The sequence below is a fragment of the Humulus lupulus genome, chromosome 3, assembly GCF_963169125.1.
Source record: "Humulus lupulus chromosome 3, drHumLupu1.1, whole genome shotgun sequence".
Classification (NCBI taxonomy): Eukaryota; Viridiplantae; Streptophyta; class Magnoliopsida; order Rosales; family Cannabaceae; genus Humulus; species Humulus lupulus.
In genome coordinates, this window is record NC_084795.1 from 184,261,769 (window position 1) to 184,405,947 (window position 144,179).

At 40.5% G+C, this 144,179-nt stretch overlaps 3 protein-coding genes and 1 non-coding gene across 13 annotated transcripts; 3 read left to right on the plus strand and 1 right to left on the minus strand.

Annotated features, from left to right (window-relative positions):
• Positions 1 to 17,202: 17,202 nt before the first annotated feature.
• Positions 17,203 to 22,888, plus strand: LOC133823323 (phosphatidylinositol 4-phosphate 5-kinase 5-like). The gene is made up of 9 exons (XM_062255987.1): positions 17,203 to 18,029; positions 18,575 to 19,293; positions 19,716 to 19,883; positions 20,529 to 20,694; positions 20,777 to 20,896; positions 21,032 to 21,225; positions 21,346 to 21,476; positions 21,581 to 21,650; positions 22,088 to 22,888. Exons 1-9 carry the CDS (start codon positions 17,502 to 17,504, stop codon positions 22,374 to 22,376), a joined length of 2,385 nt encoding a protein of 794 aa, XP_062111971.1. The 5' UTR covers positions 17,203 to 17,501; the 3' UTR covers positions 22,377 to 22,888.
• A 1,716-nt stretch (positions 22,889 to 24,604) lies between these two features.
• On the plus strand, positions 24,605 to 94,748 carry LOC133823324 (kinesin-like protein KIN-7O). 10 transcript variants are annotated; one of them, XM_062255988.1, is made up of 32 exons: positions 24,605 to 25,115; positions 25,208 to 25,297; positions 25,403 to 25,521; positions 25,881 to 25,994; positions 26,082 to 26,163; positions 26,604 to 26,671; positions 31,463 to 31,534; positions 31,685 to 31,830; positions 31,933 to 32,035; positions 32,419 to 32,499; positions 32,616 to 32,684; positions 32,790 to 32,849; positions 32,928 to 33,089; positions 33,709 to 33,765; positions 34,626 to 34,865; positions 40,161 to 40,223; positions 40,307 to 40,489; positions 41,149 to 41,253; positions 71,745 to 71,816; positions 71,975 to 72,124; positions 72,263 to 72,376; positions 72,471 to 72,557; positions 72,669 to 72,872; positions 72,944 to 73,132; positions 73,422 to 73,625; positions 73,755 to 73,844; positions 73,952 to 74,092; positions 74,177 to 74,271; positions 93,412 to 93,532; positions 93,675 to 93,794; positions 93,855 to 93,938; positions 94,241 to 94,748. In XM_062255988.1, the coding sequence occupies exons 1-32, from the start codon at positions 24,992 to 24,994 to the stop codon at positions 94,463 to 94,465; spliced, it is 3,834 nt and encodes a 1,277-aa protein (XP_062111972.1). In that variant the 5' UTR covers positions 24,605 to 24,991; the 3' UTR covers positions 94,466 to 94,748. The 10 variants fall into 10 exon arrangements, with proteins under 10 accessions (XP_062111972.1, XP_062111973.1, XP_062111974.1 ...); XM_062255989.1 differs by having other exon boundaries at positions 93,867 to 93,938; XM_062255990.1 differs by having other exon boundaries at positions 93,433 to 93,532.
• LOC133828343 (small nucleolar RNA R71) lies at positions 56,305 to 56,411 on the plus strand. The gene has a single exon (XR_009890968.1). It is a non-coding gene; the product is annotated as a small nucleolar RNA R71 (small nucleolar RNA).
• A 269-nt stretch (positions 94,749 to 95,017) lies between the features above and the next one.
• On the minus strand, positions 95,018 to 97,393 carry LOC133823326 (uncharacterized). The gene is made up of 7 exons (XM_062255998.1): positions 97,034 to 97,393; positions 96,814 to 96,906; positions 96,383 to 96,527; positions 96,168 to 96,278; positions 95,996 to 96,078; positions 95,859 to 95,916; positions 95,018 to 95,385 (listed from the first exon to the last, which is right to left on the minus strand). The coding sequence occupies exons 1-7, from the start codon at positions 97,298 to 97,300 to the stop codon at positions 95,306 to 95,308; spliced, it is 837 nt and encodes a 278-aa protein (XP_062111982.1). The 5' UTR covers positions 97,301 to 97,393; the 3' UTR covers positions 95,018 to 95,305.
• Positions 97,394 to 144,179: the final 46,786 nt, after the last annotated feature.

A 144,179-nucleotide genomic window follows, 5' to 3' on the forward strand; every position in this document is an offset into this window, starting at 1 on the left:
GTTTGCGTGCCATCCTCAATGTTGGTGATGTTTGAAGGAAGAAACCATTATTATATATTTAATTTGAAGTTTTCAATTAGAGTTGGTTTGTATTGTTCTATGTAGGAATTAGCTTGAATGGCTTTATTTTGGTATGTGCTCTATATTTTATGTTCTAATTATATATACAAATAATATTACGTGGTTAGTGGACACACTCAACACAAAAATTGTGGATATCTCCTGACTGTAGTATTTCTTCATGGATACGTATTTTCATTTTAGTTTTTGGTTGAATTTTTTCTCTATTTTTCAAGTTACATCTTGTGAACATGCCTTTTGCAAAGGCTGCTTCATTGGGACAAGTCATTGGTCTCTTTCAGACTTGCTATAGTCTTTATTAGCTTGTTATATTTAGTGGTGATGCTGCTCAGAAGTATTGTAGAAGTTATAGTACACTATTTGAAGAGATATCAAGAATGAAAGGTGCATATAAATTATTAGGACTAGCATTATTTGTTTATCCTTTCTGTTGTATTATGACGGTTGTTTGTTACCGTTATTTTGTTTGTTAGCTTAGTTTATTAGTTGAGTTAGTTAAGCAGAGTTGTTGGGTCTTTTTCAACCAATTCTGTTAGGCTTCTGTGAAGCTTAGCTGCTTTGTTCTATATATTAGTCTTGATGCTCGAATGTGAATTTTAACTGATTCAAGCTTAATAAAAGTTTTCTCCATTTTTTTCATTCCGCAATATGGTATCAGAGCGGGAAGGTTAAGCTTCCCTGTTTTCCGATCCAATCTCCGGCTTCTCGTGCACAGTTCCGACGACGCCGTGCTCAACTTCCGATCCGTTCTTCATCAAATTTCTTCTGCTGCATTCCATTGTCTTCTGCATTTCAGCGCCTTCTTGATTCTTTCAATTTCGAAACTTCGAACTTTCAGAAATGGCTACAGATCCTCAAACTCAATCTTCGACCGATCAAAGCTCAAATCCTCCTGGAGATCCTCAAACACAGTCAGCCCAAAGTAATCCAAGCATACCGCTCACTATGATCAAGAATCCTCTGGAAGATCCGTCAAATCCCTATTTCTTGCATCATGGAGACAATCCGGGCAACACTCTCGTATCACAGCCATTAACAGGACAAGACAACTACACTTCATGGAGTAGAGCCATGCTTCTTGCCATTTCGGTCAAAAACAAGATCGGCTTCCTTGATGGTTCAATCTCTAAGCCATCAATTTCAGATCCTGTTCTTCACACTGCCTGGATCAGGAACAACAACATGGTAATCTCTTGGATCTTAAATTCTGTTTCTAAAGAAATATCGTCTAGTATATTGTACGATGAATCTGCCTCAACTATCTGGTCAGATCTTAAGGTTAGATTCCACCAAAGAAATGGTCCTCATATTTTTAATTTGAGAAAAGAACTCATGAATCTGAAACAAGAAAATCAGACTATAAGCATGTATTTTACAAAGCTCAAAACTATATGGGAGGAACTAACAAATTACAGGCCAAGTTGTATTTGTCATGGGTGCACTTGTGGAGGTGTTAAAAAACTTCAAGAACACCATCACATGGAGTACATAATGTCATTTCTCATGGGGCTTTCGGATTCATACTCTCAAGTTCGAGGAAGCATCTTGCTCATGGACCCAATGCCGGAAGTAAACAGAGTCTTTCATCTCGTGACACAAGAAGAACATCAAAAAGGTAATGCTTTTGCAAGTAATGATTCTAATAATGCCATGGCTTTTGCTTTCAAAAGTGACAAGAATTCTGCACCAAAGAATGACAATCAAAACTTCAAGAATCATCCTCAAAAGAAAAGCAGACCTTTTTGTAGCCATTGCAATGTACTTGGGCATACCATAGAAAGGTGTTATAAACTACACGGCTATCCTCCTGGATACAATAAACGCAACAAACCTGATGAAGCTGCTGCAAATCATATACAAACCAAGGATTCTCTCAACACAGCACCATCGGATAATCATGCTTTTCTGCCTCAATTGACAACTGGTCAATATCAGCAATTACTGAGTTTGCTCGCATCTCAGCACAATGGTACGAATAACACAGATCCATCTACTTCCATAGGTAACTCAGGTATTGTGCTATCTCATCATTCCAATTTTACCTTAAATAATTCATGGATTATCGATTCCGGAGCTACAAGGCATATTTGTGGTAATATAAAATTGTTTCAAGTTTTATGTAAAACTTCTACTACTAAATTAATATTACCTAATAACGAATCTGTATTAGTTAGTCAAAGTGGTACAGTGTGCATAAATGAGTATATCACTCTTAATGATGTGTTGTATGCACCAAATTTCAAATACAACATTGTGTCAGTAAGTTGCCTTACTAACAATACTTCTATTGCTATTGAATTCACATCTGAGTTTTTTCATATACAGGACAAGGCCAACCAGAAGATGATTGGAAGGGGTAGAAATGTCAATGATCTGTATATACTTGACACTACACCGACATCATCTTCAATACTTACTGTTTCTGCTGAAACATGGCATTCACGCCTAGGTCACCTATCCAATAAGAGATTACATTTACTCAAAGATATTTTGCCTTGTAATATTTCTGTTTTGCATAAACATGAACCCTGTTATATCTGTCCGATTGCTAAGCAAAAGAAGCTTTCTTTTAATAATAAAACCAGATTTTCAAGTCAAATTTTTGATCTTATACATTGTGATGTTTGGGGCCCTTATCATATCACATCACACACAAATCACAGATATTTTCTTACTTTAGTAGATGATTATTCTCGATTCACATGGGTATACTTGATGAATTTTAAATCTGATGCTTCAACCATTATTCCTGCTTTCTTGTCCTATGTTCAAAATCAATTTAAATGCATATTTAAAACATTTAGATCTGACAACGCTCCCGAATTGTTATTCAAGGAATTGTTTTCTAAATATGGAATTCTGCATGAGTTCACTTGTGTAGAAACACCTGAACAAAATGCAATTGCTGAAAGAAAGCATCAGCATTTACTTAATGTGGCTCGAGCATTATATTTTCAAGCTAAAATTCCTGTCAAATTCTGGTCTGAGTGCATTTTGACTTCTGCTTATCTAATTAACAGAACACCTACTCCTTTGCTAAAAGGAAAAACACCATATGAGTTACTGTTTAATAAAATTCCTGCTTATGATCATTTACGTGCCTTTGGATGTTTAGTCTTTGCTTCTACTCTCACTGCTCATAGACACAAGTTTTCACCAAGGGCTAGAACTTGTGTATTTATGGGATATCCTAAAGGAATTAAAGGGTATAAACTTTATGATATACATAATAAACTGTTTTTTATTTCTCGCAATGTTGTGTTTCATGAACAAATCTTCCCTTTTCAGAAACTTAATGCTGATAGTCCAAACTTGGACCCTTTTTCTCAAACTGTATTACCTCATACTACTATTACTGATTATATGCATTGTGATTATCCTCCTATGTCTCGCATTACTGCCCCTTCTTCTGCACAGGAAAATAACAATGACATAGCAGATTCACAAACCATGGACATCGACTCATCTGCACCTAATGAAGAACTCATGGAATCAGTTTCTGTCCCTCCTGTTCTTCGAAGATCCAGCAGAGTTACCAAAACACCAGCTTATTTAAGAGATTTTGAATGTTCCTCTTTCATTCAAGATCAATCCTCCACACCTCATCTTTTATCTAAAGTCCTATCTTATTCTAAGTTATCTGAGTCTTACAAAAATTTTGTCTTTGCAGTTTCATCTCATAAAGAACCACAAGTTTATTCAGAGGCTGTGCAGCATGATCATTGGGTAAAAGCTATGCAACAGGAGCTTGATGCACTTAACAACAATCACACTTGGACTATTACAGAATTACCAGCCAACAAAAGGGCAATTGGGTGCCGATGGCTGTACAAAATTAAATATAACAGTGATGGTAGCATTGAACGGTATAAAGCCCGACTTGTTGCTCAAGGTTATACGCAACAAGAAGGGCTTGATTTTTTTGATACATTCTCTCCTGTTGCTAAAATGGTTACCCTTAAACTACTGCTTGCTATTTCTACTATAAAAAAATGGCATACTTTGCAATTAGATATTAACAATGCCTTTCTTAATGGCGACCTCAATGAAGAGGTGTACATGACTCTACCTAAAGGACTAAATCTATCTACTTCTCTAAATGCAGGTTCTAATTTGGTCTGTAAACTGCATAAGTCCCTGTATGGCCTCAAGCAATCATCCAGACAGTGGTACAAAAAGCTCTCGGATGCCTTGTTACAAGAAGGTTTCACTCAATCTTTGGCCGATTATACTCTGTTCACAAGAGGATCTGAAGACTCTTTTATTGCACTACTTGTGTATGTTGACGACATCATCATCACTGGTCCCAACATCACAGTCTTACACTCACTACAAAACTCCCTGCACCAGAAATTCAAGCTTAAGGCACTTGGCAACCTTCAATACTTTCTAGGCTTTGAAATAGCCAGAAAACAAGACAACTTATTCCTCTCTCAGCGAAAGTACACCTTACAATTACTTGAAGATACTGGCTATACAGGGAGCAAGCCTAGCAAAACACCCATGGATCCTAAGCTCAAATTAAATAATGAAGATGGGGAACTCATTGCCAATCCTTCTCAGTATCGCCAACTCATTGGCCGCTTGCTCTATCTCACCTTGTCTCGTCCAGACATTACCTATGCAGTCAATCATTTGAGTCAATTCATGTCTGCTCCTCGTACACCTCACTTACAAGCCATTCACCATCTACTTCGATATCTTAAGGGAACACCGGGTCAAGGCCTTCTATACTCTGCATCTTCTACTCTGCAATTACGAGGATTCTCAGACTCCGATTGGGCTTCCTGCCCAATCACTCGAAGATCAACAACAGGCTTCTGTATTTTTTTGGGCGATTGCCTCATCTCATGGAGAACCAAGAAACAACCCACCATATCTAAAAGCTCAGCTGAAGCCGAATATCGAGCATTAGCATCTACAACCAGTGAAGTTACTTGGCTTCAATACCTTCTCAAAGATTTCCATATTCCTCAACCGCATCCTTCCTTCATTTATTGTGACAATCAATCCGCCATCCACATAGCTAATAACCCCACTTTTCACGAACGAACTAAACACATAGAGTTGGACTGTCATTTCATTCGGGATAAGATCAAGACATCTCAGATCAGACTCATACCTATATCTAGCACCTTACAACTAGCAGATGCCTTTACGAAGCCCTTGACTTCACCAGTTCTCAACTCTCACATCTCCAAAATGTCTGTATACAACATATACAGTCCATCTTGAGGGGGGGGTATTAGGACTAGCATTATTTGTTTATCCTTTCTGTTGTATTATGACGGTTGTTTGTTACCGTTATTTTGTTTGTTAGCTTAGTTTATTAGTTGAGTTAGTTAAGCAGAGTTGTTGGGTCTTTTTCAACCAATTCTGTTAGGCTTCTGTGAAGCTTAGCTGCTTTGTTCTATATATTAGTCTTGATGCTCGAATGTGAATTTTAACTGATTCAAGCTTAATAAAAGTTTTCTCCATTTTTTTCATTCCGCAATATAAATACAGCGATTCTTCCATGCTAGTCCTCAATGATTGGAAGTTGTACATTTATATAAGACGTGACATGAGTTCATCTTGTCGAAAGACATCAATTTGTTTGTTTTTTAGTTTATTGTAATTTTTTTGTAAGGTTACAATAGCTTAAATATTTGTGATTTATTCAAGTTAGAAAGCTTGAGTATTTATAATTTTATTCAATTAATTAATAACTTTTTTTTTTAAAATTACTATACATTAGTACTATGTATCTATAATACAGTATTAAATAATATTTATTTATGAAATTAAAAAAAAGTATTATATATAATAAAAACATAATAATAATTTAAGCATATTAAATTAATAAAATAATATTAAAAATGTATTATTGTATAGTATTTCATAATACTAAAGTATAAGTAAAAGAAAGTATTATGTAAATTAATATATAGAATATCTAATTATTACAATAATGCTAAAAATGTGTTATCATATAGTATATTATAATACATTAATATAAGGATAAAAAAGTATTATGAAAATGGCATGACCTACAATAACATTGCTTTCTTTAACACATCAAAAAGTGTTATGGTAGTTATTCAATAATACTTTTTCGATGTTATTGAAAGCATTTTTTCTTGTAGTGGCCCATACAACGGCTCCCATCTGTTCCCAACCTCTACTGGCTGTACAACTGGTACCACTGCAGGTGGCACAATAGAGGCAGCACTCCTTGACGAAGCCTGTTGTCGTAGAATTCGGATCTGCTTATCCTGGCTCTGTAGTCGTGCTTGCATGTCTGCCATAAGTTGTTGCCAGTTCTCAGGGACTGGCGGTCTGGCCCTGGTCAGCATCCCTTGCCTCAAACCTATTGCCGGTAAGTCGTACAGATCGTCTTGGATGCATCGCTATCCAAGTTAATCTGCAATCAACGACTCGGCAGTCAGACTATGATGACAGAGTAATAATCCTTCCATGATCCACCATTGGAACTTAAACATTCACAAACAATCAAGATATAACAGTTTATCCAAGTATTCATCTATATATTCATTCACATGTACAACAATGCTAATAAGCATGCCTCAATATCACCACACAGTAGTCAAGGGCGAGGCCCTATCAGTATCTCATGCTCCCTATTAATCAAGCATATATCAGCATTCATATTCCATTCTAATCATTTAAGCATATAAACACGTATGCACAATTACCAAACCCTGAGTCTAGCTTGTCTTTAACGGCGAATGTACATGTCCAGCCAGTCTTCAGGAACCCTTAAACCTAGGACGCTCTGATACCAAGTTGTAATGCCCTGGATAGCCAAGACTGTTACACTGTGTGTTTATAAAGGTGCAAGACTTGCTAATCAAGTCATTTAGTTAGAAACGTGTTACTGAGACTATAGTTGAACTAGGGTTAAAAGTTTTCGGTCACAAAAATTACATTTCGTATATTCAAACATACTTTTACATGGGATCCCAAAAGTAATAACGTTTAAAAAGATAGTTTACAAAATTTCAAGTTAAAAGTACAACTACTAGCCACTCTAAGGGAAAAACAGACATTTGGGCTTTTCTCGTCCTGTACCACTCCTCGGCCGTGGCGGCCGATCAGCTGACTATGTACATTCAGCCTCAAAGCTCTCCCACTTAGGACTGGTCCACTTTATCCTTGCCTTTACCTGCACCACGTAGCACCCGTGAGCCAAGGCACGGCAAGAAAACACAATAACAAAGCACAATCATCAATCAAACAATCAGATAATTCATACAATATAGCCTTATACTTAACAGTCCAGAACATCCATATAATTAGGCATTCAGCATACCAAGCTTATCAATTAACATTAATAACGAATTCACAAATAATAACCAGGGTCGATGCCCTTAGGTCGCACCCCTATTTATCCCACTAACTCTGGCCCGCTTAAACCGAGCTCAGTGAATATCAAGCTGTCCTCAGCTACCAGTGGCCGAGTCGCGCCCTGTGCGCAAATATTGATTCCGGTACTCTTAGGTCATTTATCACATGTCCCATGGCATAATACCATGTAATGCCTTGAAGGCTAAGGAAGTGTGGAGAATAACCTAGGTTGAATTCATCCATCAAAGGTAACAAATTCTAGCTTAAAGTTCTGTGACCTCTGTTGTTCTGTTGAGTTTTTGAGCTCTAAGTTCAGCCATGATGATTTCTATATTTTAGGGTGCATGTGAGTGAATTTTATATGGTTAGGTCATTTGGGATGAATTGGAGATGTTGGTAGGCTTGTTTTGATGTTTGGTTGAGGTTTGGTTGAGTTTTGGAAAGGTTTGGCTCGGGGAAATTCGAAGGAAGAAAATCTGTGTTGGTCTGTGCTGTGACTAGCACTGTAGCGCTAGTCATTGGGTGCTACAGCGCTAGGCCCTGAAGTTCCAGAGCTTTTTGGCTCTGCTTGTAGCTCTATAGCGCTCTCCTTATGGCATTGTAGCGCTACCCTATTCCCAGAAGGGGATTTTTGGGTTATTTCTTAGGATTTTTGCCCGGGGGCTCGGGGTTTGATTTCACCACCCTGTTTGGTGGAATTAGGACTTCTTGAGGGCTTAGGATTGGTTCCGAGGCTAGGTTTTGGAATTGAAGTTTGGAGTTGGTTCTAACTTGTGACCGTGACTAGGTGTACACTAGGGCTCGGACGGGATCGTGCTTGAGGGTTGAATTGAACAAGCTATCAGAATCTAAAGGTAAGAAAACTACACCTGGTTATGTGATTTTGTTGGGACTAAGAGCTCCCTATATCTGTATGATTTCATAGATAGTATTATGCCATGGGACATGTGATAAATGGTCTAAGAGGCTCGGCCACTGGTAGCTGAGGACAGCTTAATATTCACTGAGCTCGGTTTAAGCGGGCCGAAGTCAGTGGAATAAACAGAGGGTGCGGCCTAAGGGCGTTGACCCTGGTTATCATATGTGAATTGGTTATTATTATGAAATGATGAACTTGGTATGCTGAGTACTTGATTATTGTGAATATTTGGAATGTTGAGTATATGATTATACTGTATTAGTTATTTGGTTTTTTTGTTAGATGATTATGCTCTGTTATTGTGTTTTCTTGTTGGGCCTTGGCTCACGGGTGCTACATGGTGCAGGTAAAGGCAAAGGCAAAGTGGACCAGTCTTGAGATGGAGAGTTTTGGGGCTGAATGTACATAGTCAGGACGAGAAAAGCCTAATTGTTTGTTTTGCCCTTAGAGTGGCTAGTAACTGTACTTTTATCCAGAAATTTTGTAAAGTTTCTTTTAACGCTTCTACTTTTGGGATCCCATGTAAAAATGTTTGATTATAAGAAATGAAACTTTTGAGACCAAAATCTTTTAACCCTAGTTCAACTGTAGTTTCAGTAACATGTTTCTAGCTAAATGACTTGATTAGCAAGTCTTGCACCTTTATAAACACACTATGCAATGGTCTTGGCTATACAGGGCGTTACATACCATCTATGACATCTTACAGATATAGGGAGCTCTTAGTCCCAATACAATCACATAACCAGGTGCAGTTTTCTTACCTTTGGATTTCGGTAGCATTGATCAATGATGACAACCCTCAAGCACGATCCCTTCCGAGCCCTAGCGTACACCTAGTCACGGTCATAAGTTAGAACCATTACCAAACTTCAATCCCAAAACCTAACCTCGGGACCAATCCCAAGCCCTCGGGAGCCCTAATTCCACCAAACGGGGTGGTGGAATCAAACCCCGAGCCCCCGGGCAAAAACCCTAAGAAATAACCCAAAAATCCCCTTCTAGAAACAGGGTAGTGCTATAGCGCCATAAAGAGGGCGCTATAGCGCTACAAAAAGAGCCAAAAAGCCCTCTAACCACAAGGCCTAGCGCTGTAGCGCCCAAAGGCTAGCGCTACAGCGCTAGTCATAGCACAACCAACCCTATTTTTTCTTCCTACGATTTTCCCCGTGCCAAACCTCTACAAAATCCTTCCAAACCTCAACCATATCCTAAAGCAAGCCTACCAACATCTATAACACATCCCATAAGACCCAACCATATGAAAATCAACCACATGCACCCCAAGATAAAGAATTCACCATGATTGAGCTTGAAGCTCAAAAACTCAACAGAAAACAACAGAAACTTCAAAACTTTAAAGCTAGAATTTCATACCTTCAATGGAGAATTTCAACCTAGGTTATCTCTAGTATCCTTTCAGCCTCAAGCCCTTCACTTCCTCAAACTTATCCCCCTTGATTTCATCCAAAGTCAAGTTTAGAAAACCATCTCAGCTAAAACCAGAAATTCAAGAAAAGAACCTTAAAATGTACCTCAATTGGATGACTAACTTCAGCTATTCATCAAGCTTTATAAAGAACCCAATTACTAAGCTTTGACCTAGCCCTCCTCTGAACCACAGCTCCAAAAGGCCCCAAGAAATGGAGAAGAAATCCCAAATCGAAAGAGAGAAGAGACTTCTATTTTTCCTTCTTTCCTTTTCCTTCTTCTTTTCTTTTCCTTTTTTAGCTTCCATTAAATTCTAGACATTCCACTAAGTGCATAAAGGCTGAGTAATACTTATCTCTGATTTTTAAACAAAATGACCAATTCACCCTCCCATAATTCCTAGGCCTTTAAATCAATCTAGGGGCATTTTGGTCATTTGCCCCCAATTCCCGATGATTCCTCGAATGTCTCTAATATTTACCGCTTACTTCCCAACACCTAACTAATCACCAATTATATTCCTCAATATCAAATCGACTCCAATATATTTCCTAAATTCCCAGAAATACTCCCAGGCTCGCCCCGAGCCAGGTATAAATTCTCAACAGGACTTTTCCGCTTAACCGCTCACTAGGATCGCATTGAGTCACAAGCTACAAATATATCCACATAATAATGTGGTCTCAACAATTTATCACAAATATTTACATTTATGCCCTCAACGGGCCAAAATTGCGAATATGCCCTTATAACCTAAATAGGGCCTACATGCATACTAATACACATAATCATGCATCGCATTTATCCAATTAGTCATATAAGCATGCATTTAATCATTTAAATCACTCATAATCCAGTTATACCCTCCCGGCACACTAATCAAGGCCCTTAAGCCTTATTAGTAAATTTGTGTCGTTATAGTGTCCCACCCACGTCCTGAGGAAAAAGAGGGAAAGCTAGAACCACGAACTGAAGTTTACATGTTTGTTGGCTATCCTAAAGGTACTCAGGGTGAAATTTTCTATAGTCATTCAGAAAAGAAAGTGTTTACTTCTATGAATGCTACTTTTATGGAAAATGACTATGTCCAAAACTTCAAACCGCGTAGCAAAGTAGTTTTAGAGGAGATGGTTAAAGAATTGACTCGAACCAATGTTCCATCGTCATCAATGCGAATTGATGATGAAATTCCCACTCTTCATGTCCAATCGACGCAAGTTGATTTAAATGAAGAAAGTACCATTGTTCCTGAGCAAACAGTCACGGAGCCTCGTCGTAGTGGGAGGATTTCTAGGAACCTAGTTCGCTATGGTTTGGATGGCGAAACCAATATGGTTGTTGGTGACACTAGTGATGATGATCTGTTGTCTTTCAAACAGGCAATGGCTAGCCTTGAAAAGGAACTATGGCTCGAAGCCATGAAACAGGAAATGAAGTCCATGTATTTAAATTTCATCTAGGATCTTGTGGAAGTGCCTAGTGACTTTAGGGCCATTGGGTGCAAGTGGATTTACAAGAAGAAATGATGTGTTGATGGAAATATCGAGACTTATAAAGCTCGATTAATGGAAAAGGGTTATACCCAAAGAGAAGGCATGGACTATTAGGTAACTTTTAGTCCGATAGCCATGCTTAAGTCCATTCGCATCCTCCTATCCATAGCAGCCGCTCTCGACTATGAGATCTGGAAAATGGACGTCAAGACAACTTTTCTTAATTGGAAGCTTGACGGAGTCATTTATATGGATCAACCAGAAGGATTTAAAGTAGTTAGACAAGAAGGAAAAGTTTGCAAGTTGAATAGGTCCATTTATGGACTTAAGCAAGCTTCTCGTTCCTGGAATCTTAGGTTTGATGAAATAATCAAGACCTATGGCTTTGAACAAAATATTGATGAGCCTTGTGTTTACCAATTGAAGGCAAATCAAATAGTGGTATTCATGGGTCTTTATGTAGATGATATCTTACTGATTGGAAACAATGTTAAGAAATTATAAGATGTGAAGAATTGGTTGAGCACTCAATTCCAGATGAAGGATTTGGGTGAAGCAAGTTATGTTCTAGGTATCCAGATCATCAGGGATAGAAAGAACAGACTCTTAGCTCTATCTCAAGCAGCTTACATAGATAAAGTGCTTGAACGATTCTCAATGACAAATTCCAAGAAAGGACGTTTACCATCCTGCCATGGAATTCATCTTTCAAAGAAGCAGTCTCCCCAGACTCCTGAAGAGGAAGATCCAATGAGAAAAGTTCCTTACGCATCTGCAGTTGGAAGTCTGATGTATGCCATGTTGTGTACTAGACCAGATATCTGCTATGCAGTGGGAGTAGTGTGCAAGTATCAGTTAAACCCAGGACCATAAGATTGGATGGAAGTTAAGCATATCCTGAAGTATTTAAGGCAGACTAAGGATTATATGTTAATCTACAAGGGTGGTGTTCTGAACCCTGAAGGCTACACCGATTTGGATTTTTAGACTGATGTCGATGACAGGAAGTCTACTTCTGGAATGATGTTTACTCTAGGGGGTGGAGCTGTGATATGGAGAAGCGTAAAGCAGTCTACAATCTCAGATTCCACCATGGAGGCTAAGTACATAGCTGCGTCAGAAGCAACTAAAGAAATAGTCTAGCTAAAGAAGTTTTATTCAGATCTTGGTGTTGTTCCAGAAATGGATAAACCGCTTGTGTTGTTTTGTGACAATACAGGAGCGATAGCCAACTCGAAAAAACCTCGTAGTCACAAGAGGAGTAAGCATATAGAAAGGAAGTATCACATTATTCGAGAATATGTGGCTAGGGGAGATGTGAAGGTTATGAAGATTGCATCTGAAGACAATCTTGCAAATCCGTTTACGAAGACACTACCAGAAGCTACATTTGATAAGTATATCAAGGAAATGAGATTAGTAGAATTAACGCATTAGTTTCAATTAGTGCGAGTGGGAGTTTGTTAGGGTTTTATGCCCTAATTAAAACCCAAATTTCTTTGTAATCTCATTTATTATCAATAAAAGAATAGAAATCATTTTTTTGACTTGGTCAATCACTTTGCTCACATGTTTTATTTTCATGATTATTTGTTTAATATAAACTTCTATTAAATCTCGAGCATATAGCTAATTGTATTTATAGTGACGTAATCACAATGGAATATAAATATGATTCTATGTTCAAAATAAGTTAGTCCTAAGATTAGTCAGTGCACAGGATTTACACTGACTTGCACCAACGATATGATCTACTTACACATTGCAGTGTTATGTTCTTTCCAGAACATTAGCAAAGTAGATAAGATCGGATGTATTTGTTACATCGGACTGGACTGATATTGACAGTTGATAGGATAAGTAAACATACCGTTATTATCTATTATAGCCATATCATATAGTTAACCATAGGTCAATTCAATCTCAATTCTGAGTGGTTAGTATTCTAACTGATTGTATTATTTGAGTTCTTTGACTTGTTCGTTACCAGCTTACCCTACGGACTAGCCCATACTTACATCTTGGGAACTCGGTAGTATAATTGAGTGGGAGTGTTAATCATAGATATGAACATCTATAGCTTCTGATGAAGAAGTGAAACGATGGTTTCCTTTTAGTTTGGTTCAAGATGTTAAATGATAGAGATCTCATTTCAGTAATTAAGTTAGTTTACTGAAATATCATTTACAATGAACTCAGTGTTTTAAGAATAAAATACAATGAGGGGTAAAACAGTATTTTAGTCTCATCTCATTGTAGACCGCCTATAGAGGATTGAGTGACAATTATGGTTGTAACAATGGATAATTACTAGCGTATCTATATTTGTTATAGAGCGTTCTATGAATTCAGGAGTGCAATTACGAGTCTTTAGTGGAGTCACGAGGAATTAATAAGTTAGTAAATTTATTTGTTAGATTTATGATAACTTATTGAAGATTGATTTCATAGGCTCATGGTCCCCACTGTACCTTGGATAAAATCATCTAGATAGTCTCAAATAATTGATTTAATTATCAAAGTTGACCAGGTCAATTTTGGATAGTTTCACAGAGTAATACAATTTTGAGAAGAAAAGAGAAATAAAGATAGATTTATTAATTAACATAAATTGGTATCTAAATTAATAAATAAGTTTAAATCAATGTTCAAATTATAAATTATTAATTTGATAAAGGATTTAAATAATTATTTAATTAATTAAATGAATGAATTAAAAATAATACAGACCTTGATTTTAAGTCCACTGGGTTTATAATCAAATGCGAAATTTCACGGGCCTAAAGCCCATGATAATTTCAACCTAGGGCTGTTAATTCGCTATTATTTTATTAATTTTTTAATTAAATAAATGACCTAATTGAGTCTATAAAAGGAATGCTAAGAGAGAGTTGAAAACATAAGTCAGATAAGTTGAAACACAAGTTTCTGATAGGTTTTAGATTCTCTCTAAACATAAGTCATTTTCTAAGCCTTATTTTTCTTTTCTCTTCTTCTCTTTGTATCTATCTCATGTGTTGAGAATTGCCCACTCTAGTCTAGGTGATTCTAAGGATACTTTGGAAGGCTGTGAAGAAAATTGAAGATCGGTTCAGTTTCTTGGTAATACTCTACGACATAAAGGAGACAAGGGTTAGAGAAACTGAAGGAATGACTCATTCATTCCACTACGTATAATGTAAGTATTCTTATCATTATTTCTCATTGAATTCAATTTTAGAAACATGTTCTAGGTTATCTCATATTAATTTGTTTAATATTAGATCTACATGAAAATAAATAAAGACCCTGATTAAGTTTCCTAACAATATCGTCCTTCATAACATAAAATGCTGCCCCTTGAAGATCAGCGCCTCATTTCCCTCAATCACCATCATCCTTCAAGTCAATGTGTCTGAACCTGACCATGTCAAGTCCTTCTTCGATTCGGCTGAGCAGTTCTTCAAAGTTTGACCACACGACGACAACAATAGTAGGGGCGGTGGCGACGGCGACAGGCACGACGGTGAGTATATGGATTTCAATTTCTTGGAGGAGGAGTTTTCAGATGCTTTTGGTTTTGTTAAAAATTAAAAATCACAATGAACGAATGCAATCGACTTTCCCCCTAAAAAATTAGGACAAATCTACGACCTTTCTAGGGTACATTCACAAAGAGAGAAATCAATGAAATTGTAAAGAAACGGATGAAGCCAAAAGCAAAGGTGAAGAGAGTGAAATATACAGGCAATTAAATGATAAGAGGGGGCACACCATAAACTTATGTGTGTCTACGAAATCAGATCTGTTTTTCAAATATCAATGGTAGCAAAAACACCAGCACCGGTATGGGCGTTCGTACTTCCCAATATATATAATTATCTCTCCTATTTTGTTTCTTCTATACCAAACACACCATTACCAAATTAATGATTTACCCAAATAATTGGTCACACATTGAGTTTGTAATAATTTGATGTTGGAGAAGTAAGCTTAAGAGCGAACCCTAATGGAAAGAAAACCATTAAAGAATGGGAAAATACCAAATTGACCCCTGTATTTTGCCCGAATACTCGACGATCCCCGTGTTTTGTTAAATGACATTTCAAACCCCGTGTTTTGCAAAATGGAACAAAATGATACCATGAACCCAATTTTTGTCAAACAATTTTTAAATATGACCAAAATGCCCTCGAGTTTTATAAATTAATGAGTTAAAAATAGATTTTCAAATAAAAATAAATTTAATTTAATTTAAAATAAAATAAAACAAATGAAATAATATAAAAAACATAAATATTTTTTATTTCATTAAAAAAAACTAAAACCTATTTATCTAAGAAACTAAAACAAAAATTAAACAAATTATAAAATAAAAACTAAATCAAACAAAACCAACATTATCAATATATTCATCTTCTCATTATCACAACCAAATAACAACGCAAAAAAACACAAAATCTCAAATTCAAAAAACCCAGATATAATCTCATATTCAAGAAATCCAGATCTATCAGTGTTCATCTGCTCTTCTTCACAACCAAATCACAACACAACAAACACAAAATCTCATATCTCATATCTGATTTTACCCGAATAATTGAAAAAAAATTCAAAACTCAAATCTATTTGAGCAAGCCGAGGTGAAGAAGTTTCTGTTCTTTGTTTTCGTTCAAAACTCATATCTTATTCTTGTTCTTTGTTCTTCTTTTCAATAACACCAATTCTTCTTCCTTTTAATTTCAAAATCCAAATCATAAAACACCAAAAAATAAACTTGAAAACTAACGAACTTTACTCAGTAATTTCATAATAAAATGAAAAAAAAACTACTTAGTTGAACACCTATACTAGAGGAACCCAAGCAATTCTCGTCGCACCCAACCACCATTGTCAACTAAAGCCATTCTAGACCCGCTGATTTGAAGCCAAGCAATCCCTGTCGATTTGAACCCAAGCAGATCAAAAGAAGATGATGAAGAAGACGATTAACCCACGAACGAAGCTCCTCCACTAGACGCGTGTCGATCTCGAAGCTCCTCCACCAGATGTGTGCCGATCTCGAAGCTCCTCCACCAAATGTGTGTTGATCTCCTCCACCAGATGAAGTTGCACCCCAATTCTTCTCTTCAGTTCGGTCGAACTCCAAGTTGGCACTAGTTCGCCCACTTGCAAAGAAGAAGAAGGAAATGATGAGAGATTTAGGGTTAAATTTAATTTAGGTTTTGTAAATTTGATTTATTTTTTGTTTTTTACTTTGTTTAATTTTTGTTTTAGATTTTTAGATAAATATGTTTTAGTCTTTTTAATTAAATTATAAATATTTACGTTTTTTATATTATTTATTTTATTTTAAATTAAATGTATTTTTATTTAAAAATTTATTTTTAATTCATTAATTAATAAAATTCAAGAGCATTATGTTCCATATCATCATTTTCTTCTATTTTGCAAAATAAAACATCCGAATAAAATACCAAATCGATCAAATATTCTAGCAAAAGACACCTTGAAGAATTATAGGTATAGTCGGTTTTGGTTTCCCCTTGAAACGAGCAACAAAAGTTGCAGATAAAAAGTCTGAGATTAGCAAGCTATTAACTTGACTTTTGACCATGCACGTCTCTCCATATGTCATGGTTCCTAGACGTTGTAGGACATGAGCGGTCAGACCTAGTCTCCCTAAATCACAATCACAATCACAATCACAATCATAATCACAAAACACACCCCTATCCCTGTACCCACAAATCCATCCTTAGCAAAAGAAAACTGATTCCTTTTGAGTTGACCTGTGAGAATTTCATTATGCTTCTTTTTCTGTCAACACTTTCCAATCCGGCAGGCAATCTACTTCTTTCTTTATGCCTTTTTTTATTATTACTAATCAATTAATATTGTTATTATGCGCGATAATACTTATAGAAAAAGATCCTATTGAAAGTTATTAAAGAAGAAGATAACGATAGCCCCCCAAAACCAAAACTTGTCACCAAAATGATGAAACGGTTTTCCATGTTGAGAAAGCCATTGTTTGGTACAATTGCTCTTTTGGGTCTCTTCAGAAAATCATCAAACACAACCACAACAACAAAAGAAAGTGGCAAAGAGGCATGAACATCTTTATCCTCATCGAACTAACACATTTTCCTCATCTGGGCATTGATCCATTTTGGTCATGATCATCATCTTGGTATCGTGAAAAGGAAAACGACAAACGACATCAAGTTTTCATCTTGTATCTCCAAAAAATGAGCAGAGAAAGCAGTAGTAATAGTAGTAGCATGATAAAGGCATGGGAGGCGACAGTGCGGAGGACACAGGCGGCGAAGAAGCGAGCCAACAGCATATTCGGCACATCAATCATATCCCACGCGGACGCCGAAAACGAAGACGAAGAGGAAAACGACAACTCGATGAGTGTCGTCGGAGAAGTGTACCACGCAGACAAAGTCCTTCCCAATGGGGACTACTACACAGGGCAATGGTCGGATAACTTTCCTCATGGACAAGGCAAGTACCTCTGGACCGATGGTTGCATGTACGTGGGAGAGTGGTTCAGGGGGAAAACTATGGGCCGAGGACGGTTCAGTTGGCCGTCTGGGGCCACCTACGAAGGCGAGTTCAAAAGCGGGTACATGGATGGGACGGGTACTTATACTGGCCCCAATGGAGACACTTATAAGGGACAATGGATCATGAACTTGAAACATGGTCATGGTGTCAAGAACTATTTTACTGGAGATTTTTATGAAGGCGAATGGCGTCGAGGCTTGCAAGTAAGATAACTTCTATAAATATATATATGGGTCATTCACTGTTATATACCCTTTTGTTTAATTTCCCCATACATCACTTTATTATCCATTAATGGTGTGTTTAATGTTAGGAAAGAAGGGAAAAAATTAGGCCCTTTACTGAATCTATCGATAGTTTAACTGTTACATATACAAATGATTAAAACCAATGATTAGAATGTACGTGGTTGAATGGTGATTACAAGCAGTAATTTAAAAATAAAATAAAATAGTTATAACATTTTACAGAATTCCTGGACTTCACTCTATATTACCTTCATGACTATTTTTATTCCAGAAACTCGGGATAAAAAAAAAATATTATACAGTTTACTAAATTTCTCGATCTTCCTTCTTTTATTTGTATGAATGGTGACATTGGTTGAAAAAATGTACCCTTTACCGACATTCTCGAAATTTCACTGCATTTTCCATCAAAGGCGATTTTGGTTGCAGAAAAATTAATCCTTCACCCAATTTCTTGAAATTATACTGTATTTTCCATTAACGGAGATTTTGGTTAGCAGGAAGGTCAAGGGAGGTACCAATGGAAAGAAGGGAATCATTACGCGGGGGAATGGAAAAACGGTGAGATATACGGGAAAGGGATGTTCGTGTGGACGAACGGGAACAGGTACGACGGTTACTGGGAGGAAGGAGTCCCAAAAGGGAGCGGTACCTTCAAATGGCCCGACGGTAGCTTCTTCGTCGGCAACTGGAGCCGTGACTCCAGAGAGCAGAACGGCACTTTCTACCCTTCTGGCTCTTCTCCGGACGCCAACCTCGACTGGGACCCTCAACAAGTCTATAACGTCGACCTCTGTGATTGCCGCATCTCTCCCAGCGAGAAGGTCTCCATCTTACCCTCCCAGAAGAAGCTCGCCGTTTGGCGCTCCTCCAAGGCCAACGACTGCGGTGGTGGAGGAGAGAGGCCGAGGAGGATGTCTGTCGATGGGAGAGTCGGTGCGGCCGTGGAGAGGCCCTTTGATAGGATGCGGATGTGGGACTCTGGTGAAGATGAGAGGTGTGGGGTTGGGGGGCTGTTTTGGGGGAGGGAGAGTAGCTGTGAGGAGTATAGTTATGCGGGCTTGAATGGTGAAGATGCTAATGGGAATAGGAATGATATTCCTAAAGGGGGTTTGACACAGCAATTGAGAGTGCCCAAGAAGACCAAGAGACAAGGGGAGACCATTTGTAAAGGCCATAAGAATTATGAGCTTATGCTTAATTTGCAGCTTGGAATCAGGTATTACTTGAATTACTATTATTATTACTACAAGCCCCTAATAGCAATGCTCTATCTTATTGGCATTTTGTTTGTTTGCTTCCTTTTGCTAATTCTGTCTCCAATTCTTGTTCAGCTTGTTTTTGTAATAGGGCTGTTTCGATGGTTTGTGGATCCAAATACAATTACTCTAAATAGAGTGTAGTTAACTTAACAAGACTTTCTTCTTCTTATGCAGCAAACATAGTTTATCAGATTTTTGTTTCATGCATTGGTTATGTATGGCTGCTGTGCTGTATTTGTTTAGTTCTAAGTTCTTAGTTCTTTTGTGTAATGTTGAGTTGAGTCTGATGTGATTAAGTTTCATCTTCATTTCAAGTTTATGTTGATGAAAAATTATTGTTGTAATAAAGGTTATAACATTTTTTGACTCATTATTGTAGACACGCCGTTGGAAGACCAGCTCCAGCTGCATCCCTTGATCTGAAGCCCTCTGCTTTTGACCCCAAGGAAAAATTATGGACAAGATTTCCTCCAGAAGGAACTAAATATACTCCACCACACCAGTCCTGTGAATTTAAATGGAAGGATTACTGTCCATTAGTCTTCAGGTCAGGCATTTTAGTACATAGCTTCCACACACACACCCTTCCCTATTTTTTAATTACTACAAAAACTGTTTATAACTGACCACTATACCCCAAAACAATTAATAATAAAGCTGATAAAGCTGGATAATAGGTCTTTTTAGCATTGTGGGTGATAATCACAAGACACTAGAGTGACTTGACAGATTTAGTGGAGTTTGAAAGAACTGGAGTCTGGATATTGACTAAAAAAATTATGTTGGATGATGTTTATAAGTTTCTTATAGTGAGGGAATCAGACAACCTCATACAGAAAGCTCGTAAAACAAAATGTATTTTTTATGTTTTGGTTGGATCTTGGATTTTACCAAGGAAAAACTTTGTAAGAGAAAAGAGTAAAGATGGAGGAAAATATTTTCCTAAAATTTTATAAAAAAGTCTTATTTTTTCTAAACACAGATTTCTCAATTTTTGTGTTTGAATCCAAACAAAAGAAAATGAAATCCTTAAAAATTCATTTTTTTCCCTCCTAAAATCCAAAATCCAGAGGGTTAGTTTACTTATTAATTTAATTTGGTTCTAGTACTTTCCAAAATGTCACGTGTTAAGTTTATCTCTGAGTGATCAACTTTATGGTCTTACAAACTCTTTGCCTTGACATGCTCTCAGGACATTAAGGAAGCTGTTTAAAGTGGACCCAGCTGATTACATGATATCTATTTGTGGTAATGATGCACTTCGGGAGCTTTCATCTCCTGGAAAAAGTGGTAGTTTTTTTTACTTGACCAATGATGACCGTTACATGATAAAGACTATTAAAAAAGCAGAAGTAAAAGTGAGTTTTGATGCATACTTGATCTTGTGCAGTTTTGCCTGAAATTCTTAGCTAATCATGTTACCTTGGTCTTGTGGTGAAGGTGCTCATAAGAATGCTTTCAGCCTATTATAACCATGTTCGCGCTTTTGAGAATACTCTGGTGACCAAATTTTATGGTCTACACTGTGTAAAGTTAATGGGGCAACCTATACAGAAGAAGGTAGAAAATTGTATACCTTAGTTTTCTTCCAAGCATATTATAAGCAGTGTTTTTCATGAAATGAGAAGGCTGTTGTTTCTTTTATTTACAACAAGATGGATTGACCATTATGAATTTATTGATGTCGTATTTAAGGTACGTTTCATCATTATGGGGAATCTTTTTTGTACGGAATATACGATTCACAGGCGTTTTGACTTGAAGGGATCTGTCCTGGGCCGAACAACAGATAAGCCTGAGACAGAGATTGATGGAACCACAATCCTTAAAGACCTCGATCTTAACTTTATATTCCGACTTCAGAAGTCATGGTTTCAGAACTTTTGCAGGTGAGAGTGCCAAATTCAACTTCCCCAATTCATATATTTTGCCAGAAAATTGAAACAGAGTATTTTATGTAAAATCTTTCCTTATAAATCAACCTTTTAATATTTCTATTTCTATTGCAGGCAAATTGATAGAGACTGCGAATTCCTTGAACAGGAGAGGATTATGGATTATAGCCTTTTGGTTGGCCTCCATTTCAGAAATACATCAGCTGCTGGCCATCTTATTCCTTCTGGAGCTCGAACTCCCGGTGGTAACTTTTCTCCTTCTACAAGACTTTGTACTCAAATCTTTGCTCCGGATCTCATTTTGCTTTGCACCAAATACATGAGACTGCTATGTTTTACTTTCTTGCAGGTGATGATAGTGATGGGGCTCTCCATCTTTCAAGGGCAGACATGGATCAGCTTCTTTTAGATCCATCCAGGTAAAATGTCTCTACCTTAGTTATCAGTTGGTGCAATTGTATCATCTCCTATAGAACTCCCAAGTACAAATGTAATTAAAAAAAATTAATATGGTTCAAAATGAAAGTACTTCTATATAAGGCTGCAACTTTTAGGAGAAAACTCAACTTGAAAGATTACACTCTTTTAAGATACATGAAGTGAAGATCATTTGAAACCTCATTTCCTTGACAGGATATAATATAATGGCAGTTATCTCTATTACAAGAAGAAACTTTTGATTTCAAAACATAGTTTTGTCCTCAGAATACTATTTTTGGATATTTCTAAGGGAATGTTTTACTTCCAATTCTATCAAAAGAATATGATCATCAATCATAATAATTTATTTATTTTGAACTAAATCACTATTGTCAATATCAAAGAAAAAAAACAAAATTGTTTGGATGAATTGCAGGTGGGCTAGTATAAAGTTGTGTATGAACATGCCAGCAAGAGCTGAACGGACAGTGAGAAGAAATGACTTGGAACTTCAGCTTATAGGAGAACCCACAGGAGAATATTATGAAGTTATACTGTTCTTTGGTGTCATAGACATACTTCAGGACTATGACATTAGCAAAAAGCTTGAGCATGCCTACAAGTCCATTCAATATGATCCAACGTCTATTTCAGCTGTTGATCCAAAACAGTACTCAAGGCGCTTTCGCGAGTTCATACTCAAAATTTTTGCTGAAGACAGTTGAACTAGCCATTTAAGCAAATAAACAGCTGCATTGTCTGGATAGCATACAAAATTTGATTCTATTTTTTGACAGCAATTCATTGATTTTGGAAGCTTGCTCATCAACCCGAACTCAAATACATCAGTTTTGCCTTTCACTTTTCCACCATTTAGAGGTACCATATTAGACCTCCAAAAACAAATTCACATTGCTTTCATTAGTACTTTTGTCCTATTTTTCTTTTCTTTTCTGTTTTTTTCCTCCCCCCCTTATATATAATACTACAGCTAAATATTCCCTATACTATACTGCAGCAAAAATTTGCTGTTATAATTAGAGAAGCATTCCTAGTGTACCCAAATTGTAAAAAATGTATCCATATGTATTATTGTTCACTTTATTTTTTTCCAATTTATTTTGGCTCAACAGAAAAGGAGATCTTTGGTCTTTCTTGAGCTTACATTCAATAAATTTTTGTATGTATGGTTGTTATCTCTTTATTTATTTTATGAAAAATTATATTGTTCTTTTCAGATTCATATGGCTTAAGACCATTGCCAGCTCTTCTTTATGTTCGTTTTATGCTGTTGTTATAATTCTTTGATTTTTTATTTTAAAAAATAATATTAATATAAGGGAAACTAGAGCAAAATTGTTTTTTTTTTCTATGGTGAAAAGAAATTGAAGAAAATTTTATTCTCAGTCGATTAGAAGAAATTTTATTAAAAAAATTTGCATTGTCACTAGGACTTTTAAGTTGGAAAACTACATGGATTAACCCTTTTTAACTCTATATTTATAACCCTAACCTCTAATTAATATTTCTCACATTAATGACATTATTGGCACTTAAAAAGACATTAATACCCCTCAATAAATATTAGATTTTTCTCTCTTTTGTTTGTCTTGCACCTACCTAAGAGTCACCAAGGGAATCTACTCTCACCAAAAAGAGTAAACACCTCTTCTCTCTCAAATTATCCAACCTCAAAGATCATCACCATTTTTCTTCTCACCAAGATTTGGAAAGTGACGTTATCTACCACAACTTTTTTTTTTTCTTACCAAAGTTGAAGAAAATTGAAGATTAAAAAGAGAGCATCTCCCAAAGTTGAAGAAGATCGAAACTTTTGATTTGATAATTAGTATCTCTCTTTATTTTTATTTTTAGGTTATGGGTATCTTATGTAATAGTTTATATGAAATTTTTGAACTATTATGGGCTGAAAAATCTATGAAATAAAAAAAAAATTATGTTGAGATGACAAATTTTCAAAGATTTTGCGATTTAGTTTACTGTGTTCACACATAGTTCACATGCTGTTCACACATGGTTCACAAATTGATCACCATAAATTAGGAACGTGGTTCACACATAGTTCACCCCTGATTCACATCTAGATCACACATGTTTCACACCAAGTTCACACCTGGTTCACCCCTAGTTCACGCCTAGTTCGCACCTAATTCACCTCTGGTTCACATCTAATTCACCCTTGGTCCACACCTAATTCACACTTGATTCACACCTAGTTCATACCAAGTTCACCCCTAGTTCACACCTAATTCACACTTGTTTCACACCAAGTTCATCTCTAGTTCACACATAATTCACAGTTAATTCACACACCTGGTTCACACCCAATTCACACATGTTTCATACTAAGTTCATCCCCAGTTCACACCTAATTCACAGTTGATTCACACACCTAGTTCGCACCAAGTTCACTTCTGGTTCACACCTAATTCACCACTAGTACACATCACACATAAGAGGAGTCATTGCAATGGAAGGCTGCGGACAACGCTGGTGAACCGTGAAGACGAGGATGACTGGCTGTGTTTCGTCAACATGGGAGGCACTTCGTCCAAGACTTGCGGCTTCATCGGCGTCGGCAAGGTTCGATGTTGCAAAGCTGGCCAACTTCATCGACAACAACGGGGTTCGTTGTTGCAGAGGCATTCAACTCCATTGACGGCGGCGCAAGCTTCCATGTTGCAGGGGTATACCACGGCTAGGAAGAAAGAAAGTCACTCTAATCTCTTCACGACATTTTTAGGTTATATTTTCACTAATTAGCCCTATAAGGGTATTTTAGTCTTAAAGGGTTACATGTGTGAGAAACAAAAAAAGTGGCATATACTTATCAATAATGATATTACTAGAGTTATTCATTGGAGTTTCCCTTTTCAAACCTTATTATTTTTTTAAAAATATTTCTTGTTAAATTTTTCCCCACGCCTTTTTAAATCTAAACACATAAAAGCTTTCCCTCCTTTTCAGACATGTGAACAGGAGGATCTCGAGAAAGTTAATCAACGACTGAGATTCAATTCAGGCCCCTTCGGTGGCCCCAGATTGACCCTCTGCGTTCGGTTCCTCTATCTTCTTCCTCGACAGACCTCCCTCGTCCCCCCCTCCCTCTCCTCCTTTCGACTCCGCCGTTTCTTTCTCAGTTGTTCCGCCTCCGATTTCGGAAACCCCATCTTTTAGATTCGTCAAATTCGACTCATCAAAGGACCGTCCGTCGTGGACGGTACCTTCGCCTGAAATATCTTTTCAGCCATATTATCCGGCGGCTCATCATTTGGTTTGACTAACTCAGTCTTACTTTCTCATCCGTTCCCACCCTAGTATGGAGAGAATACACGTGGCCGTTCGTGCTCGACCTCTCTCGGCTGAGGATGCCAAGTCCAGTCCATGGCGTGTTTCTTCCAACGCCATTTTCATTCCTAATCACTCCTCCAAGTTTGAATTCGGTAATTAAACTCTTTAACCATCTCCCTCTTTCTCTCTCTTTTTCATGCTCTAATTGTGAAGAGTTTGTAAAAAAAATTTCTGGGATTATTAGATCGAATTTTCTCCGAAGATTGCAAGACTCTGGATGTTTATGAAGCCCGAACGAAAGAAATCGTTGCCGCTGCAGTTGGGGGTTTCAATGGTACGTATTCGAAGCATAATATTGCGTTTTTTTTTCTTGCGGTGTTTTGTATTCAGAACTGTATTTTTTACAAGGCTAACTTTGGTTCATTTGGCTCAATTGTAGGAACTGTATTCGCTTATGGGCAGACTAACAGTGGGAAAACTTTTACCATGCGAGGCTCGGCTATGGAGCCAGGTGTGATTCCTCTCGCTGTGAGGGATTTGTTCAATATAATTCATCGGGTAATTGATTCTTTTTAACGTTGTAGTCACATTGTTGAGTTGCTGAATATGCTTGTCGATTGTTTAAAATTGTGCAGTACATTAAAGACTCTTGTTCTTTTGGCCCCAATTAACTTGTTTTTTTTTTTTTTTTAAATTGGCACCTCATGGAAGTATGTTCAATCTTTATTGTCTGTTTTTATGATCTTTTTCCCCTTCCCGTGGCTAAAGAACGCAAGACAATTTCCCTAAAATTCTTAAATGTGGTTAACATACTAAAAGTTTATAATGCTAACAGACAATTAATGCTAAAGTTGTTGTCGAAAAGGTTTGTTAGGATGTGTTTCTATGTTTAATAAATATTTTGTTGTGTTTTTTAGGATGTAAATCGAGAATTTCTTCTGCGTATGTCCTATATGGAGATCTATAATGAGGAGATTAACGACTTGTTGGCTCCTGAGCATCGGAAATTACAGATTCATGAAAATCTAGAGGTACTGAATTTGTATGATGTGAATATGTTACCATATATAATGTTTTTTCAGCACTTGAATGCTAATTGTCTCTCTTCATTATTGCAGCGAGGAATATATGTGGCTGGGTTGCGAGAAGAAATTGTTGCATCTCCTGAACAAGTCCTTAGTTTTATGGAGTTTGGAGAATGTAATTTCCTTTTTTACTTTCCCACCTGAATCACACGCTCTCTTTCTAAGCATTTTTAAGACCTAAGAGCGCTTATTCACTTGTCTAAATGTCTCATTTGGCTTAGATTCATTCTTCTATATACTTTGTTGAGTGGTATGCAACCGGAGTAACAAAATATTAGATGATACTAGTTTGTTTCAGACAGTTAACATCTAAAGTCAGTCTGTTCCTGAGCTTTCTGTTTCTCCAATCATTTTTAGCTTCTTCTCTTGAATACCTGGCAACTTAAATTGTTTGACGTATCTAATATGTTTCTCTTTTATGATGTGTGAGCACATGTGCATACAATTCTTTTTAAAGTGAAATACCCTGGTTATCCAAATATCAACCTAGCTGTTAGATTTAATGTCTTTAATGGTTGATGATTAGTTTGATTATTTTGTGCTTCAAAATTTCAGCTCATCGGCATATTGGAGAGACAAATATGAACGTCCACAGTAGTAGATCCCACACTATTTTCCGAATGGTAATGTCATTATATTTCCCCACCCCCCAAATTAAAAAAAAAAATTGGAATATTATATTATGTGTGTTTCCTGGTCTCCAAATATTGTAAGGTTAGGTGGGGAGCCTAGTATAAAAATGTTATGAGAGTTTAATTTTTTATATTGATTTTGAGAAGAATAGTGTACATTTATAGGCTGTACAGAATAAAATACATAAATACAAAGTAAACTAAATCCTATAAAAAAGGAAAGTATATATGTATATAAAGATCCTACAGTTGATATCAAATCATAATGATTTGATTTCCTTAATACATCTGTCTACACTCCCCCTCAAGCTTGACTGTAGATGTTGATGAGTCCAAGCTTGTCTAATAGGAAATCAAACACTTGTTCTGTCAGTCCCTTTGTAAGTATGTCAACCAACTGTTGATTAGTAGACACATACTTGATACATATAATCCCTCCATCGATCTTCTCTTTAATGAAGTGACGATCCACTTCTACGTGCTTTGTTCTGTCATGGTGAACGGGATTATGAGCTATACTGATGGTGGATTTATTGTCACAATAGAGTTGAATGAGATGTTCATACTTTATCTTCAACTCTTCAAGTAGTCTTTTTATCCAAATGACTTCGCACACTCCATGGGCCATAGCCCTGTACTCTGCTTCTGCACTGCTCCTTGCAACAACAAATTATTTACTTCACCATGTTACCAAGTTACCCCATAGGAGAGTACAATAACCAGATGTGGATTTTCTATCATTGATTACTCCAGCCCAATCAGCGTCAGTGAAAACTTCAACTTTCCGATCACTCGTTTTTTTTGAAATATAGCCCCTTTCCTGGTGTTTGCTGTAAGTATCTCAAAATTCTATAGAAAACATTCAGATGTCCTTGACAAGGACTATGCATATACTGACTTACGAGACTAACAATGAAGGCAATGTCTGGTCGAGTGTGTGAGAGATAGATAAGCTTGCCAACCAGCTGCTGGTATCTTCCTTTGTCAACCGGATCTCCTTCGAACATTTTTGTTTTGTTCCCAACTTCAATAGGAGTTTTACAAAGCTTGCTTCCTAGCATTCCTATTTCTTTTAAGAGGTCAAGAGTGTATTTCCTTTGAGACACGGAAATACTCTTTTTGCTCCTTGCAAATTCCATACCCAGAAAATACTTTAATGCACCAAGGTCCTTGCATCAAATTCTTTTGCCATCATTTTCTTGATAAGATTCATTTCTCCAATATCATCATCAATAACAATAATATCATCAACATAAACTATTAAGATAGTTACATTCCTTTTCTCTGAGTGCTTAACAAACAGAGTATGATCAGTTTGTCCTTGAATGTACCCAAGATTCTTGACCACCTTTGAAAAACGATCAAACCAAGCTCGAGGGGATTGCTTGTAGCCATATAGTGACTTGTTGAGTCTTCAGACAATCTTCTTATTGAGAGTTTCTTCAAAACCTAGGAGTTGACTCATGTAGACCTCTTCTTCTAGATCACCATTTAGAAACGCATTTTTTACATCAAGCTGATGTAATTCCCAATCTAAGTTTACTGCTAGTGAGAGTAGGACTCTGGTGGTGTTGAGCTTGGCAACTTGAGCAAAGGTTTCAATTTAGTCAATTTCATAAGTCTGTGTAAATCCTTTGGCCACCAAAGGTGCTTTGTATCGCTCGATAGAACCATCGACTTTATACTTGATAGTAAACACCCATTTGCACCCTATAATATTTTTATTGGGTGGCAATTCCACTAGGCTCCAAGTGTTATTTTGTTTTAGTGCTTTCATCTCTTTAAGTACAACTGCTTTCCATTCGGGAATAAAAACACTTGACAAACTGGAGATGAAAGCTTTGAATGATGATGATAGATTAGAAAAGAAATAAACTTGGAGATAGGATGTTGGGTACAAGACCTAGTCCCTTTTCTCAACGCAATAGGGACAGCTAGATCAGAAGTAGGATTTGAATGATAATTACCTGACACATTTGAAGATGTAGGTTCTATCACCGGATTTGGCCCTTGACTGTGATGAGGATTCATGACTTGGTTATTTCTTTGAGAGACATTTCTTCTAGTGTAGACACGTAGCTCTTGTTGTTGTTGATTCAACTCAGGAAGACTAGTCCTTGTTTCCATGATTGGATCAGGTTGACTATTTGGAGTGAGAGTAGAACCAGGAACGACTGAACCATTAGGAAGAGGAGTTGGAGTAGAAATAGGGACAATTGGAACATTCGGATGAGAAGGAGGTGGAGTTAGAGTAGGAAGATCTAGGAGTAATCCTAACTGTAGGGTGTCCCACGAGCACTGAGCTTCTTGCTCAGGATGAGTCTACTCCCCTTAAAGCGAGGGGGAGGAAAATATGGAGTATCTTCAAAAAAACTGACATCGAATGGGACATATATTTGTTTAGTGAGAGGACAGTAACACCGATAACCTTTTTGAGTGGAAGAATAGCCAATAAAAATTGTCTTAACAGCCCTAGGGTCAAGTTTACTATGAGCATGGATATGGACAAAATCTACACAACCAAAGGTTTTGACAGGAAGAGTATTGGTAGAAACATGGGGATAAGATTGGTGAAGTACTAAGTATGGTGTTTGAAATTGAAGGGGTCGACTAGGTAGACGATTGATAAGATATGTGGCTGTTAAGATAGCATCTCCCCAAAGATACTTTGGAACATTCATGGTAAACATAAGAGCACGTGCCACTTCCAACAAATGACAATTTTTTCGTTCTGCAACACCATTCTGTTGAGGGGTATCAAAACACGAACTTTGATGAAGAATCACATTTTGTAAAAGGTATGAACCTAAAGTGGAATTAAAATATAATTGTTCCATTTTCCGTACGTAGTATACAAATTTTGGTTTGAAATTGTGTTTGAATCATACGGTGAAAATTTTGAAAGACTTGAAATGCCTCAGATTTGTGTTGAAGGAGATATACCCAAGTGATACGTGTGTGATCATCAATGAAAGTTATGAACCAGCATTTCCCATGAGAAGTAGTAACTTTGGAGGGTCCCAATATGTCACTATGGATTAGGGAGAATGGAGTTGTTGGAGTATAGGGTCTTGGAGGAAAAGAGGTCCGTGTGTGCTTAGCAAGTTGACAAATATCACATCGAAAAGAAACAGAACTTTGATTAGTGAACAAGGATGGAAACAAATGTTGTAAGTAAGGAAAACTTGGGTGACCAAGTCTATAATGCCACAACATTATTTTGCTAGAATTAGAAACAGAAGCAGAACTAGATATATGAGATTGGTGTCTTATAGAATATTGAGTCTGAAAAAAATAAAGTCCATCATGAATCCTAGCACTGCCAATCGTCCTCTGCAATGATAGTTCCTGAAATTGACAAGAATTGGACACAAACTTAGCAACACAGTGATTATCAAAAGTCAATTTGCTAACATAAATCAAATTACACGTCAATGGCGAAACATGAAGAATTGATTTAAGGAGAAGACTAGTAGATAATCTAATGGTGCCTATGCCTGCAACAGAAGATAAAGTACCAATCGGCAATACGAACATTAGATTTATTAGAACACGGAGTGTAGGAATCAAATAAATGATGAAGACCTGTCATATGGTCGGAAGCACCCGAATCAATTATCCATGGTACTTGAGAGCCTACCGAAGATATTAGGGCAGAATAGAGATTACCAGAAGGTGCAACAGATTATGAACCTAGATTGTTCCCAAAGGGTGCAGGTGATTGATTAAGAAGGTTGTATGAGGACAAAGAAGATTCTCTGTCGTTGGGGCAGCGAATAGGTTGGCCTTCAATGATTGTTGGTTGCGGATGATGGGGGTCGCCAATGGAAACTGAGTATTGCTTGGCACGGTGAGCTCCGATGAGTCCTTCTGGCACCAACGACAACAAAGACGAGAAGATATCCTGAGCATCAGGCAAAGGGATTGCGATTGCATTTGAGGTTTGAAGAGAGCCAAGGGGCTCACTGGACTGAGAGGAGGCTGCGTTGCTAGTGGCCATTGCCAGAGAAGAAGAACAAGGCAACGTATGAAAAAGAAAAAGAAAAAGAGAGAACCTTATGGCTATGATACCTTGTAAAAATATTATGATAGAATAATTCTTGCATATTATTTTTGAGAAAAATAGTGTACATTTATAGGCTGAACAGAATAAAAGACATATATACAAAATAATCTAAATCCTATAAAAAAGGAAAGTATACAGCTGATATCAAATCACAATGATTTGATTTTTATTCTGATTTGATTTCTGATAGGATTTTCCTATCTCTAATCGCCCAGACAGCAAGAACAATAGCAAATAACAGTGAAAATAAATGCAGAAATGATGAAGAAATTCAATTGTATTGATACCCAGGTGTTCGAGAGCCTGGTCTCTCCCAAAAGAGGTTACAAAATACCAATTCCAGCCTGGCTAATAATATCTCTTCTACCCTTTTTATATTGTGGTCTACACAGAACTCCCCTGTACCCCACTCCTACCCAATGACTCCTCATATAACTACCTCTACTTGGTGGTTCTAACCTCTTGCTCAGTACTTACCCCGAGCCTTTCTCCTCTCTTACCCCTCCTAGTGTAAACAAAAGTGATAGGAGGTCTATCAATTTCCTTAATATATCTGTCTACACCTAGTTTCAAAATATATGTATATATATGTACATTCATCTGCCTCACTATTTTCAGCATGCTACTAATGCCATTATATTCCTTCACCCCTTGTATTTAAAATCTGAAATACTGTGTATGTTCATTCACCCACCTTATGATGTTGCTTTCAACAGATAATTGAGAGTCGAGATAAAACAGAAGACCAAGATATTGGTAATTGTGATGCTGTTCGTGTTTCAGTATTGGTATGACGACGTGTGAGAAAATGAAACTTCTAGTTATTTTCCTTACTTTTGTTGCTTATATTTGATGTCTGTGTTCCTTTTTGTAATTAAAATGAAGAATGTCCTTTTCAGCATGTGATGTTTACATTGAATGTCCTTTCTTGCTTCTAGAATTTAGTTGACCTTGCTGGTTCAGAACGTGCTGCAAAAACTGGGGCAGAAGGTGTTAGGCTCAAAGAGGGATCCCACATAAACAAAAGCTTGATGACATTGGGAACAGTCATTAAGAAACTAAGTGAAGGTGTAGAGAGTCAAGGGTAGGTTCTGCACTTGTTAATAGACAAATGTTGGTGTTAAAATACATGAAAGTTGGCCTATTAATATAAGACAAAACTGACTGTGATTGCTATTTTATGCAGGGGTCACGTTCCATATAGAGATAGCAAACTAACGCGCATTTTACAACCTGCTCTTGGTGGAAATGCAAACACAGCTATAATATGCAACATTACACTTGCACAGGTATTTTTGTTCACTATTTTTACAACGTTCGATTGATATTTATTTTGTTCCTGTGGTTTTATTTCCTTTTATTATGGTATCTTTTCTTCAGTAGTAATTATTTAAAGCTAAATGGAATTATCTGTGGATATATATATATATATAAATATATATATATTTCATAAAGATTTTGAGTAGATGTAAGTAATAGAATTCAAATTCTTGACACAGTCCTTATGGACAGATAGAGAAAATAAGCTGGGCTTAAGGAATATTGTGTTAGTTTCCCTCAACTTGTGGTGTCACTAAGACTATTTTGATCAGCACTTGCTATGGATGGTCTTGTTAATCGTTGTTTTATTTTTAGTTGCGTTAAAGTTAATGTTTTACATCTTTAATGGCAGGTTCATGCAGATGAGACTAGAAGCAGTCTACAATTTGCAAGCAGGGCTTTACGTGTCAAAAATTGTGCTCATGTCAATGAGGTTTTCAATTATTTTTCTTTTTCTAAAGTAAATTCAATGTTCTGCCATTAGGTCCTTTTTTTTTTGGTCTGTGCTTTCTTACATTAATTTCAACCAATTTCTTTTGTTTATGGTAGATTTTAACAGATGCTGCTTTGTTAAAGCGTCAAAAGAAGGAAATTGAGGAGCTTCGAGCCAAATTACAGGTTGTTCTAGAATTTTTATAAGGTGTAATGATCTGTTACAAATAATATTCAATTTATAATGATCCATTTGAAGCAGTGTTCTTTTAACTTTTACCCACTCTTCAGGGTTCTCATTCAGAACATTTTGAAGAAGAGATCCTCAATCTGCGAAATAGGTTATTAAAGGTTTGAAAAGTTACTTCCTTAATTTATCAGTTATGAAGGGTGGAGCATATTCTTGAATGTGCTACACTTGCCTTGCAGACTGAGCTGGAGAGGGAACGCATAGCTTTGGAATTGGAAGAGGAACGAAAAGCCCAAGCTGAATATGAGAAGAGGGTACAAGAACAAGAAAAGAAAATTGAGAACCTGAGCTCAATGGTTTTGTGTTCAAATAGGGATGAAAGTCGAGATCGTTTTAGAAAGGTTAGTATTGATAAGCATTAGTTTTATGTCTTTTGTGCTAAAAGGTGTTATTAAAAATGAAGATCGTAAAATAGTAACATTAATTTTTTTTTACTTGGGATTTAGTTGTATGGATATTATTATTCATGAACAGAAAATAATGCACTCATGCAAATGGAATTGTTCTTGTTATGTGGCTTTCCTTTTAGTTAGAGTTGATTCTGACTTGTTTACATGACTTCCAAATTATAATAGTTCTCTTGCCTGCCAACAGTACTGCTATTGGCTTATACTAGAGTTTTGTTGGTCTAGATAAACACTCAATTTGCAAAGTAGTGGTCAGGATTGCATCTGCACTTTTTTCTGCATGGATTAGGGCATTGGGAATCTACCACATGAATTTCTTTAGCATAGATATTGGATAGTGAGTTGTGTTTTTATTTTCGATAAATATATTTCACAAAAGGAACTGAACTGAACCAGGAAACTTTTTCTTACCAACTATTAAAATAGGCAGCATTTAGGGCTTTGATGTAATCCTACTAACTCTCCCCTTCCATATCCATGTCCATGTCCCTGCATTTTTTTTTTTCTCTTTGTAATTTCTGTTGTTAAAACTTTTCTGGTTTGCTGCCTCCAGGAGAAGAGGCGAGATACTTGGTGTGCAGGTAATCTCTCGCGGGAGACTCTTGAAGAGGTAATAATTTCTTCTTTTTCTAGTATGTGCGAATGGTTTATATTGTTGGTCATTTGTAATGCTGCAGATTATATTTCTTTGATAATTTCATCAAAGGATTATTTCTGTGTATGGGTTATAAAGTATCCAAAGATTTTTATTTTTAATATCCTATAGCATTGCTGGTCAGAGAACATGTGTTAGTATTAAGCTATCTTTTCAAATTAGGGAGATCAGAATGAGTTATATGTGATTGTTGCTGCCTTGAGCTTGTTTGAGATAGTGTTCAAGTATTTGTTATATTATCAAATGTTGTTGTTTCTGTTATTGTTTTTCTTCTTTGTGTGCATGCATGTTTTTTATGTACACATATATCATCTAAGTTTATTTGGCTAGCAAAAGAATCTGACTATGCATTGAGAGCTTAATTACATTAATTAAGTACATTAGGATTTGTTGGGTAAGAGATTATATGTTTTGCTCTAGTGAAATATGTGGAATTCTGAAAGAAGATTAAATTAATTGCTAAATCAACTTTTTTTAATTTTTAATTTTTTATAATGTATTAATCTTGCCGAATGATATGGACACTTTGAAGTTTATCTTTTGTGTTTAACAGCCTAGACCTGGCTACTACTCTTGACATCATGGATGTGTTATTTGTAACTATAACTAGAAAATTTTCAACTCTTGAGCTCCGAAATTTTTCTATATATATGTTCTATGAATACAAATTTCAATTAATGAGTAAAAAAGTTCAATTGAAGCTTCCAATACTCTCAAGGAAAATAGATAGGAATACAAAATGTCTCCAAGTGTAGTATTATCCATAAAGCCATTAATGTAAGGTTCGTAATGCATAATATGTTGATGCATTTCAGGTGTATTCTACCATGCGATCAGAGGCTTCTGATATAAAACCCATGAGAATGAAGCGTGATGCAGGACCACTTCTTCCGTTTGAGGCACTTATGGACAGCATTCCTGAGGATGATTCCTGCACACAGGATGAAGATTGTACAAGTAATGCATCTGAGGAGTATAAGCTTCCTGATCCGTGTGTTTTATTGCATATAACGAACAGGAGAAAAGTGCCACCCAGAAAGAAAGACCAACACGTGGTAGGTAAAATTTGCCCTTTCGTACAGTTTTGTGTTTATAGCATTGACCTTTCCGTTTGTGTATGTGTCTTGACAGTTAGAAAAAAATAGGGTATTAATGTTTGATCTTTGGGATTCCTAGGAATAGGAATCGGTTCCTATTTCTGTATTTCCTATATATATCTCTAGTCCTAGGTTGTACAAACATATCAGAGAATAGAAATATAGCAAGAAAGGTTTTTTCCTCACCATTTCAACATGGTATCTGAGCCATAAGGCTTGATTCTGTCCACCCTCAGTTTTTCCTCCATTTTTTCCGGCGGTCGTCCCTCCTTCCAGTCGCAAACCAGTCCGGCGACACTCTAGGCCTCCAGCGAAGTCATTTGGCACCTGCTCCAGACCTGCAATACCTCCAGTCGCTCCACTCCGGCGCTCAACCTCCAGTCGCTCCTCTCCGGCGTCATCTCCAGCGTCTCGGCCAGTCCAGTCCGGCGACGCTACAGTCGGCCCCCGTCGCCCTCAGAAGCTCTCGGTCAGCTCTCGGCGCTTCAGTCGGCCCCCGTAGCCCTCAGTCGCTCCACTCTCGGCTCTCTCCCTCACAGCCACCAATCTCTCTGTGATGTCGAATAGTGAGGAAGTTACCTCTCAAAATATTGGGCCTCACTCAACCCAACCCAATGAAGGTAACCCTAACCCCAACTCAGCCCACACAGCCTAGTGGGTCTATGGGCTCTCTTTATAACCTTGATAGTGGTTCACTTAATATTACAGCCCATAAACTTGATGGCAAAAATTATTTACAATGGGCCCAATCTGTCAAACTTGTCATTTGTGGTCGTGGTAAACTAGGATGCATTACTGGTGATCTCCCTGCACCTCTTTTCAATGATCCTACATACAAGGTATGACAAGCTGAAAATTCTATTGTACTTGCATGGTTAATTAATTCAATGGACTCAAAAATCAGCCGCAGATATTTGTTCTTTAAGACTGCTAAGGAGGTGTGGGACGCTGCCCGAAAAATGTATTCTGACCTTGGTAACGCCTCTCAGATTTTCGAAATCCGTACCAAGCTTAAAGAAATCAAGCAAGGTAATCAAACTGCTACCCAATATTTTTCCGACTTACAAGACTTGTGGCAGGAGCTCGATTTGCATCTAGATACCACACCACTATGTGCTAACTGCACTACAATCCAGGGGCAGCAGTTAGAGAAAGAACGAGTTTTTGAATTTCTTACGGGGTTAAATAGTAATCTTGATGAAGTTAGAGGTCGTCTGGTGGGTCGTGCCCCATTTCCTGACACTGAAGAAGCCTTCTCTGAGGTTAGACGTGAAGAAGCACGTCGTCGTGTCATGCTCACTACTCCTGACCTGCAGCCCATTGAAAGCTCAACTCTCGTATCAAAATCTGGCCCTCCACCACATTGCAGATCCACTCCTGACCCTCGACCTAATCGTAAGGGTGATCGGCCTTGGTGTGATCACTGCCAACGTCACGGTCATACTCGATCTACTTGTTGGGTTATCCATGGTAAACCACCCAATTGGACCCCTCGCCGCCAAAATGAAAGAAAGGCCTATCAAACTCAAACTGAGAGTACCAATGATCAGAATAGTGCTAGTACCCCTTCATTCAGTAAGGAACAACTTGCCCACCTATACACTCTGTTGCACACTCTGGTAATTTTTCTTCCACCTCCAACACACCATGGATCATCGATTCGGGCGCCACTGATCACATGATAGGTTTACCACATTTGTTTGATACTTATTCTCCATGTTCCACTAAATCTAGTGTCACAATTGCAAACGACACCCATTCTCTTATTGTTGGAATAGGCACTATTAAATTATCTGCTGACCTCATTCTTAAATCAGTACTTTATGTTCCTTCTTTGAAATGCAATTTAATCTCTGTCCAAAAATTAACTAGTGATAATCATTGCTTTGCTAAATTCATGTCAAATTCTTGTCAATTTCAGGATCTATCATCGGGGAGGATGATTGACAGTGCTAGGGTTCGTAACGGACTTTATTTCTTTGAAAGGCAACATCCAGTTAACGAGCTCTCTTCTCTACTACGTTTGGGTTCAAGTTCAAGTTCTATTTCTAATTCTTGTTCAAGTTCATCGTTTGTTTCAAACTCTGTTTCAAAAACAAATATGTTATGGCATTGTCGACTTGGGCATCCAAGTTTTTTATATTTAAAACACTTATTCCCATCGTTTTTTGTAAATAAGAATATTACTGATTTTCATTGTGATATTTGTCAATTTGCCAAGTACACGAATTTCGTTCCCTCACAAAATATATACACCTTCCAACCCATTCTCTCTGATTCATAGTGACATATGGGGACCTTCCAAGGTCAATACTTCTCATGGTAAGCGATGGTTTATCTCTTTTATTGATGATCACACACGTCTCACTTGGGTCTATCTTCTTAAAAGTAAGTCTGAAACATGCCAAATTTTTCAGAACTTTCATCAAATGATCCAAACATAGTACCAAACATCTATAAGAATACTCCGTCCCGACAATGGTACTGAATATTTCACTACCACTCTTGGTCCCTATCTTCTCAAAAATGGGATTGTCCATCAAAGCTCGTGTGTTGATACTCCGCAACAGAATGGAGTTGCTGAACGCAAAAATCGCCATCTCTTAGAAGTAGCTCGTGCTCTTATGTTCACTATGCATGTCCCTAAACATCTTTGAGGCGATGCTATCCTTACTGCTGCTTATCTCATTATTCGCCTCCCTAGTTGACCCCTTCAGTTCAAAACACCATATTTTGTTCTTCAATCTCTACATCCTCACATCTCTACAAATACTCTACCTGTTAAAGTATTTGGTTGCACCGCTTTTGTGCATGTTCACTCCCACCATCGGAGTAAATTTGATCCTAGAGCCATTAAGACTGTGTTTCTGGGTTACTCTCCTACCCAAAAAGGTTATTGGTGTTATTGTCCCATCACCAAAAAAACAGTCATCTCATGTGACGTCACATTTTTCGAGGATACTCCTTACTTCACTCCCACATCTCTTCAGGGGGAGTCCAACCATCACTAGCAAGAAGCTCAGTGGTCGTGGGGGTTAGAATTACCCTTAACAACTCTTTTTCCATTTACCTCTTCCACTCCACTTTCTTCTGAACCAGATATCCAGACTCTCCCCCATGAACAAGAAAATCCACCAACCTCTCCTAAAAACACTGAACCAGAAGGACATCCTCAAGACCAAAACATACAGAAAGAGATTCGGGTGTATTCCAAGAGAAATAAACAAGTTATGAATCCTCAGCACAGTCAAACGCCCAATCCGGTGATGGAACCGCTTCCCTCAAAAGATCCAGGTATTCTCCCATCTAACAAACAGTCAGATCTAGATAATCCTATTGCATTAAGGAAAGGAACCAGATCATGTACCCAACACCCGATTTCAAAGTTCATTTCTTACTCAATATTGTCATCTCCATTTAAAGCTTTCACCTCGAATCTATCAAATGTTGTGATTCCCAGGAATATCGAAGAAGCTCTTGATTCTCCTCCGTGGAAAGCAGCAGTGCTTGAAGAAATAAGAGCACTTAAACATAATGAAACGTGGAAATTAGTAGAGTTACCACAAGACAAGAAGGTAATAGGGTGCAAATGGGTGTTCACCGTCAAATTCAATGCAAATGGATCTATTGAGAGGTACAAAGCTCGGTTAGTTGCCAAGGGGTTTACTCAAACCTATGGAATTGACTACACGGAAATATTCGCTCCAGTTGCCAAACTCAACACTATCAGAGTTCTACTCTCACTAGCGGTTAACATGGATTGGAAATTACATCAGCTTGATGTAAAGAATGCGTTCTTGAATGGGGAACTTGAAGAAGTGTATATGAGTCAGCCTCCAGGATTTGAAGAATCTCTCAAGACAACCACAGTTTGCAAACTGAACAAATCTCTCTACGGCTTGAAACAATCTCCCCGATCATGGTTCAATCGTTTCCTGAAAGTTGTCAAAGGGCTTGGATACATACAAGGCCAGACTGATCACACTCTCTTTGTCAAACACTTAGGAAGTGGAAAAATTGCGGTACTAATCGTATATGTTGATGACATAATTATCACTGGTAATCACATTGAGGAGATAAACTCAATCAAAGAAATGTTGGCAAAGGAGTTCGAAGTCAAAGATCTCGGTGTTCTCAAATATTTTCTGGGTATGGAATTTGCTAGAAGTAAAAAAGGTATTTCCGTGTCCCAGAGCAAATACACTCTAGATCTTCTAAAGGAGACAGGAATGCTCGGAAGCAGACCCAACAAAACTCCAATTGAGCTCGGAGACAAAAAGAAAATGTTTGAAGGAAGTCTAGTTGACAAGGGGAAGTACCAACAGCTGGTAGGAAAACTCATCTACCTCTCACATACTAGACCTGACATTGCTTTTGCAGTGAGTCTAGTCAGTCAATACATGCATGATCCGTGTCAGGGACATCTCAATGCAGTGTATCGAATTCTGAGATATCTCAAGCAAACTCTAGGAAAGGGTCTTTTTTTCATGAAGACAATTGAGAGAAAGGTTGAAGTGTTCACAGATGCAGACTGGGCTGGTTCAATTGATGATAGAAAGTCTACATCTGGATATTGCACAATGGTATGGGAGAATGTAACCACATGGCGAAGTAAAAAGCAAACTGTGGTTGCAAGAAGCAGTACAGAAGCAGAGTATAGAGCCATGGCTCATGGAGTGTGTGAAGCTATATGGATCAAACGTCTACTAGAAGAATTGAAGATTAAATATGAAGCCCCTATTCAACTCTACTGTTGATAACCAATCTACTATCAGCATTGCACATAACCCTATACATCATGATAGAACCAAACACGTGGAAGTTGACCGTCACTTCATCAAAGAAAAAATTGATAGAGGAGTTATCAGCATTAGATATGTGCATACTAATCAACAGCTTGCTGATATTCTCACAAAGGGACTATCTGAACAAACATTTGATTTTCTTGTAAACAAGCTTGGACTCATCAATATCTATAGTCCAGCTTGAGGGGGAGTGTTGACAGTTAGAAAAAAATAGGGTATTAATGTTTGATCTTTGGGATTCCTAGGAATAGGAATCGGTTCCTATTTCTGTATTTAATGTAATTATTTCTGTATTTCCTATATATATCTCTAGTTCTAGGTTGTACAAACATATCAGAGAATAGAAATATAGCAAGAAAGGTTTTTTTTCCTCACCATTTCAACAGTGTGGTTTGTAAACTTTCCTTTTTTCTTTTTTACAACCATCTTTGTATCTCATTCTTGGCAGGACAATGAACTAGCAGATGTCCAAGCAGAATATGAAGATCTGTTTATTAAGTTTGAAAGTCAGGTTGTTATTTCTTCTTGTTCCCATTTTGTATGAAATTGGTAAACTTGGTTCTTATGCTTATTTATGTATTTTTTTTTACGCAGAGAACTGAAAGTGAGATTCAAATTGATTTCTTGACAAGAAAGCTTGCCGAGGCTGATAAAGTTTCTGGTGTTAAGGACTGTATAACCAATAGTGCTATTGAAGGTACACCAATTACAGGGGATAGGCATTTGGATTCAAATGAGTCAGAGACTATTCTTGTGATTAAAAGGCTTCAAGAAAAGGTTTATTCTCTCTCTTTTTTCATTTTTTTTCCTTTCCCATATTCAAACGAGTCCCTCCATATATTTTTTTTTCCTTTCATCAACTATTCTTTTGATAAATTTTTTTTTGGTGCGTGGGGATTTTGGCTTCCAATATGAAAAACCTAAAACTGTTTGAAACTTTATGTGCTTTTTTTTTAATATATTTATGGGTAACGCTGTAGTAGTGATTGTTTTTAATCACTACCTATAGGCATTTTTAGTATTTTCGGTACAAGGATAAATTGTAATTCTATTTTTTTTATACGATGGTGTATAATGTAGTTATAGGAGACCTCACACAAATTTTTAGAAAAATCAGAATAATTTAGACTGCCGAAATCAAGATTCAAGCAACTTATTGTACTTGTGTTTATTTTGATATTTATACGCGCGTGCAACAGATTATTTGAATCTTGATTTTGTCATTCTAAATTATCTTAGAAATTCCTGAAAATTTGTAGGAGGTTCTTTGTAACTACATAATATATTGTCATTTAAAAAAAAAAGTTGCAACTTATACATGTACTGAAAATACTAAAAGTATTTATAGGTAGTGATTAAAAACAATCACTACCCAATAATTTTCCATATATATATATATGTATGTATAGTTTCCATCTATATCTTTCATCTTGCAGATTAATAAGTTGGAAATGGAGAAGAATTCAAGCCAGGATAACCTGGCAAGCATTGTGGAGCTTGCAACAGAGCAGAACATTTGTGCTCGAGAGAAGTTTGATGAGGTAATCATGATTGGAGTTCTAAAAAGACTGAAGAAAATAATTCTCTTATTTTATTATGAGAAGAATAGTATACATTTATAGGGCTGTACATAATAAATGAAATAAATACCAAATAAATTAAATCATATAAACAAGGAAAGTACATAAAACTATATGTATGCTACAACTATAATCAAATCATTCTGATTTGATTTTATTATAATTTTGATTTCCTTAACATATCTGTCTACACTCCCCTCAAGCTTGACTGTAGATATTGATGAGTCCAAGCTTGTCTAATAGGAAATCAAACACTTGTTATGTTAATCCCTTTGTAAATATGTCGATCAATTGTTGCTTAGTACATACTTGATACATATAATTCCTCCATCGATTTTTTTTTGTAATGAAGTGACTATCCACTTCTACATGCTTTGTTCTATCGCGGTGAACGGGATTATGAGCAATACTGATGGTGGATTTATTGTCACAAAAGAGTTGAATGAGATCTTCATACTTTATCTTCAACTCTTCAAACAATCTTTTTATCCAGATGGTTTCACACTCCATGAGCCATAGCCATGTACTTTGTTTCTGCACTGCTTCTTGCAACAACAGATTGCTTTTTACTTCGCCAAGTTACCAAGTTACCCTATAGGAGAGTACAGTTACTAGGGTAGGACTTTCAGTCATCGATTGAACCAGCCCAACGACGTCTGTGAACACTTCTACCTTTCAATTAGGGGTGAACATTTGACACGCAAAACCTGCACAACCCACATGACTCGCAACCCAAAAACCTAGTTTTTGACAAAACCCGTTAGTTTCGGGTCGAATTAGACCCGAACCTGAGTATGTTTGGGTCGAGTTTGGGTGTAACCTGAACCCGAACAAATTAAAAAAAATTATTTTAATTTTAATTCAAATTTGATGACAAAAAAACCCTAACCCCTTACCTTTCAAATTTTTTTATCAATGCCCAATTTTTAAAAATTAAATTGAACCAAACTAACAACAAAATTAAAAAAAAACATGTGAAAAGTAAAAAAAAATTTTAAAAAGTGTCAAAAAATTGGAATTTAAAATTTTTTTTTACTAAGGCCCATTTTTTGGCCAATCCCACCTGAAACTCGACCAAACCCGAAACCCAAAATTACCCAAAAAATTGAAAAAATCGGAGTGAGTTCTATACCCCATTTCCTAACCCGAAACCCGCAAAACCCGAACCCGATGCACCCGAAAACCTGACTTATCTGCACCCCTTCTTTTGATCACTCGTTTTTTTTAAATATAGTAATTTCCTTGGTGTTTGCTTCAAGTATCTCAAAATTCTATAGAAAACATTAAGATGTTCTTGACAAGGACTATGCATATACTGACTTACGAGACTAACAACGAAGGCAATATCTGATTGAGTGTGTGAAAGATAAGCTTGCCAACCAACTGCTGGTATCTTCCTTTGTCAATTGGATCTGCTCCGAACATTTTTGCTTTGTTCCCAAGTTCAATAGGAGTTTTACTAGGCTTGCTTCCTAGCATACCTGTTTCTTTCAAGAGGTTGAGAGAGTATTTTCTGAGACACATAAATACTCTTTTTGCTCCTTGCAAACTCCATACCCAGAAAATACTTTAATGTACCAAGGTCCTCAACCTCAAATTCCCTTGCCATCATTTTCTTGATCAGATTCATCTCTTCTATATCATCACCAGTAACAATAATATCATCGACATAAACTATTAAGATGGTTACTTTTCCTTTCTCAGATTGCTTAACAAACAAAGTATGATTAGTTTGTCCTTGAAATGTACCCAAGATTCTTGACCACCTTTGAAAAACAATCAAACCATGCTCGAGGAGATTGCTTTAAGCCATAGAGTGACTTGTTGAGTCTGTAGACAATATTCTTATTGAGAGTTTCTTCAAAACCTGGGGGTTGACTCATGTAGACCTCCTCTTCAAGCCAAACGTGTTGGCGAGCCAAACACTGTTAGTTCAGGGGACGACATGTCTCGGGTAGACCTGCGCGACGGACTAAATGCTCGAAAGGAGCGGGCCCGCAAGAAGATCTGCCCCTGAGGGGGAGATCTAAGAAATAACCTCAATGACAGGAGGAACGAGAGGGTCCCCCTGGATGATGGAATGGCCTGACAATTCGTGGAACAAATGGCCGCGTTAAAGAAAGTCATGGACCGTCTAGTCTGTAAACAGGAGGGAGGCAGTTCTGATTTTGAGGAAGAGGAAAAGGAACCATGCGCCAAACACATCCTGGATGTGGTGCTCCCTAAGGGGTTCAAAATGCCAAACTTGCCCGCTTATACCGGTAACACAGACCCCAGGGACTATCTATCCCGCTACAATTGGTTAATAACCATAGCTCATGTCTGCGACAACGACAAATGCCTCTATTTTTTTATCACTCTAGATGGACCCACAAAAGAGTGGTGGAAGAGGCTCAAGCCAAGATCTATCCAGTCCTAGTTCGAACTACAGTTGGCGTTCCGCAAGCAGTTTGTGGCCGCCATGAGTATGGACATGCAGATCAGCGCCCTCGCTAACATTAAACAGCTCCTCACGGAGACTTTGAGGGCCAACATCCAGCGTTTCACAGAAAAGGCCTCAAAAATCAAAGTGGACGATAGGCAACGCCTGGTGGCCCTACAGTCCGGGATCCGAGCCGGTTACCCTCTCTGGGACGACATGCAGTGTTGTAAGGCGGCCACCCTCGAAGAATTCGTAAGGAGGGCACAAGGCTTTATCAACTGGGAGTAAGCCCGAATCCAAGCATTTGGATGGCAGCCGACTCCCCAGCCGAGTGCCCAAACTTTTCTCGGGTATGAAATGCAGTATCTGGCCCCTCACTATTCAACACCCCCGGTGGCGCTAGGAGTGACTTGTACGCCCGGAATGACTTTTGCAGTCCCAATAGTCTACGGTCCTACATCCTCAGGATATTCGCCAGCCCAGTCCACCCCATTTTCTGGATATGGGATGGCCCTAGTCGGGTACAGTGCTGCTCCCGGCGGGGCCCAACCGTCCCAGATAGGGGGAACAAAATCAAACGTAAACCCCTCCCGGGAGAAAAGATCAGAGAAAGGACAGAACCGGCTAGAGTCCTCCAAGAAGGGCAAGAGGGTTTACGAGCCCCAATATTCAGAGTACTCCAACTTGGTGGATACCAGGGAAAACATATACCTGACCACGGAGAGGACGGTTCATTACTGGAAACGCACCCCATGTTCAAAGGGGAAAGAACTCGAGAGACACCAGCAAGAGGTGTGCGTATCACAAAGACGTGGGTTATTCGACTGAGGAGTGTCGTCATCTTAAAGACGAGATCGAGAATTTGATCAAACTAGGACATCTCCACCAGTGGGTCAGGATGCCCGTGGGTGTTCCGGTACTGCCAGCAGCCCCTGGACAACCCTCGATCCCCGGTGCGTCTGGATCGTACCAACCTCCCCACGGAGGATACGCGACAGGACCAGGAGCACAGGCCCCCCAGGGGGCCCCAATTGTGCAGGCACCCAAACCCGGGATGCCTTACCCCGCCGGAACCGCGCCCCCACGAATTGATGGTCACGTAGCCACCATCTCAGGCGAGCTTGACCACGACCAAGAGGTATGCGCCTTGGTCTAGGGCCCGGCTCAACGCCCGAAGTTGATGAGTCTCCCCATCACTTTTACGGAAGAAGATGCTCGGAACGTCCCCTTCCCACATCATGATCTTCTGGTCATCGATGCCCAAATCGCAAACAAAACGGTGTCCCGAGTGTTGGTGGATGACGGAAGCTCCGTCAATATTTTGTTCAAGCCAACCTTCGTCGTGATTGGCTTGACTGAGGCGGATCTGACCTCGTGCCCAATTCAGATCTACGGGTTCAACGAAGATTCAATACTCCCAATGTAGAAGATCCAGTTGCCTGTGACGTTGGGGAATGAGATCCAATGCTTGTTCAAATTCTGTACGTTCGTAGTGGTAGACTCCCCCACTGCATATAATGTCATTCGGGAAGCTTTGTATCCCGTATGGCTAGCCAATCCGGTGCTGGTGCCCAAGCCAAACAAGATGTGTAGAACTTGCATCGACTTCACGGACCTCAACAAGGCCTGCCCAAAGACTGTTTCCCTCTACCCTGGATCGACCAAATTGTAGATGCAACATCCGGTTACGAGATCTTGAGCTTCATGGATGCCTATTCAGGCTATAACTAGATCTCAATGCGTGTAGCATACTAGCTTCCAGACAGACAAGGGGGTGTACTGCTACATCGCCATGTCCTTCAGACTCAAAAACGTCGGAGCCACGTATCAAAGGCTCGTCAACAGAATGTTCCAAGCCCAGCTAGGAAGGAATATGGAGGTCTATATAAATGACATGCTGGTCAAGTACAAAACCTCCAGAGGACACACCGATGTTCTAGTGAAGCGTTCGCCATCATTCGGAAGTATGGAATGAAGCTGAACTCCAAGAAGTGCACCTTTGGTGTGGCATTCGGGAAGTTCTTGGGCTTCATAGTAAGCTACCGGGGAATAGAGGTCAATCCGGACAAGATCAAAGCATTAATCGATATGCCCTCGCCACGGAAGCACAAAGACATTCTGAGCTAGATAGGGCGAATAGCCAGCATGAGCCGTTTTGTTCTGAAAGCCACAGACAAATGCATCCCGTTCTTCAACATCCTTCGGGGAAGCCAAATGTTCGAATGGTCGGCCGAATGCGAAGAGGCTTTCCAGAGACTGAAAGAGCATTTGGTCCGAGCGCCAATCTTAGCAAAGCCGGTGGATGGAGAGCCGTTGTACCTCTATTTGGCCGTGACCGAACACGCCATCAGTGTTGCGCTCGTACGGGAAGAAGAGAAGGCCCAACTCCCGGTCTATTACATAAGCAAGAGGTTATTAGGTGCGGAGTCGCGATACCTACTAATCGAAAAATTGACATCTTGCTTACTAATTGCATCCCGAAAGCTTAGGCCTTACTTTCAGGCCCACGCCATAAGAGTACTGACCAACCATCCCTTACGGCAAGTTTTACAAAAACCCGAATTATCGGGGAAACTCCTGAAGTGGGCCATGGAACTGAGTCAGTTCGACATTACGTATGTCCTCAGAATATCAATCAAGGGGCAGGCCCTGGCCGACTTCATCGTGGAGTGCACCGGGATCACTGAAGATGACGATCCTATTGACCCCACAACACCCTTATGGAAGGGTTTCGTAGACGGAGCCTCGAACGAAAATGGAGCGGGGGCCGGGATCATCTTAGTGCCACCACAAGGAGACCCCACAACACCCTTATGGTAGGGTTTCGTAGACGGAGCCTCGAACGAAAATGGAGCGGGGGCTGGGATCATCTTAGTGTCACCACAAGGAGACCCCACAACACCCTTATGGAAAGGTTTCGTAGACGGAGCCTCGAACGAAAATGGAGCAGGGGCCGGGATCATCTTAGTGTCACCACAAGGACACCAGTTGCAAAGTTTCCTACGTTTCCAGTTCGATGCATCGAACAATGATGCCGAGCACGAGGCCATGTTGGCCAGGTTGTGTTTGGCCCGGGAAGTAGGGGGAGCAAGTCTGGAGGTCTATAGCGACTCCCAATTGGTTGTCTGACAAATCTAGGGGGAATACCAAACGAAAGGAGAAAAGATGGCTGCTTAGGTGGCATGAGCTTGAGAGTTGCTTTAGTCTTTTAAGAAGTATTCCATCCGCCAAATCCCCAGGGAACAAAAATGTGTTTGCAGACACATCGACAAAACTGGCCACGGATGCTGAGGCGGAGCTCTAAGGGCTTGTCCCGATCAACCATTTTCCTGTACCAAGTATTCAAGCCCCCACGATCAACGCTATAGACTATTCCACGTCTTGGATGGGACCTATCATCCACTACCTAATAACCGGGGGTTGCCCGCGGACAGGGCAGCGGCCAGGAAGCTTCAGTACCAGGCCCCCAGATACCTGTTTGGGACCGAAATGAGCGCAATCATTCACGAGGTGCACGAAGTTTCTGTGGAGATCACACAGTCGGACTCAGCTTGTCCAAGAAAATCCTAAGGCAAGGATATTTCTGGCCAACAATGAAGAAGGATTGTGTCGTTTACGTCCGCAAGTGCGAATAATGCCAAAGGTACGCGAAGATCCTGCAAACTCCTCTAACGGAAATAACCCTGAGGACGAGTTCCTGGCCTTTCGCAGTATGAGGTATCGACCTAGTGGGGTTGCTCCCGATCGGGAAGGGTGGTGTGAAGTACGCCATCGTGGCTGTCGATTATTACACCAAGTGGGTCGAGGCGGAACTTATGAGAACCATCACCTCAAAAAAGGCCCTGAACTTCGTCATCAACAACATTGTGTGCCGATATGGCCTCCCTCACAAGATTGTGTTCGACAACGGGAAGAAATTTGACAGCATCCACTTTACTGACTTTTGTGAAAGGCATGACATCATCAAGAGCTTCTTCGCGGTTGCTAGGCCTCAAGCAAACGGGTAAACAGAGGCCGTGAACAAGATCTTGAAGGGAACATTGAAGAAAAAACTTCAAGCCTGCAAAAGCAAGTGGCCGGAAGACCTGCCCCGCGTACTATGGGCATATCGGACCATCGAAAGAACGTCTATCGGGCACACTCCCTACTCCATGGTATACGGATGCGAAGCAGTCATCCCAGTGAAAATAGTTGTCCCGTCCCACCGACGGGACACATATGATTCCACCTAGAACCACGACTCCAAGAATCTTTAGACCTCATTGAAGAGATCCGGGAAGAGTCCCAGGTTCAGCTAAAGATGTATCAAGGCAAGATTGCCCAGTATTTTAACTCTAAAGTTAAGAGTCGAAGGTTTGAAACCGGCGATCTGGTCATGAGAAAAGTCTTCCCTGGAACCCAAGATCTGGGAGTGGGGGTTCTGGGCCCAAACTAGGAAGGACCATACGAAATCTAACATGAAGTGTGTCCGGGAAAGTATCGCTTAAGGCGGCTTGACGGAACTGAGGTTCCAAGGGCCTGGAACACAGAACACCTCCGTAAATACCATCAATAGTTAGGAGGACATGTTCTTATTTTTAATTTTTCTTTTAAACAATGTTTGTCACAGGGCGGTTTCTTATTCAATGAAAATAATGTGTACAAAACATCATAAAGAAATATTGTAAAGAAATGAAAGTTTGCGTCTGTCTTCACAAACAAGTGACCCAAGACTACAGTCTTCGCTCACTTGGGGGGTATAACCATTCGTACAAACAAGTTCGGGAACAAAAGCAAATAGGATGCAAAGTGCAATGTTTTGTCCTAGTTCGGACCATACAGACTGGGGGTAGCAGAAACCTGACTCCTTAACAAAAGGACACAAGGCTACAGCCTAGTCCCAACCCGAACATACATGGTCCGGGGGGTACAAATCCAATAGAACAAAAGGCTAGGCCTAGTCTCTAACCTGGACATACATGTTTCGGGGGTTGAAAACTCGATAGGACGCAAGGCTCAGGCCTAGTCCCTAACCGGGACATACATGGCGCGAGGGGTACAAACCAAATAGGATGTAAGGCTCAGGCCTAGTCCCAACTCGGACATACATGATCCGAGAGTATAAAAAACTTGAAACTCGTTCGACCGAACGTGGTCCCAAATAACCAAATACCTATCCACGCTTTCCCTATAATGACCTAGAGCCATTGGAACGTGAGTCCCAAGTATAAGTTATCTAAAATTAGTCTTATAAATGGCCCAGGCCGTGGGAACCTTACCCATAAGTCCAAAATAAGCTAATTAACTAATCTCCAATGACCTAGGCCATTGGAACCTGAACACTAGAATCAGGATAAACAAATTGTGTGACAATTGTTAACTCTCTAGTGGCCCAGGCCGTTGGAACCTGAATAGCAAGGTTAAAGCGAGTTAATAACTTAAAATCTAAAAAGAGATCTCTGATAGTCCAGGTCGTTGGAGCCCGTATTAGAAAATTGGGATGACTCACTCCAAGCCATAAAGGCCCGAACATGGGTCCCTAGACGAGATAAACATTTTTTACAACTTTTCCCCAATGGTCCTGGCCGTTAGAACTAGTATCGAACATTCGACTAATTCATGCAAGATGGTAAAAACTTGTGCAAGAGATAAAATAAATACACATAAAAATTGTCTTGGACGCACCCGCATCCATAAAATTGTTACAAAAAAAGAGAAAGAAAAACAAGTCAAATACCCGGGCCTAGGCTTCGCCGTGCCTTGATGCCTTCGGGTTGGCTCTATCTGTCTCCTCCATGGCCAAGGGCTCCGCGTTTGCTTTCTCCTTAGCCTCGAACTCAGCTCTCTTCGCGACATGATCGGGATAAAGCAGGATGTTCATGTTTTTGTCTTGGAGTCAGGCCATGTAATCAAGGCGAAGCGCTCAATAATTAACTCTTTTAGCTAAGCAATAAATCTATGAAGCATACAATCTATTTAGCTTGGATAAAGTATTAAGTCTTATGGAGACAAGTTAATCAAGGCAATAAATTAATGAAGCATATAGTTCATTTAACCTAGGTTCTATTTTTCATCACAATCAACAATTCTTTTGACATCACTATCAATTGTAATTTATCACATACACTTAGAATCCTAAACTATTAGGTGAGTAGTAATTCTAAGATAATAATTGAATAATGTAAAACCTTAATTAGTTGGCCACCTAACAAGAAATCACAAAATTCATAACATTCAATTAGAAAAATAGAAACAATTTAATATTTAGAGAAATTATTGAATAATATTAATTATCACCAATCAAGAACTCATGTCTTGGGTTTTGAATTAACCCTTAACCTAAAAAGAACCTACTCCATAATAGTAGTCATAATCACAAACATAATTATAATTAAAATTAAATAGATTAAGGGAAGAAAAGAAATTAGATTGATGAACAATAGTGTTGTAATCTTCTCTCCAGCCCTTTCTGAGTCATTTTCTCTCCTAAACCGTCATAAAAAACTCTCTCAAATTAACCCTAATAAATTTTTTATAGTCTCCTTGAAACGTTCATTTGTCTTATTCCTTAGAAATTAAATAGTTGCCGCGTGAGGGATTATAGGCTTATTAGCCTGGTGACTAGTCTTTACAAAGTAATATCTAAGGTGTTGGCTTATAGACTTAGGGGGGTTCTTTCGGACACAATTGTAGAATCGCAAGGAGCTTTTGTAGAAGGTAGGCAAATTTTGGATACAGTTTTGATAGCAAATGAGGCAGTAGAGGAGTACAGGAGCAAGGGTAGGAAGGGTTGGGTTTTCAAAATTGATTTCACTAAGGCTTATGATTGCGTGGATTGGGGATTCCTGGATATAGTTATGAAAAAGAAAGGGTTTGGCGATCTCTGGAGAAGGTGGATTCATGGTTGTCTCTCCTCCACTTCTTTTTCAATATTTTTAAATGGTCGTCCAAGGGGTAAGTTCAAAGGTTCACGGGGTCTGCGGCAAGGGGATTCCTTATCTCCGTTCTTGTTCACTCTGGTAGCAGATGTTCTGGGAAGAATGATTGATATGGCTAAAAGTAATTAAGCTTTTAGAGGTTTTTCAGCAGGAAAGGATAAAGTGGATGTCAGTCATCTTCAGTTTGCCGATGATACGATATTTTTTGTGAACGATGAGGAGTCTTTGGTTGTACTTTTGGATATTCTCAAGGTGTTCGGTGTGGTGTCTGGATTATCTATCAATTTGCAGAAATGCCAATTGTTGGGAATCAATTTGAATAAGGAAATCGTGGAACGGCAAGCTAAAGAGATAGGTTGTGAGGTAGGTCAATGGCCAATTCAGTATTTGGGTCTTCCTTTGGGCGATTCTCCTCGTTCCAAGGGTTTTTGGGAGCCTGTTATTTCGAAATGTGCTAATCGTTTGGATTCTTGGAAGAGCGCTTTTTTGTCTAGAGGTGGCAGATTGACTCTTATTCAATCAGTTTTGTCTTCAATCCCCGTTTATTATTTGTCTTTGTTCTGTATCCCTAAGAGTGTGGTGGGGATTATAGAAAAGCTGATGCGGGATTTCTTGTGGGAAGGGGCAGAACATTCAGGGGCTGACCACTTGGTATCTTGGAACGAAGTTTGTAAATCACGTAGTCACGGGGGCTTGGGTATTGGAAATTTAGCGCTGCGGAACAAGGCTTTTCTTTTCAAGTGGTTGTGGTGGTTACCTATGGAGAGTACTTCTTTGTGGCATAGGGTGGTTAGAAGCAGATATGGGAGTGATGGGGGCCATTGGGACACTAATGTTGGAGGAAGATTTTCGACTCGTGGCCCTTGGAAAGACATCTCGTCTTTGTATGAGGAGTATAGAAGCTTGGTTTATTTTAAAGTAGGAAGGGGAGACAGAATTCGTTTTTGGGAGGATGTTTGGATTGGTGATTCATCTTTCAAACTGAAATACCCAGATTTGTTCAGGGTATCGGAGGCCAAGAATTATTTGATTAAGGACGTGTTAGTGGGGGAGGAGATCAACAGTTCGGAAGGCCGTTGCTTGGACTTTAGATTCAGAAGGAATCTTTTTGATTGGGAGATTTCAAGTTTGGTTGAGTTGTTTAATTTGGTTAAGTTTGTAGATTTACCCCAAATTTTGGAGGATAAGAGGATTTGGATTCCAGATACTAGTGGAGTTTTCAATTGCAAGACTGCATTTCAATCTTTGTCCTGTGCTAATTTAGGTCCCGAGTTATCTTGGGCTAAGAGGTTATGGAAGAGTGTGGTCCCTTACAAAGTGAAAGTGTTTGGCTGGCTGTTATTTGCGAATAAATTAAGTGTCTTCGACATTTTGCAGAAAAGAAGACCTTTTCAATATTTGTTACCAAGTTGGTGTGTTTGCTGTTAAAACAATGGTGAATCAATTACCCATCTTTTCCTTGAATGCTCTTTCTCCACGGCTTTGTGGAGTAAAGTGTTAAAAGAGTTTGGGGTATCTTGGTGTATGCCTTCTTCGTGTTCGCAACTGTTCTTGTGTCAACTAGAGGGAGAGAAAAGAATGGCTCGTCTTTGGCAAAGTACAGTCATGGCAACTTTTTGGGTTATTTGGCTGGAAAGAAATAGCAAGATCTTTGATGAGTCCTCTTGTTCTGTTGATTCTCTTTGGGATAAAATTAGATTCGGGGTGGCTACCTGGGTTTATAGGTCGAAAGGATTTGAGGATGTTTTCTTTTTGGATCTTTGTAGGGAATGGATGTATTTGTGGTCTTAATCTTTTTGTTCTGGTTCATTTTCTAGGGCCTTGTTTTTGTCTTATTTTTGTTTCCACGGTATTCCTCCGCCAAAAGTGAGGGTAATAATTGATTTTGAGAGGTCTTTTTGACCTCTGACTCATCTTTGGGATAAAATTAGATTCTGGGTGGCTACCTGGGTTTATAGGTCGAAAGGATTTGAGGATGTTTTCTTTTTGGATCTTTGTAGGGAATGGATGTATTTGTGGTCTTAATCTTTTTGTTCTGGTTCTTTTTCTAGGGCCTTGTTTTTGTCTTATTTTTGTTTCCACGGTATTGATTTTGAGAGGAGGTCTTTCTGACCTCTGACTCATATTTTCAAAAAAAAAAATTTAAATGTAATTAAAAATCTAAAAACAGCGTCGCAGGTCGCGGCCTGGAAAATGCGTGCTGTGGCCTAGAACAAAATACGTGCAGAAATTGGTCACGCAAGCAGCGGCTTGAAAATCTGAAACGTCAATTCCAATTACAGGGCTGCGACCTATCTTCAATAATTTCATTTCTCGACCTTAGAAGGCTTGTACACTGCCGCCACTTCAACATTTCAATCCCGAAAGCCTAGAATGCTTCAAAAACTTCATTTTAACCTTATCTCAGCGAGTCTTTTTCAACTTATGATTCATAAACTATACTTGCCATCAAAATGTCAGGTTTATCATCATAAAATGCAATGTAGAAAATATGTTGTAGAGACATGAAATTAATTTAAAACTACTAAAAGTGCTATCATAACACCGTCCAAGCATAGAAAAACTTAACAAATATTAATACAAAAATGACCTTATCAAATTCCCCCGCACTTGAATTTTGCTAGTCCCTTAGCAAAACATTAAAATAACAAAACTAAAAATAAAAATAATACAAACTAATCTTGACTCACTAAACAAAGGTCATGTCAAAAGCTTGAATGTCTCTGAGAATCATACAAATAAGTAATGCCAAAACAAATCAGATTTTCATACTCTTTAGAATTTCAACTCCATATGTAATTCACCATTTGATTTTCAAAAATAATTTACTAAGCACATAATCACAACACCAATTCAAATGCATCAAATTTAATTCATACTTGCCAAATCATTTTCTTTTAAATCAGTCCCTATATACCAAAATGTTTTTCAATGAAAAACATACACTCCATAGACATTAACCAATCATTCTCCACTAATATAAACACACAATGATCAAAAATCAAAAGGTCTTTATAGGCTTGTAATGTAAGGCTAAGGTTAAGGGTAGTTGAGAAAGATACATTTAAGCTCAAATCACACCATGGCATACATCAATTCCATTATTTGAACTTGCCCCAAATTTTCCCATACAATTCAAGAAATACTTATTTTTTCTTACTCTTCTTTCCATAATGAATTTACTATTTCCCCCACACTTATACTTTTGCAAAATTTGCATGTATGATTTTTTTTTCATTGCAAATCATTATGTTTTCTTTTGTTTTTTAATAGAGATTAAGGAGAGAAATAGAAATCGTACACAAATTACAATCAAACAAATAACCCATAAGTATTTCTCTTTTTTTTTCTTTCAAATCATCCCACAAAATAAAAAATCATATATATATATATAACCATGGTGCAATGGGTTACAAAAAAGGAATATTGTTTTTAATGAGGTATAGGGTCAAAAATTTCGGTTCATAGAAGAAAAGTAACCGTTGTCATGGCTCAAACATTGGAAACTAGGGATTATCATATAATCGGTTGGCTTGAACAGCTCAAACGATCCAAAGAACTGCCTTAATCATCTTCCTAATCATGTGTACTTATGATTTCACCTCAAACAATTGATCGATAATTTATAGAGTTGTTGGGACTTCAAATTTTTTTTTTCAAACAAGCATAAATCTTTTCCAATACATTTAAGTGGTGAATTCAATCGTGCATAGATTGAAAAACAACATAAATCAAAATAGCAATTCACATAGGAGTCAAGCACACAAATCATACAAAATTCCTCATTGTCTAACATCACTTTAAGCACAATTCAAAGTTTCATTATCGACCAATGCTTTCAACAAGACCAACACAAGAAAACACATAAACAAATAAAAAAAAAAACGAAAACAGAAAAAATAACAGATAAAATGAAATTGTTTCCTTCCCCCACACTTAAACAATATATTGTGCTCAATGAAAATAAAACGAAAGATAAGGAAAATAAAACTCCCTCAAGTACGCTTTGTTTAGCGTCGTTAGCTCGACTGAATGCTGCTCTCAGGATCTTTATGTTAGGTATTTCAATGAAATCACCTTCCCTTTGATCTTACCAGGAGAATCAAACACATTGAATTTGATAACTTCACCATCAAATTCCATTGTCAACGTTCCTGCTCTAATATCCAGCTTTGTATTTATTGTCATCAAGAATGACCTCCCAAATAAAAATGGTGTCGGATTGGGTATTGATACATCCCCCATTTTAAGTACATAGAAATCTGCTTGAAAGACAAGTCCATCAACCTTTACCAACACATCTTCAACTACCTCTAAAGGATAAACATTAGTGCGATCGACCAGCTGAATAATAACTCCTGTCTCCTTTAGTGGCCCAAGATTTAAAGAAGCATATGATGAATACGACATGACATTAATCGATGCTCCTAAATCTATCATACACCGCTCAATCCTTTTATTCCCAATCATACAAGAAATTGTAAAGGTTCCAGGATCCTTGCATTTTGGTGATAGCTTCTTTTGGAGAACAGTAGAGACGTTCTCCCCAATCTTTTCATCACCCTTCAATTTCTTTTTATTCGTGCACAACTCCTTCAAAAATTTAGCACAACGTGTCACTTGTTTAATTGCATCAAGTAATGGAATGTTTACCTCAACTTTGCGAAAAGTCTCAACAATTTCCTTGTTAGCTTCCTCTTTCATAAACTTTTTCAATCTGCTTGGAAAAGGCGGACAAGGGACATAGGTTGACATAGTTGGTTTATGTGACTTTTTCTGCATTGATGGTTCATCATGGATGGAGTTGTCTATTACTTGCTTTTGCACTGGAGCTGGCGATAAATGTTGTGTGAGTGGCTCATATTGTATACCACTTTGCAAAGTTAGCGCACTAACATTCTCCTTGGGATTCCCCTCAGGTTGTGAAGACAATTTATTAGGAAGATGAGCTTCCAACTTGTTATATGATGCCGCTAGTTGTCCCACCTGATTCTCCAAACCTTTTATGGATGCTTGGGTAGTTTGCTGAAACTGAAGCATATTTGTAGCAATTGCATTGATTAAATCTTCAGTAGAAGGTTTGGCACTTGGTGGTGGAGTAGCTTGCGGTGCTTGCGATGGTCTAGGTACAAAATTCTGTTTAGATCGCTGTTGAAAAGTGAAACCAGGTGGTCTCACAGATGTAGACTGTGGAGCAACTTGTTGATTCCCATAACGAAGATTTGGATGATCACGCCAGTCAGGATTATAAGTTTGTGAAAATGGTTCATAGTACATCTAACGTAGTTGACCAGGGAAATTTCTTATAGCATTAACACAACACCCTCAGTCTCTCCCTCAAATAGTGTACCAGTATACCACAACTTGACATATTCCACATGGTTGCACCTGTTGGCCTAAAGCAAGTTGTTGTACCACTGCAGTTAATTGGGCCAATTGTTGACCAAACTGATTAGCATTAGAAGTGCTCACTTCATTTGCTGATTTGGGTGGTGGAGTAGGATCTTGGCGAATGCCAAACTGTTGTGAGTTAGCAGGCGTATTAGAAATCAAGCTTTTGGCTGTAGCAGGAGTCTTATCAACTAGTGCACACCCCTACTTGCTGCATCAATCATATTCCTATCCAGTGATTGTAATCCTTCATAAAAGTACTAAATGACGAGTTGTTCACTTATCTGATGATGAGGGCAACTAGCACACAACCGCTTAAATCTCTCCTAATACTCATATAGTGACTCCCTCGAATATTGCCTTATACCGCAAATCTCTTTTCTGATGCTTCAAACTTTAGATGCTAGAAAATATCGTTCTAGGAACATAGTCTTCATAGCATTCCAAGTTTCGACAGTACCAGGTGGAAGATAGTACAACCACTCTTTAGCTGCATCCTTTAGGGAGAAAGGAAAAGCTCGTAGCTTAATTTGCTCTTCAGTCATTGCAGTAGGTTTCATACTAGAACAGACAATATGAAACTCCGTCAAATGTTTATTCAAGTCCTCACCGGGCAGCCCATGGAAAGAAGGCAATAAGTGGATGAGGCCCGACTTCAACTCAAAGTTAACATCCAAAGGTGGATACTGGATGCAAAGCGTTTGTTGCTCAAGATTTGGCGCTGCCAACTCTTTCAACCTCCTTTGCTGGGCCATTGTAATATAGAATCGAACTGAATCGTTAGAATCAGATTCGTTGTTAGATGGTAATGGCACTTTAACAGGGTTGACTTGTTGAGCAAGACATTGAAATAGTGGATTATCAATGATAGTCCTTGAAGAACGAGAACCTGACGATGACCCAAGATATTGTTTAAGCCTAAATAACCTTTCTTGGGTATCGTCTTCACCAGACATATACACCTGAAATTGCCTGAGTGAAACTAGTTAGTATTAGACAAATAAATATGAATAATAAAATGAATAACAATAGTCCTCGGCAACGGCGCCAAAAATTTAATGCGTGTCGTATGCTGTATCAAATTTAATTATTGATTTTACTAGTTCCTTAAACCAATTATTTTAGTATAGTGATAAATAATGGTCGAACCCACGAGTACTATTCAAAATATAAAAACTAATAAAGAAAGGGATTTTGACTTTTAACTCAATTAAATAATATAAACTAAAAAGCAAATAAAGATTGATATTACGATATTAAGAAACAGTTAAAGGTTAATCTCCACCCTCAACAATCATTCCTAATCACCAATAATAAATATTATTCCAATTTCTCAATTAAACTATTAACCCCGCAGATAATGCTGAAGCAGACAATTATCTCAGTCTCCCTATTATTAGTAATCAAGGCGAATCGCTCAATAATTAACTCTTTTAGCTAAGCAATAAATCTATGAAGCATACAATCTACTTAACTTAGATAAAGCATTAAGTCTTATGGAGACAAGTTAATCTAGGCAATAAATTAATGAAGCATATAATTCATTTAACTTATGTTCTATTTTTCATCACAATCAACAATTCTTTTGACATCACTATTAATTGCAATTTATCACATACACTTAGAATCTTAAACTATTAGGTGAGTAGTAATTCTAAGATGACAATTGAATAATATAAAACCTTAATTAGTTGGCCACCTAACAAGAAATCACAAAATTCATAACATTCAATAAAAAAAATAGAAACAATTTAATATTGAGAGAAATTATAGAATAATAGTCATTATTACCTATTGAGAATTCATATCTTGGGTTTTGAATTAACCTAAAAAGAACCTACTCCTTAATAGTAATCATAATCACAAATATAATTATAATTAAAATTAAAGAGATTAAGGGAAGAAAAGAAATTAGATTGATGAACAATAGTGTTGTAGTCTTCTCTCCAGCCATTTCTGAGTCATTTTCTCTCCTAAACCGTCATAAAAATCTCTCAAATTAACCCTAATAAATCTTTTAGTGTCCTTTAAATTAAATTTAAAATGTAAATAAAAATATAAAAACAGCGTCGCAGGCTGCGGCCTGGAAAATGCGTGGCGCGACCTAGAACAAAATATGTGCAGAATTTGGTGACGCAGGCAGTGACCTGAAAAAACTGTGCAGCGACCCAACTTACTTTTCTTCACAGTAGGCAACGGCTTGTCTGGAACAGAGAATCTGAAACGTCAATTCCAATTAAAGGGCCGCGACTTGAATTTTATAGGCCGCGGCCTATCTTCAATTTCTTCATTTCTCGACCTTAGAAGGCTTGTACACTGCCGCCACTTCAACATTTCAATCCCGAAAGCCTAGAATGCTTCAAAAACTTCATTTTAACCTTATCTCAGCGAGTCTTTTTCAACTAATGATTCATAAACTACACTTGCCATCAAAATGTCAGGTTTATAATCATAAAATGCAATGTAGAAAATATGTTGTAGAGACTTGAAATCAAGTTAAAACTAAAAATGCTATCTTAACACCATCCAAGCATAGAATGACAAATATTAATACAAAAATGACCTTGTTAGCGAGCCTCCTTGTGCATTTTCACCTCTTTCTGAAGTAGATTGTCCAGGTGCTGGACTCGAGATTTAAGAGTGGTGATCTTCTCCCGATTCTGGCGAGACTGGGCTTCGGTTGCCTCCAGGAGGATTTTAGAACATGCCTCAGAGCCTCGAACACGATGAAGTTTCGGTTCCAAGATATCCACCAACTTTTTTTGCTCGGCTTCCTTCTGGGACAGATTCTCTTCAAGTTTCAACTGAGCTCGGGCGGCCTTCTTGCGGTCCTCTTTGGCTTGAGCAACCTCCTTGGCTAGGGCTTCCCTAGTGGCTTCTCGTTGGTTCATAGCCCCCTCCAATTCCAACTGGCCTGTCTCCAATCTCATTGCCATTTCTGCCACCAAGTCGAGATTCCGATGGGCCCACAAGGCATCCTGGAACAAATCAAAGTTAGAAAACATACGGGTTAAAAATATAAAAAGCAGAGGAAGGTATGGACAGATAACTTTCAGTGGTGGCCTGGTGATGGATAGCCTGAGAGATGAATAAGGCGTCCCGGTTAGCCAAGGTGGTGTACCGTTTCAGTTGAAGGTTAGACATGTTAGTCCCAATCTTCTCCAACAGATCTGCGGCAAGTGGGGCCGTGTCCTGCCCCAGTTTGGGGCGAAATTCGGTCTCAACGACGAGTCGATCCAAGATCGCCTGAGGGGCACTGAAAGTGGCTGGTTGCTTGGCGAACTCCACCTTGCGCCAGATCGTCAGGGCTTGGTAGACCTCCTCCCTTCTGTCCCGGCCATCCTTCCAGGCTCAGGATACCATCCTCGATCTCTCCTCCTAGAGGACCATGTCCCCCTCCTCAGGGAGAGTCGGATTGACAGGGAGCGTGGGTGCTTCCGGGAGTTCCCGAGTGACGAGCTGGCTTTCCCTGGAAGAGTTCTCCTCAGCCAAGGAAAGGTCCTTGGGTTTTGCTCTCTTGGCCCGGTTCGCAGACTCGTCAACAGCCGAGTCCACAACTCTTTTCTCTGACCCCTGATTCGTCAGAGACTTCTGCTCCAGGTCAATGATCGGAAAATAAGCAGGTTGAGAAGGGGCAATTTCGGTACGTACCGCCATAAGAGGGATCGCGGTTGGAGCCTCCACGATAGCATCCACCTCCGACACTGAGCCCCCAAGGATCAAATCCAACACCTTGTTCTTGGGCACACCTTTGGCGGATTTATTCGTTGACGCCCTGGCCTTGGCCTTGGCCGCTCGGGCCTCCATGGCCTGCTTCATCTTGACCACGAGGTTGGACATGTCGAAATCGTCTGAAAAAGACAAACAAAAGAAAGTCTGCAAAATATACAAGTGAGGATAAGAAGTAATTAAAAAATTAGTCTAAGGTCCTCTGGGACGAACCCTTATCTAGAACTTGGGCTCGACTCAACTCTCCTAAAGCGAAGGAATGGAGTCAGTCTCCCATGTCGTCCAGGTCCAAGAACTTACTTTATTGAAGGAACCCGGACGAGTACATGAGTCTCCGGGTCTACGACGATGGGGGATGAAGGCCCCCATTTCTCTAACGGCCCCAAACAGGTGGCCTCGATAAACTAGTCTATCCCTAACTAATTCCTCAAAATGGGGAGCATAAGTCAAATACAAAGGCGAATTACCTTGCCGCGATATATTAGCCCCGGGAGCCCCCGTGTTTGGCTGAGCCTCTTCAAAGAGGGCATCTAGTTCCTCAGAGGCGGCCCTCTTCGTTTGTTGGGCCTGTTCCTTTGCCGTGTCCACTCGGGCCGCAGCCTCCACGGCCTTGATATGGACGAGAGCCAGCTCCTCCCTCAAGGTCGGGTCCTCGCATTGCAGCCCTTGGAGGTTAGGGGCCACAATTGTCTGATTCGCCGCCAACATCCCAATTGTTCGCAGGTTGTCAGTGTTTATGTATCCTCCTACGTCCAGATCTTCCGTGCTTAAGGTGGCGTAGAACTTCTTCCGGTCAAGGATTGACTGGGTGAGAGGGGTCTTGGCATATGGTCCTGTCATCCAAGACTGTAAGTTGAAAGCGGATAACAAAAAGAACAAACAGGACCAGGAAAAAAAGATTACTTACCCACTTGCACCAGCGTGGGGTTCTTATCCAAAAGGAACCCGGATGTCATAAACCAATATTGTCTGACATCTGGGGGGTGCTTCCAGGAGTTGGTGGGAGCAGGATAATTGCCACGAGGCTTCAGTCTGTAGAAGCCATCCCGGGTCTTATCCTTAGCATTAAGTTGCGGCTCTAGCTTATAGAAGTACAACACCTCTTCTGGGGTCGGCTCCAATATCTCACTCGCCATGCAAAAGATACGTCATCTCGCAAGAATTCGGTGAACTTGGGACAGGAGCTGAAAGGGCGCGATCTCCACAAATTGCACGAAATAGTTATGAAGCCGGAGAGTGGCTCCCGCATTGATGTGGCCCATGCTCCAGGCCCCGAATTCACCCACGCTGGTTTGGGCCTTTTTCTCCTTCCTGGCCAGGCGGTTATAAAAGAGTCCGGGAGTGGACTCCACTCCCAAATGCCTATCCAGAACGTCCAGCATCCTGTAGTTCCGGAACAAATTCTTTTCCCCGTCCATCTCCCATGTGTTGCCACTGGGGGTTTGTGTCCTTCCAGGACGAAAGATGGCGATTGAACATACTCTTCTGGATGGAGGGTAACGTCGTGACTCATGACTGATGCTTTGGGAACAAAAGAAAAGGAATCAAATAACCAGGCAGTTAGCACCAAAGCCCAAAAATGTTGGTTAAGGTACGGGGGCTCTCCTACGAATTGCTTGGAAGAGTCCCCTCTAGATCATATTCGGGATCACCAAAGATCCCCAGAACCCTGATCGGGAACAAATAAGAAGAGTTTTTCTAAAGTTTCCCCAAGTCGGCCTATTACTATTTGTTCAAGGACAACTCAGACCTAAGGGGATCCGGGATGACTTAGACAATTTGTTCTACTATTCTAGTACACCCAGAGTCACCCTAAACGGTGGCCTCGACTCTAACAACCCTATAGCTACAAATGCGATACCACAAAACGATAAGCATGAGAAAGCAGAGTTAAAAGGTTTGGGAAACTTACTGCAAAGTGCTGTTCGTGGAGGGTGTCGTGTTTCCGGCGACAGCGACGGCAGAATCCAAATACCTTTGTTGGAGGTTGCAGTAAATGTGTGAGACGTAGAACCTTGATGACATATTATGCTCACATTTGCCTCGGTTGAAAATGGATTTGGCTGCTGCATACACTGCCCAAGAGGTGTTGGAGTCGCATTGATTTTGTCCTTTGAGAAGTGGTTGACTTCCAAGTCTTGAAAATGGATGACTTTATGAGAGGAATTGGTGACAAGAGCAGCTGATTGAGGAGTGGGTTTGGCTGATTGGAGAAGTTGAGCAGCCATTGATTTGAGAAGTTGATATTTTTGAGATTGACTTTTAGATGAGGAGTTGGCTATAACAGCCATTGATAAGAACTGGGAAATGCAGCAAGGAGTGTCAAGGAAGACATCGCTGGAAAAAGCTCGTCGTTGGGGTGCTGCACGCGCCTACACGCGCCACGCGCGTGGGAGATGGGCCGAAGATGGAGGCGACGCGTGAGGCTCATGCGCGGCTCTGCTGGGTGCCAAACTTCAGGGTTTTGCCGACTGGAGGTGCAGGAAGCTTCATGTGTAGGAGGTGAGAGTAGAATATTGCCCTAAAATAATTTTCTAAGGTTGAGCTCAAAAGTGCAAGACCCTAATTTTTTTTTTACCGAAAAGAGGGCAGAAAAAAATTGGAAAGATTTTCCAATTTTTAGACTACTAATGCTCTGATACCATGTAGTTTTGTCTGAATAATACTGCTAATATGATTTTATTGATGAATAGTATGGTCTATATATAGGCTGAATACAAAGAGCTAGACAATATATAAGGAAAAAATACAACCTAAACTTACCTGTCAATTACAACCTAAAATTAGCTGTACAAAATGTATTTACAATGATATTTCTACAGTTTCAAAGGATTTTCTCTTTGAAGTTGTAGTTCTTCAAGAACTCGTTTGATCCAAATCAATTCACATACCCCTTGAGCAAGAGCTCTAAGCTCAGTTTCAACACTGCTTCTTGTGACAACATGTTGTTTCTTGCTTCTCCAAATAACAAGGTTTCCCCATACCTTGGTACAATATCCAGATGTTAATCTTCTGTCCTTAATTGAACATACCCAGTCTGCATCGTGAAAAGCTTCTACACATCTTTCTCCATTTTCTCTGAACAACAGACCTTTTCCAGGTGTCTTCTTTAGATATCGTAATATCCTGTATACTGCCTCCAAGTGTTCTTCCAAAGGGTTGTGCATATACTAATTGACCAAGCTAACTGCAAAGGCAATGTCAGGTCTGATACATCATTGTAAATACCTAGAGTATGTTATACAACTAACTTTAGGTTATAATTGACATCTAAGTTTAGGTTGTATTTTTTCCTTATTTTTAGTTGTCTAGCTCTTTGTATTCAGCCTATATATAGGTCATACTATTCATCAATAATATAAGATTAGAAGTATTATTCACAAAAACTAAAGGTTATTTCTCCGAGAGGCATTTCTTCTAGTGTAGACATGTAGCTCTTGTTGTTGATTCAGCTCAGGAAGACTTGTCCTTGTTTCTATGACTGGATCATGTTGGTTGTCTATAGTAAGATTAGATGGAACTGGAGTACAAACAGAAACGAACGAGTCATTGGGAAGAGAAGGAGTAGAAACAGGGACAACTGAAATATTAGGACGAGACGAAGGGGTTGGAGTAGAAACAGGGACAATTGAAATATTAGGACGGGACGGAGAAAGAGTTGGAGTAGGTTGATTCAGCGGTAACTCTATCTCTAGGGTGTCCCATGACCATTGAGCTTCTTGCGTTGGAGAAGGATGCTCTCCCTGAAGTGAGGGGAGGGGATATACATAGTATCTTAAAAAAAACTAACATCGCATGAGACATGTTTTTTTGGTGAGAGGACAGTAGCAATGATAGCCTTTTTGAGTTGGAGAATAGCCAATAAAAATTGACTTAATAGCCCTAGGCTCAAGTTTATTGCGATCATGAGCATGGATATAGACAAAAGCGACACAACCAAAGGTTTTGACAGGAGGAGTATTGGTGGAAACATGGGGATAAAATTGGTCAAGTACTAAGTATGGTGTTTGAAATTGAAGGGGACGACTTGGTAGATGATTGATAAGGTATGTGGCTGTCAAGATAGCATCTTCCCAAAGATACTTTGGAACATTCATGGTAAACATGAGGGCACGGGCTACTTCCAACAGATGGTGATTCTTTCTTTCTGTGACACCATTTTGTTGAGGGGTATCAACACACGAACTTTGATGGATAATTCCTCCCTGTATAAGGTATGGTCCTAAAGTGGAATTAAAGTATTCTTTGCCATTATCTGTACATAATATACGAATGCTGGTCTGAAACTGGGTTTGAATCATATAATGAAAATTTTGAAAGATTTGAAAGGTCTCAGATTTGAGTTTAAGAAGATAAACCCAAGTGATACGTGTGTGATCATCAATGAATGTTATGAACCAGCGTTTACCTTGAGAAGTGATAACTTTGGAGGGTCTCCATATGTCACTATGGATTAGGGAGAATGGAGTCGTCAAAGTATAGGATTTTGGAGGAATAAAACACCGAGTGTGCTTTGCAAGTTGACAGATATCACAGTGAAAAGAAACAAAACTTTTATTTGTAAATAACAAGGGAAACACATATTTTAAATAAGAAAAACTTGAGTGGCCAAGTCTATAATGCCACAACATTATTTTGCTATTACTGGAAACAGAAACAAAAGCAAAACTAAACATAAGAGGTTGGTGTCTCAATGAATGTGGACTCTGAAAGAAATAAAGTCCATCATGAATCTTAGCACTGCCAATCATCATCCTCGATGATAGTTCCTGAAATTGACAAAAATTAGACACAAATTTAGCAACACAGTGAACGTAAGTTTGATAACAGAAATCAAATTACATGTCAATAACGGAACATGAAGAACCGATTTAAGGAGAAGACTAGTAGATAATCTAATGGTGTCTATGTCTGCAACAGAAGATAATGTACCATCGGCAATTCGAATATTAGATTTAATAGGACAAGGAGTGTATGAATCAAATAAATGATGACGACTGGTCGGATGCACCGGAATCAATTATCCATGGTACCTGAGATGCTATTGAGGAAGATAAAGTAGATAGCAATTACCAAAGTGAGCAACAGAACATGAACCTAAATTGCGCATAGAGGGCAAAAGCGGAACCCAAAGAGGACTGATTGAGGAGTTTGTATAAGTGCTCAACTTGTTCTTTGCTGAATGATGGTGGAGCTGTATTGGCCGAAGTATTAGCATCACTAGTGGCTTGAGTTTGAGATTGAATTTTTGAGAAAGAGGAGTTGGATGAAGCAGTCATGTTGGAGTAGATGACTGGAAGTGGTGCAGCAGAGAAATCAACAGAAGAAGCCCAAAAAAACTTCAAGAAATTGACAGGAAGAAGTTGTTGGCCGGAAAAGGAGAAAAAAAATTGTGAACAGTACCTCCGTGAACAGTTTTTTTTTTCCTGAGAAAATGGCAGAAAGAAGAAGATTGAAAAAAAAAAATTCCAATACTGAACTACTCAGGCGCTGATACCATCTAAATAGACTGAAGAAAATAATTCTCTTATTTTATTATGAGAATAGTATACATTAATAGGGCTGTAGAGAATAAATGAAATAAATACAAAATCAACTAAATCATATAAACAAGAAAAATACATAAAACTATATCATATAAACGAGAAAAATACATAAAACTATACGTATACTACAGCTATAATCAAATCATTCTGATTTGATTTTATTCTAATTTTGATTTCCTTAACATATCTGTCTACAGGAGTTGCAGTACCTGAGTTGTGCTATATGAACCCTCCACTGGGGGATGAACACTCAGAGAGTCAGAATAAAACTTATTCTTCTAAATGCTAGTGCCAAAGGCACAGTTATAAAGGATATCGAAGGGAGGACTTAATATGTTGCTCGTTTCAAATAGAAAAAATTCATGAGGTTTTATGAAACTAAATTAGTAAATTTGAATTTCTTACTTCCAGAAATTCATCTCTTTCTGTAGTTATAAATAAATAAAAGCGCAAGCCATATCACATCACCCATCAAAGTTCCTACAAGATGTGGGATACTGAATGATTTTATGTTTCTTGCTGTCCTTATTGTACAATCAAGTACTTCAATTGTATACATATATATATATATATATATATGTGTATGTATACAAATATATGTTTATATTTTTTTTTGAGAAAATATGAATTCATTAAGAACGTTCCTCCAATACAGTAGAAAGGACATCAAAAGGAGCATTATATACTCCCAAACTACGACTTGAACAAGAAGTAGAGGCTCTTGCGAGACAATGAGCTGCTCTATTAGCAGACCGCTTAACAAAAGTTACAGAAACATTAACCAAACCAGCAAGAATAATACGACAGTCTTGCACCAATAAACCAAACTAAGAGATCATGTTTATGGAACTGTGAATTGCCTGAATAGCCACACTACAATCCGATTCCAACATAATATTACACTAGTCTCTTCTCTTGATCCAACTCAAGGCCTTTTTGATTCCCACAACTGCAGCTAACTTTGGAGAAACCTTCCCCAATTTTAAGCCAGCCAAAATACTCACCAGACTACCCTCATGATTGGGGGCAACACACCCAAACCCGAATTTATTCTCTGCCTCAAAAATGGCTGCATCCACATTTAGCTTGACCTAATCCATAGATGGTTTAGTCCAATGCTCGTCACCTTCATTAACACATAAAGGCTCTAGTTTGCAAGATTGAGCACGCTTCCAATGATCAAGAACTAACCTCATTGATTTCACCACTTCTGCTGCTGTCACCGATTTATGTTGCCACAACATATCATTTCTAGCTTTCCATAAGGCCCAACATATCATAGCTGCTTCCTCTTTTCTTCCTAGTGGTTCATTTGTGAATATCCCTTTCAACCAAAGACCAAACTCTGTCTCACCATTACTCAAAACATCCACAGCCGACCTGTTCCAACAAGAACGAGCAAAAGTACAAGAAACTAAAACATGATGAATAGATTTAGCACTAGTCAAACACTTTGGACACAAATAATCTATATTAACATGTTTAGTCCGAAGTTGCAACCTAGGAGGGAGACACCCAGTAACTGCTCTCCAAACAAAATTATTGACTTTGGGAGGAATCTTCAGGTTCCAAAGAGAACGCTATAAGCCAGTTGAGTTATCCTCCGACCACTCACCCTTTAACTATTGTAGAAGACGATAGGCACTTTTAACCGAATAAATGTTAGAGTTTTCTTTGCTCCAAAAATAATAATCGTGCTGAGAAGAGGAACCTAATTGAATACCAAGAATCAAACTTCTATCCCTCTCCTCAAATAAATCAGCAACCACATCCTCATTCCATTCTCGCACTGACACTTTCATTAAACTACCCACTTGCATGTTGTTGAGCGTTGGATGCATAGACACCACACATGGGTTGGAGTCATCTGGCAACCAAGGCTCCCCAAGTATATTAATCGACCTCCCTATCCCAATACTACAACGAACCCTTGCTCTCACTAAACTTTGGGCCTCCCAAATACTACACCAAATGAAACTAGGATTGTGACCCAGAGGAGCCCCCAAATAGTTCGTCTTGGGGTAGTACCTTGCTTTATATATTCGTCCCACCAATGAATTTTCATTAGCCAGCATTCTCCACCCTTGCTTTCCCAAAAGAGCTAGATTAAACTCTCTCAAATTACGGAAACCCATGCCCCCAACTGCCTTGTGCTTGCACATTCTTTGCCAACCCATCTAACGAATGCCCTTCCCATGACTAGAAGAAGAGTTCCATCAGAACTTGTTCATCAACCTCTCCATATCTTTGCAAATCTCCAGAGGAAGGAGAAACACATTCATTGCATAATTGGGCAACAATTGAGCAATAGTCTTCAACAAGATTTCTTTTCCTGCCCTAGACAAAAACTTCCCATTCCACCCTTCAACTCGCTTTTGAATTCGATCTTTTAGAAAACCAAGTATTGCTGATTTGTTCCTTCCCATCATATTAGGCAACACCAGATAAGTACTACCAACTTCCACCTCCGCTATGCCCAATACTGAACAAATTTGATTCTTAGAGTGCTGATCTGAATTTGTATTGAAAAACATAGAAGACTTGTCCAAATTTATCTTCTGACCCGAAGCCTTTTCAAAACTATCAAGCAACTCCAACACATTTCTCGCTTCTCCCTCAGTAGCTTGACAATAAAGATGATAACTATTGTCAGCAAACAACATATGAGAAACCACAGGGGCCCATCTAGCCACCTTACGCCCTTTTAAACGACCCTGTCTCCCATATTTGTTAATGAGAGCAGAGAATCCCTCAGCACAGAGAATAAACAAGTACGGTGATAATGGATCCCCTTGTCGAATTCCCTTGGGGATAATTGGCCTTATCTCCTGGCCACCATGCACTATGCACTATCTGACTGTAGCCACACATGATTAGACCATATCCACCCATCTTCCCCAAAATTGCAGAACGATAAACCCACTCAATACGATCATAGGCCTTACTCATATCTAATTTAAGGGCCATGTATCCCTTCTTACCCTTTCTTTTCTGCTTGAGATAATGCATGACTTCAGAAGAGACCATGATGTTATCAGAAATCAACCTCCTAGGTATAAAAGCACTTTGAGTGTCTGAAATCACATGGCTCAGCACTAGCTTCAACCTTTTTGCAAGCACCTTCGATATCATTTTATACAACACATTACAAAGTGATATCGGCCTCAAATCTCCCATATTCATAGGCTGTTTCTTCTTTGGAATAAGAACCACATTGGTGTCATTTAGGCCCTCTGCTAATAGACCACTAGTAAAAAAATCCTAAACCTACTGCATAACATCACTACCCACAATACTCCAAATTTTTTGATAAAACCCAGGAATCATACCATCAGGACCTGGAGACTTATCTGGATTCATTTGGAATAGTGCTTCTTTTACTTCTCTAAAATAGGCTTTAGCAATTCCATATTTTGCTCATCGGTAATCGAAGGGGTAATGCAATCTAGCACATCCTCCCAATCCGTATTAGATGCTGTAAAAAGATTCTCAAAATAACTCCTTATAACATCAGACAAGCCATTCTCCCAGTCAACCCAAGCCCCATTACTCCCTTGCAATCTATGAATCTGATTCTTACGTCTACGAGCAGTAGCAGTTAAATGGAAATACTTACTGTTTTTTTCACCTGCTTGTAGCCACAGTTGCTTTGACCTCTACCTCCAAAATACTCCCTTTGTGCTAAAATCTCAAACTTCCTTTGTTCTTCTTCATAGCTCTTAATAGAATTCGGATCCCTGCCTTGTTTCAAACTTCTTATACGCCTCTTACAGTCCCAAATCTGGAGCCTAAAATTACCAGTATACTCAGAGCCCCACTGCTACAAAATCTCTCCAAAGTGCTTAATCATACTTTGAATGTCTATGTTACCATAAATCTCCCAACTATCTTTTACCACTTGTTTACACAATGGTTCTCTCAACCAGGCATTTTCAAATTTAAACTTCCTCATCCTTGGGCCATGAACCTTATGAATTAATTCAAGCATCAACGGACAATGATCAGAAAAAGAAAGTTCGAGATTACTTAGCTTTGCATTTGTAAAATAATCTGCTCATTGCTGCAATACCAAGGCTCTATCGATTCTCACCTCCACCCACCTCTCAAAACCTTTTCCTGATTCCCAAGTGAATTGATATCCTACCAAGTCCTTATCCATTAGATTACAATCTTCTAGGACCTGCCGAAATCCATAGATGAGCCAATTAGGATATGGGTTTCCACCTCTTTTATCCTCCTGGCTTAAAACATTATTCAAGTCCCCCATAAGACACCAAGGAAGACACGATTTCCCAACCAAAGTTCTTATTAAATCCCACGTCAATCCCCTCTTTTCCCTTCTCGGCTCTCCATACAAACCAGTCAAACGCCATTCCATGAACCCAACAACTTTGATAATTACATCAATATAATTGAAAGAGTAACTGAGTAGCTGAACCTCTTCTTGGTGTTGCCACAGTGACGCTACACCTCCACCTCTCCCTTGAGCTTCCACGACCACCATTCCTTCAAATCCTAGAGTTCTTCGGACCCTCTCTAACTGGTCCTTTCTACTAAGAGTCTCACAGAGAAACAAGAAGTTGGGCTGCTTTTGGAACAATAACTCCTTAAGGAACTGAACAGTCCGTGGGTTCCCAAGCCCACGGCAGTTTCAAGAAATAACACATAATTGTAGGTGGGCCTGCTCCACTGGTCCCACCTCTTGGACGTTTTTTTGAGAGCCCAGTAAGCTCATGGCCCAGGATCTCATCAGCTTGAGATAAAGGCCCAAGATGAATATCCTCACCTATTCTTCCTCGTTTAGGATTTGTTAAAGTCAAAGTCTCATTTTGAATTAAATCACTCCTTCCCGCCTCTTCCTCTCCAGTTGACTTTCCTCTCCTACCAGTTCTCACTCCCATAATTCCACTATCATTATCCTCCCTAATAACGGCCCCATCCAATCCGACCTCACTTCCCTTAGATTGCCTCATTTCCATATCAACATCCCTAGAAATCGGGCCATGATTATTGTTCACGTTCTGAGAAGGACCTTCCCCAATGCGATTGCCGGAAAATGTTAACGCCGATGGTTGTCCCAACTCAAGCCACTTTGCCCCTATTTGACGATGTTGTTGCCTTGGCTGAGCACGCATCCACACCCCATACAACTTAGTGATCTCTTCCAGCAGTTGTTCAAACAATCTTTGACAGAACCTTTCGGCATGTCTGATAATACCACAGATGAAGCAAAAGGTTGGAACATATTGATAATCAAAGGTTGTCCAGAACCAGTCACCACCATTTTTACGTAACTTCATCTTTCTTTTCAAAGGTTCTTCAACATTGATTCGAACTCTGACTCTCAAGTAGTCTCTCCATACACCAATAAAGTTTTTTGGGTCTGACTCTATGAATGAACCAATGTAATTCCCCACATCTTTTACCACACGTTCTGACATAAACCCAGGTCTCAAATCATGCAATCAAACCCACATATCTAGCTTATTGAGACACAATGACCTTGGGTTATTACCCTGTCGCAGCCGCTCTATAATCAATTGGAATTTGTTGAATGTCCATGGACTCCCCTCTATAACTCTTTGAATATCTACCTCATGATAGAATTGAAACAAGAACAGGTTATTTTTCAATTGTTTAACATACAATCCTTTGCCAGGTCTCCATAATGAAGCCATCATATGTTGCATAGCATCAAAATCAATCACTCTTTTGGTCAGAAACTTCCCCACTAGACACCGCCTATCATCAATAATATTGCCTTCATCTTCCACAGTATCATAAGACAAACCTCCCTCCTCCTCTTCATCCAACTGAATGTTGGCATACCTTTCCTCTAGATCATGTATTGCAATATTGTTATCTGCCATCACTCAAAACTTCAAAGCAAAGATGCTTTCGTAGAACAATGACCACACACTCGTGTCAAAAGACAAGACGATAATATGGACCTATAGTTTTTTTAGGTTGATTTACAGTATATGTTTATATAATATAGTAGACTAATGTCAATTTCCTTACCGGGCAATTAGAAATGGAGGATCTTTGATTTTACTAAGCACATTCCGTCTAAAGGGATCTGAATTCATATGAAATGATTTGGAAGTCACTTATGATCTAATGTGACATTGTATATAAACTTTTCTTGTTCAAGAAAAAGTTTCCAAAAATTTTTTCTGTTGAATCAGGGAAAAATGTTGATGTTTATTCTTGTTTAGCCTTTATTTTATTTTCCATCTGGGCATTCTACAAATTTTATGTATTGTTTATGATCTAATCCTTCATATGGGTTTGAGATTTTAATGTGTGAACGTAGTCTGACTCTGATTTTTGTTCAAAAGATCCACACACAATATTTCCTATTTCTACTTCACTATCTTATACTATGGTTAAGCATTCTTCCTATCCTACTTGTGTGTGTTCTGATTATATTGCTCTATTTTTCAGCTCTATGAAAAGCTTTCAAATGCACGTGAGGAGGCTCGGGTTGCTCATGAACAACTTACTACTAATGAATCTGTAAGATAAAAGATTATTTATCCGTCTACTTTTATTTCTGTAACTGTATTCATTATTCCTTGGTTTCTCCTTACATTTTCTTAGCAGATTTTCTGAGTTCAGGTGAGGTATAGTTGTTACTTTATAAGCCACTTCAACTAACACATGACATCTTCCAGGAGGAAAATTTTTCTTTTATGAAAAAGCTTTTAACTGAAGTTCAAGATATAATTTCAGAAGTTCAGGACTCAAAAATGGTTACTGATGGTATCTCTTCATTTGTGGATGATGTCTCCGAGACTTTTTCTGCTGTGATTAATATGATCCTTGTGAGTATTCTTGAAACATATGATAAGGCTTGTAGTTATTTTTAGAGTGCCTTATGCTGTTAACTTTTCTTTCTTTTATTCAATTTTCTGAAGTTCACATCTGTGTTTATCCTCTAAACACTATTTATTACAACACAGGATTTCAAAACTTTGATTAGCCAGAGTTCTCTTCAAGAAAAATCAATTATAAGTAAGTACGAGAATTTGAATTCTTGCTTGATGCAGAAAGTTTCTGAACTTGAGAATCAGAAGGTATGATGATGTACTGTGATTTATGAGATTAAGAATTTTAAGATCACTATCTTGTCTTATTGAAAAGAATCCTATGTGTATATGTTGGTTGTAGGGTCATTTGCATGATCAATTCGTTGATCTCCAGAACCAAATTGAAGAAATTAAACTAGATGCTCATAACTCAGAGCAATCTCTGAGAGTAAGTAATACGCATGGACTGTATTACACATGAACAAATAATACAAATGCTTGTAAATTTTATTTATTTATCTGCAACATAATTACAATCGTACTTTTGTCTTTGTTTCAGACACTTTTGGAACAGCAAGAGTTAGAAAAGAAGGAATATATTTCTTATATTCAAATCCTTGAAAAGGAAATATCAAGTGTTTCGTCTTGTTCCTCGGCCAAGGAAAAGGAAACTTTGAGAAAAGATCTTGAGAAAACAAAAGTGAAGCTGAAAGATGTAGAGTTCAAACTTAAAAATGCAATGCAGGAAAAAACCAAAATTGAGGTATTATCTAGACATAATTATGTTATTTGATTTTAATAGCCAACTTTAACTAATTATCTGCACATTATTAGGGTACGAAAGCATTTGCAGAACGAGAAATTAAACGTTTGCAGGGTCAGAACTCTCTTCTTGAACGTGATATTAACAGACGCGAGTCACTTGCTGGACGAAGGCATGATTCATTTGTAGATAAGAGTTCAAAGATGTCTGATCCAAAGAAGTCAAAAGGTTTAACTATGTCTTTTGATCAGACACTACAGGTAAATAAAGTGATCTTCAGCATTTATGCTAGTACTGTGTCCTTGAGCAGTAGTTCTCTGTCTCTCTCTTTTTGTTAAAATTTTATTTGGGTTATAATGTTTTCTATATACATGATTGCAAAGTTGACTCATTTTGATGAATCTCGTACAATCTTTACAAAATCCAAGTAAATTACCTGGCCCAAAGCACAAAAATTAGTATTGACTTGGTAGTGTGATCTTATGTAGCTCGTGGCCAAGTTCTCTCTCTCTCTCTCTCTACTTATTTATGTTTACTTCATATGCGAAGGAGTACAAAAAGATGGAAGTTTATGCATTTGAAATGGAAACAAAGATTTCTTCTCTGGGAGGGGAATTATCAGCTGTAACTGCAGAGATGGAAGAGACCTTATCCAGAAATGAAGATCTGACTTCTGAATTAGAAGCTTTAGCTGAAAAGTTAAATGATTCCACCACGGAATTAAATCTGTTACAGGAAGAGGTTTTGGAGCTTGTAAGGCTTTTTTCCTTCTTGTCTGTCATCTTATATTTCCATTCAATGAAACTATTCATGGCTTGTACACTTAACAATATCAACATTTATATAACTATATTCTCTCTATTCTTTCTCTTCTCTGTTCAGAAGCAAAAGTTGGAAGAAAATCAGTTTGAACAGCGACAAATGAAGGGCTCTATTAAAATACTGGTAGAAGAAAGGGAAGAATTGGCAATGGTAGTCTAATTTTTGGTTGCATAATAACAATAGATCAATTGGAATTTGAGTCTGCATCTTCTATTTTTTTTTAAAGCTGCTCATCTGTTTGATATTCTGTTTTGCAGCAACTTTCACATTCACTTTTGGAAATGGAGGAGGAAAAGGCAATATGGTTTGCTAAAGAAAAGGCTACTGTTGAAGTCATAGAAGAAAAAACAAGGTTATGTAACACGGAGATTTTGTCATTAACGAAAGAATTGTCGGAGGTGAGATTAAATAATCTTGAATTCTTGATATATTAGTCTGGTTTCTGCTTATTCTGATTATAATTTATGATCTTAAAATGTAAGGTAAGAAACAAATTGGAGTCTAGCAGACAAGAATGTGAGATTCTGAGGGAAAGAATGACATGCTTTGAGGAAGATTTTGCAAAGGAGAAAAGCAGGTTTGCTTATCTTTTTTTAGCTACGTCTTCGTTTTGATAAGATACATAAACTCAATGAAAATAGCTATAGAATCAAGACCACAGCTAGAAGACATTAGTACAAAACTTTCTTCCAAATTATGAATACGGGATTATCTTTAAAGAAGACGCAAATTTGAAAAGAAGTCAGAATTTTACTCTTTCCCATTGTGCTTTTCTTAAAATATACATCTTTTCATTTTCGAGTTGTAGTTTTTGGGATTAATTCTTCTAATTTGATTTTATTGAAGAATAGAAAGGCCAATATATAGGCAGAATACAATGTACAAGAGAGCTAAAAATAGAAAGAAATAAATTTTACAACCTAAGCTTAGCTGTACAACACACCCTAGGTATTTACACATATGCTATCACTATTTCTACACTCCCCTCAAGTTGAGTTGTATATGTTATACAACCCAAATTGGAATTAAATTCTTCAAAACTCGTTCTTGGTAGAGCCTTTGTTTGGACGTTGACAATCTGATTCTTTGTAGGAATGTAGTTGAGTTCAATGACCTTTGAATTTACCTTCTCAGAAATGAAGTGTCGGTCTATTTCAACATGTTTATTCTTAGCAATGTTGATTGCAGTTTGACTATCACTGTACATTTTAAAGGACTCGGGAGAGTCAATTCTCAACTCATTCATCAACCTTTTGATCCACATTCCTTCACATATACCCAAGGCCAAAGCACGATATTTTGACTCTGCACTACTCCTTGAGATCACAGACTGCTTTTTGCTACTCCAAGTGACTAAATTACCCCATACATAGGTGCAATAACTACAGTTTGATTGTTTGTCAGTCAGCTCTCCAGCCCAGCTGGAATATGTGCAGACTTCTAAGTCTCTATTGTTGTGTTTTTTGAAGTGCAAACTTAGACCTGGTGTCATTTTCAAACACCTTAGAATACGATGAATTGCTTCCAAGTGCTCCTCGAAAGGATTGTGCATATGTTGGCTTACCACGCTGATAGAGAAAGCGATATCAGGCTAGTATGAGAGAGATAGATTAGTTTCCCCACTAATCTTTGACAACTCTCCCTCTCTACCGAAGTTGAATCCTCACTTCGAATTGCTTTCAAGTTTGAATCCATTGGAGTGTCAACAGGCTTACTCCCAATCATTCTAGTTTCTTTAAGAAGATCTAGGATATACTTTCATTGAGATATAACAATTCCATCTTTGGATCGGGCTACTTCCATTCCAAGAAAGTATTTGAGAGGTCCTAAATCTTTGATTTCAAACTCTGAGGCAAGAAGTCTTTTGAGATCTGAAATTTCTCCTAAGTCATCTCCAGTTAAGATTATGTCATCCACATTGACAATGAGAATTGCCAGCTTCCCTGATGAAGATAACTTAACAAACAGGGTATGATCAGCTTGGCTTTGAGTAAATCCATTTTTAATAATTGACTTTGCAAATCTATCAAACCATCTCCAAGGTGATTGCTTTAAGCCATAAAGAGATTTGAGAAGTTTGCACACTACTCGACCCCTGGAGTATTTTTTTCATCCCTGGTGGAATTTCCATATAGACTTCTTCGAGTTCCCTATTCAAGAAGGCATTTTTTACATTCAACTGATATAAGGATCAATCACAATTTACAACAAGTGATAACAAAACTCTTACTGTATTAAGCTTGGCGACGAGAGCAAAGGTCTCTTGATAGTCAACACCATAGGATTGAGTGAACCCTTTCGCGACAAACCCAGCCTTGAATCTGTTGATATTCCCATCCTAATTATACTTGACGGTGAAAATCCACATACAACCAATTGTTCGCTTTCCTTGAGGTAACTCAGTGAGAACCCAAGTACCATTTTTCTCAAGAGCATTGATTTCTTCATCGACTGCAATCTTCCATTTAGGATCTTTTAAGACCTCATAAATGTCTATAGGAATCCGAATAAGATCAAGGGAAGAGACAGGCTTGGTACATAAGTGTTAGTTTCCCATAAGCTACATATTTCTCTATTGGGTGATCAGTGCAAGTTCTAACACCATTTCGAAGAGCAATAGGCAGGTCAGTGTCATCAATAGTAGGAGAAACTAACTCATAAGTCATAGAATCCTTACCTTCATGATTTTCAAGGTCGGGAGAGCTCAGATGAGTGTTTGAACAATCCTTGTCTTGCATGTTGATCTCTATATTCCCAGCTTTTCTCCTGCTATAAACACAAAGTTCTTTGTTACCTACATCAAATTGTACTTGAGTTTGAAGTGGTGGTACATTTGAGAGTGTTTGGATTTTCATCGGAGGAAAGTGAGGTCGGATTGACTATAGGAAGTGAGGAGGACGGGGTGGATGTGTTTTCTGGATTGAGATATGGTTTGATAGGTAAAGAAGAAGGCTAGGGAGAACTAGTTGACTGTGATAACACGGGTAAAGTTTGAGTAGTTTGATGATGTTCATATGTCAAGACATTGGGTTGAAGAAATGCAGCCTGATGATCCTGAAGAGTTTCCCAAAGCTGATATTCCTTTGAATGCTCCCCCTGAATACTAGGTTTGGGAAAGAAAGATTGGTGTTCAAATAAGGTGACATCCATAGTGTTATAGATCCTCTTTGTAACTGGGGCGTAACATTTGTATCCCTTTTGAGTATTGGAATATCCGATGAAGAGACATTTGTGAGACTTTGGATCAAGCTTTGTTCTTTTGTGATCATAAATATGGACAAAAGTTGTACAACTGAAGACTTTGAGTGGAAGATTTGAGAAGGTTGAGATGAGGGAATGTTGCTAGTAACAGATTTCTTGGGGTTTTGAATTGTAGTGCTCATCTAGGCATACAATTTATGAGATATGTTAGGATATGGGATATGAGATTTATTTGCCTTGATAGCTAGGGGTGTGCAAAAGCTTTTGCAAATTGCCAAACCGCCTAAAACCAAACCGAAAAAACCGGCAAAAAATGTAACCCGAATAGCCTGCCGAAAATTCAAACTGCCAAATTATTATATTGGGCGGTTTGGAAATTATACCAACTCGCCCAATAGAACCCGAATAACCTGATTAAATTGATTAAGAGTTTTTTTTTTTTTACATTTATGCATACATATATTTTATTTAATAGAGTAAATGGCAGTTAAAATACCCAATATTTTTAAAATGTTGCACTTTTATACCCAATCTTTTTTTAGTGGTAAATATACTCAATGTCTTCAAAATATTACACTTTTATACCCAAACTTTATTTTTGGGGCAGTAAATATACCTAATGTTTTTAAAATGTTGCACTTTTATACTATTTTTTAAAATTATTTTGAGAAATAATAAGAAAGTGAAAGAAAAATATAGGATTTTAGTTATTTTAAAATTTTTAAATTATTGTCACTTTCAAAATAATAAAAAAAATTAAGAATAGTAAAATTAATCAAAATAATTAGAACTTATATTTTTTTCTTTACTTTTTTTTTTTAAAAAAAACTTATATTTTAAATTGATGAAAATATATAAGTTTTTAATTATTTTTATTAATTTTAATTAAAATATTTATTAATGTTTAATTTAAAATAGTTATTTTAAGAAAGAATAAGGAAGTGAAAATAATTTAAAATTTAAAAAATAATTAAAATCTTATATTTTTCCTTCATTTTCTTATTATTTATCAAAATAATAAAAAATAGGTATAAAAGTGCAATATTTTAAAAACATCGAGTATATTTAACGCCAAAAAAAAAGTTTGAGTATAAAAGTGCAACATTTTGAAGACATTGTGTATATTTACCGCAAAAAAAAATTATTGGGTATAAAAGTGCAACATTTTGAAAACATTGGGTATTTTAGCTGCCATTTATTCTATTTAATATTAAGTATTGTTTTTAATTTTTTAACAATGAATTTAGAATATTGTTTTAAAGTTTCAATTTAGAATAATATGTCTAAGTTTTGAAGATGTATACTATATTTTATAGAATATTGTTTTAAAGTTTCCATTTAGAATAATATGTTTAAGTTTTGAAGATGTATACTATACTTTATGTTTGTTGAATCTAATTATTTGAATATAAGATTGGTTTGGGTGGGTTAACCTGACTAATCTACCTAAAATATTGGACATGTTAAACTTTTTTTTTTTCTTAATTGGATGGGTTAGAGTTGGATTTTTGCAACTCAATTTTTACATTGGGTTGATTAAATATGTGTTAAGACCTGAAAAAATAAGCAAGAACAAATGAGAAACCAAGCACAACACTAGCAAGACAGTAAGTAATTGAAGCACAAAAGTTCTGGAATTTCTATTAAGAGGAATAGGCAAATACACTCTCACAGCCACTGATGGTATTTGAGAGACCACCAACTCTCCACACATTCAACAACTCACTCTACGATACCCTTACAAACCAAGCCCTTATATTTATAAAATAAACCACAACCTATGCCCATTCCAAAACTGACAGCAATAACACAACTTAAATAACCTCAGAATATGAATCAGCACCTCTGTTTCCTACGTCTAACATAAGTGATGTGAGTTGGAGGCCTAACATTACCTACCGCCCAAACTCGAACTTCGTCCTCAAGGTTGAAATGGGGAAATTGCTCTATAAGCACCTCAAAGCGCTCCCAAGAATCCTCGAAAGCTGGCAGCCCCTTCCACCTAATGAGAACCTTACTACCCATATAGTCGGGATGTGTGGAGGATTGCACGCTAACTACCTCCAATGGTTCCACCAAAAGCTCCATGTCAGAAGAGAGATGAATAGGAATAGCAGGAAAAGTTGCATGCTTACCCACTGCTAGCTTAAGCTGAGAGACATGGAAGACATCATGAATCTTGGATGTAGGGGGTAACTTAAGTTGATATCCGACCTTTCCAATGCGGCGAAGTATTTCAAAGGGGCCATAAAATCTGGGAGATAGTTTTTCATTGATTTTGCGAGTGAGGGACTGTTGTTGATAAGGCCTGAATTTAACATAAACAAAGGTCCCAACCTCATAATTCACATCACGACGTTTTGAATCAGCAAAGGATTGCATAGACCCACTAAGGAAGAAAGGGATAACACTGGAGATTCTGGTTCATCCCCCACCACTGAGTTGTCGGTAATGGCTTTCGCGATCAGTCCATCATCACCTGAATCTTCTGGTTCTTCATTGACCCATAAAACTTGAAGTTCCTTCTTCTTACATCGGTGTCCTGGACTAAAATTTTCATCATAGCGAAAAAAAAGTCATTTCTCTCGTTTGGCTTGCATCAGTTAAGCTGCGAAAAGAAGATTGGTTAGGGGGTTTTGAAACTGATATATTAGAGGAAGCTGGTCGATTAACAGGTATGGTGGATGCATGAGAAGATCGGTGAGTGAAAGTAGCACTAGAAGGAGTACGCTGCCCCCATTGATAAATTGGGTCAAGATTGGTACGACAAAAGGGCCTGATTTTTGTCTTCAATTTTCTGGGCTAATTTCATTTTCCTGACAAGGCCCATGGGCTCCAAAATTTTGAGTTCAGCCCTAATGTCCTCACGTAGCCCTTTTATAAAAATATTTTCCAATACTTGTTCCGATAAATCACGAAGAGGGGCTGAAAGTACTTCAAACTGCTTTATTTGAATTGTGGGGAGTTGCCGAAGAGAAAAAAGTTGCTCGTGAAGTGACTCTTCTTGAGATGACCGGAAACGTTCAAGAAGCATGTCACGGAATTCATCCCAGCCGCAAAAGGTCGTCTTCCATCCTCCCAATAATACCACAAAAGAGCATCACCCTTGTAGAAATAGTGATAGATTTAGGGTGTCTTGTACAGCTAAGCATAGGTTGTAATATTTATTTCTTTTCTAGCTATCTTGTACATTGTAATTTGCCTATATATTGGTCTTTCTATTCTTCAATAAAATCAGATTAGAAGAATTAATCCCAAAACAACTACAACCCTCAAGACACACCATTGCTGCGCGAAGCTTCTCTGAAGGAAGCATGTGGTTGATGTCGAAATACCGCTCAGCCCAAAACAACCATCCATCTGGATTAACCCCATCAAAAATGGGCAGCTCCAACTTCCTGGGTAACAAATCAGACGAGTTTCTAGGTGTAAGTAATCCGCATAATTCTCGACATCCATACTCTTCTCCTTATCACTACTAGAAGCTACCACTGGGTTCGGACTTGCACCAGATCCAGCAGAAGGTTGAGGACCCAAGTTGGGCCTTTGATGAATAAAGTCATCGAACCGCCTAACAAGGGTGCAAATACTTGACTATAGGTCTAGAATTTTATCGATTCCGTTGTGCAATTTTTCAATTTCGAGTCCCTGGAATTCAGATCGCAGCTGGCCAAATTCAGTTTGAATGGCCTCCAATTTTTCTTCCAAATCGTCAACCTGGTTCTCCACCCGTTTCACGCCCGCCATAGCCCAAGAAGGAGACTGTTCTGATACCACTGTTAAGACCTGAAAAAATAAGCAAGAACAAACTAGAAACCAAGCACAACACTAGCAAGACAGTAAGTAATTGAAGCACAAAAGTTCTGGAATATCTATTAAGAGGAATAGGCAAATACACTCTCACAGCCACTGGTGGTATTTGAGAGACCACCAACTCTCCACACATTCAATACCTCACTCTACGATACCCTTACAAACCAAGCCCTTACCTATTTATAAAATAAACCACAACCTATTCCTATTCCAAAACTGACAGCAATAACACACAACTTAAATAACATAATAGTAATTAATAGCAACCCGTTACAATTCTATAACCCCAAAATATGAATCAGCACCTCTGTTTCCTACGTCTAACAGAAGTGATATGAGTTGGAGGCCTAACAATATGTTATAACTCATCCAAACCGACCGATGAACACTCCTAATGACATTTGGCAGTATTGTAGAGTACAAGTGGCAAAAAGAATGAGGATTGAGATGATTCTAGAATTTGTTAGGAATGTTCTAGTTTGTTGAGTGTGAATAAATAGAGAAGGAGAAGATAGTAGTGCGTGTAGAGTTATTTTGTAACTATGGGAATTCCTTAGAATTCATTGGGAGGCTTAACGGATCCTCGAATTTCCCCTTCTATCTTTCATTTTCTTGTATTTTTTGAGATTGAATGTCAATGGAGAAGGTTCAACAGCCCCAGTCTCTATGGAGATCTTGAAATGAAAGATTTTTAAAGTATTTTGTCCTATAGACCCATGTTGCAACCCAAAATTTAACTTTATCCCACACTTCTACACTCTTCTTTTCTATATTGTCAAAAATTCTGCCATTCCTTTCTAGCCATATTGCCCAAAGGATAGCCAATACTGTAGCTGTCCATAATCTAGCAGACCTCTTCCCCCCATCTATCTTGCAAGACAAGAGCTCAGCACATTTCTTTGGCATGCACCAGCTTAATCCAAATTCTCTCAGTAATCTATTCCATAGACCTTGGCTAAAAGGACACTCAAGAAATAGGTGTGACAAAGATTCATCAGCATTCTTGCAGCAGACACACCAGCTCGGAGACAACACCTGGAAAGGCCTTCTCTTTTACATTATCTCTTGAACGTTTACTTTTTGCAAAGCTAACAGCCAACCAAAAACTTTGATTCTAGATGGAGCGCAACCTTTCCACAACAACTTAGCCCAATTTCCTTGTGAATTATACTGGTATGAGACTAAACTTTGAAAGGCACTTTTACAAGAGAAAATACCATTAATCCCAGGAGACCAAATTCTTGAGTCATCCACCACATCAAGAATTGGTTTCTGTTCAAGAAGCTGAAGCAGACCTACTAAATGGGGGGCCTCCCACTCTCTCAATTGTCTTCTGAACTGAAAGTCCCATCCAGAGATAGATCTTGAGAGGCCTTCTCTCCCACCCGCCATTTCTTTTACACTCTTTTGTCTCCCATTAGAAATCTGCATAAGATCAGGAAATAGTCTCATAAAGGCTTCACCACCCACCCAAACATCCTCCCAAAATCTGATTCTATTCCCTTTACCAACCTTGAAGCGGACCCTAGTCAGGAATACATCATACAATGCTGCAATACTCTTCCATGGTCCTCTAAACGACAGAGAATCCCCTCTTTTCGTATCCCAGAAGTTATCAGCTCTCCCATATCTACTTTTTATCACCTTATACCAAAGGGTCTTGTCTTCCAACGGGAATCGCCACAGCCACTTCATCAAAAAAGCCTTATTTCTTGCTTCCAACTGCCCAATACCTAGCCCTTCTAGAAAAAGAGGTTTACACACCTTTTCCCAAGCCACCAGATGCTCACCCCCACCCAGATCACCCCCTTCCCAAAGGAAATCCCTCATCATCTTTTCAAGGGCGCTAATCACAGTTTTGGGTGCTCTAAACAATGAAAGGAAGTAAGTTGGTAGGGATGATAACACAGATTGAATAATAGTTAGTCTACCCCCTCGAGACAAGTATGCACCCCTCCACCCATCTAATCTTTTCGCAAATTTTGCTACAACCGGTTCCCAGAACGCTTGTTTTTTAGGATTCCCCCCCAAAGGCAACCCTAAGTACTTCAAGGGTCACTGACCCACTTCACACCCTACCGACCTCGCCAAAGAATCAACCACCTCCTCCACCATGTTCAGACCCAAGATTTGACTTTTACTCATGTTGATTTTCATCCTGGATGCAGAACAAAACGTCTTTAGAATATCAAGTAACTTTTGGACTGAACCTTCGTCTTTAATGAAGAATATCGTATCATCTGCAAATTGTAAATGACTTACCGAAACCTTTTCCCTCCCCACAAGAAAACCATTATACAAAGAGGAGTCAATAGCTTTGTCTACCATCCTACCAAGTACATCCACTAGCAAAATGAATAGAAGAGGTGATAATGGGTCCCCTTGCCTTAGCCCCCTTTCCCCACAGATCTTTCCTCTCGGTCTTCCATTTATAAATATAGAGTAGGATGTTGAGGATACACAGCCTTTTATCCACTTCCTCCAATTATGGCCAAATCCTTTCTTTGCTAGTACCATGTCTAAAAATTCCCAATCAACATAGTCATAAGCTTTCTCAAAGTCTATTTTGAAAACTATACCACTTAGTCCTTTGCTTCTATATTCCTCCACCGCTTCGTTTGCCACCAAGACCGAGTCTATTATCTGTCTATTTTCCACAAAAGCAGATTGAGTTTCAGAAATAGTGTCATCCAATACCCCTCGAAGCCTGATAGCCAATACTTTGGAAATTATCTTGTACAAGCTTGTAGTTAGGCTTATCGGCCTATAATCCTTTATCTTACAGCTATTCAGTTTTTTGGGAATAAGGCAAATGTATGTCTCGCTCAAATTCCTTTGGATAATACCATCTTCTGAAAACCTTGTAAACACCCTCATCACATCCCCTTTTAAAATATCCCAATTCCTCTGGTATACTGCCATTGAGAAGCCATCTGGACCTGGCGCTTTGTCCCCATCACATTCAAACACTGCCTTTTTCACTTCCTCTTCTTCAAACGGTCTTTCCAGATGTGCAACTAGGAAGTCCAGGACTGCCTTCCACTCAATACCCTCGATTCCGATCACTTCTCGGTGTCCTGATCTATACAGCTTTTTATAAAAAGAAGTGAATTCATCTACTATCTCGTTCTCTTTTTCCAATATTACCCCATCCTCCCTTTCAATTCTGGATATGAAATTTTTGGCCTTTCTGGCATTAAGCAAACGATGGAAGAACTTGGAGTTTGCATCCCCTTCTTTTGCCCACTTGCATTTAGCTTTCAGCCAATTTCCTCTCTTCTTCAAAAAGCAATTGTTGCCATTCTTTCTTAAGTGATCTCCTTTCTTCCATATATAGTAAGCTCCAGCAATCACTTCCTTCCAACCTATCTAACTCAGAGATCCTCCTTTCTATTGTTTGTTTTAAAATCTTTTTGCTTCCAAATTCCTTAATGCTCCACTCCTTCACCTTCTCTTTGATTATTTTTAGTCTTTCCATAAAGTTGTATTCTGTCCCAAACTTTTCTCCAGCATCCTTCCACCAAGTTGCAAATTCCTTCTTAAAAGAACTGTGTTCCAGCCACAAATTGTCAAACCGGAAGGGACTTGGCCCCCACTTGGGTGGGTTGGAGTCCAAAACAACCGGATTATGATCTGAAACAATTCTAATATGTACCTCTTGCCTAACAAAAGGGAATATCTCATTCCATTTGCTAGAAAAGAGGAATCTGTCCAATCTACAACAAATTGGGTGCTGTCTAAAATTTGACCATGTAAATTGACCATTATTCAGCTTGGGATCAACGAGTCTCAGCTGTCTTATTAGATCATCAAACAACTTCATACTTTTGGTTACTGTCTTACTGTTTAACTTCTTTTCCAGCCTTCTAACTACATTAAAATCACCCCCTAAACACCATTTATCACCACATATAGCACTTAAGCCTGCTATCTCATCCCAAAATGCAGCTCTCTTGCCATATCTACTAGGTCCATAGACTCCTGAAAACCACCAAGGCTCCTTTCCCTCCGCTTCAATAAGTACCGATATAGAAAACTCTCCTACTAAAGAGTCCAACACTTTAATTTTCCTCGAATCCCAAACAATTAGAGTACCTCCTGATCTCCCCATGGCTGGTAGTAGAGACCATGCTTTAAATCTAGACCTCCAAATGCTTCCAACAAATTTTCTGTTCACCAACTCCCTTTTGACTTCTTGTAACACAATAAAATCCGGATTAATCTTGCAAATCGTAGCCTTAATATGGATTTGAAAACAATATGGATCTAGAAACTTCGAGAAGATGTTTGATTTTTCACTCAGCCACCCCATTTTGTTGTGGACTATCAACACATGAACTAATATGAACAATTCCTTGCTCTAACAAGTATGGACCAAGAATAGAGTTAAAATAATCCTTCCCATTGTCAGTTTTAAGAATTTTGATCTTTTGTTTGAATTGATTTTGAATCATGGAATGGAAATTTTTAAAAATAGAAGTAGTTTCTAATTTTTCTTTCATGAGAAAAGTCTATGTTGTCCTAGTGTGATCATCGATAAAGGATACAAACCATTTAGATCCATTGATATTTGTTACCCTTGAGGGTCCCCAAATATCATTGTGTCATTGAAAAAGGTTGTGAAGGTTTGTAAGAAAACTAGGATAAGAGTTTTGAGTATGTTTAGCAAGTTGACAGGCTTCACATTGAATTTTTTTTTGGTCGTTTGTGGATAAATAACTGAGGAAATAGTTTTTCAAGATAACCAAAATTTTGATGTTAAAGGCGAAAATGCCATAACATGATAAGATTGTCATTCGAAACAGACACAAAATGAGAAACATAATTTAAATGGTCACCACAACTTTTAGGAGAATCCTTGAGAATATAGAGTCCATCATGCATTTCGGCATTGCCAATCACCTTCGCCAAGCCCACAACTTGGAATTCACAAATATTTGGATATAATTTATTCACACAATTCAAGTCTCTTGTGAGTTTGCTTGTTGAGTGAAGATTTTAGGGACAAATAAAACAAATGAAAGGAGGTCATTTGATAATTTTACAGAACCTATCCCTACCACTTTTAAGAGAGTTCCATCAGCAATTCTGACTGTGGGGCGATGAGCACATAGTTTGAAGGTGTTGAAGACTTGTAAATCATCCGTCATGTGGTCGGAAGCCCCTGAATCACTTATCCAAAGACCTTTGTTGGAGGATGCAGTGAGTGTGTGAGACGAAGAACCTTGATGTCACATTATATAGACATTTGCCTCGGTTGAATGTGGTCTTGGCTGCTACATAAACTGTCGAAGAGGTTTCAGAGGTGCTTTGAGAAGTGGCTGACTTTGTTCTTTTGAGACGTGATTGACTTTGTGACAGTTGGTTGGTAGAGAACTCTCATGAATTTCAGAAAGATTTCTGTGATTGATTGGCTGAGATTGAGCAGCCATTAAATTTTGAGATTGAATTTTCGTGATGAGTGGGCAGCAGAGAATAGTGTATGAATGGGCAGAAGAAAAAATTGATGCACTCAAGATAGATGGAAAAACTTGGCAAAAAAAATGCAACTGTTTGATGAAATCGTAGGAGAACCCTAGATGAAGAGTCACAGTCAAAGAAGGAATTGCCAAGGAAGAAGACGTTGGAGAAAGCTGGTCAGAGATGCTGTCACGCTCCTACATGTGCTCAGCGCATTTGCAAAATCACCGAGAAAGGAGCGGTGCGTGTGACTCGCGCCACTCTTCTAGACTTCGAACTTTGGGGTTTTGCCAATCGATGATGGAGCAAGTTTTCTGGGTAGGAGGTGAGAGTAGAAGATGACTCTAAAATGGTTTTCTAAGATTGAGCCTCAAAGAACCAAATGCTATTTTTTATTTTTAAGAAAGGGTAGAAAAAAATTGGAAAGACTTCCCAAATTTTTACTACAAATGCTCTGATACCATCTATGTTCTAGGATTAATTTTTCTAATCTAATTTTATTGAAGAACAGAAATGCCAATATATAGACAAAATACAATGTACAAGAGACCTAAAAATAGAAAGAAAGAAATTTTACAACCTAAGCTTAGTTGTATAACATGCTCTAGGTATTTACACATATGCTATCACTATTTCTACACAAGCAATAATGGAAAGAAAAAGGAAATATGCGTCCTTACACAACAGCACAACCTACTTACGAATACCAAAACCATGTATTTTATTTATCTATTATTATGGAAAATCATAGAGAAGCAGCTTTCCTGATAATGCTTCAAAGAAATTTGGCGCACAAATTGGGAAGATGATATGAACAAATATTTTATTTTTTCAGTTTGATCTTCCTAGTGTGATTACTCTTGTTACACCCAAATTTCGAGAATAAAATCACTAGCCTCGAAATGTAGGCCCGAAAAAGTTAAGTTCGTATTTACAAATGTTAGCAGCACACTTACACGAAGTGTTAAGTGGTTCCAGATCTATTATTAGCACTCGAGCATGAGTCGCATTGTTCGAGCCTGAGTTGCAGGCTCGAAGACACCAACCTTCTCCGAGGAACGTACCCGACCAAATTACTGGATGAGGAGGTTATAACTGGAGCGATGAGCTCAAAGCCTGGCTAGTCTCGAAAGCGCGTCAGTACAACGATCAAGCTCATTGACGCGTTTTGCATGACAAAAGACTTTTAGGAAATCCTTATTTCGTAGGGATTCATTATTATCATATATTAATCCCTATTTTCACAAGATATTATGTAATTAACGCATTTATAGTATTTATTTCAAATTTATTTAATTGATTGTAACCTCCCGAATCGGAGGAAGATCTTCTCACAACCAGGTCTATAAATAGCATGGAGTATTTCATTTGTATGGACACAAAAATTGTACTAGAGAATACTCTACCAAATTACTTTCATCCAAAGCTTTGAGAGAGTAGTGACAATAACAGTGACTTGTGGACTAGGCAGATTTTAATTGCTGAACCACGTAAAAAATCTCTGAATCCTTCTTCTTTTTATATATTCTTGTTTAGTACTCTTCATTTTTAAGTTGACGAAAAATGGCAAAGGGCTACAAGATACTTCAACAAGAGGGTTCGAGATAGAAAATTTGGATTGAGAGATTTGATGCTCAGACGTGTGTTTTTGGCCACACGAGACCCCTCGGCAGGCGTGCTCGAGCCTAATTGGGAAGGACCATACTAAATTGAATCAATCATTCGACCTGGTGTTTATAAACTAGTGAGATTGAATGGAGAATTAGTACCACGAGCTTGGAATGTTGAACATCTACAACCTTATTATCAGTAATGTAGGAATAATGTTTATTCATTTGTAACCCAGCTTGTACTTAATTTTCGCTTTTTATCAATAAAGCATCGATTTTTATTCAAATTTTGTGTATTTTTGTTGTTGTACTTTTTGCAAGCTCTCAAAATTCAATAACCTAAGATTACAATCATAAGATATTAAGGGGGCATAAGTGGTATATAATAATACCATAACTCAAAAGTATAAATTCAATAAAAATGAAATAAGATTAGTCGAAGTGTATGGATTGCTAACCAGACACGAATTAAACAAGTGTATGGATTATTAACCAAACACAAACTAAACGAGTCTGGAATGAACCAGCAAATTCTAATCGACATAATTAAAAGTTGGAATTCTAGATTAACCAACAAAAAATTATAAGTAGAGACAAAGCTAGAAATTTTTGTAAATAAGTTTTAGCCTCGCAACCTCGAGGTTGTACTCGAGGATGAGGAAAAGTTACAATAATTAAGCAAGGAATAACTAGACTAACAAGGTTACATGCCAATAAGTGTTTCATAATAGAAATACGTGGTAAAAGTAATATTCGACTTTGAGGATAATGAAGTTGAAAAAATATGCAATCAAATGAATTATGTATGAATACATGGAAGTTCGAACTCAAGCACAACAAGTATTTGTATGGATAAACAAATATGGAAGTAAATACTTTACGGCATGCCCGAAATATTTTGAGGCTAGAAATGTGAAGTATGCGATAGAGGAAAAAAGTATTAAAGGTAGACAGTGTGCATAAAGATTTCGATAAAGAAATTTAAGTATAAAATATAAACTACCATTAAAATATAAAAAACTCAAACCTTGAGTTTTAATTGTCTTTGCCCAAAGGGCATAAAAGAAAGTTAATTACAAAAAAAAAATTAAAATAAAAATAAAATGGGTCGCAGCCCATAGGATGGTCCTCAAGGATTGACAGACCCATCAACTACGGTCTTGGCTTGCTTGGAGGCCTCCGCTGCCTCTTCATGATCAAGCTTGGTCTCTTCCTCCTCCAGTCGAGCCTGCCACCTAGTGATAAACTCGGTCTCCCTGTCAGATAGAAAGCTGGTATTGAGATCAGGATTGTTGGCCCAAATTCGATACTTCTCAAGAAGACGAGCCTTCTCACTCTCGATCAACTTGAAGGTCATCTTCTTGTCCTCTTCCAACTTAGCGTTTAGCTCCTAGACTCTTTTGATCTTTGGCTCTTTGGCCTCTACCTCCTTCTGGGTCGCCTCCAGCTTAGCGTCCAACTCCTGGACCCTCTTAATCTCTGCATCACTAGCTTCCACCTCCCTTTGAGCCGCTTCCAACTCGAGCCAAGCCTTTTTAAGATCATCCTCAACCCTAAGCTATGTATCTCTGGCCTCTTGGGCATGCACCTTGCGTGATGTGACCTTGCGGTTCAGGATAAAATTATGCTGAACAAAGGATAAGAAGGCCTGCAGTTAAAAACCGATGTTAGAAGCAAGGAAATAAAAATTGGCATGGAAGCAGGGAGCCTACAAGTTTTGAGAAAATAACTTACCGAAGAGAGCAACTCTCCACTCTTGTCAAAAATAGTGTTGGCATCTTGGCAGGTGGTCAGGAAGTCCCACTGGAGATCCCCGAGGTTGCTAAGGCAATGACCCATGCGAGTTAGTGCGTCAGAACCCAGCTGCACCTCGGAGGTACTTGCAGCACTTTCAACCACGAACTCAGGCACATAAGTCGAGATCGTAAGATGGCGGTCTCGGGTGGAGGCTGAGCAAGACGAGCTTGCCCTGGTTGACCAATAGGAGAAAGGGCCACGGTTTTCGGGACGGCAGTGGGGTTGGTAACTTGGCCTAGGTCAGATGGCTTCGAGGCCGGTTGAGGCCAGTCGGGCTTCTTGGAGAGCTTGTAAGGGAGGCCTCGCTTTTGAGACGCTTGGTGGTGTTTGTTTGCTCTCGAGGCAACCGACTTGTTGAGGAGGTTGTCCAAGTCAAAATTCATCTCGCCTGAAAAGGAAAAAAAAACGATCAATTATGTTGAGAAAATAAAAACTACACAAGTCTAATTTTAAAAACGATCAAGTATTAGGAACATAACTGGAGGACTCATTTGAGCTCGAGCTAAGGGACCAGGAAATTCCATTATCTTCTGATGAGGCTAATGGAGTCCCCTCCCTAAAAGTAGGGGACATTTTTGAAGGGTCCCTATAGTCGTTGGTCCCGTACTGGACGGCTATCCCGTCCCAAACTTTGTTTAGATTGTATATCGTTTGGTATTTCCCCAACCAACTATTGAACCTACGTACCTTAAGGTCTACCCCTAACCAGAACATGAAATTGTTCTGGGGATTGATAAATAAAACTATGGTATTGGGTTCCTATCAAAGTAAAGTGGGAGACCATTTGGACAGGTCAAGCACAACTTTACCTTCTCAGACGAGCTCATTGAGGCCTCGTCTTGTGCTTCGTTACCCGAGCACGAAGGTTCAACGGGTCGAGGCACAGGGGCGCGCGAGCTCGAACCCACATGTTTACCTCTGGTGGGGAGCTTGGTCGTTGGCACTGAGATTTCTTTCCACCTCGCATATATGCGGATTCCCGAGTCGTCTGTAGACTCTTCACTAAGGAGGCCACAAAGCCAGAGCTTGTCCTCATGAAGAAGGTAGTTGAGGGATCGCCGACCGTAGGGGAGCTTAAGGATCGCTTCCCTCTGGTCCTTCATGGCCTCTGTAGGCTGTGGGCGATGATAATTGGCTACAAGAAAAGATCGGATGAGCATTTCGAGCTCAAAATAAAAAAAAGAAATCAAAGAACCATGACAAGATTCGAATTTGCTGGAATGAGTAAAAATGGAAGGGAGCGAGACCGTCTGTCCAGAAGAACATAGTCTTGAAGTTGGGAGGATGGTTAGGGATATCCTCGAACAACCGTCTCTCCTTTGGATAGCTCGACAGGTAGTAAAACCCGTCTCCACCATGAGCTCGGGAGGGGTTGCTCTTGAGGTAGAAGAGGTATAGAATCTCCCATGCCGAAGGCCCATCCCACTTCATCCCGGGGTATAAGGACCTAAGAGCGAACAAGACCCTATATGAGTTGGTTTGGAGCTAGAACGGGGCAATGCCAGCATAGTCCGTGAAGCTATGGAGGTAGTCCCTTAGGGGGGCAGTAAGGCCCCAGCTCGCATGTGCTCGCGACTCCAGGCCGCGAGCTTGACCTTTCTCTCAGGATTGTCTTTGCCTGGGGCAAAGCAGCTCCTCTCGTCGGAGCTGGCGGGCCGACAAATCAGCTTGCCGGATAGCTTTAACCCATGGCAGGATAATAACTTTGAAATCTGCCTGGTCGAGGTAATGGAACTTTGGTAGCGCTCAACCTTGAAGAAACTGTCCTCCGAGACTGAAATAGAAAGGGGCTTAGAAGTGGTCGGTTGGTTCGAAACATTCTCCATGAGGCTGAATGAGAGTGCACCGGGGGAGCAGGCTACGATGACTTTAAGCTTAGGATCTAATGGAATTGGTAGGATCTCGGGGTCCTGATCGGGATACACAGAAACCCGAAGCTTCCTTCTTTTTCCCTCTTCGACCTCGTCGATTTGGCATCGAAAATGGGCTCGGATGTCCTCTCTTCGAACTGCTCCTTGTGCTCGTGGATTAGCCGTTGGTTTCATGTAAACGGCGATTCAGGACAAGGAGAGGGTGGGTAGTATGGGATGGCAAGCTCGATCCCCCACCGATTCTCTGAAGACTACGACATCTAACAAGAAAGAAAAAGGTGAGGGCCTATTATAAAAAAGAAAATAGAAAAGATTAAGATCTTGATAACTTGAGTTTACAAGCTCAAGATAACTAGATCGTCTTAATCGAGCCTAAAGGCTCGAAATAACGAGATTAACCCAAATGCCAACACCGAACTATTGAAAAGTTCGGGGCATCGGGAGTGTACTCACGCAAGAGTGGGACGGTTAGTGTTGGTTTGGAGTATCCCGTGTTTCTAGGGAAAATTGGACAGTTACCCAAAAAAGGAGATACTATTGGGATACGTGCATTAAAACCCTAATTGAAAACCCTTTTTTTTCTTAAGCTACACGAAACCTATATCCTAATACCCCATAACTTTAAAGGTCCCATTTTTATCAGTTTTTACTTGAATTTTTTGCCTAAAACGTATTTCCGATCTATGCAAGTCTACACAATCAGAAGCTATCTATTGTAAAAGGAATTTCAAGAATCGGGTAGAAACCAGAAAAAACGTTTGTACGTACAGAGGAAACGTAAACATAAAAAAAATTATGAGAGGTAAAGACCAAAAAACTTGCACAATGTTGTTTGTGGAAACGTGGAGATCGTCGACTGAAGAAGGAGAAGCAAGAATGATCTCACGGAGCCGAAGGTGGTGAGGTTTCTCCGCTTCTTCGGTTTGGAAAACATGCAACAGGAGGGGTTCTGGTTCGTGTTTCTGTTTCCGAAAGGTAAAATGCAAAGTGAATAAAATGGTGAAGAAAGCGTATATATAGGCAAAAGGAAAGTCGGATGGATCTGGACTGTTGCATGATGATTTGGAAAAATTTGACGAATCCTATTCAATCTTGAAAATGGTGTCAAAAAGGGGAATAAGAGAGGACGTGCGGTAAGCAATCTCCCAGTGACACGTGTCCACACTCGAGTGTGGTAGATGGGCACGTTGTCCGAAAGTGAAGTTCAAAAGTTTCCTTCTCAGAGGATTTGAACCAACACTTTTGAAGGGGCAAAATGTTACACCCAAATTTCGAGAATAAAATAAATAGCCTCAAAATGCAGGCTCAAAAAAGTTAAGCTCATATCTACAAATGTTAGCAGCACACTTATACGAATTGTTAAGTGGTTCCAAATTTGTTATTAGCACTCGAGCATGAGTCGCATTGTTCGAGCCTGAGTTGCAGGCTCGAAGACACCAACCTTCTTTGAGGAACGTACCTATCCAAATTAATGGATGAGGAGGAGGTTATAACTGGAGCGACGAGCTCGAAGCTTGGCCAGTCTCGAAAGCGCGTCAGCACAATGATCAAGCTCAGTGACGCATTTTGTACACAGAAAGACGGTTAGGAAATCTCTATTTCTTGGGGATTCGTTATTATCAAATATTAAATCCCTATTGTCATGGGAAATTATGTAATTAACGCATTTATAGTATTTATTTCAAATTTGTTTGATTTGAGAGAGTAGTGATAATGACAGCGACTCGTGGACTAGGTAGATTTTAACTGCTGAACCACGTAAAAAATATCTGAATCCTTCTACTTTTTTATACATTCTTGTTTAGTGCTCTTCATTTTTTAGTTGACGAAAAACAGTGTCAACAACTCTTCTGCACCAAATTATGTTGCGATACAAGTTTTTAGTACATTGATCCTACAGAGTTTGTAAATAATATATATATATTTATATATATCCTTAAATGTTAGAATTGTTTTATTTGCTAGAAACTATAACCTTTATGTTAGAGCTGTAATTCTGGAATGCAGCAGGGAGAAATTTATGGGAGTTGATCAACTGAGGAATGATGTAAATCAAAGTGATATTGAGAATGAACAAGATCAAGAGGTGAGTTGCGTGCTTTGGTCGCAATTTAATGGTTATAAGGGATAGTATGCAAAGTCAAGTCTACTGACAGCTATTAGCAATTGAATACGAATCTAGAAAGTCTATGGCATTTCATTGGAGCATTTTTCTCTTTTGCTTACAGTGTGAGTGTCTCAAAAACGAACTTCATATTATGACGGAGGAAAGGGATACAACTGAGGTCCAAAAGCAGCAAACTCATGCAGCTGAAATGGAATTTCTGAATAAAAGATGTAACGACATGGTAAGTCATGCCAAACTCTTATTGGCCACAATATTTCTTTAAATGATCAATGTAGAATAGGGTTACTTTCAGTTTGTGGAGGCAAAAGTTCATGTGGAAGAGCTAACTAGGAGGAAGTCCAGCATGGAAGTCGAGATGCACAATGTACGGACATTGATGAAATTTCTCAGCTATAAAAGAATACCTTGTTCAAAACTGAGACATAGTCAATACTCTTAATTCGATGATAAAAAGATCGATAGCAAAAATTGAAAGCCACCATCATACAGAAAAAATTAAAAATGGAAAGTATAGTTGGTAAATCAGAGTAGAATGGCAGTTTGTTAGTATATGGTTTAGCTAAAGATGAAACTGTCATTATACAAGTAACATGCGTTCAAAATTTGACTCATTTCTTCATGTTTTATTATCTTGTCCATTATTTATTTATTTGGGTGCATAAGCAGGATCAAGTTAACAACAAAGAAGTTTCAAAACTGAAAATGAGGCTTAAATGGACGCAAGCAAAGCTTGACGCATTTCGGGATAGATTCAGGGAAATTGTAAATGAGACTGATCATATGAACAAAAAGTATGAGGAGGCTGCAGGTAAACTGAAGGAGCGATTGGCTTCAAAGGGTACCGAGGTCCTAAAACTCAAGAAGCAACTTCTTGCCGTGAACGAGCAATGAGCAAAATAATCCCATTCTCGGTAGCTATGATAAATATTTACCAAGGCTAGTTAGCATTTTTATGATGGTAAAAGCTTTTGCTGTAATTTGCTTATATGGTTCACTGTTGTGAATTTGAACTCGTAGGCTTTATTCTTTAATGAGACTTTTAAGGCTACTCCATAAATTAATTGGAACACGAAGATTTGTATTATTTATACAACCAGAACAATGACTCTAGGAAACTTGCTTACCCTTTATTTATTTTGACTACTTGGAATGGAAAATTGGCCAAAGTTAATTCTACTTTTCTCTTTTTACTACTCGGTATAAGTTGAAAATTAATAATTTTGTCGAAAGTTTATGGGCTCATTTTGCATTATAAAAGAAGTGAAGGTAGTATTTTTCTACGGTACTTGACTCATTATTTCTCATCCTCTCCCACGAACACAATCTTAATTATCATTACATAAAATAGAAGACCCTGATTGTAATGGTTTAAAATGGAAAGTCGAGAAAGTATTGGGTAATGGTTTAAAATGGAAAGTCGAGAAAGTATTGGTTCAAGTAACATAACACAATCTCAAAAGTTCATCTCTGAATAAAGCTCGGAATTGAAAGTCCATAACAAACAAAAGTCTTATAGTTCATGTCTACGGAAGACTCATTTGACATTTCTTTTACTTTTATGTAAACAAACAATAATGTGTCAACAATAATACTCAATACTACGTTTCTTGGACTAGGAAGAAAGTTATGACAAAATGGCTATTTATCATTTCTATACCGAAGAACCATACCCTGGTGACAAGAAAAAGGTAAACTACTGGAATTTAAATCAAATCATTGGAAGGACACGGATTACAGTATATTCCACTTTTTCTCCAATGCCTGGCAAATCATTGTAGTACAATATGCTGCACTCAGAGGAAAACCAGAAACTGCAAAAATATATATAAATTTAAAAATTAGTGTACATGAAAGCCAAAGTGTAAAAATGATATAAATACTCGGTCAATTACAAAGAATATTGTTTCTTAACTTCTCTTGCAATATACTTGCCTGATCAATAAATTTTGTTGATAGATAATGAAAAGGAGGAATGTTCATACAGCATTCTACTACTTTTTGAGATACTTACTCAACGTAGTAATGTGGCTCTGCTACTCTTGTACACGGTAGCAATATCAAATTATTTACAATGCATTTGCGTGGATTCATTTTTATATGCAAGTTTCTCTCAATTAGTATCCCTAATCCCAATTATAGACCTTACGTTCTGATGCTTTAAAAGAGCCACTTTATAGTTCACAGATTAATATAAATGGCATAAACACGGGAGATAGTACACATCTACTACAAGTTATTAATAACATATTTTGGAGGAACAAATTAAAGAGCTAATGTTTTGTACCTGCTATGTGGTCTTCAACATAGTCTGGTTCAACCTTCCCGTGGGCCATTGCACCAACCTGAAATAAAAATTATTATCAAATGAAAGTTCATCTACAAGAACAAAGACATATAAACCTCAACTACTTTCTTACGTACCACGAAAACAAGGTTTGAATCGTTGCTAAGTGTTGTCACATAGTCTTGCATTCTCACCAATTTCTTTGAACTGTATGATAGGCCTGCCATCCAAACATATTACAGTAACTCCTAAGAAAAGAAATAAGAAAACATTCAAACAATTGTAATGTATGTCCGGGTTCAAGCTCACCTATTTTGCAAGAATCGATCGGCAAATATTGGGTGACAGGATTCTTGATCACCCGCAAAAGTTTCTCGCGCTTACCGCTAGCACTTATGCTAAGTTTCTGTAATAGTTGCACTGCAAGTTTTCGACAAGAATAGACAAACATCTAAGAGGCTGACACAAAATGAGAAAAACAAACATATTTACTTAAAACCCAATTTCAGCTAAGAAAAACTTACACATGACACCACTGAACCTTTTAAAAGTTCTTGGTAAGCGAGCAAATGGTTTAACTTCAATAAGAACGCCTTTCTCTGTTCTCACATACACTGCTCGCAATCTCCCAGCTTTATTAAGTGGACTATCTAAGATCATTAGTAGAGCCTGTAGGTTTCAAAGTTAAGATTATAAAAAAAAATCCATCTACAAGATACTGCATTGCAGCAGCACAAATGTTGTCACTCCCAGTTGTAATAGAAAGAACATTTATAAATTGGTAACAGAAGAAACTACTGATGATAAGTTACAAATACCCAGAAAATCAGAAAACATCAAACTCTTAAATTCTTTCGCAATGACAAGCTAAAAATCCACCCAATATTACTACCTCATAAAATTGTAACAACCAAAAAGTAATCCAACATATATAGGGGAAATTTTTTAGGCAAACCTGATGAGTAATATCAGGTCTGTAATCTCCAGGATTTTTTTTATTCTTCATCAAGAAATGGGAATGCTCATCAGAGCTCAGAAGCTGGTAAGTCTGAAATCAACAAAAACAACTTTATCAATTGAACAGGAAGAAAAAAAGTCCCTATAAACTGAAAAAAATAAAAACGTGATACATCTAAACTCATTGCCACAGACATGTTTAACTCAAAAACAATAACCTTTCCAACTTTTGCAACTTCCAAAGAAGCTCTCTCAAGAATAAAGATAACCCCAGGTTGGTCCTTAGGTTTTTGGGTAGATGGGGCAAGAGGGATTCCCTCAAGTTCAACTGAGTCACCATCTTCTTCTTCTTCTTCTTCTACTTTTTGTGTTTTGGGTTCTCGTTGTTCATCCTCTAGCTCTAGCGCATCGTCTTCTTCTTCTTTGTCATATTTCTCTACTGTCTTCTTCCTCTTCTTCCCCTTCACTGCATATGGCCGCACCATTGTTTAGAGTAATCGTGTTCGTACTAGGCTAGGGCACAACCCAAGCTACACGTCTTCACTGACCACGGTTTTAGGTTTATATATAACCTACAAATTAATTGTGTTGCTTTTATGAAACGAAAAGATTTTACCAAATTAATAAAGGGGATTATTTAGTCCCTCCCTTCAACACGAGGGACTAAATTCCTCCACAACTAATAGCCCTTCGATTTTTTTTGCATAATTTTTATACAAAATCAGAAAATCTAATGGTGGAAAAGTAAGGGTAATAAGGGAAGAGTATGCACAAAGAGATCAAACCCCGTTACTTGATCATTACTCGTATTTTTTTTAGAGTGGGCCAATAACTTGTAGTAAGTACATCATCATAGTAGTAATGTTTAGTAATAATAAAAGGGAAATTTCATTATTTAATAATATTGTGTATAATTACTAAATAATAACAATACTAATTAGTTTTTTAAATTGGTGTTAAACTTTTACCAAGTACCAAAAATACCCCTCTCATTTTTTCCTACCCAAAATCCCCCCCCCCCCCCCCACAAACTCTCTCACACTCTCTCTATCTCTGTATTGCTCTCAATCCCTTCCTCCCCGAAACCCAAACCGAAACCGAAGGAAAACCTCAAAAAACAAAACCCAGAATCGATCTCACCCTCTCTTTCTCTTCTCCAAAGTCGGCCACCCAAACTCGTCGAACTTGTCGAACCAACGTCGGCAACGAAGCTCTAAACCCACAGCGTCGAACCCGTTGAACTTGTCAATCGAACCCATATTCTCATTATTGTTGTTTTGATCCCTTTGAATATGGTGGTGTGGAATGGGTATGGCAGTTCTTAGATCTGTCGTTTTTTTTGGGCTTGAACCAGTAGCTCGATAGGTTTGATAGAAGCTCGATTGATCTATGGCAATATATGAAACTAGCTCGATAGTAGGCTCGATAGGGTAGTTTGAATGGTTCGATGGTGGATCGATAAAAGCTCGATAGGAGCTCAATGGATATATGGTATTAGATAAAAATGGCTCGATAGGTTCGATAATGGTTCGATAGTAGGCTCGATGGATCTATAGTATTAGATTACAAGGGCTAGATAGGTTCGATATTGGAATTGATTGTAGCTCGATGGTTATTTATGTAGACAGATTTTTCTTAGCTCGATAGTCTCTATATATTTAGGTTGTTGATATTGTTCGATAGGCTCGATAGTTTCTCGATAGTTGCTCGATGGGGTATGTTGCAGCTCGATTATAGCTCGATAGAGCTCGATGACAACTTATTTCAGTGTTTTGATGAAATTTTTTTGAATTTTTTTTATTATGTTTAACATTCTGTTTTCTTACCAATTTCTTTTCATGTGTTGTTGCAAATGCCTAAGTTGCTTGTTCCGTTCAATGATCATTTTCCTGGTCGAGTGACATATCGGGGTAGTAGCACTTTTAATCACATTAAGACTAGGTGGACCATGCTTTGAAGACTTGTACTGTTGTGGAAGATATGTACAAGCTTGGTCTATGTTTGTTGGTTAAGGGGGTTCTGAATGCCATAGAGGGCAAGTTGCACATATGGTGAGATATTTTGAAAATTGTTGAGGACATAGAGTACTTCTTCAGCTATCCATGGGGGAAGTACTCTTATAGGAGGTTATTGCAATCTTGTAAGAAGGACATGGTGAAGCAAAAGGCCAACTATGACAACAAGAAGGATGCCAAGGTGCAGCAAGAGTCCAAGTACAGTATGTATGGTTATGTCCCGGCCTTACAGTACTGGGCATATGAGGCTATCCAGCAGCTTGCGACGGAGTTTGTTGTGAGCTCGAGAAACATGGTCTCGAGGATGCTTAGTTGGTCGCATCGGAGGAATAAGGATTTCACCAAGTCCATCATCTCACTGATGTTATCAAAGAAGAATGTAAGTTATATTTGATTGAGATTAAACAATTATTTTTATATATATGCTTATTTTTTATGATTATTTGAGTTAACCAAGTGTTTTACGTTGTTTGCAGTTGATCGTCCTTCCGATGTTGAAGCCTCGACCAACAAAAAAAGACTATTATTTGTCGTTGACAGAGGGAGATCTTCCCCTTTATCCTGTGCTTGGCCAGGATCCCTCGAAGGCTGATGAGGAGGAGGATGCGACTTTTGAGAAAATCGCGGAGACAGTTTCTCAAGCAGCCGAGGTAGCCAAGATATTTGATGATGCTGTCTGTAATGCTCCGAATCCTCCGATGTGGTTTAATGGCAGGATTAGTAGGCCGGGAGGGCCATAACTGTTTAATTATGCCATTAAATGATAATATGCATGTTTATATGAATTATATTATAATATGATGTTATATGCATGCATGTGGGTCCACATTTGAATATTATGATATTTTGGTAATTTGGCCCGTTAGGGTATAATTGTATATTTGGGTGCATATTGTGAATTGTGAATGAGATCCCATTATTATGGAGATATATTCGAGCTATTCGGCATGAGACGGTCCTATATAGTGGATTAGCAGTTTTGTCATAACGGGGTCAATTATTGGGTAATAGGAATGTTATTTGATGATAAATTTGGAGTATTTGAGATCAGGATGGAATTCTTGAAGTTTTGACTATCCCGATGGTATTTTTGGGACCCCGAGCACTAGGTTTTATTTGAGGTTACTTAAGCTTGAAGTAGCTTGTCAGATAGAATGTACGTTAGAAAACCTCTCGTTCTCTTCCGTAGTTCATTTTTACCGTTCGAAGCCTTTTCGAAGAAATCTCGTGTTTTAGGAGTCAGAATCAAGCGAGGATCGAGGCATAGGGATCCTAGGAAAGATTAGAAGCTTCTTGACTGAAGGATTTGACGAGAAACAACCCAATCGAAGGTAATCTAAGTTTAAAGTTTTGAGTTTTTAGAGTTTCTAAGCTTTGAATTGGACTTTGTAAACCGTTGAGTTTTTGGTTTGTTTGAACCTTGGGTTTTGAGGGTTTTGGACCATTGGGAAGCTTGGGAACTTTGATTTGATGATTTGGTAATGTTTAGGCATGATTTTGGAGGCTTTGGGATGTTGGAGAACGAGTTTGGGCAAGTTCTGGTTTGGGCGCCGCGGCCCTGTTCTTGGAGAGCTGCGGCCCTAGCTCGAAGAAGCAGGTGGGGAAGTTGTGCCTGCTAGGCGCCGCGACCCTTGATGTAGGGCGCCACGACCCTTGTTTCAGAGGTGGCTGGGGGTCGCGGCCCAAGGTGCCAGGGCCGCAGCCCTTGAGCAGGGTTGAGCCCGTTTGTGTGTTTTGACCCCGGGAACATAGTTTTAGGCCTCGGGATTGTTCCTACTACTTGGATTAGTTTGGATTGATGTCCCGGAGGCTAGATTTTGGTTTGAGAACCTACGTTGATCATTTTTATTGATGATGTTCTGTGTTTGGTTATGACTAGGTGACCGCTAAAGGACTAAAAGTTGATCATTCTCAAGGGTCGTTCCTTTATTCATTCTAGCTCGAATCTGAGGTAAGAAAACTGCACCCAGTGTATGTGACATGCATGATTGTTATTGAGGCATGTTGGTTGATTAATGTTGGCATGGATTGCATATTAAATGCTAGCGAATATTGTGTACTTGTATATGGTACTGACTAGTCAGGGATACTGACCTAAGAGTCAGAAACGGCATAAGCATCCTGAACGCAGGGCCGAATGAAGAAATGGCTCTAAGGCATTAATGTTGGACCGACCCTAAGGTCGATGAACTTATAAGTGCTTGGCTAGTCTAAGACTAGTTACTCAGAGCCAGGGCCTAAGGTCCAGGTGACCGCTTGTCACATGGCTAGGGAACGATGTTCCAGGGTTATGACTCTATGGTCATGAGGAAGGTTATGTTGGTGACCAGTCACCATGCACCTATCCTGGTTAAGCTAATGAAAGGTTCACTTGCCTGTTAAGCCCTGGTGACCCTATCGTCACAAGGCTGAAGGGAGCTATTCCAATTTTAGTGACTTTTGCGACTGTCACCTATCTGTTTTGGACTGATAGTCCTGAATGATTATTATGATCATTGTTGATATTATATCATGTCATATTGTGTTTTCTTGCTGGGCCTCGGCTCATGGGTGATATGTGGTGCAGGTAAAGGGAAAGAAAAGCTCACCCAACCTTAAGTGGAGAGTTTAGGTGGTGATGTGTACATATGCAGCCGCTTGACCACCACGACCAAGGAGTTCTCAGAGGAACTAGGGGGTTTACCCTATTTTGCCGCTTAGGTCGGCGGGTTTGTAAATTTGAAATAGTAGTGACCATTTTGAGTTGTAAATAACTTGTAAATGTTTTGAATAGCTCATGAGAAGTTATATACTTAATAAAATTTATCCTTTCCTTTTTATTGTTTTCCACCTTAACCTGATAATAACACTTAGAGCACGTTTTTAACCAAAGGACTCGGGTAGTGGGTCAAATTTCCGGTTCACCGTAACTGTTCTAGGGTAACCAGGGCGTTACAACTTGGTATCAGAGCAATGCCAAGGTTAGGGTTCCTGTAGACTGGCTGGGCATGTACACACATCACTGAAGTCAAGCTCGACTCATGGTTTGGGTAACTATTTATGTGGTTATATGCATAACTGCTTAAATATGGTATATATGTTTTACCTGTATGCATGAGACACCATGTTAAACCTGTGCCCTGAAATATTATATCCTCAGCAACTGTGTGCTTATTAGTACTGGGATAGCTGGAACATACTTATTAGTATGGTTGCTATGAACTATTATGTGATACATGCTGAGTGCTAAATGCTATAGACATGTATCTGTCTGTATATTTGTATGACTATGGAATGTGATAATTGTCTGGTTGTTCTTGGACCGTAAGGCGGCAAGAGGTTTAGTTATTACTACCTGACTGGCCGTATTGATCAATATTTCAGCAAGGTATCAGATAAAAATGAATCCAGGGCAGACAGATACTTCAGTTGGCCAGAGTGATCAGGGCGAGAATAATAATAATAGCCAGGGTCAGGAAAATGACCAGTCACAGATTCCACAGCCAGCTCCTATAAACTGGAAGCAGATAGTCAGTGATCTGCAGGCTACAATATTAAGACAGGGGGAAGAGCTTCGTCTCCTGAAGCAACAGCAAGTGCCTGCAGTGCCTAGTGTATCAGAGGCACCTCCTGTGTCGGTGCCAGCAGTTGGGCAGCTGCCTGAGGTTGGAAATAAATGGGAGCCTCTCTATGAAAGGTTCAGGAAGCAACAACCTCTTGTATTTAAGGGCAGTGCAGATCCTGCCAAGGTTGAACAATGGATGAGCATGATTACCACTATCCTTGATTTTATGAGGGTATCTAGTAATGAGAGGGTGGCTTGTGCCACTTATATGTTTCGGGAGGATGCCCGGATTTGGTGGGAAGTGATTACCCAGACCAAGAATGTTAATGCTCTGACTTGGGAAGTGTTTCAGACTCTGTTTAATGAAAAATATTATAATGATGCTATCAGGGCGGCGAAGGCCGAGGAGTTCATTAGGCTACTTCAGGGGAATTTATCAGTCACTGAGTATGCCTTGAAATTTGATCGTTTGGCAAGTTTGCCATGGAGCTGGTGCCCACTGATGGGACCAGGAGAGAGAGATTTTTGCAGGGGCTACAGCCCAGATTAGCCCGTGATGTACGTATCACCACTGTGGCTGGGGTTACTGCCTATGCACAGGTGGTTAAGAAGGCACTCACAGCTGAGAGTGCAGAGAACAGGATCCGGCATGATAGTGCAGCCAGAAAGGATTTCAAGAGGTCAGATCCTCCATTTGTGGGTTCAAGTAGGGGTGGAGGCCCCAGTGATCAGAAGAGGAAGGTTCCTGACACCTTCCCAGTTCCAAGTCCTGATAGGTGGCCCCGTGGTATTTCTATGGGTTGTCCAGGTGGTAGTGAAGTCTGGAAGTCTTATCCTGAGTGCCCTAGATGCAAGAGGCATCACTTGGGAGAGTGTAGGGCAAGGGCCTGCTTCTCATGTGGAGCAGTGGGTCATCTTAAAAAGGATTGCCCTAAGGCAAGGAAAGAAGAACCCAGAAAGGCGGACAGCTCGGCCCCAGCTCGAGTGTTCGCATTAACACAAGCAGAAGCTGAGGCTTCTCCCTCAGTTGTTATAGGTCAGCTTCTTAGTGCTGGAACCCCTTATAATGTGTTGATTGATTATGGTGCTACACATTCTTTTGTTGCTAGTAGTATTATTGATAGACTTTGTAGACCTTGTGATTTTTATGCTGTGGGTTTTGGAACTTTGTTACCCACTGGAGAGTTAGTGGTATCCAGGAGATGGGTCAGATCTTTGCCAGTGATAGTAGAGGGCAGAGAGTTATCAGTGGATTTAATAGAGTTGGTTATGACTGACTTCGATATGATATTGGGTATGGATTGGTTAGCAAAGTATGGGGCAACCATTGATTGCAGAAGGAAGATGGTCACCTTTGAGCCTGAAGGTGAGGATCCTTTTGTGTTTGTTGGTGTTGTGTATGGACCTCGCATTCCTATGATTTCTGTATTGAGGGATAGGGATTTATTGCAAGGAGGTTGCATTGGATTCTTAGCTATTGTGGTTGATACCACTCAAGTCGTGCTAGTGAGACCAGACTTGTTTGTGAGTTTCTGGATGTATTTCCAGAGGATTTGCCTGGGTTGCCACCGCATAGAGAAATTGAGTTCGTTATAGAAATGGCACCAGGGATGGAGCCAGTGTCTAGAGCTCGTTACAGAATGGTCCCAGCTGAGTTGAAAGAATTAAAAGTGCAGTTGCAAGAGCTGTTAGATTTGCATTTTATCAGACCTAGCTTCTCACCTTGGGGTGCGCCAGTTCTCTTTGTGAAAAAGAAAGATGGTTCTCTGAGGATGTGTATTGATTACAGAGAACTGAATAAGTTGACAATTAAGAACAAGTATCCTTTGCCAAGGATAGATGATCTGTTTGACCAGTTGCAAGGTAAAAAGGTATTCTCAAAGATCGACCGTCGTTTTGGTTATCATCAGTTGAGGGTCAAGGAAGGAGACATACCGAAGAAGACTGCTTTTCGTACCAGGTATGGGCATTATGAGTTTTTAGTCATGTCTTTTGGATTGACTAATGCCCCTGTTGCGTTTATGGATCTGATGAACAGAGTGTTCAAGGATTATCTGGACCAGTTTGTGATCGTCATCATCGATGATATTCTGGTGTATTCTCAGACTGAGTCAGAACATGAGCAGCATCTGAGGTTGGTTCTACAGAGACTGAGAGAACACAGATTGTTTGCCAAGTTCAAGAAATGTGAGTTCTGGTTATCTCAGGTATCCTTTCTTGGGCACATTGTTAGTAAGGAGGGGATTAAAGTAGATCTAGCAAAGATCGAAGCAGTCAGAGATTGGCCAAGGCTAAAGAATGCTTTTGAGGTTAGAAGTTTCCTTGGACTGGCAGGCTATTATAGGCGTTTCGTGGAAGGGTTCTCAAAGATTGCTACTGCATTGACTGAGCTGACATGCAAGAGTAAGAAATTTGTGTGGTCAGATAAGTGTGAGAACAACTTCCAGGAACTGAAGCAGAGATTGATTACAGCTCTGATTCTGAGTCTTCCGACAGATCAGGAGAAGTTTGTGATTTACTGTGATGCTTCTCATCAGGGTTTGGGCTGTGTTTTGATGCAATCAGAGAAGGTAATTGCTTATGCTTCTCGTCAGTTGAAGGAGTATGAAAAAAGATATCCTACTCATGATTTAGAGTTGGCGGCTGTGGTTTTTGCTTTGAAGATATGGAGGCACTATCTCTATGGAGAGAAGTGTGAGATCTATATAGACCACAAGAGCCTGGAATACTTCTTCACTCAGAAGGATTTAAATATGAGACAAAGGCGTTGGCTGGAGTTAGTAAAAGATCATGTCATATTGTGTTTTCTTGCTGGGCCTCGGCTCATGGGTGCTATGTGGTGCAGGTAAAGGGAAAGAAAAGCTCACCCAGCCTTGAGTGGAGAGCTTAGGTGGTGATGTGTACATATGCAACCGCTTGACCACCACGGGCAAGGAGTTCTCAGAGGAACTAGGGGGTTTACCCTATTTTGCCGCTTAGGTTGGCGGGTTTGTAAATTTGAAACAGTAGTGACCATTTTGAGTTGTAAATAACTTGTAAATGTTTTGAATAGCTCATGAGCAGTTATATACTTAATAAAATTTATCCTTTCCTTTTTATTGTTTTCCACCTTAACTTGATAATAACACTTAGAGCACATTTTTAACCAAAGGACTCGGGTAGCTGGTCAAATTTCCGGTTCACCGTAACTGTTATGGGGTAACCAGGGCGTTACACTGCCCCAGAGGAAGAGGTTGCAGGTCCCACCCCTCCTGTTGGCCCAGCCTCAGCCTCAGCCCCAACACCAGCCTCAGCCCCAACACCAGCCCCAGCCTTAGCCTCAGCCCCAACCCCAGCCCCAGCCTCAACCCCTGAGCTCACTGACCTATTTAAGCAGTTGGACAGAGTCGAAGGTCAACAGGAGACCCTACTGAAGAACTAGTCAGTGATCCTGGATGCAGTCAGTCAGATCCTGATGTTTATTAAGGAGAAACTGAGGGGCTCCAAGGAAGATTCAAACTCAGAGTCACTGGATATTCCTCTGGACTATCTTGATGATCCAACCACGCCTCCTACCATCATTGTGACACCTGATGCTATGACTCCGGATGTCATTATTGTCAACCCTGAGGATGTTACTGGGGTTCAGTTTCAAAGGACTAGACGCCAAAGATGCAAGCCATATTGGTTTGAGGACTACACCGATCCCACGAGGAAAAGACCTCGCACTGATGTAGTTGCACCAGAAGAGGAGGCTACACAGGTGTTGGACCCTCTCAAGAAGCCAGATCACAAACAGTATAGGACAGTGTCAAGTGGCTGCTTAGAGACATCCCCAACAAGATCCCGAGGGGTGTAAAGACTGGGAATCATGGTCCAGTGTGGTTTCTGACGTGGAAGACACCCTAGTCGTGGCTCAATGATGGGGTAAACCATTTATACCTAATGACTCGATAGTGGTAGAAATTATGTTTTGTTTTCAATTTTACAAGTTCTGTTTTTATTGGCTCGATATGAGCTCGATGAGAGCTCGATATGAGCTCGATGAGAGCTCGATAGGAGCTCGATGGGGGGTTACCTGGATCGATATGAGCTTGATGAGAGCTCGATAGGAGCTTGATTGGCTACATAAGTTATGTTGTTTACTGTTTGAGATTAGCTCGATGGAGCTCGATAGTAGATCGATAGGGGTGTTGAACTAGGGTTGTCGTTTATTGTTTTAAATAGCTCGATATGAGCTTGATAGGAGCTCGATAGGCTACACAAGTTATGTTGTTTACTGTTTGAGACTAGCTCGATGTAGGTCAATAGTAGATCGATAGGAGTGTTGAACTAGGGTTGTTGTTTACTGTTTGAGATTGGCTCGATGTGAGCTCGATAGTAGATCGATAGGGGTGTTGTTTTGTAACGCACTGGATAGCCAAGACCGCTACACTACGTACTTATAAAGGTGCAGGACTTGCTAATCAAGTCATTTAGTGAAAAACGTGATACAGAAACCACTAATGAACTAGGGTTAAAAGGTTTTGGTCTCAAAAGGGTACATTTCATATAACTAAACATTTTTACACATGGGATCCCAAAAAGGAACAACGTTCAAAAGCCAGTTTACAAAATTTCCAAAGTTTAAACAACTATTAGCCACTCTAAGGCAAAACAGACATTTCTGGTTCTCCTGTCCCTGTCTCCCTCTCAACCGTGGCGGCTGAGCAGCTGATCATGTACATTCTTCTCTCAGAGCTATCTGAATCAGGGCTGATCAAGCTTGCCCTTGCCTTTACCTGCACCACGAAGCACCCGTGAGCCAAGGCCCAGCAAGAAAACATACCATATTACATAACAAGCAATATTAACATTTGGATAACCCTTTAAGCATGTTCATACACTTAACATACCACAGTAATCACAAAGCATGAAGATTCAACCAAAGAATCAGCTAATCATCACTCAGCTATACAGCATAACAATCCACCAATCAATAATAACAAAAAAAATCACATAATAATCAGGATTGACACCTTAGGTCGCACCCTCTGTTTGTCCCACTGACTCCGGCCCGCTTAAACCGAGCTCAGTGCATAATAAGCTGTCCTCAGCTACCAGTGGCCGAGCTGCGCCCTGTGCGCTAGTGTAAACTTCGGCACTCTTAGGCCGTTGGGTTACTATTTACATGGCATAATACCATCCTTTCAAAGCATACAAAATAGGGAACCCTTAGTCCCATTATAAATTCACAACCGGGTGCAGTTTTCTCACCTTTAATTCCCAAGTGTACTGACTACGAGCAATGCCTCTTGAGCACGATCCGATCCCCGAGCTCTAGCTTAGTACCTAGTCACAACCAAGATAAGGGATACCATCAATAATCGTAAAAGGACTTCTAGATAAAGTTCTAGTCTCCAGAACATTGAATTCCACCAAACATGGTAGTAGATACAATCCCGAGCACCCTAGGTAAAATCCCCATGCTTAAAGTCCCAAAATCCGTTAAGGGTCGTGGCTCAAGCCACCCATGCCACGACATAGCCCCCAAACAGAGCCCATCTAGGCTCAGAACCAGACACGGGCCGCGGCCCTACTCAGACCATGCCGCGGTCCGCCCTCCATCTCCAGCATCCATCAACTTCAGAGGGTCGCGACTCACCAAGAACTATGCCGCGGCCCGACCCCTTCGAACCCAGAAAAACCACCATTTTTTACTCATAAACCTCACTCAAAACCATCCAAAACTATCCCAATTCCACAACTCAATTATCCAAAACTTCTCACATGACTCCAGCAACACAACCCAGCTGAAACCTAGTCTAGAAACTCATTAAAAACTCACTTCAATCTCTGAAACTCACATACTCAAAAACATCAAAACCAGTCATGCAAACTCAGAATTTAAACTCTAAATTACGAATTGAAGCTTACCTTCTTTGATGAACCAACTTCCTTAACAATCTCTGAGCTAAAACACAAGCTTTCAAGCCTCAATTTTGCCCTTAAATTCAAAACCCAAAAACCTCTTAGAACTCAATCAAAACCTCAGAATTTCAACAACAGAAAGTGAGATTCAATCCTTACCTCAGTCCTGGTTGAATTCCCTTGCTAAAACTGAGCTAACCCCTCAAAACTCCAGCTCAAACCACTGAATTTCCTAGCTAAAATCCTCAAGTTCTAGTAGTTTTCCTTTGAGAGAGAAAGGGAGAATGAGGGAGGGTCGGCTCACTATGTTCTGAGTCTTTTTACTTAGTCTATCCTTAGATAATTAAGTTAATCCCAAGGCTCAGGGTACCGGAAACGTCATCGAGGGCAAAATGGTAAAATTCCTCAGTATTCCCACCTAGACTTCCTAACCTCAAATATATCTCCAATTATTTATTTCCATAACCCGATAACCTAAATAACCATCCAATACTTAAAATACCCCTTTGTTGGTTTTTATTGATCAAATCAGAGATTATGCGCAGCGAAACAACAATCAAATTGTCAAATTAATCCCATAAGATTTCTAGATCTACTTCTTCACACTCATATATATATTGAATCAAGGACAAGAATAGAAAAAATACCTCAGGTCCTTCCTTGCTGCTATCTTTTCGTATGGCTGAATCCTTGAGATCTCACACCAAGATCTTCCAAAATGTTCTCAGGCACACAAAGAACGAGTGTGGGCTCGCTATACAAATAATAGGCAATAACTATTTATCAGATGTTCTCAACACATGAGATCTGATAAAGTTTGGACCTAGGTTTTGTGAAGAACAATGACATTTGTTTTTGTCACTGTTCTCTTTTCTCTGAGAGAGATTCCTAGATATTTTTCTATCCCTGAAAAATTACGTTCTATGAAAACTGATATCCAATATTTAATAATATCCAATATATTAAAATATCTGTTATTTTAAACAAATTCAAAATAACTGATCAGTTATCAGATTTTTGTTTAAATAATAATATTTTAATCATATTAAAATATCTCATTATTTATTTAATATTTAAATAACTAAAATTGTGGAATTAAGAGACTAAGTCCATCTCTTATGCGTGTAGCACAGTGCCTGTGCGCTGTGCCACACATGTACCACATGGCTATGCAGACATGTGATTTTTCCCAATTTTTATTATTATTTAAATACCAAAAATCCCAAAAATAAATTAATTCAAAATTAATTATATTTTTGTTAAATCAAATAATTAATTAATTCTTAATTAATTAATTACACATAATTAAACAATAATTATGTTTGATACATAGAAAAATATTTTACTTATCACATAAGTCCTTTTGCCCATTTTTTGTATTTGCCTTTGACAGTGTTTGTTTGAGCCATTTCGGGGATCATGGACCTATAACATTAAGCTCCAATAAATTGAAACTAAATAATTAAACTCTTTAATTATAATAGTTAATTTATTAATTCTGATATTACTCCACTATAAATTCAGAATTGCACTCTTTATGTTATAGATATACTTTTACAGAAATCTTTTTCTTAAGTCGTCTATTGATATAACCATCTTACAATAGTTCAACCCTCTAATTAATTAGTTCATAAATTAGACTGGAAGAATTACCATTTAACCTCTCTAATTTACTTCTTATTCCTTAAGTACCATTAATTCACTAGTGAATAATTAATCTATAATCTAATTATAGATTTGAGTTCAAAATCATTCAGTTCCAGAATTAACCCTTAAGGGAACTAATATACGATCCATTAGGAAAGATTAGAATCCGTATTGTTGATACATGTTCCCAGCCATCCATGATATTAAATCTCCAAAACAAAAGTCATTAGCCTCATTCTTTGAAGAGACCTTAACGAATGAATCAAAAGATTTAATAAACATGAACAGGAGTTCATGAACACTCGGGATTTAGGTTGATCTATAAATGATCATCAGTTATGATATGAATTACAAGTCTTTATTATTAAATGGTTTTTGGATAAAGACTCTAATTCATATTGGTCCATGTCATATATAATCATATTATATAAAGCACCTTTACCGAGATGTCTTTCCACATCAATAATCCGAATCTAGATTATTTGTATCATTATGATACTCAGTAAACCGTACTTACAACTCTAATTAAAGAATACCATAACTTTAATTTGTTGTTGTTGACTATATTTTATTCATTCATGTGATCTTAATTCTCTCGTACTAATACAAGATCACATCCTCAATAATGAATATGGAATTTTTCCGATATTTACAAAATTATTCAAACAATAATTTAACAATCTAAATATGACAATAATAATAAACCATCGTATTTATTTATTCATGGAAAAACAAATGTCTTTACATGCTTTTAGGACACACTCCTAACACCCTTGACTTACCCAAAGTCAAGTACTAAGCCCGGTTGTGACTTTCCCGCTAGCTAGCTCCCTAGGATCGCCTCAAGTCGCATGCTGCAGATTTACCCACATAATAATGTGGGTAAACATACATTAAACTTAATGACATTATAGCATATAATCACATTTATATTCATATAAACATACTAGCATGCTTATCCTATAATCATGCGTTAAACTTAATTAATTCACACGTAAACCAATTATGCCCTCCCGGCACACTAACCAAGGCCTTTAAGCCATATTAGTGATTTTGGGTCGTTACATGTTTACTGTCTGAGAATAGCTTGACATGAGCTCAATGGGGCTCGATATGGACTCGATGAGCTCGATGTTTAGTTAGATAGTGCTCGATGAGAACACAATTTATTCATTCATGCATCATTTTGTAGCCATTTATGATGGTCTTTGCTAACTTTTTATATCATACTCTCTTTGTAGCATATTGATGTGGCAGAACACATGCTTCGTATGCATCGCAAGTATTTTCCCAATACATATAGACAGAATGCAATTATGATGAACATTTATTTCTCACAAGTGATACCTGCCCGATATGATCAGTATAAGAAAATTGCCGACAAAACAAAGTTTATGTGGGATTCTGATGTTATGTCCATGTTGACCGGCATCGAGCAACAGTTTCTGGCATCTTGGGGAGGAGTTGAGGATGTATATTGGTGCCAGAACTATGAACAACAATATTGGTTTGCCATTGAGGCTTCTATTTCAAGTTGGACTCTCACTGTTTATGATTCAGACAACTCGGTGATTAGTGACGCAAAGTTGGAGGAAGTTATGAATCCATGGTGCTTTTTGCTTCCTTCTATGTTGATGCAGAGTAAACTATTCACTGATAGCTTGATGTTGAAGATTCCCGCCGCTGGAAAGAGGCCGCATTAGTTCACATGGCGTCTCAAATAGAAACACGAGCTCATTCAGTCAAAGAGAAGGTAACAAGCATCATCTTCATACTATATTTCTTTCTAACTTAAATTATAGTATTATACACTTAATGTTTACATTTTTTTTATAGTGGGGATTGTGGTGTGTATGCTGTCAAGCATATTGAGCATCTCATGGCCGACCTTCCATTAGAAACCATCTGTGATGAAAATATAGAGGTGTTTAGGAACAAGTGGACCACAGACTTATGGTATCAAAATTTATTACCTTGATGATTGTATATATACAGGGTCTTTATATGTACAATTTTTTGTTCACATTTTTTTTTATATCTTTCATAGGTTGTTATCGACCTATATCAAACATTATCGAACTAATATCAAGCTATATCGAACTGTTATCGAGCTTCAATCGAGTAATATCATTTTCATATCCATTATATAGCTGTTATCAAACTAATATCAAGCCATATCGAACCATTATCGAACTACTATCGAGTTAAATCGAATTGTTATCGAACTATTATCGAGCTTCAATTGAGCAATATCATTTTCATATCCATTATATAGCTGTTATCGAACTACTATCGAGTTATATCGAGCTACAATTTGAAGTCAGTTTAGAAGCTAACATACATATTTTCGAGTCATATCGAGCCCCATCGAGCTCACGTCGAGCTAAAATCGAGCTCATCGAGTTTACATCGACATTAACATAACTTTTAAGAAAAATAAAATAAAAAAGAAGGGAAAACAAGCTAGGTTATTAATACAACAAGTCTAAATGGGAAAAAAGAGTTTATAGCCTAGCTTTGCATGTAGCCCTGTTGTGGCCAAGACCACCACACATGCTACACTTGCTGTAACGACCCAACATTACTAATAAGGCTTAAGGGCCTTGATTAGTGTGTCGGGAGGGCATAGCTGGATTATGTGTGAATTAAATGATTAAATGCATGATTATGTGATAAGCATGCCTACATGATTATTTGGATTTATGAGATGCATGATTATGAGTATTAGTATGCATGTAGGCCCTGATTAGGTTATAAGGGTATATTCGTAATTTTTGGCCCGTTGAGGGCATAAATGTAAATATTTGTGATAAATTGTTGAGACCACATTATTATGTGGATATATCTACATCTTGTGACTCGAGGCGATCCTAGTGAGCGGTTTAGCGGAAAAGTCACGGTGGGGATTTATACCTGGCTTGGGGTGAGCCTGGGGGTACTTTTGGGAATCTGGGAAATATATTGGAGGCTATTTGATATTGAGGAATATAATTGGTGATTAGTTAGGTGTCGGGATGCAAGCGGTAATGTTATCCAGACTTCCGGATAGCGTTTAGATGAATAGCCTTCGGGAAGCAGAATTATCAAAGTCCTTCACGGAGAGTGACCAGGGGTCGCGAATGGACAGAAGGGCTTCGCCTCTCCCGTTTAGTGTCTAGCACACTCTTTCAAGCAGCCGTGACCCGGAAGCTCGTCGATTCTCCCGGACTCCCGAAGGGATATCCTTCGGGGAAGGTCCTTCCAGGAGAAGCTCTTCAGGTTATCTTCGCGGATACGGTTCCGTGCTTCGCACGGAACAAGACCAAGTGGTCGAGTCACGGAGGAGGCATGGTTGGGATGATATTCACCTGACACAGGATCCCGCCTGACACGCCTGACAGGTCAAGGCCGCACACATCCCAGCACGCCTAAAGGTGCCTTTTTGCCTACTGTTCCGCTGACTGCCTGGAAAAGACGGCTGCCCTTTGCTATTTCCCATACTTTCATGTAATTATACCTGCGTAGAGTCTTGTAGCCATGCTACTAGAGTAATTGTATCCCCTATTTATGGCTGGTGTAATTAAAACTCAGGGGACAGAAAAAAAACCCTAATAAAAAACCCTAGCTATAAAGACCCCCTCATTTTACGAGAGGGGGGAGGACCAACAAATTACATAGCAAGAACTCTGCTAAAATCTCTCTAGCTTCATCTTCTTCAAGAGAACCCGAGAGAAACACTGTGAGTGTGTGAAGTTCTTGTACACCAGCCATCTTACTGTAATTCTCTACAAGTATAATAACATCGACTCGTGGACTAGGGCTCGTTAACGCCTGAACCACGTAAAAAACCTGTTTGTCTAATTATATTCCTGCACTTCTACAATTTTTCTCTTTTTATTATTCTGTTTGTATTCGTTTCCGAAAAACTCGGTAAACATTTTGGTGCTTTCATTGAGAGCTGTAGGAAGTTGTTAGTCAGCTCTTTTTCTGTGTACGTTTTTTGTATTCACTCCGTGCTAAAAAGATGGTGACTATGAGAAAATCCGCAGTTGACAAAAATGCTAGGGTCAACCCCGATACTATGATGGAAGATGCGGTACAAAACGAACCCTCGGACTACCAAGGTGAAGACCCGACATCCCGCCAGGATCGGGTCAGTACTGAAGATACGACATACTTAGAAGACGAAGAAGAGTATGTCCGAGACGGTTACTACAAAGACGGCTACTACTACGAGAAGGATCCAGAACTGGTCCAAGTAGCCGAAGAACTAGTGGTCACTAAGGCCAAGCTTACTGAGCAGGAGCGCGTCTCCGAAAAAATGCAGCGCATAATGGAGCGCCTCCAAAGCAAGTTCGGAGATCTAGGCGACTCGGATGAGGATGCCTCTATTCTAGGTGGTGCTGATGCCACCATGCCGGATCCAGCCACTGCTGGACCATCCAAAGCCGCCCCTAACAAGGGCAAAGAAAAAGTTGGGGAGCCTGTGCGCACTAACGCCCCTGCACCTCCTAAAGGCATGAATCACCAAGCCGACTGCCCCCCCCCGCGCGCAGAAGGTCTCTGGCGCTCCTAAGCCCAGACGTCCTTCAGCCCCAAGGGGGCACTCTGTGCCTAAAGGGCCCGGTGCTAAGGCACCCAGGCCTAGGGGAAGGAACAACCGCCCCAGTGATTCCGTCAACCAGGACGGTCGGGCTGCGGACACGCACTCCGAAGATAGCTGGTCCACGGTGGACCTAAGAAGAAGGTTGAAGGCCAAGTATGAAAAGGCCAAAGGAGAAAAAGCCCGGCCTCGCGGAGATGACCTGCGGAATCATCTTAATGACAAGCTCCGGGGACGTGACCTCCCGGAGAGTGATACAAAGAGGCTCGAGGAACAGATCGCTGCCTTTGACAAAGCTGGTCCGGAAGCAAAGTGGGGCCCTGTCAGACTCTGAGGAGGAAGACCCGGAACCATGTATTCGGAGGATCGCGGAAACGTCCCTCCCGGATAACTTCAAAATGCCTCACATAGAATTATATGAGGGGAGGACAGACCCGCGCACCCATCTAGCTAAATACAACAAAATGATGCAAGTGGCGCGCGTCAGTGAGGATGCCAAATGCATGTGCTTCTCACTCACCCTTACCAAGTCCGCGGAGGACTGGTGGAAAAGATTAGCTCCCGGATCCATCCACAGTTGGAGGGAGCTACAGTCCGCATTCAGAAGGCAGTTCATTGCTGCTCGAGACCACGACATGGAGGTTGGTTCCTTAACCAACATCAAGCAGCTACCCAATGAGAACCTCAAAGCTTTCATTCAGAGAATGATGGAAGCTGCTGCTAAGACCAAGGTCAGCGACGACATGAAGCTGATCGCCCTTCAATCGGGCCTTACTGTCGGCTCCCTGCTATGGGGGGAAATGCAAAGGAGACGGGCAGAAACACTGTCCGAATTCATGTCAAAAGCTCAGGGAATCATCAACCTTGAGGATGCCTACCAGCAGGCCTTTGGAGTTCCCCCAGCTCCGACGCCTTCCGTGACTGCGCCGAGCTTTGCTTCGCAAGCTCCCGCACCAGCCCTCACGCTTCCAGGAGCCCAGTTCACTCCAAGCATGTATGGGCCTTCCGCGTCTGCTCAGACGCCGAGTCAAACCCATTTCTCTGGGTACGGAGCTGTACAAACCGGATGTAGTATCGCTCCCGGACCGTCGCAACCGCAAGCAGAAGGCCCAGAACGAAATCTGAGCCAATCGCGGAATAAACGAGGCGGAAGAAACTCCAACCGGGGAGACCATTCAAAGAAACCCCGGAAGGACTATGAGCCGAAGTTCACGGAGTACACCAGTTTGATAGATTCACGAGAGAATGTCTATCGGGCGACCTGTAATATGGTCAACTACAGGAAACCCCCGAAAGTGTCTCACGGAGGAAGGCGTCCACGAGACTCCAATAAGAGGTGTGAGTTCCACGGAGACGTGGGGCACACTACAAACGAATGCCTTCAGCTGAAGGATGAGATCGAGTCCCTGGCAAGAGCGGGACACCTCGGTCAATGGGTGAGGATACCCATAATCTATCCCGGACAGGGAGTGGTTCACGGAGCTGCATATTCCCCGGGACAGAGGGGGACCGCTAGCGCTCCTGGAGCCGGTCACCCCCAAGCTCCTGGGTCTCAGTTCCCAGCGCTTCCTGCTCCAACCTCTCCGGCACCCATTGCCTTGTTGGCTCCAGGACCAGGCAACCCATATCCGCCCGGCCTTACTCCGACACCCGTTGACGGACACGTAGCCACCATTTCCGGAGGACCGCACCTTGCCGGAAGCACACGCAACTCCCAGAAAAGGTACTTGAGGGAGTTAGAACACACCGGGGAGATGTGCACCTTGGTTCAGTCACCTGCTCAGCGTCCCCGAATGATGGATCTTCCCATCACCTTCACAGAAGACGACGCCCGACATGTGCACTTCCCCCACAACGATCCCCTCGTGGTGGAAGCCCAGATTGCCAATAAGAAGGTCTCACGGATCTTGGTCGATAACAGAAGCTCCGTAAACATCCTCTTCAAAGCTGCCTTCTACGCGATCGGATTAACCGAGACAGACCTGACCCCATGCCCCATCCAGCTTCAAGGGTTCAATGGGGACGCATTCATGCCATTAGGAAAAATTCAACTTCCAGTCACCCTCAGAGGAGAAAGCGACGCTTGTGCCTTCAAGCACTGCACATTCGTGGTGGTCGACTGCCCCACGGCGTATAATGCCATCCTAGGCCGACCGGTCCTAATAGATTGTGGGGCCATAACTTCAATATGCCACTTATGCTTGAAGTTTCCATGCGACGATGGGCGTATCGGCACCCTCCGAGGAGACCAACGAAGTGCACGAAGCTGTTATAACGTCTCCGTCCGATCTGTCTACACGGTCCAGGAGACGGTTGCTGCCGTACCTTTGGCAGAGGAATTACCAGAAACTGGGGGTGCTCAAGGGGCATGCTTTGACGAACTCGACCCTAGAGTGGGGATCGAGAGAGCGATAGAACCGATGGAGGAAGTCGAAGAGGTGATCCTCAACTCGGAAGATCCCACCAAAGTCATTCAGGTGGGGAAAAACCTTCCATCAGCCATTCGAGAAAAGATCGTGGCCACTGTGAAGAATAATCAGGATATCCTGGCATGGTGCCACGCTGATATGACGGGGATTAATCCTAATGTCGCGTGCCACGCACTCAACATAGACCCATCTGCAACTCCAGTTCGCCAAAAGAGGAGGCCGTTAGACCCAGTGAGGGCCGAAGCAGTCAAAGCTGAAGTGGACAAGCTGATGTCCATAGGCTTTCTCCAGGAGTCACACTATCCCGTGTGGTTGGCCAACCCAGTTCTGGTCCCGAAACCCAATGGGTCCTGGAGAATGTGCATTGACTTCACGGACCTAAACAAAGCCTGCTTGAAAGATTGTTTCCCTCTTCCGCGAATCGATCAGATGGTAGACGCTACTTCCGGGTATGAACTCTTATCCTTCATGGATGCGTACTTCGGATACAACCAGATCAAGATGCATGTCGCGGACCAGGAACATACCAGCTTCCTCACGGACAAGGGTGTCTACTGTTACGTGGTCATGCCTTTCAGTTTGAAGAATGCTGGGGCGACGTACCAGCGTCTAGTAAACAAGATGTTCAAGGACCAGCTGGGGAGGAACATGGAGGTGTACGTAGACGACATGTTGGTAAAATACAAGACCTCCGGGGACCACAGTGACGACCTTGAGGAAGCTTTCGCCGTGATCCGAAAGTATGGAATGAAACTGAATCCGAAGAAATGTACTTTCGGGGTCCCGTCTGGGAAGTTCCTCGGTTTCATTGTCAGCTCCCGCGGAGTGGAGGCCAACCCTGAGAAAATTAAGGTGTTCATAGATATGCCTTCTCCCCGGAAGCATAAGGATGTCCAAAGCGTTACCGGAAGGATAGCTGCTCTCAGCCGCTTCGTATCTAAGGCCACTGACAAATGTGTCCCATTCTTTAATGTGTTGCGAGGAAACAAGAGGTTCGAGTGGACCCCCGAATGCGAAGCAGCCTTCCAACACCTCAAGGAACATCTAACCCGAGCTCCCATTCTGTCCAAACCTGTCGAAGGAGAGGCGTTGTTCTTGTACTTAGCTGTGACAAAGCACGCCGTGAGTGCCGCTCTCGTCCGGGAAGACGGCCGTATCCAGCTCCCTGTGTATTACGTAAGCAAGAGGTTACTGGACGCCGAGTCCAGATATTCAATGATCGAGAAACTCTCCCTCTGCTTGCTAATCGCTTCGCGGAAGCTAAGGCCCTATTTCCAGGCGCACACCATCAGAGTACTCACCAACCACCCTCTCCGACAAGTCTTGCAGATGCCCGAGTCTTCTGGCAGATTGCTTAAATGGGCCATGGAACTGAGCCAGTTTGACATCCACTACCAGCCACGTGTTTCCATAAAAGGACAAGCTCTTGCGGACTCTATTGTGGAATGCTCAGGAATGAATGACCTCCCAGAAGATCCTGTCCCGGAACTTCCCACATGGAAGGTCTATGTAGACGGAGCCTCAAATGAAAAAGGAGCTGGAGCAGGGGTCATCCTAATTTCTCCCCAAGGACATCAGCTCCAGAGCGCCATCCGTTTCGCGTTCCCAGCATCCAACAACGAGGCAGAACACGAAGCCATGCTAGCTGGATTACAACTGGCCAGAGAAGTCGGAGCCCAAAAAATCGAAGTATACAGCGACTCCCTACTTGTGGTAAACCAAATATCCGGGGAATACCAGAAGAAAGGAGAAAAAATGGCTGCCTACGTGTCTCTCTCCCGCGGACTCCTGCAGCATTTCAAAGGCTACCAAATCCGCCAGGTCCCCCGGGACCAGAACTCACTCGCGGACACACTGGCCAAGCTTGCAACAGACCCGGAGATTGAACAATATGGCCTAGTGCCCATCGGGCACTTAGAAGCCCCCAGTACTGAGACACGGAGGGTAAACGCCATCATCGACCATTCCCATTCCTGGATAGGACCCATCCTCAGATTTCTCACCACCGGAGAGCTCCCCACTGACAAAGCTGACGCAAGAAAGCTCCAATATCAAGCTCCCCGATACGTGGTTATGGATGGAAAGCTTTACCGCAGGGGGTTGTCCATACCCTTCCTTAGGTGTGTTGCCGGAACCGAAATCAGCACCATCATTCATGAGATTCACGGAGGCTTCTGTGGCGACCATACCTCCGGGCTGAGCCTCTCCAAGAAGATCCTTCGTCAAGGATACTTCTAGCCCACCATGAAGAAGGATTGTGTGGATTATGTCAGAAAATGTGAGCAGTGCCAGAGGTACGCCAGGGTTCCACGAGCGCCGCCTACAGAAATTACCTTAATGACCAGCCCCTGGCCGTTCGCCGTTTGGGGCATTGACCTTGTAGGTTCCCTTCCGACTGGAAAGGGCGAAGTGAAGTATGCCATAGTCGCGGTAGACTACTTCACCAAGTGGGCTGAAGCTGAACCTATGAACACGGTCACGTCTAAGAAAGCACTAGACTTTGTCATCAAGAATATAGTGTGTCGTTTCGAGCTTCCACGAAAAATTGTGTCCGACAACGGGAAGCAATTTGATAGTGAGCATTTCACGAACTTCTGTGCTTCGCATGGAATCATCAAAAGCTTTTCCGCAGTCGCCAGACCTCAAGCTAATGGGCAAGTGGAAGCAGTGAACAAAATCTTAAAGACCACGTTGAAGAAAAAACTCCAAGCATGCAAGGCTCACTGGCCGGAAGAGCTTCCGCGAGTACTTTGGGCCTATCGCACGACAGAGAGGACTTCGACGGGGCACACACCTTATTCCATGACCTTCGGTTGCGAGGCCGTCATCCTAGTAGAAACTATGATCCCATCTCACAGGCAGGACACCTACGGCCCTACCCGGAACCACGCCCTTCTCCAGGAGTCCCTGGACATGATCGAAGAGCTCCGGGAGCAGTCACAGGTCCAACTCAAAATGTACCAAGGCAAGATAGCCAGACACTTCAACACAAGAGTCAAGAGCCGTACATTCGAAGTTGGGGACCTTGTCCTACGGAGAGTATTTCCTGCTACGCAGGACCCGGGAGTGGGAGTCCTCGGACCCAACTGGGAAGGCCCCTATGAAGTATAAGAAAAAGTGGGCCATGGGACGTATCACTTAAAGAGACTCGACGGATCTAAAGTCCTGCGCGCCTGGAACGCGGAGCACCTCCGCCGTTACTATCAGTAGGCCCCGGACTATCTAGTCGAAAGTCCTTGGTGGACGTAGCAAAAGCGTAAAATATGGAGATAATCCTCCCTGCTATAAAACACATTCCTAACAGGCTAATTTAATGAAACACGGAGAGATTCACTCCGCTTTTACTGCATTTTTTATCCCTGTGTTCAAAGCTGCGTTTTAACAAGTGACCACGCGGTCCAGAGACGTCCGGACCCCACGCTCACTTGGGGGGGTATACATGGCTAAGGCATAGCCATACGCCCCTTGAACAAAACATACACAGAACACCACTTATGTGCTAGCATTGTGTTTGAAAATTTTAAATTGTTAAGCTTAGGTTAATTTGTTGCCATAAACATACTTGCATTACGTGTCATGTGTGCATTACGTGTTTATGTGAAAATTGCCATGGAAATGTCTGCCATTATGCATCATGAAAATTATCTCCTGTGTAGCCCAGCGATGAACAGGACTGGAGGTTGGGGCACATTCAGAGAGCTAGGCCGAAACACCCCCAACTTCCTGACAAGTCCTTCGCAGAATACTCCGCGACCGCTGAAAGCTTTGCTTCGCAAGCTTCAGCTCTGGGTCTCATAAAATAATGCATGGCAAAATCCGCGACCGCTGAGAGCTTTGCTTCGCAAGCTCCAGCTCCGGGTCCCGCAAGGCGAGAGATGGCAAGACCTGCGGCCGCTGTAAGCTTTGCTTCGCAAGCTTCAGCTCTGGGTCTCATAAAATAATGCATGGCAAGATCCGCGACCGCTGAGATCTTTGCTTCGCAAGCTCCAGCTCCGGGTCCCGCAAGGCGAGAGATGGCAAGACCCGCGGCCGCTGTAAGCTTTGCTTCGCAGGCTTCAGCTCCGGGTCTCACAAAATAATGCATGGCGAGCTCCTCGACCACTGCAAACTTCGCTTCGCAAGCTCCAGCTCTGGGAGTAGATATAATCGATCCCCCAATGACAGCAGGCCTTGCTTACCAAAGCCCTTGCTCCAGGATCACACATGGTAGGCGTGATGGTTTCCCCGACCGCAACGAACCTTGCCTCGCAAGGCTTTATGCCAAGTCCCTGAAGTCGGCCACCGTGAGGTCCGCAACAATAGTTAATTTTGCTTCGCAAATATCTAGTCCTAAGTCTAAGCGACGCTCACCAAAAGAACTCTCGTTCCGGCACCATCCCGCGAAAGCGTATTAAGTGTTTGCCTCGCAAGCTTTGTGAAAATCGCGATGGGGAGATGAAACGGATCACCATAGCCAACCCAGCGAATGGTACAACTACAAGTCCCGGGATTGGCTATTTACCTTAGGAAGGCTGAGTACGATGAAAGAGGGAGTCTGGCCATTGGAACCAAGAATCCTCTGCAACCTAGAAACTACGTGGGAAAGGACATAAGCCGTTGGAGCTTCAAGTTAGAAATGCATAGGTTCTGGTCGTTGGAACCAAAACCTCATGCGCCCCTACTGTAGTTTCTATCGTATAAAAGTATCTACTCTAAGCGCAAAATTAAACAAGGAACTCAGCAGAAAAAGAATGAAGAAATTATTATAATGAAGGCCCTGTGGACCGGGCATCTGTAATGTTCCCGCAATTAAAAAGAATACAGGGAGCTTCGTCCCACAGGAAAATAAAGGAAAACATAAAAAATAATTAAAGATAAGGCCCCTTCAAGCATTGGGGGTGGCAGCGGTATCCACGTCCAAGGCCTCGGGGTCAGCGGTTTCAACTGGGGCTGGCGGAGTTGGCTCATTGGAAGGCGGAACTTCATCACGGGCAGGTTCAGAGGTCCCCGCCTCTCCGGGATCTTCTGCCTCAGGGGCTCCAGCAGGTTCGTCAATGTTGTAAGTTTGGACGTACACCTCTGGGCCTTGATCCCACACCTGTAGCTTCTCCCTCATGGCGTCGGCATCCTCTCCCAGATAGCTTAGTACCTCCGGGTTCATTTTCCAGAGTTGATACATGAGGACCACATGCGATATATTAATCGTCCTGTTCAGTACCACCTCGGCATCCTCCTTCTCCTTCAAGCGCTCCGCCTCGGAGGTTGCCAGCTTTGCCTCCGTGACAGCTAATTGAGCTTTCAGTTTTTCCATCTCAGCCTTGGATGCATCCCGCTCTCCCTTAAGAGAATCAATCTCCTTGCGCTGCACCTTATTTTGGTTCAGCACGGATTGCTTCTCGGTCACATGCCCCCTGGCAGTGAATTGCAAGGCTCCGATCTCTTTATCCTTCTCGGCGAGCCCCAACTCCAGCATAGACACGAGATCCCTGCTCCTCTTATGAAATTGCTCCTCCTCGTGCAGCTTATTCTGAAGAGTGGCATATTCCTCTTGCCGCTTAAGGAGGAGATCATTTTTCGATTGCAAGCGGGCTTCCAAGGTATCCTTCTCCTCCCTGGCATGGGATAGCTCTTCCTGGAGCTTAGAGTTTGTGACCTTCAAGTCTTCCAACTGCTGCTTGAACTCCTTCTCTGCGCTGGCCCGGTACTCTTGATATTTGGCAAGATATTTCTTCTCCGCCTCTTCCTCAGCCTTGCGCCGAGCCTGGTTAATCTTCTCCGCAGCCTCCCCCTTTATGTTCTCGACCTGTTGGGACAGATTCTGCTTCTCCGCCTCCAAGGCCTGGCGAGCCACCTGGCTCTCCTCCAGCTGAACCAGAACTGCACCCACCTCCCGGAACGAGCGTTCCGCGATGAGAGAGGCCTGCAAGGAAAGACAACATAATGAGTTAAGCAAAACCAAATGTGCTAAGACAGATGATCCCAAAACACAACAACTGACGGCCTACCCCGGACAGTTGCTGCTTCACGGCATGTGTCAGCAACAGCGGATCCTTACTGCTACTGATGGCCCATTTCTCAGAATTGAGCTCGCACAAGCTCAGGGCCATGTACTCCATCATCTCCGCTCCGAACGGCGCCAATGCACGTCCGAGCCTAGGCACCAGCCTCTTCCCCAAGGCCGGGCCATCCAAAACCGCTCCGGTCGGGTGAAGGGATCTCACCCCTTCGGCCAGCTCAGCTCTCTTCACGGCAGATAGGTTGTCTGCCCTTCCCTGAACAACAGCCTTCTCAGCCTCCAACCGCCTCTTCAAAAAATTATCAGCCCGTCTTACACCTTCCAGGAGAGCAGCGGGGAAACGGGTTGGTTTCTGAGGGAAGTGGAACTTCAGGCCAGGCGGAGGAAGGCTTGTTTGTTGAGAAAGTGGAAGAGGAGGAGAAGAAGGAGACCCCGAAAGGGTGGACTCCCTTTGGACCGGAGGAGGAGGTAGACGGGGTATTAGGGACGGTAGCGGAGTCACTACCGCCCCGGTGTGATGTTGCTGCTGATGTTGCTGTTGTTTCAGCTGCTGCTGTGGCGGTGTTGATTTTCTTTGTTGTTGTTGTTGATGTTGTTGTCGTTGTTGTTGTTGATTTTGCTGCTGGGGTTGTGGGGGTAGTCTGGCGAGGACTGCACGCGGCCCGGAGGTCTCCGTCACCTCCGGGGGAAGAATGTCAGAGGCGTTTCCTCTTGTCGCCCTCAGCTTCTCCTCCAGGACACTTGCTCACCCCGGTCGTCTTCACGGGGAACACAAGACCTTCCCCATCGCTGCTGCTACTCGAGACCATCATGGTCTCGGAAGGCCCATCGGCAGGAGACTTCTTTACCCCCGGAGACACTTGCGCCTCGCCACTTGTCTTCTTGGGAGTGGCAGCTTTACCTCCCCTACCAGCCTTGGCCTTTCGTCCTTTCCCCTTGGACGGGTCTTGGCTGGTAGCAGCCTTCTTAATAAGCGAGGTCGCTCTCCCCAACATTTTTGCTTCGGGATGTTCTGCAAGAAACGTACGAAGCAAGGTTAACGAACCAGCAAGCAATGCGAAAGAAGATAAGCAGAAGACAAGACAATCAACAACATAAAAGCACAAGCAAGTCTGCCAGCAGGGAACAAGGAACAAAAAAGAGAGACGTTTGAGAGGGACGACCATGCACGAGAAACGTGGATGGCCTTCCCCGAGCGAAACAAGACATCGCTTCCTGCTCCAGGAAGCTCCCGTACTCCTTGAAGTCCGGGAATGACATGCTGAGGGAAGAAGGGTCAACCATGGTGACACCATCTTGCAGACTACCGTCATTCAAACATCCGAGGAGCTCATCTACCCTATCGCAATATCTGTCAAAGGGTATCCTACGCGGGTCTAGCCTAAGGAAGCGGGGATCGAACCCCATCTGAGAGGTCCGAGAAACCTCAGATAGGCTGGGGGTGTGAATCAATCGAAAGCTAGCCTTACCTATCCCGGAGGTGCCAGCTCCCGGAGTCCCTTCATTGGGGTAAGCCGCGGCGTAGCGAGCCTCAATTTCTTCTTCCTCCGACTGGGGGTCGGGGAACCTCTCCGCCCAACTGGGGGACAAATTATTCTCGTCCTGGACTGCCTGGCAGATCACCTTGGACAGTTCCAGGGCAATCTGCTCCCAGACGTCAGCGGACACCTGACTTTGCCCCCTGCCACTCACTGGCTCAATATTTTGGAAGGAGGCGAGTAGCCCATATTCTCTCAGAGATTCGGTGGTCACAAGTCCTTCCACCTTCAGCTCTTCCTCCGAGAGCCCCTCGTAGAATTGCGACCTCCTTATCATCTCCGCACAGCGAGGCGTCCGCGGGATGGCTTCTGCAAAATTCAAACATGGGTGTCAAAGATCCTCTCGAAAGGCAAATCAAACGTGATGAAACAAAGTTAAAAAAGAAAAGAAGGAGCACTTACCAGGGACTTTGAAGTCCAAAGACAGAGCTGGCACCCTCTTCAATGGGAAACCAGTACTCCCGGAGATCTGGAACCCTCGCGGTATGACAGGTAGGGCACATCACGTCCGGATACCTCTCCAGCCTGTAAAACCCCACCTTGTCTGAATGGCCTCTCATGGGCTGAGACTTCAACCCGTAGAAGTACAGCACCTCCTCCGGGGTAGGAGCCTCCAGGTCCCGGGACTTGCAAAAGATGTACCACCCCGCTAGGAGCTTGTAGCTGGGGGGAATCAACTGGAAGGGGACAATCCCCGCCTTCGCGCAGAAATGGGCAAAATAACTCCTTAGGGGAAAATGTGCCCCACACACTATATGTGCCCAACTCCAGGCACCAAAACCCTCGTGGCTCTGGCTAGCCGACTCGCCCAGCACCGACAGACGGTGCCACATCAGGCCTGGGATGTTCTTCAGGCCTGCCTTTGAGGAATACAGCTCCAGCATGCCGTAGTTCCTGAACAGGTTCGGCTTCTGGTCCATCTCCCAGATTGAACTGTTGATGGTCGATGGGCTAGCCGCGACCACTTTAGTTTTCCCTCTCCCCTTAGCGCCAGCAACAGGAGAACCTTGCTCCTGGGCAGATTCAGCCTCTACCGCAGCAATGGATTATTCCTCTGAGGTGTTCGTCACTGAACAAAAGAAACAAAGAAGGAAACACTCTAAGCAGTCAGCACCCTTGTCATACCCTAACGGTATCAAAGGCGTCGGGGAGACCCTCCCCGAAAGCTGCTTGGAGAGGCTCCCACCGAGCTTGCCGAGGGGTTGGCACCATGCCACCCGAAGGACAGCAAGGAACCAAACTCAAACTCCGAGCCTAAGCCCGCCGAAAGAAGTGTTTTCCCAGGGGAAGACACCCTAAAGACGTCCTCGCTTATGCCCTAAGATAGCAAACCAGAACAGCACACGCAAGCGAGGAACAACTTTTCAAACACAAATCGTCAAAGCATGCAAAGAAATGACTTACTGACTCACTTCAGTCACAAACCTATCAAAGCCCTATTCGCGCATGCATAAAGATGACACCGACAGAAAACTCAACCCTAACAACTACCAACAATCTAAGGTTTAGAAGGAAAAAGCAAAAATACTTACTGGTATTCGGGTATTTGAAGATTGAGGGAGTAACCGAGTCACCGCACTGTGCGAACACGTGAAGTAAAGGCTGCAAAGACAAAGCGACGATTCAAACTTAGAACTTCGGCGAACAAACCTACGGTCAAGTCGAAAGAAAAAGTTTCAGGATTCCTTACCAAAAGAAGTGGCGAATCCGCAGGAAAGGAAGCTTGAAAGCTTGAGGGTTCGAAGATTTGGGAATATGAGAATCTGAAAGCTTGAGAATTTGAAAGCGTAAAGAGGAAGAACGGTCCGTTCCCTCGTTTTTATAGCAGGAACGAAGTCGTTTCGAATTCCACAAATGGACGGTCCCGATCTTCCCATTCCGTGTGCCTCAGATCCAACGGCTGGGGGCAAAGGGCCGGTCCTATTTATGGCTCCTCGGATGGGAATAAAGTATTTATTTCCCATCATTGTACCATCTCGGGCCCAGCGTACCATTAAATACCGTCAAATCACTACTCAGACGCCTGACGCACGCGAACTCAGCCAATCACCTCACGCGCACGTCTTGGTCGCAGAACCACTCCCTACATGACGCGTGGCCCTTGCCACACCTGGGTACTTGAGTTCAAACAGAAGAAATTTCCTCCTTTTCTCGTACTAACACTCAGACGGGAAAGAGTAACTCTTCCAGGAACACAGGAGGTGATCCCTCATATAATCTAGAGACCTGAATACCCGGAGGACTGTACAAGCTCCCGGACCTCTCAAGCTCCGCGACCTTGGGGGGTAAATGTTATCCAGACTTCCGGATAGCGTTTAGATGAATAGCCTTCGGGAAGCAGAATTATCAAAGTCCATCACGGAGAGTGACCAGGGGTCGTGAATGGACAGAATGGCTTCGCCTCTCCCGTTTAGTGTCTAGCACACTCTTTCAAGCAGCCGTGACCCGGAAGCTCGTCGATTCTCCCGGACTCCCGAAGGGATATCCTTCGGGGAAGGTCCTTCCAGGAGAAGCTCTTCAGGTTATCTTCGCGGATACGGTTCCGTGCTTCGCACGGAACAAGACCAAGTGGTCGAGTCACGGAGGAGGCATGGTTGGGATGATATTCACCTGACACAGGATCCCGCCTGACACGCCTGACAAGTCAAGGCCGCACACATCCCAGCACGCCTAAAGGTGCCTTTTTGCCTACTGTTCCGCTGACTGCCTGGAAAAGACGGCCGCCCTTTGCTATTTCCCATACTTTCATGTAATTATACCTGCGTAGAGTCTTGTAGCCATGCTACTAGAGTAATTGTATCCCCTATTTATGGCTGGTGTAATTAAAACTCAGGGGACAGAAAAAAAAAACCCTAATAAAAAACCCTAGCTATAAAGACCCCCTCATTTTACGAGAGGGGGGAGGACCAACAAATTACATAGCAAGAACTCTGCTAAAATCTCTCTAGCTTCATCTTCTTCAAGAGAACCCGAGAGAAACACTGTGAGTGTGTGAAGTTCTTGTACACCAGCCATCTTACTGTAATTCTCTACAAGTATAATAACATCGACTCGTGGACTAGGGCTCGTTAACGCCTGAACCACGTAAAAAAACCTGTTTGTCTAATTATATTCCTGCACTTCTACAGTTTTTCTCTTTTTATTATTCTGTTTGTATTCGTTTTCGAAAAACTCGGTAAACAGGTAATTATTAGGAACACTCGAGGAATTAGTAGGAATTGGGAGCAATGACCAAAATTCCCTTAGAATGACTTAAAGGTTTAATTATTATTGGGAGGGAAATATGGTCATTTGGTTTAATAATAGATAAGAGTTATTTTGCCTTTATGACTTAGTGGGAAGTGTAGAAATTGATAGAAGCTGGAAGAAAAAGGGAAAGAGACAGAAGGAAAGAAGGAAGGAAAAATAGAACTCCTAAGCTAACCCTTTTCTCTCATTCGGTTGGCCATTCTTCTTCATTTCTTGAGGATTTTCTGAAGCTGTAACTCAGTGGGAACTTAAGCTAGAGTTGGGACCTTGGTTCTTGAGGTGATCAAGTGGGTTAGTTGCAGATAATTTCCAAATAAAGGTAAGGTTTAAAGTTTGGTCTGAGTTTTTCTAGTTTTGATGAGTTGTGTTTGAATTGAGTTTTGGATGGGAATTCTAGGGAATTAAGCTTGAGGAGTTGAGGAGCTAAAGGCTGAAAGGATACTAAGGGCAACCTAGGGTCGAATTCCCCATCAAAGGTAAGAAATTCTGAGCTTGAATATCTAAGTTCCTGGGTTAGTTCTAGTTTCAGCTGATGAATTTTTGAGTTCAATTCTTGATTTCCTTGTTTGATGGTTCATGTGGCTAAGCTTTAGGTTGCTGGGTTGTGTGGGGTGAGATGTAGTAATTGGTAGGCTTGTTTTGATGTATGGTTGAGGTTTGGAGGGGTTCTATAGAGGTTTGGCTCGGGGAAAATCGAAGGAAGAAAAACAGGGTGTTGAAGGTTCTGTGACTAGCGCGGTAGCACTAGCCTTTGGGCACTACAACGCTAGGCTTGGGTTTTCTTGGGGCTTTTGGCTCTGCTTGTAGCGCTGTAGTGCCCACTCTGTGGCGCTGTAGCGCTGCCCTGTTTCCAGAAGTGGTTTTTTGGGTTATTTCTTAGGGTTTTTGCTCGGGGGCTCGGGGTTAGATTCCACCACTCCGTTTGGTGGAATTAGGGCTTCTCGAGGGCTCGGGATTAGTCCCGAGGTTAGGTTATGGAATTGAAGTTTAGTGATGGTTCTAATTCATGGCTGTGACTAGGTGTACGCTAGGTCTCGGACGGGATTGTGCTTGAGGGACAGTTTCACTGATCAAGCTATCAGAATCTAAAGGTAAGAAACTGCACCCGGTTATGTGATAATATTGGGACTAAGAGCTCCCTATATGTGATGTCACGAGATGGTATTATGCCATGAGACATGTGATAAACGACCTAAGAGTGCCGAAATCAATATTTGCGCACAGGGCACGGCTCGGCCACTGGTAGCTAAGGACAACTTAATATTCACTGAGCTCGGTTTAAGTGGGCCGGAGTCAGTGGGATGATTAGAGGATGTGACCTAAGGGTGTCGATCCTGGTTAATATATGAATTAGTTATTAATGTTAATTTGATGAACTTGGTATGTTGAATGCCTGATTATGTGAATATTATGGATTGCTGAATATATGACTATGCTTTATGAGTTATCTGATTGATTGATGATTATGATCTGTTATCTGGTTTCTTGCTGGGCCTTGGCTCACGGGTGCTTCGTGGTGTAGGTAAAGGCAAGAGCAAGGTGGACCAATCTTGAGTTGGAGAGCTTCTGGGGCTGAATGTACATAGTCAGCTGATCGGCCGCCACGGCCGAGGAGTGATACAGGATGGGAGAAGCCTAAATGCTTGTTTTGCCCTTAGAGGGGCCAAAATTTGTTTATAACCTGGAATTTTTGTAAACTATCTTTTAAACACTATTTCTTTTGGGATCCTATGTACAAAATGTTAAGTTATATGAAATGTAACTTTCGTAACCAAAATCTTTTAACCCTAGTTCAATTATAGTTTCAGTAACACGTTTCTAACTAAATGACTTGATTAGCAAGTCTTGCACCTTTATAAACACACAGTGTCCAGGGTGTTACAACTTGGTATCAGAGCATCCTAGGTTTAAGGGTTCCTGAAGACTGGCTGGACATGTACATTCGCCACTAAAGACAAGCTTGAGTCAGGGTTTGGTAATTGTGTATATCTGTTTATATGCTTAAATGATTAGAAAGGGATATGAATGTTGATATCTGTGTGATTAATAGGAAGCATAAGATACTAATAGAGCCTGGCCCTTGAATGTTGTGTGATGATATTGAGGCGTGCTTATTAGCATTGCTACTGTATGTGAATGAATATTTGAATAAATTGTTATATCTTGATTGTTTGTGAATGATTGGGTTCTAATGGTAGATTATGGAAGGATTATTACCCTGTCATCATAGTCTGATTGCCGAGTCATTGATTGCAGATTAACTTGGATAACTATGCGCCCAAGGAAGTCTACACGACTAGCTGACACTAGGTCTGAGACTAGAGATGATGACCAGGGCCAGACCCCTCCGCTAGTCCCTGAGACTGGCAGCAACTTATGGCAGACATGCAAGCACGGCTATAGAGCCAGGATGAGTATATCCGACTTCTGCGACAGCAAGCTCCATCAGGGAGTGCTACCTCTATTGTGCCACTTGCAGTGGTACCAGTTTTACAGCCAACGAAGGTTGGGAATAGATGGGAGCCCTTGTATGAGCGGTTTAGGAAGCAGCATCCTCCAACTTTTGAGGGAGGACCAGATCCCCTAAAGGCTGAACAGTGGATGAGTATGGTCACTACTATTCTGGATTTTATGAGGATAGAGAGTCACGACAGAGTGGCCTGTGCCACATATATGCTAAGGGAGGATGCCCACATTTGGTGGGAAGTGGCATCATAGATTAGGGATGTTACTACATTGAGTTGGGGAGGATTCAAAGACTTGTTCAGTCAGAAGTATTACAATGTTTCCATTAGGGTAGCAAAGGTTAATGAATTTGTGAGGTTGGTTCAGGGCAGTATGACAGTTATAGAATATGCTCTGAAGTTTGACAGACTTGCGAAGTTCGCACCTCTTGTGCCTACTGATGCAGCTAGGCAAGACAGATTTATTAGAGGGCTTAATGCTGTGATAGCCCGAGATGTGAGGATTACAACAGTTCCTAGGGGGACAAGTTATGCCCAGGCTGTTGAGAAGGCTCTTATCGCTGAGGAAGCGAAGAATAAGATCTGGAGGGAGAGCAGTAAGGCGGGAGGGCCGCAGGGTTGTGCCTCCATACTCTGGATCTGGTAGGGGCGGAGGCCCCAGTGATCTGAAGAGGAAGACCCCTGATGCTTCGAGCGCTCTTGGTCCTGATAGGAGAGGTCGGGGTACTCAGGGTGGCCATCAGGGAGGCAGTGATTCATGGAGGAGTTATCCTGAGTGCACGAGGTGCAGAAGACGCCATCCGGGCGAATGTCAGGCTAAGGTCTGTTATGTGTGCGGGGTGGTAGGACACCTCAAGAAAGACTGCCCCACAATGAAGAAAGGGGAAGCAGGAAAGGTGGACAGCTTGACTCCAGATCGAGTGTTCACCCTGACGCAGGCAGAGGCCGAGGCTAGTCCCTCGGTAGTGACAGGTCAGTTTTTTTAAGCGCTGGCTCTCCTTTAACTGTATTGATTGACTCTGGTGCTATGCATTCATTTGTTTCTAGTAAGGAGATTAATATACTATGTAGACCTAGTGAGTATTATACTGCGGGGTTCAGGACCATATTGCCTACAGGAGAACTGGTAGTTTCTACGAGGTGGATTAGAGCATTGCCAGTGATGGTTGATGGTAGGGAATTGTCAATAGACCTGATTGAGTTGGGTATGGAGGACTTTGACATGATTTTGGGAATGGATTGGTTGGTTAGATATAGAGCTACTATTGATTGCAGGAAGAAGATGGTGACCTTTGAGCCAGAGGGCGAAGATCCCTTTGTCTTTGTGGGAGCGGTATATGGACCCCGCGTACCTATGATATTAGTGCTGAGAGTCAGATATTTGTTACAGGGTGGATGTATAGGCTTTCTAGCTAGTGTGGTGGATACCACTAGGGTTTTGCCAGCAGGGTCGGAGGAGACTAGACTGGTTTGTGAGTTCTTGGATCTATTCCCTGAGGATTTACCAGGGCTGCCGCCACACAGGGAGATTCAGTTTGTTATCGAGTTAGCGCTAAGGACAGAGCCAGTGTCGAGGGCACTATATAGAATGGCACCGACAGAACTTAAAGAATTGAAGATACAGTTACAGGAGCTTCTAGATTTGGGGTTCATCAGGCCGAGCTACTCGCCATGGGGTGCTCCAGTTTTGTTTGTGAAGAAGAAGGACGGGACTCTGAGAATGTGTATAGACTACAGGGAATTGACACAAGTTGACTATCAAGAATAAGTATCCTCTACCAAGGATTGACGACTTGTTCGATCAACTGTAGGGAAAGATGGTGTTCTCGAAGATTGGTCTTTGATCTGGTTGTCACCAGCTGAGGATCAAGGGCGAGGACATATCGAAGATGGCCTTCCGAATGAGGTATGGGCACTATGAGTTTTTGATCATGCCATTTGGTTTGACCAATGCCCCAGCAGCCTTCATGGACTTAATGAACAAGGTGTTCCAGGACTTCTTGGATCAGTTTGTCATCGTCTTCATCAAAGACATCTTAGTGTACTCCAGATCAGAGGCAGAGCACGAGTTTCATCTTCGACAGGTTCTACAGAGGTTGAGAGAGCACCACTTGTACGCCAAGTTTAAGAAGTGTGAGTTTTGGCTACCATGAGTGACATTCCTTGGACATATTGTTGGTGTAGATGGGATTAAGGTGGATCCATCTAAGGTGGAGGCAGTTAGGGATTGGCTGAGGCCAAGGAACGCCTCGGAGGTTCAGAGTTTTCTTGGTTTTGCGAATTACTATAGACGGTTTATGGAAGGCTTCTCAAAGATAGCAACACCGATGACAAAATTGACACGGAAGAATTTGAAGTGCGTTTGGTCAGACAAGTGTGAGAACTGTTTCCAAGAATTGAAGCAGCGACTTATTACTGCACCTATGTTGAGTCTTCCTTCAGAGGGAGGAAAGTTTGCCGTCTATTGCGATGCGTCAAGGTTGGGTTTAGGCTGTGTGTTGATGAAGAATGAGAAGGTTATAGCATATGCATCATGATAGATGAAGGAGTATGAGCAGCGGTATCCTACCCATGATTTGGAGTTAGCAGCGGTGGTATTCGCACTGAAGGTTTGGCGGCATTATCTGTATGGAGAGAAGTGCGAAATATACACCGATCACAAGAGTTTAAAGTACTTCTTCACTCAGAAGGACCTGAACATGAGGCAGAGACATTGGCTAGAGTTGGTGAAAAACTATGACTGTGACATTCTTTATCATCCAGGGAAGGCCAACGTAGTAGCAGATGCATTGAGCCGGAGGGGCCCAGGTCAGTTGTATAGTTCCACCCAGATCTCGAGAAAGTTAGCTGATGAGATGGCAAGAGCAGGGATAGAATTTGTGGTGGGCCGGTTGGCCAATATTACTCTGCAGTCGACCCTGATAGAGCGGATTAAGGAAGGTCAGTTGGTAGACACTCAGTTACAGGAGGTTAGTGTAACGCCCTACTTCCTTAGAGCCGTTACTAAGTGAGTTTTAAAACGAAAAATGTGCAATGAACTCGCTAACCGAGGTTTTTAAAACAAAAGTGTGACTAAGCAAAAGTTAAGGCTGTAATCTTTAAAAATGCGTTGTTTCATTGAAAACTTCTAGTATTTAACATTTGGGATCCCAAAATAAGGTTTGAAAACTATTTACAACTTAAAATAAGTTTACAGTCGATTAATTATTAAAATCACAGATTATTACAGCCATTTCTCAAATAACCCCCAACCAAAGCAGTCGGGCAGGCCAAACATGTACGCGTCGCTTCACGCTCTCTGTACTCATGGCTGGTTGACTCAATCTTTGCCCTTACCTGCAACACAGAGCACCTGTGAGCCGAAGCCCAGCAAGAAAACTCATACAGTATATAACATATGCGGATTATATAGTTAACATATCAGATTATCCACAGATAAATGAGTATTCCATCAAACTAAACAAACACGGCCATGCCGTCCCAGAGGCATTGCCAAAGCCTGGGGTCTTGGTCCTCACTGTAAGGATATCCCCTGTATCCATTGGGGTCCCACTCTATCTACAAGAACTTCACATGCTAAGTGTTACTTCCGGCCCAGCTGCCGTTCTCGACCTTTCACCGTTCTCGGCTCCCTTGCCGTTCTCGGCTCCTTGCCGTTTCGGCTCTTTTGCCGTTCCCGGCCCCTTTGCCATTCATTCTTACTATAATCACAAATAGCATAACTCAAATAATATTCAAACATATATCAATTTAATTAAGTCTGCACCCTAACATGTAATGCAATATAGGGCCGTGCCCTGCAATCACACTATGGGCCCATGCCCTGTCCTACGGGTGCTATAGTTTTCTTACCTGTCAATTTGATAGCTTTCATCACTTGACTCCTTGAGCACGATCCCACTCGAGCCCTAGCGCACACCTAAACACAGCCATAGGTCAAAGTCATCACCGAACCTCAAGTCCGAAAACCTAGCCTCGGGACCAATCCCGAGCCCCCGGGAAGTCCTAGATCCACAAAACAAGATGGTGGAATCGAACCCTAGGTCAAAATCCCTTAAAAATAACCCAAAAACCCCTTTCTGGGAACAGGGTAGCGCTACAGCGCTCAAAAGAGGGCGCTATAGCGCTACAAGCAGAACTACCCCACCCAGAAACAGGGCCTAGCGCTACAGTGCCCAAAGACTAGCGCTGTAGCGCTAGTTGCAGGCAGGCAACTCCCAAATTCTTTTTCTGCGATTTCTTTGAGCCAATCTCAACCCAAACTTCCCCAAATCTTTACCAAACTCAAAATCAAGCTTATAAACACTCTCCACTCATCCCAAGCATCCCAAATCCTCAAAACCCAAGCACATTCATCCCAAATCTCAAAATTTACCATTATTAACCCAAAACCCAGAAATTCAGTCAAACATCAAAGTTAAAGGCTTAGAATTCATACCGTTGATGCAATTTCGACCTTGATTCAATTCCTAGACCTCCTTAGCTTGCTCTTCCTCAAAGCTTGCCCAGAAATTCCCCTAAAGTTCCCATCATTCAGCTTAATTACACAACTTAAACCAGCCAAACACAAAAACTGAAAACCCTAAAAACTTACCTCAAAAGTTGATGTGTTCTTGCTAATCCCTTGCCAAATCTTCAAGTCTAACTTAGGATCCTTGATGCTCAGCCTATCCTAGCTCTCCACTGAGCTTTACTCCAAGAAATTTGAAGAGAAATGGTGCTAGAATCCACAAACCGTTCCTTTGAAACAAAACCCCTCTGTTTTTCTCTCTTTTCTTTTTCTTCCTTTTTCTTTCTTTTCCACAGCCTTCTCACTCTCTCTAACAATCCCACTAAGTATATAAAGCCCCAATAAACTTATCTCTAAGAAGCCAATTGACCAAAATGCCCTCCCTATTAATTCTAAACCCTTTTGTCCATGTAGGGCCATTTTAGTCATTTTACCCAATTCCCGCTAATTCCTCAAGTGTCTCTAATATTTTCCCGCTTGCTTCCCAATACCTGATTAATCACCAATAATATTCCTCGATATCAAAATAAACCCCAATATACTCATCAAATTCCTATTTATACCCCCAAGCTTGCCCCGAGCCGGGTATAAATCCCCGCCTTGACTTTTCTGCTAGTCTGCTCTCTAGGATCGTCTCGAGTCACAAATCACAGGTACATCCACATAACAATGTGGTCTCGACAATCATCACATATCAATACAGTTATGCCCAAAATGGCCAAAATTACAATTATGCCCTTCTAACACAATCAGGGCCTACATGCATACTAATACACATAGTCATGCATCTCAAATAGTCACATAGTCATATAACATGCTTTAAATCACAATCATGCATTTTACTCATAAAAGTCACACATAAATCCCAATATGCCCTCCATGCACACTAATCAAGGCCCTTAAGCCTTATTAGCGAATTTGGGTTGTTACAGTTAGAGAGAATGTCTTAGCGTGAGTAGCTAAGGACTATTCTATTTCTGAGGTTGGTTCGCTATGGTATCAGGGGCGGATTTTCATTCCAGCTGATGTGGGGATCAGACGAGAGATATTGGATTAGTCACATACTACACTGTACTCAGTTCATCCGGGTACCACGAAGATGTATCAGGATCTACAGATGTTATATTGGTGGCCCGGGATGAAGAAGGATGTAGTGGAGTACATGGCCAGATGTTTACCTGTCAGCAGGTGAAGGCTAAGCATCAGCGATCAGTAGGGTTGCTTTAGCCTTTGGGTATTCCTAAGTGGAAATGGGAGGATATTACGATGGATTTTGTGGGAGGTTTACCCAGGACTATAGGGCTTCATGACTTGGTGTGGGTGATAGTGGACAGATACACCAAGTCAACTCATTTCCTTCCAGTGAAGGCGACCTATATAGTGGATCAGTATGCAGAGTTATATGTGAGAGAGATCGTTTGTCTCCATGGGGTTCCTAAGTCTATAGTATCAAGTGGAGATCCTATCTTTACCTCCAAGTTTTGGGGTAGTTTGCAGAAGGCTATGGGGGCTTAGTTGAAGTTTAGCATGACCTTTCATCCTCAGACAGATGGACAGTCTCAGAGGATGATCTAGGTGTTGTAGGATATGCTTAGGTCATGCGTGATCGATTTTGAGGGATCGTGGAGTAAGTATCTCCCGTTGATTGAGTTCTCATACAATAATAGTTACCAATCAATGATTGGAGTGCCTCCCTATGAGAAGTTGTATGGGAGGAGATGTAGATCACGCATTCATTGGGATGGGATGGGTGAGAGGAAGTACTTGGGGCTGGACATGGTTCAAAAGAGGAATGACTATTGAGAAGATCCGAGCTAGGATGCTCGCCTCGCAGAGCAGACAGAAAAGCTACGCTGATCCCAAGTGTAGGGACGTGGAGTTCCAGGTTGGGGACCACATGTTTCTTTGAGTTTCACCACTGTGAGGGGTGAGGAGATTTGGGAAGAAGGGCAAGCTAAGCCCTAGATTCATCGGACCTTTTGAGATTCTGGAAAGGGTCGGTCAGGTGGCTTACAGGTTAGCTTTGCCACCGTCGTTGTCGGTAGTCCATGACATATTCCATGTTTCTATGCTCCGGAAGTACATCTCAGATACGACACATGTGTTGAAGTATGAAGACCTGGAATTGCAGACAGATTTATCCTATGAGGAGTGACTGGTTCAGATTTTCGATCGGAAGGATAAAGTACTATGGAATAAGACAATTCCTCTAGTTAAAGTGTTATGGAGGAATAGTAGGGTCGAGGAGGCGACCCGAGAGCTTGAGTCAGCAATGCGGGATCAGTATCCTGAGTTATTCAGGTAAATTTCGAGGATGAAATTCTCATTAGGAGGGGATAGTTGTAACGACCCAAAATTACTAATAAGGCTTAAGGGCCTTGATTAGTGTGCCGGAAGGGCATAACTGGATTATGAGTGAATTAAATGATTAAATGCATGATTATGTGATAAGCATGCCTATATGATTATTTGGATATATGAGATGCATGATTATGAGTATTAGTATGCATGTAGGCTCTGATTAGGTTATAAAGGTATATTCGTAATTTTTGGTCCGTTGAGGGCATAAATATAAATATTTGTGATAAATTGTTGAGACCACATTATTATGTGGATATATTTGCAGCTTGTGACTTGAGGCGATCCTAGTGAGTGGTTTAGCGGAAAAGTCATGGTGGGGATTTATACCCGGCTTGGGGTGAGCCTGGGGGTACTTTTGGGACTCTGGGAAATATATTGGAGGCTATTTGATATTGAGGAATATAATGGGTGATTAGTTAGGTGTCGGGATGCAAGCGTTATGTAACGCCCTGGATAGCCAAGACCGCTACACTGTGTATTTATAAAGGTGTGAGACTTGCTAATCAAGTCGTTTAATCAAACGTATCATTAGTTAAAGTGTTCTGGGCTAAAAGACATTTTGGCCTCAAAAGATACATTTTATAAGTTATAAACAATTTACAGAAGGGATCCCCAGAAGTACAAAGTTTAAAAGCCAGTTTACAAAATTCAACAGTTAAAGGTAAACGTTAGCCATACTAAGGAAAAATACAAGGTTCTGGTCCTCTCGTCCCTAGAATTTCCTCAACTGTGGCAGCTGAGCAGCTTGACATGTACATTCACCATGCAGAGCTCTCCAGTCAGGGTTGCTCAATCTTGCCCTTGCCTTTACCTGCACCACGCAACACCCGTGAGTCGAGGCCCAGCAAGAAAACAACATACACATCATATACAATATTATCAAACAAATATTCTAATAAGCATGTTAAGATGTTCAATCCATAGCATATAAGCATACTTCAAGGTACAAATAACCTCATCTATACTTAGATTATTCAACAAACTCATTAATCACATTCATAGCCAAATATAATAATCAATTAAATCATATACTAGGGCTGACACCTTAGGTCGCACCCTCTGTTTAACCCACTGACTCCGGCCTGCTTAAACCGAGCTCAGTGCATAATAAGCTGTCCTCGGATACCAGTGTCCGAGCCGTGCCAATTTCACAAGTTAACTGTGGCACGCTTAGGACGTTGGTTTACAGTTTACATGGCATAATACCATTCTTTCAATCATATATATCAGGGAGCCCATAGTCCCGTTCAAATATTCAACCGAGTGTAGTTTTCTTACCTTTGGCTTCTAGATATACTAGTTACGGGCGATACTCCTTGAGCGCGATCCGATCCTCGAGTCCTAGCTTAGCACCTAGTCACAACCATGATGAAGGATACCATTAAGAATCTTAAATGGGTTTCTAAACCAAGTTCTAGTCCCCGGAACACTGAACTTCACCAAATATGGTAAAAGAATCAATCCCGAGCACCCTAGGTTAAATTCCCAAGCCTAAAATCTCAAAATCCCAAAATCCCTTAAGGGCCCCAGCATAGGCCATCCATGCCGCGACATGGCCCCAAAAAGAGCCCTCCTAAGGCACAAAAACAGGTAAGGGCCACGGCATTGCTTAAACCATGCCGCGGCCCGCCCTCCTTCCTCAGCATGCAACAGCTTCGAAGGGCCACGGCTCATCAAGAACCATGCCGCGGCCTGACCCTTCGAACCCAGAAAAATCCACCATTTTCAACCTCTAAACCTCACTTTTGGCCATCCCAAAGCTCCCAACTCAAAACCAATTAATAACAACATCATTAGAATGATTTAAACAACACAATTCCACCAAAAATCCAGCCCAACACTCACCAAAATCCCAATTCCAATTTCTGAGATTTCAAACCTAAAAACTCAAAACCAGCCATGGAAATACTAAAATTCAACAATCAAACTTTGAATTGAAACTTACCTCAGCTGTAGAATCGTTCCTCCAAGAATCCCCTGACCTATCTTCAAAGTTTCAAGCCTCAAACTCCACCTTGAATATCAAAATCACAACTATTAAAAACTCAGCCATTTTTCTTAAAGTTCCTAACCACAGAACAAAAACCAATGCTTACCTTGGCTCTAATTCAACCCTTGATTAGTTCCTTGAGCTAATTCTCTAGCTCAGCCCTTCAATTCCACCAAGTTTCAGTTAATTCCCCTTGAAAATCAGGGTTTTTCCTTTGCTAAGAGAGAGAAGAGAGAGAAGGAGAGAAAGGTCAGTTTAAACTTGTGTCTACTATTTTCTAACATATTCCTTAAGTCTATCCTTAAGTTATCAGACTAATCCCAAAGCTTGGGGTACCGGAAACGTCCCCGAGGGCAAAATAGTAAAATTCCCCAGTATTCCCGCTTAGACATCCTAACCTCAAATATATCTCCAATTATTTATTTTCATAACCCGATAGTCAAAATCATTACTCGATACCTAAAATACCCCTGACTTGTCCAAAGTCAATCATAATGCCCCGTTGTGACTTTTCCCGCTATCTAACCCTAGGATCGCCCCAAGTCGCCGGCTGCAGATTTATCCACATAATAATGTGGTTCTCACATATATCACATACATATATTTCACATCATCATATAATATCATCAATTATCATATGCTCACTATTAATCATGTAATTACGCATTTAAATCAACAAAATTCATTCTAATCCCAATTATGCCCTCCTGGCACACTAATCAAGGCCCTTAAGCCCTATTAGTGATTTTGGGTCGTTACACGTTAATTATTAGGAACACTCGAGAAATTAGCAGGAATTGGGAGCAATGACCAAAATTCCCTTAGAATGACTTAAAGGTTTAGTTATTATTGGGAGGGCAATATGGTCATTTGGTTTAATAATAGATAAGAGTTATTTTGCCTTTATGACTTAGTGGGAAGTGTAGAAATTGATAGAAGCTGAAAGAAAAAGGGAAAGAGACAGAAGGAAAGAAGGAAGGAAAAATAGAACTCCTAAGCTAACCCTTTTCTCTCATTCGGTTGGCCATTCTTCTTCATTTCTTGAGGATTTTCTGAAGCTGTAACTTAGTGGGAACTTAAGCTAGAGTTGGGACCTTGGTTCTTGAGGTGATCAAGTGGGTTAGTTGCAGATAATTTCCAAATAAAGGTAAGGTTTAAAGTTTGGTCTGAGTTTTTCTAGTTTTGATGAGTTGTGTTTGAATTGAGTTTTGGATGGGAATTCTAGGGAATTAAGCTTGAGGAATTGAGGAGCTAAAGGCTGGAAGGATACTAAGCGCAACCTAGGGTCGAATTCCCCATCAAAGGTAAGAAATTATGAGCTTGAATATCTAAGTTGCTGGTTAGTTATGGTTTCAACTGATGAGTTTTTGAGTTCTTGAGTTCAATTCTTGATTTCCTTGTTTGATGGTGCATGTGGATAAGTTTTAGGTTTTGGGTTGTGTGGGGTGAGATGTAGTAATTGATAGGCTTGTTTTGAAGTATAGTTGAGGTTTGGAGGGGTTCTATAGAGGTTTGGCTTGGGGAAAATCGAAGGAAGAAAAACAGGGTGCTGAAGGTTCTGTGACTAGCGCTGTAGCGCTAGCCTTTGGGCGCTACAATGCTAGGCTTGGGTTTTCCTAGGGATTTTGAATCTGCTTGTAGCGCTGTAGCACCCACTCTATGGCGCTGTAGTGCTACCCAGTTTCCAGAAGTGGGTTTTTGGGTTATTTCTTAGGGTTTTTGCCCGAGGCTCGGGGTTAGATTCCACCACTCCGTTTGGTGGAATTAGGGCTTCGCAAGGGTTTTTGACTATGCTTTATGAGTTATCTGATTGATTGATTGATGATTATGATCAGTTATCTAGTTTCTTGCTGGGCCTCAGCTCACAGGTGCTTCGTGGTGCAGGTAAAGGCAAGAGCAAGGTGGACCAATCTTGAGTTGGAGAGCTTCGGGGGCTGAATGTACATAGTCAGCTGATCAGCCACCACGGTTGAGGAGTGATATAGGACGGGAGAAGCCTAAATGCCTGTTTTTCCCTTAAAAGGGCCAGAATTTGTTTATAACCTGGAATTTTTCTAAATTGTCTTTTAAACTCTATTTCTTTTGGGATATGTTAAGTTATATGAAATGCAACTTTCGTAACCAAAATCTTTTAACCCTAGTTCAATTATAGTTTCAGTAACATGTTTCTAACTAAATGACTTGATTAGAAAGTCTTGCACCTTTATAAACACACATTGTAATGGTCTTGGCTATCCAGGGCGTTACACTTGCGCTCTTTGAGAATGATTTTGCCACTCGATGGATAGCGGTTTGTCTTCCTTCTTCCCACCTTATTCTTCTTCAGTCGACCAACTAGTTGTTTTTCAATGGGAACTCCAACTTGCATTTTCTCTATGTTCTCGGGAACTTTCCAATCATCCTCATTGCCAGTTGGGTAAATTGTTTCTTTGCAAGACTTCTTCCACATCTCAGTAGTGTAATATGGTGAACACAGTGAGTAAATGTTGACACCGCACAGGATGGCCGCAGCCACACCATGAACACAAGGGTAACCCATTATTTGAAACTAGCCACAGGAGCATGATTTGGTCATCAAATTAACCTCACCATCACCTTCTGGGTCTACCACATGAAATTTGAACTGTCCAAGAGGATGGACTTTAAAGTACCTTGCATCATCCGCAATGCCTGAGACATCTTTCTCATATATTGTTGCTAATTTGGATGTGCACTTCTCTACCTCCTCATGACGCGCAACAAACCATGACTGAATTGTGAAACGAATGAATTCCACAAAAGTAGTGACTGGGAAGGTTCTTGCTTCTCTGGTTTTGTTGTTGAAACTTTCAGCGTAGTTTCTTGTCATTACATTGTATCGATTCCCAGGAAAGTAAGCACGAATCCACTTATCGAAGCCAATACCCTCGAGATATTGAGCTATGGCAGGATCCATTTGCTTTATATTGTTGAAGAACTTGTAAAATTTTGACTTCCAAAATGCATATGCCGCATTCCACATCTCCTTGTGACAGTGATTAGTCTTAAACTTAGTGATTACATTCATACTTATGTGATGGTAGCATGCGCCGTGGTAGGCATCAGGGAATACCAACTCAAGAGCATGAATAATGCTAGCATGCCTGTTTGATACAAAAGACAGATTATCAACAACTCCAATGACTTCCTTCAATTTCATCATGAAATACTTCCAAGAAGCATGATTCTCACTGTCAACAATCGCGAATGCAATTGGATAAATGTGGTTATTCGCTTCCAATGCGACAGCACACAACATGTGGCCACCATACCTTGACTTCAAGAAAGTGCCGTCCACACATATAATAGGATGACATGATGTAAATCCCCTTCTACAAACTCCAAGCGAGAAGAAACAGTAAAGAAATCGACTTTCATCTGTGACATAATCAGTTATTGTACCTGGATTCTTTTGCTGCGGCATGTACAAGTAAGAAGGTAACTTGGAGTACGATTCTTCAGGTGTCCCCTGACATAACCAAGTGCCTTCTCTCTGAATCTCCAAGCCTTCATATAACTCATATCAATCCCAAAATTATTCTTCATATCCTCCTTTATGCTGTTTGCTGGGTAGCTAGTGCCATCAGTAGCATATTTGTTCTTGATAAGGTGCCCAATGACCGAAGGTGCTGCTTGACGGTGGTCTTTCTGTTGCAATTCTAGTGAGCAAGTATGTACACTATTATAAACAGTGATCTCAAACATCTCCGATCGTGCTACTTTTTTCCCTCTTATTCTTCAACCACAATCAGGATTCTTGCAGGTGATATACAACACATCAGTACCAGACTTCTTAACCATAAACTCAAAATTATTCTTCATTGCGAAGAGAGCCACTTTGGTTTTCAATTCCATCTTGTTCTCAAAAGTCTTCCCAAGGAGTAATTCTCCCAATTGTACACCAGATGAGGGTGATTCAGAATGAGTAGAAGCCATGATATCTTCTTTTGTAAACATGGGAGCACTCCATTTTCTGTAATCTATAGTTGAACATATTGGAACGTTCCCTGTATAGTTATATTCTATTCCACCAGGACGACTAGAGCTAGTGCCAGATGTTCGACGTCCTTGACTTGATGGGTTTGCCCGTGCAATATGACGTATTGTGTAACGTCCCAAAATTACCTAATAAGGCTTAGGGCCTTGATTAGGGGGCCGGGATGGAAATATGTGGAAATATATGTTTAATTGCTATATTAATCGTTAATATGTGAATTATGTGATAATATGACTAGATGTGCATATTTAGGGATATTAAATATGCATGTGGGCCTGCTTCTTATTAGAAGGACGATTTGGTAATTTGGCTCATCGTGGGCATAAATGTGTATCTATATGCATATATGTGATATATGTGAAAGACCACATTATTATGTGGGTTTATTTGGGTTACTCGGCACGAGGCGATCCAAGGGAGCAAGTTAGCAGGAAAGTCACAACGGGACCCAATACCTGGCTCTGGGTGAGTCAAGGGGTATTTTGGGTATTGGATAATTAATCAAGTTATGAAAATAAATAATTGGAGATATATTTGGAGTTAGAGGGTCTAGGAGGGAATGTTGGGGAAATTTACCGTTTTGCCATCTGGGACGTTGTTTGTACCCCGAGCCTTGGGATTAACTTAAGTTAGAAATAAAAGACAAAAAACAGAGAACTTTCCCTAAACCGACCTTTTCTTCTCTCTCTCACTCTTGTTTCCTCTAGACACTTCTCCAAGGAAAAAGCTTTGAAGCTAAGTGGGATTGTTGGGCTAGAAGTCACAAATTGGAGCTCTAGACTTGAAGATTAGCTCTGTAATAGCTTGTGAATTCAAACAGAAATTGAGGTAAGCTTTGAATTATGATTTTAGCCATTAAATTCTGTAGTTCTTGGCTGAGTTTTAGTGTTCTTGGGTCTTTGAAGTTAAATATTGAATTGGATATTTGAGGAGGTTTTAAGCTAGCTTTTTGTTGGGTTTTGTTGCTGGGAACATTTTAGAACTACTATGATAGTTAAATTGTGTTGTTGGATTGATTTTGGGTTAAATTGGTTGAGATTTGGCTGTTGAAATGGAGGATTTTCTGGGTTTGAAGGGGTCGGGCCGCGACTCTGTTCTTGGTGAGCCGCAACCCTCAAGAACAGATGGGGGCCAA

Bases quoted from the DNA above. Each gene is read 5' to 3' on its own strand.
- LOC133823326 (XM_062255998.1), bottom strand. From the start codon at position 97,300: ATGGTGCGGCCATATGCAGTGAAGGGGAAGAAGAGGAAGAAGACAGTA. The intron at 96,907-97,033 runs GTTATTGTTTTT...TGTTGATTTCAG, and splicing joins AAGTTGCAAAAGTTGGAAAG to ACTTACCAGCTTCTGAGCTC. The intron at 95,917-95,995 runs GTACGTAAGAAA...TTTTTATTTCAG, and splicing joins ATTCAAACCTTGTTTTCGTG to GTTGGTGCAATGGCCCACGG.
- LOC133823323 (XM_062255987.1), top strand. From the start codon at position 17,502: ATGAGCAGAGAAAGCAGTAGTAATAGTAGTAGCATGATAAAGGCATGG. The intron at 21,477-21,580 runs GTAACTTTTCTC...ACTTTCTTGCAG, and splicing joins TGGAGCTCGAACTCCCGGTG to GTGATGATAGTGATGGGGCT. The intron at 21,651-22,087 runs GTAAAATGTCTC...GATGAATTGCAG, and splicing joins CTTCTTTTAGATCCATCCAG to GTGGGCTAGTATAAAGTTGT.
- LOC133823324 (XM_062255988.1), top strand. From the start codon at position 24,992: ATGGAGAGAATACACGTGGCCGTTCGTGCTCGACCTCTCTCGGCTGAG. The intron at 32,036-32,418 runs GTATTTTTGTTC...CTTTAATGGCAG, and splicing joins GCAACATTACACTTGCACAG to GTTCATGCAGATGAGACTAG. The intron at 73,845-73,951 runs GTAGTCTAATTT...TCTGTTTTGCAG, and splicing joins AAAGGGAAGAATTGGCAATG to CAACTTTCACATTCACTTTT.